Source organism: Mercenaria mercenaria, chromosome 3 (genome assembly GCF_021730395.1).
Source record: "Mercenaria mercenaria strain notata chromosome 3, MADL_Memer_1, whole genome shotgun sequence".
Lineage (NCBI taxonomy): Eukaryota > Metazoa > Mollusca > Bivalvia > Venerida > Veneridae > Mercenaria > Mercenaria mercenaria.
The window spans coordinates 2,078,423-2,222,601 of record NC_069363.1 but is presented as its reverse complement, the minus strand read 5'-3'; the positions used below and the strand labels follow the sequence as shown (position 1 = coordinate 2,222,601).

Below are 144,179 nucleotides of genomic sequence, written 5' to 3'. Positions count from 1 at the left end.
ATATATTATTAAAAATATGCAGTAAAACTGCCCAAACGTATTATTTATCTGAGATGCTATGGGTAGTCTCCAAGTTATATAACAATCGGCGGAAACGTTTTGATCTATGAGAGAACTGATTGTCCTCAAGTGAAGTCTGAGGAATGTTTTCGGATATTCACTCGTAACATGAAATTAAAGGGGACGCATATTGCTACATTCACAGTTCATACAGAAATGCGGAAGGGGTGCATATTCAAGAAATCGATGGTGGGAAAATAAAAAACATATTCCTAAACTGATATAATACTGATGGACACCTGTAATATTCAGTATTTTGTGGATAAGGATGTGGTACTATGAATGTAATAGGAAAACAGAGGTCTTTGTGAAAGTACATTCAACACAAAATATTAAGCTTTTGTATAAGGAAAAAAACAGGTTTTTTTACAATAACAGTGTTCCAAATAATGTTGAAGGGATGAGATTTTCTTTCTAACACACCAGGTTTGCTTAAACATGTAAAAATTTAACGCCATGTCATTTCAGCTCGGGATGGACGCCATATTTCTCATTGATAAAAATGTAAACAAAAAAAAATCGGAGTGGGATTAGCATTGCAAGGGCATAACATGACATTCTACACAATGAATACCTTAGAACAGATATCTAAGATGCTACACAGGTCAGGCGGGTTAAATGCATAATGGCGATCACTTGAAATTCATCTTGAAAAGGTGGTTAATTTTAGTTTATTTACATGGTTTTTAATTTTCCCACGACTTCTCGGCGATTCACTGCAAATGTATTACTGCGCCGTACGAAAGGTAACTCTAATAAACAACGGGAGACAACTTAGGTGTCAGCACGTGTACGATTTTAAAAAAAAAACATGTCGATGATTATAATTTCTTATCAAATAATGAATCCTATTCAGATATTCGTCTTTAATATTAGAAAATTATTAATTTCTGTGGACATTTGTCAAAAAATATTACTTACATTGGACTACTTTGCGCATCAAACTGGTTTCCGCTTCAGTTGTGAGACACTTCCGTTATACTTTTTGACAACAATAACAAAACATAAAATGAATCAATAAAGTCACTTATAAACCGACTGCTACTTAAATCAGTGTAAGTAAAGTTGTTACAACATTATACATGTTCGTTACGTTATGAGATAAAGTTTATCTTGAACTGCATAATCCATTAATTACGTTTAGATGATATTGCATTTACAACTTATTTGACCCCATTTTTTTACGTGAATGACAGCATTCCCGTGCAACTCGTGCAAACAGAATTATGAAAAGTATGGTGGAGAATTCAAAGACAAATTATAAATGACATTATAGTGAGGATAACTGTATATTCGTCCAGTTTTGATCATTGACATGCCTGCTGTGTATTAGTAACTTTTGTGAACAAGATTAGAATGTTACTTTTGCACATATACACATTGATTGGACCTCTCAACCAAATTTCAATACTTTATTTTAGGGATTTTTAAGACAATACATTTTCAAAAGTTTGTTGAATGTGTTTTGATATTTAAGTGCATTGTAGTTCATGAATACCAAGTTAAAAATTAATAATGGCAACATTTCTAGGCCCTTATTGTAAGCCACTAGACTTCTGTAACGATAAATGTTTAATGTATTAAGGGGAATATACTCTTTTTAGTTTTGGAATGTGGCATTCCTTGACCACCGTATCTTTTCTTATGCACTACTTTGTAAACAAACTAAATAATGTGTTTTAGCTTACATATGCGAAATGAAAAGCAAGACAGTGACCATATTTCACATTCTTTCTTTAAATTAGAATCTGTAGGACATTGATAAATGTTTGGACAAGGTGAAGCACTATTATTTTCGCACCAAAAAGTCTTAATTGTTGACTTTGAATGTACACAAGAAGTCTTATGTAATTCAACAATAACTTTCTTGTTTCAGTTTTCTCATTTTTATTTTAGTGAGCAATCCTTTGTGTACTTATAACAGTTGAAACAGTATCCATTTCATGCACCAAAACCTTGTACTTTTTTGCAGGTAAATTTTATCATACCCCACCCACTTTTTTCTAATTTCAAAGTATGCGTCCCCTTAAATAGTTGCTGGTACGCAATGAAAGCAAATTTTCTTGTACAAACGTACAGCCAAACTTCGGATAATTACGTAAACCGAGCTATATTGCACGTGTAGAAAGCTGTGATGTATTAAAAGAGAATAGCTTTATAGCTAAATATATGTATAATTTATTTCAGTATTTAAACACAGTTAACATAGGCACATATTTAGGGTTTTATCTTTAAGGGAGATAATTCTTTGCGACAGCCTACAACATTGGGTTGTATATTCTCCCTTTATACGCTTATTGGACACAAATTGCTGCGAGAATGAAGATCAATTTCAACTCTGTGTTCCTACATAAATGCGTCCAGTTTGTGTGTGTGTGTGTGTGTGTGTGTGTGTGTGTTCGGGTTTAACGTCTTTTTCAACAGTTTTTCAGTCATATAAACGACGGTGTCTACTTGTAGCAGTGAGCACAATGCCCAACTTTATAGTGCTGCCTCACTGGAATATCACGCCGTAGACACGTGATATGATACCCCACCCAGTCACATTATACTGACACCGGGCTGACCAGTCCTAGCACTACCCTCTTAATGCTGAGCGCCAAGCGAGGAAGCTACTAGTACCATTTTTTACGTCTTTGGTATGACGCGGCCTGGGATCGAACCCACGACCTCCCGCACTGCGTCCAGATTGTAAAGTAAGTAAATTGAATGGAAACTTATAAAAACGAATGAGAATGACGTTATCACAGTATAATAATAGTTGTATCAAATCCGGTAAATTGTTTCTTGCTACATTATAGATATCAAATCAAATATACATCAGACAATTGTTTAGAAGCAAAAAAGTCAATACTGACGACAGCTTACGTCAATGGCTGTTAGACACGCTTTTAATAATAATCTTTTCGTGTCTTTCTATTATATGTGTTTGACAGATCTGGAACGTTCACGAAGAAGCGATTATGCTTCTGGAATTAAGTGAATATAGATTCAATTAGAAGTTTATTTTCAATGCAATTTGGATTATACATGGTCATATTAAAGAAATATAATTATTGGTGATATATCTAACTTTCATTTGATATAGATAGATTGAAGGAGTGTTAGTTTTAGTCAGTACGTGTCATTGCATTTACTAATATGCATCAGATCGGAGATAAGTTTAAATACAATTTCAAATCGGAGTTGAATTTTAATAAAATTTTGGATGTATTTATGGTGATGAAATGTAATTATTGTTGAGTACATGTTACGGTTATTATTAATATGTATTCAAATAGGCCTTTATATGTTCCTATACATTGCGGGATGTACATAGATATGGTGACAGAAAATAATATTTGTGGTATTCATCTCGGATTTAATTTTCAGTGTATTTTTAAACAATATATGTATATATTATACATATATATATATATTGAAAGGGGTTCAAATCAGATTTGATTTTCAAAATAGGTTCGAAATACATGTAGTGATGGAATATAATTTTAGTAAGCACGTTTTATGTAATTCTTAATATATATTCAAATCAGAATTGATTTTCGAAACAAAACCAAATATACATATGGTGATGGAATATAAAATTTGGTTGGTACGTTTGGAACTATTGATATGTTTTCAAGTCTGATTGAATTTCTTGTTTCTTATATTATTTGGAATATACACAGATATAGTTAAGGAGTATAATTATTTGGGATATTCGCCTTGGATTTAATGGTCAATTCGATTTGGAATATGTATAGATATATCAAAGGAGTATAATAACTGGTGACATTGAAATCAAATTTAATGTTCGATTCAATTTGAAATATATATTGATATAGTGAAAAAATGAAATTCTTGATGAGTATGCTTTACCTTGATTACTGATATGTATTCAAATTTGATTTAATTTTCAATACAGTTCTGGTGAACATATAATTCGTAGTGGACACGTTATGTTCTCAATATTAGATAAATTATACCACTAGTATGCTACAAGCTATCCAGTTTATAGACTTTAAAATGTAAAACTACGACAAAAACGCTGAATTATAGTAATGAAAAAAAAATCATAATGGACTGGCAACAGAGTTCTTTCAGATCGCCAACAGAGATGATATATATTCTGTCAATACTCACTGACCCGTTGAAAAAATACATGAGGCATATATGTTCATGACAACCTTTGAGTATAAAGGTAATCTATGAAATTCTACAGAATTGTTAATCTGTTAGGGTTAAACTTTTGTGATTAATTTACTGCCAAAAATAAACAGGTACCCGTATTCTGAATTGCATTTGTTTCAATTTCCAATAAGACGTTTCATCCTTCAAAATGAATCGTCTTTTAAGTTTCGTTGAACATCATAAGAATTTTGTGTAAATGCAGACACGAGAAGCGAGAAGAAATAAACATTGTGCAAATCCCTTGGAATAGAAATAAACAAATTACATTGCCTTAGCGCAGTTTAATAGCATGACAATGGTAGGCACTGATATAATATATAATAAACCTTTTTCTTATTATATACGACTTTCATTTACGTTTTTTTTGCGCTTGTGTCTCTTACATGTTTATAATGTGAATGGAGAAAAAAGGAAATCTTCTTAATAAGGAAAATACGATTTTGGCAAAAGTTAAAAAAAAAAACAATGGAAGTATATTTGTTTTACTCTGTTCTCCGTTACATCAACGACGGTGTTTTCAAACTGCTGTGATGTATTTATAACATTTTTTTTTGTAAACTTGCAACAATTTTCTTTCATTTCAAAGCGCACTTTCAGATTGTAAAATGTTAGGTACTTTATTTGGATCTTGTGGATGGACTGTCCTTCCCTGTGAAATCCATTTAAATCAAATTTTGTCTGATGCTGTCATCATTTTACGTTAATGATAAAGTAATTAAAGGTACAGTTTGTAAAACTAAAAAAACCAATAAATTATTATTGTACAAAAATTTCCACTTTTCTTGAGAATGTGTTTTATTTTTAGGTTTTAAAATTGGAAAAAAAAATCTGATAATCTGCATTACTTGTCCTGGAAATTTCAACTAATTTTAGACTCATAAGAAACGGTTTTTATAAAAGAAAAAGTGTCTTTGAATTTTGCATTAAGGATATTCAGCATTACCTATGGTCATTTAAGAAAGCGTCACGCAATACTTTCATTTTTTTCAGGAGAATACCGACTAATTAAACATTCCTGAACTTTTTCACTTCAGTCAATAGCTATTACCTTGATCCATTAAAGTATCCACTACAGAACACAAAATTAAGATATAGAGTGCACCATTTATTATTTATTATTATAATTATTTATTCTAGGCTATAGTACTATATAAGACAAACAATTAATTAAGTATCACAGACAAAAATTACAATTATTAAGAATCTCCATTTAAACAAGATATTATAAAAATTAAAACATGTCAGGCAGTTTGCATATAAAATTTGATATCAAAGCGTACTTTTATGATCAAAAGGGACACGACTATTGAAGGTTAAGAAAAAATAGCATGTTAAAAGTTTTGTGTATTGTATATTACAACGTATTCATAGTCATACTATTTATTACATATTATTTTATGTCATGTATATTTGATATTTGAAAAGCGGCCATAAAATGTGTGTGTACATATATTTATTTATCCTCGCCACCGGATAATTCCATATGGGCGAGCATTTCTCTAAGTTTTCTTCTTCTAAATTTTATGTTATCCTGGAGTTGCATCGTCTCGAGTTGTTGTGGCGTCTAAATTTGTTGATCATCTAATAGTTATGTATCGTATCGTCTAACGTTGATTGTTCTCTCACTTGTAGCTTTTCTAAAGTTGTTATGGTCCTTGGATCATCTGTTGTCCGACTTTTAATGAAGTTCAGTCGCTTGTCGATATGTAGAATGCCGGTCTCTGCAGGTCTTCTTCCATCGTCGACGTCCGGCTCGGGGCTGTATTTTAACAATATACCTGTTTAGTATTAATGCCTCGTGATACTCCGTCGTCGATTTAGGAGGGTGACCCTGCAGACACCAGCACCCATGCGATGTCCCCGTCGGTCGTCCATATTTCCCGCCATCTTCCCTTCATGTGCCACTATCGAGCTCCCGAAGTGTTGGTGTCCTTCGTCGTCGATGAACCAGCTGAAGGTCAAATCAAAACATCAATGATACATTATCCCTTTTTACGACCACTACCGTCAATGTTCGTCATGTGTCGCTCACTAGGTCAGACTTTACCTAAAAAGCGACATATGACCCCTCGCCATGACGTGGACGTTTCGGCGGTTCCGGTGAATCGGAAATTAACGGCAAAGAAAATCTCCTATATAAGACCCCTCCCCACGAACCTCCCCAAAATGCAAGACATTTCAATCCCCAATAAACAGGGTTCTGTCTGGTCAGGTCTGATAAGGGTCCATAAAACCCCTGTAGATTTGACATGTAGTCCATGTCAGAGGATCATAAATTTTATTGATATGTTCAGATAATTGGGTTGTTTCCTGTGTTTTGCATTTTATTGATTGAAATGCAGTTTTTGTCAGAATATAAACAGAATTATTTTAGTTGATAGTATGATAATTGTAATTGCTCAGTCGATTTGAGTAATGTCTTGATGAATTAAATTATTACTCTTACAGCAAAGCAATGGTCACCTTTTTAGAAAACCCTCACCTCTGTTTATATATAATTGTTTATTTTAGTCTCATCTATTAACAAACATCAGTAAATACAAATATACAGTAGCATGTATATCTGCAAATGGTCATTCTTTTACAAGATTATAGGAGACTTAAAATAAATTCATACTATTGACAATACATGTTTCAATTAAAACCTTATCTAAAATGGAAGGTTGATGTTTAATAATAAAATACATTAAAATACTTTATCCAAACAATATTAAAACAGTTATGACTGTATAAATAAGTGGTAGACTGATTACTTTACTCATATAAATTAGTGATAGTCTTACCACAATTAAAATCGAAAATAAAATAGTTATTTAAAACTGAATAAGAGAAATGACAAGAATTTTTATTTCATTTATTATTATATTTTATATCTAAGTAACAAAATGAAACCAGAAAAAAATTATCATTGCTGGATTTTATCAGAAATTAAAGAAGCTTTCAGTTGCATTTTTAATAAATAAAAAATGAAAATGGAAAAAAGGATAGATATTTTAAAAAAATGCATTCAGCCACACCACAAGAATGCGCTTTTTTACTGCCCACCTGGGTTTTTTTATTATTATTTTTATTTTTGTTATGTATTTGGGTGTGTGTTGTTTTGTGGGGGCGTCGTGGGTGGGTGTTTGTTTCGTTATGATTTATTTTTTTATAAAAGTGTTGAATGCATTGTTTTATTTGAAATTTTAAATAGCAATAATGAAAATTTAGTGAAATTTAAAAATTGTTTATTAAAAAAGGGGGGGGCTGCACTTGTTTCCCAAAAAAATATTGTAGGGGAGGGGTTTTTTTTTTTTTCGGAAAGGGCAGATGTCTCAATTTTCAAAAAATTTTAAGGAAATTAAATTCTTTTTTATTTTTCATTTCACTTAGTTTAATTTTTTAATTTTCAGACCAGTAATCAAGTAGAAGAAAAAATAATATTGAAAAAATTAGTGGTGATTTTTTTTAATTTTTTCTACAAATTTTAAGTATTTGTTTTTTGAAAACAATGAAACTAACAAAGAGAAAAGCATTTAAAAAGAAAAATCAGTGCATCTCAACTGACCTCAGAGTTTAAAGACCTAAACTTTTTTAGCGGGAAAGTTTTGAAAACAATACTTGAAAAAAAAAATGAAAAGAGGCGTGTGATGTTGGCGTATGCGTACAGAAAGTCTAAAGCGTAAAAATTTTGGGCGAAATAAAAATAAAAATTGTCAAAAAAGTAATTAAATTTTTTTGAAAGCTTCATATTTAGACGTTTTTGGGTATTTAAATATTTTTTTAAATCTCACTGCGGGGGGTTCAAGATTTTATCGTCATCACTGCTATAATAATAATAAAAAAGTAGATAAAATAAAATAATAAATAAAAACCCAGTAGAAATATAATTTCAGTTTGCAAAGTCTTTTGTTTTAAGCCCATGTAGTTTCTTTGACAGTTTTTTTTTTTTATTAATTTTAAAGTCAAAAAATAAAAAAATGTAGTCCCCCTTCCATACTCGAACTTAACCCCTCTGAATAAAGGGAATTTTATCTTAGTGTATCTTCCTTAAATAGGGTTTTATTGAGACATAAATTTCTTTTTAGTGTCAAATCGCGAGTTTTCGAACGCGATGTTTTTTGGGAAGCTCTTGTTCATATTTTGGTCTCCTATTTGCTTCCCAAATGCTTTTTCAACTTCATCAGTTTCTCATTGGAAAATTTTGTGTGCTTAGAAAAGCCGCATTTTACATCTTTGGAGTATTATTATTACTTCGGACGTTTGGGAAAAATAACAATTAGATGTTTTTTCTTTTTTTGTATAATACTATTTAAATTATTTTTATCCCCAAGTGAAAAGAAAGCAAAAAATTTTTAACCCCTGCAAGTTTGTACCCACAAAGTCATTATTTTCAAAAGACATGCTTTTTTTTAGTTAAATAAAAGTAGCTCTTTAATTCAAAAGTATATGTTTTAAAATTTTTAAGTTAGTAAAAAAAAGGTACACTTTTTTAAGAACTTACGTAAAATTTGGAATATGCTTATATTGTCATTTACCATTTATTACGCTGAAAAGACATTTTTAAAAAAACTGCACCCTAAAAAATCGCCTACACCAGGGGAATGTCATTTATATTTTTGGAACGCCCCTTAAAAAGAAAACTGTCAAAAGTCTGTACATTGGTACAAACTTTTAAATTTCAGGAAAATTCTATTCATAACAGTAAAATCTGTTTTAGGACTGATTTTTAGAGTTTTCTTAAGAATGGAAAAAAAAATGCTGAACAAAAAAAAATATTTTTTAAAATATTGCTTTTTGTACACTTGGGAATTTTTGACTTATTTTCAATTTAAAAACAATGTGCCGTTAAAAAATGAATTCGTAAAGCAATAATGAAAGGGAAACAAACAAAAAAAATAAAGAGATAAAAAACTTCATCAAATTTAAAATGGCCTTTTTTCGGAGAAAATAAAATCGACCCCTTTTTTCTTTTTCTAAGAAGCCATAAAAATAATTTTTCATTAATGTTTCTAAACTATTGCTAATTTAGTAACCAACGTTTAACTTCCGCAAAAAGAAAACCCTTTTCAAAAATAGATGAAGAATTAAATTTAAAAAGTATTCTTGCCCTTTTTTAATATTATCCCACTTCCCCCCTTTCTCGTGAGTTTCCTTTTAATCAATTTTAAAGAAATAAAAATAAAACAAAAAAAATTTTTACACAAGGCAACAAAAAAATTAAATATTATATTCAAATACTTTAACCTTGTTAGACAGTTTTTTTCTGTAAAATTCCAACAAATTTGAATAAAAAAAACTCTGAAATTATAAGTTTAATTACAAAATATATACGTTTTCAAGAATAACATAAATATAGGTAATCGAAGAAAATTTGTTTTTTTTTCAAAATTTTCAATTTTTTTTTTTTCGTTAAGATTTTTCCTTTTTCTTTTCTTTTTATTTGTTTTAGTCTAGATTGTTTTTTTGGGTTTCTAAAGTCAAAATTCTAATTTTCTAAAATATTATTTTTATACTATAGATATTATAAAGCAGTAAATCCTTGGGGTAAAAAAAAATATATAAAAGTTAAATTTTCCCAAGGAAAAAACAGCATTAGACTTCTATCTTTTTGGGTAATTTAGATGTTGCCGTTTTTCCGTATTCGACTTTCTGCATTTCGCTGTACAAATCCCTCTTTACCAAGTAAATTGAAAAAAAAGGGTCATAGAATCCTTGTGGGTTAAAATATGTAAAAACACAGTGATTCATATACTTTGTATGTAAATACAGCTTTACTAGCGAAACACATTTTTTTCACAACATTTTTCAAAATGCTTTACTATAACCGAGCTAGAAGCACTTTTCGTCCATTGCAACATTACTTTACATTCGACTGTAACTAAAAAAAAAGAATAATTTTTTACACAATATAACTGTCAAAATATACCGGTCACAAAAAAATTTTTAATTTCATTAGAAAAGGTCTAATTAAACGGCGGGGATTACTGATATAATGAGATATATAATAAAATCTGTAGAAAGATCCTTTGGAAGCAAAGAATGCAACAAGAAGAACAAAAGCAGACTCGGTTGATTGAGTCGTTTATGGAAGTAATGAAATGCGCAACACCTCTCACGTTCCTAGCACCGGGTTAACGGAACTCTATTCCCCTAAAATTTGAAAGGGGTCCATGATCCCCCAAAAACCAGAAATTTAACAACACGAAAATGTAGAAATACATTAAACATTTGTATTGAAAAAAATATTAATAAAACAACCCTAGCCGTTCAATTATAATAGTTTACTTAAATAATAAAAAGTAACAATTTTTCCAAAATCTTTTGTAACAAAAATAAAATTTGTATTTTCTTAAGTGACACCAATTTCCCGTTCCGCGGTTGACATTTACACTACAGTTTAAAGTTGCTTTGGGACGAGTGCTTTTCCCTCGGCTTTGTTCTTTTTAAAAAAAACTATGAAATTCGCCTCCAAAAAGTGAAAAAATACCGGGCTTGGTTTTTGAAGTCTTTGTATTGTTTTAAAGTGATGTAATTAAGTATTCCCTCGGTTTTAAAGAAGAACAAGCAGTCATTTTAAAATTTTAAAGTTTCGTTTGTCTAAGAATTTATCTAAGGTAACAAAATTTGTAAAATGGGGGTTTAAATCAAAGTATAGATCAGGTACTATTTTTTGAAATGACGTTATCAGACCCCCAAGGGGGGAGGTTTTTTAAAAACTCGAAAGTTTTTACGGGCGATTACCTAACATTAGGGGGGCCCACCCCAAAGCTTTCCCAATTATTTACCAACAGTATATTTAACTTCTTTCATTTTCAACAAGATTTTATATTATCTGATATAAAAAAAAGTTTATTCATTTATTTTTTGTGGGGCCATTTTTTTTTAAAACTATGTTGTAAATTATTTAAAAGCAAAACATTTTTCTGAACTATGATATAGGGCTATTTTTTAATTTATTTTTTACATGGTATTATTATGGCATGAAAGTGTTTTAAAATTTTATCTTCTATGAATATTTTCTATCTTTATATATTTTTAATGTCCTAAGATATTTATTTTAAAAACAGAAAAATGTTTTTAATTTTTTTTTGTTTTTTAAATAATTATTTTAAAACTTAAAAAATCTGCAATGCGCCAAAATATTTTTTCAGGTTTGAAATTTTTTTATTCATCCTACAATATTTTTTTTTTTTTTTCAAAAAAAAAAATTTATTCATATTACAAAATATTTTTTTAAAAAAAAAATTTGTGTTCGATGCAAAGTAATAATTTTGTGTAAAAGAAATATTTATTTTATCTGCAAAATATTTGTTCGAAAAAATTTGGGGAAATTTTTTTTTGAGGTAATTTGCGGCCCGTTGCGCGCATTTTTACTACGCTCGTTTTAAAAATGTTAGTCCGTCGGCCTTCCCCTCCCGCATATTTCGGTCCGGGCATAACTTTTTAACCATTGACTTTAAACTTACAGATAGGTACTGGCGATGAGACAAGTTTAAAATGATTAAAAATTATTTTTAAAAGGCTCTGTAGGTCAAAGGGCAAGGCACAAATTGTGCTTAAATCCCCAAAAAACTGATCATTAATTTCGATCCAAGCAGACGAAATAACCAGAATGTATTTACTTCAAACTTGGATGAAGGAGGTGATGAGACGATATGAAGAGCATTTGAACCGGCTCTGTAGATCAAAAATTACTTCAAAGATCAAATTTTTAAGTTTTTGTACATGTCCGTAGGTAGCATTCTTATTAACTATTCAATATAGACTTTTTGAATCTGGTGGAAGCAAAAATCAAAGTCACATCAAAGGGCCATATTCAGAGCATAATTGAAAAAATTTAAAGGGGAAAACTTAAAATAGAAAACCAGTGTACGAAGGTTTTTTCAGATTGAACGTCACATTTCTCCCCCCCGCCCCACCAAAATAAACTTTTCATTCTCACCCCGACCCTCAATCTACATTTCACCCTATCCCACCCCTTATCCCCCGCCCCCTATTCCCACACTCGCCATTTTTTTTATTTCGTTTTTGGCTTTTTATTAAATTGTCTACTTCCACCAGCACCGCACATACACACCTTCTCCCCTTCCCTCCGACCCCCAGGCCCCGTGTTGACAAAACATTTTATTCTAGTGAGTTTGATAAAGAAACTTTATTTTTCATTCTTATTATAGCATGTTTAAAACTTAATTTTAACTTTTTCAACTATTTCAAAGGGGTATTCAGTATTGATGGTGATTTTCATTTTGGAATTTAACCCTTTAAGTTTTAGTAAATTGATTTAAAAATTTAAAACTCAAACTAAGCCAAGACCGAAAAATGTTTTGTGAACACGGGGCCTGATATGCCCCACCAAAATGCATTCAAATATGTTTTTTCTTTTGCCCTCCTCCTCTGATAAAACCTTTTGGGGGTATATTGCCCCGCTTGGGGAGCTTTCTTTGGGAATTTTGTCCACGATTGAAAATGTATACCTCATAACATTTTTTACTGAGTAATCGGTGATAAGCATAAAATATTGAGAGTTAGGGCAATCAAAGTTATATGAAATCCGGGAAAAAAACACACAACATCATAACCTGGCCCCCAGATATGGCCACATGACCGCAAATGGGGTCGCAAAAAAAAGCTTTACCAAAAATTCTTTTACCCCCTTTTTGTTTGAGATAGAATGAATATTTACATTTAAAACCAATTATAAGTGTTGCTGAATTTTTTTTTTTGTAAAAAAAAGAACAAAAATATCAAATTCAAAATTATCTTGTTATTTTGTGATATACAGTAAAAAAATTTTTATTTAAAATATTTTATTTTTCAAAAAAATTTTTTAGGATCGAATAAAAATTTGAAAAATTTAATAAAAATTTTGTCGCATTGAATTTTTAAGTTTTATAAAATTTTTTTCAAAAGTTTAAAGAAAAAGAAGTTTTGAACAAAAATTTTGTTTAACCATTATAGATATTTAAGACATTTATCAATATATAAAGGGGCCCACAATAATTAAAGATAAAATATTGAAATATTACACGCCCACAATAACTTTATCGCCTTGTTTTTAAATGGTAGTTTGTCCTACATTTACGGGCGGTGTAAATAACGCCCTATTGTGGTAGACCGAACTTTTCTAAGGTTTTTTCGTTTTTTATTAAACAAAAATTTTAAAAAGGGTTTTTTTAATTTTAAAATTTATATATTTATTACCCCTTTAATACACGTACCAAACAGATGTAAGAAAAGGCGCTCCCAAAAACACCCCGCGCTTCCTTTAAAGCACTCCTGGGGCTTCCCAATGCGCTCCCGGCGCTGCCCAAATGCTCTCCTAAATGACTTCCGGTTGCTAAATGCCTTTCCAAAAGGGGGGCCCGGGTTTTCCCAAAATGCGCTCCCCTTTTCTCCATTTAAAAGTACACTATTATCCCAAAATGTGCCCCAGGGGCTCCAAAATGATTATGATCCAATGCGCAGCAACAAAAACGATGCTTAAGGAAAGATTTTTGCTTGTAAAACGGTTTTTTTAAAAGGTTTAAAATTGACATAAACACTAAATTACAAATTTTATACCCTTCGTTTTTTTGGATTTTTTTTCTTACCACCCTTTCCCATAGATTAATATTCTGTTTTTTTTTTATTTTTAAATTTTAAAATTCACATATATTGCTAAATTGTCAGCTGAGGGAGGCAGCCACGATCATTTGATTTGTTCTGTATTTATCGGAAATGTAAGGTACACGTTCCCCCATGCCCGCCCGCTTAGCTGAGTAGGTAGAGTGTTTGTCTACGGATCGCGGGGTCGTGAGTTCGATCCTCGGACGGGGTAAATGGTCTCCATGACTATTTGATAAACGACATTGTGTCTGAAATTATTAGTCCTCCACCTTTGATTCATGTGGGGAAGTTGCGGAGAACAGGTTTGTACTGGTACAGAAACCAGGAACACAGGTTAAGTTAATTGCCCGCCAATACATGACAGAAATACTGTTGGAACAAGGCGTTATGCCCAAGACATATAAACGTTACCTCATGACCAAACACCATGTTTTAGAAACAAAGTTGAATGGGCCTGGTAATTATTCCATGGTCGATATTAGATTTAGACCTGGAAGTAGTAACAAACAAACAAATCGTTACTTTTCATAACATATTAAAACCAAAAATGTATTTTACATGGTTCGAACATTGTTGAAAATTCTGAGAAGTAAACAAACCGGGTATGAATCTAAGGAATCTAAAGGTCGGCACGTATTTTAATTTAAGCCATTTATTATTTAAAATTTGTCATGGATGATAAAACATCCACTAACAATTTTGAGAAATTAAATGTTAGGCAGAGAATTTCATTTTTAGCAATGGGTTGACAACAGACCATAACACTTGTGTCAAATGTTTCGACAGTGTAGTATTTTGCCATATTTTTATATAATTATTTTCAACAATGAACAAAGTTGTGTAATTACAGCAAATTTGAACTTTTTACAGTGATTAGTTGCCAATATTTTAAGTCGGCATCGGAATGCTATGGCAAACGTTATTGATATTGATGGAAATAAAAAAGAAATTTGGAAAACGTTTGCTGATATAGCTGAATATATATTCTTTAAATTATTTTCTTCATTGTTTTTGTCGTTTTTTATCCGTCTAACATTTCTGTACGTTTAATCACAAAATTCCACCATCTCTTAGACATGCGTTTTTCTTACCAAGTATTCCGTTTATTTTAAAACAAATAGTAGAGGTTTTCAAGAGAGGTTGTTCTGCTTTGCGCAATATAAACTGCAACTGCTCGTGTTTTGTAGAAAATATGAAACTCCATATAGAAGATTGATTTTTTCTGACTTTGATTTAGCTGTGATTTATATACTTTCATATGGTCTCCTAGTAATGAAAAATGCACAGCAAGCATCTTTTTATGCACATGATAAATAGTTTAGATGTTGACGGTTTTCACGGCGCTTCTATTTTGCCAATTTTTAGAATGTACATTTGCTATCGTTAAGTTTTCGCCACATATCACAAATCCACAGTAAAGTTAATTCTAGATATTTACCAGGTACGCGTATTGCATGTTTGTAAACATATTTTCAGTTAAACCTCAAGACCTAAACTCGCGATTACATTTATAAATATACGTTTTAAGGATGTAAGACTTTCTGTGTTGCTGTTGGGAGATTTCCTGTAGTGTAATGAAACACGCTTACTTCAGTAAGAATTCTAGGTTCAACTCCTAGCAGGAAACCCTGGCACATAGACATAGAATATCTATGTTTATATCTGTAAAACGTAAGAACTAGCTTGTTGTTATCTAAAATACAAGTAGCTTTAACTTTTTTGGCCAGTATTTTGGTATGTTCTATATTGGCTGAAAGATAAAATATCAGGAACAAATATCACACACACCTCTAAAATTGTTAGAGCACAGTAAACAAACATTTTCAAATAAAAAATTTTTCGTAAGAAACACTTAAAATCTTCCTTTTCCAAAGTGAATTGAGTTTTTATTGGACTGTACTGCATATATCTTAAAATGCGTAGTTATGAAAAAAGCTATTAGTTGTTGTTCCTTCTTAAGGGACATTTATGGTGTCACACTTGACTGAGCAGGTAATGATCTAAGGCATCCGAATTCCAGTAGGGCCTCTTTGTCAATGTGTTTTTACGCATCTTTAAGTCAATCTATAGTGAAATACTAAAACTACGTTATAACAGACCTACAAAAACAATGATATAGTTTATACTATCTAACTCCTAATTCTAACATGTCATAATGTAGAATACAGATTAACTAAATAAATATTCATCATCTAAAAATAGACTCCCGCACAAAAATATCACCTGCTATTATTCTTCTCGTTGCATTCTTTGCTTCCAAAGGTTCTTTTTACCGATTTTATTTCATACCGACTTTTATTATTTTGACATTTAAGTATTAACATCAAAACATATTGTACTCAAAAAGTAATTCGAGTTTTTTTGCTTGTCTGTTAATACTATTTGCACGATACGCACGGTCACCAGATTACAACATTTTAATTACTTCCCTTGTTTTTATCCAAAACTGTATAATGCATTTTTTCTCACTTTATTGAGCTATAAAATGTTTCGAATTGTGTAATTTCTTGCCTCTTGATTAATTGTTTTCTAAGATTCAAGCTGTGAACTTTTTGTACGCATTTTTTTTCAAATCGATTAGTTTCTACTTAAGAATATTTAATGTTATTTCCCACAAACATTTACTTAACTTATAATATTAATCAAACACCTTTAGATGAGCGATTCTACCTAAATATTATCAGCGAACAATAAATGATAACGACCATTTTTCTATCAAAATTTCGGGAACCAGTGTCGACAGCTTTCCTAGTGGCACAGATCATAATTGTTTTATTACAGACCCCTTAAAAAGAATATTTAATACGCGCTAGAAGGAACCTTTTCGTAAGCTAAATCTTCTTTTATTAACCAATGTTGTATATAATTATGCTATGATACATTCACGAATCTACTGTGATATGCAGGATACATGACCACAGATTCCCTCTCTAAATTCAATTATTTTCTCGTATAGGGCAAATCCATTAATTTTACTGTGGACTATATGTCGTTTCTCTGTATATCATTGAAGTATCCATGCACATCGCCGAAGATTACATAGGCGGATGTTGTCTGTAAATTGTATTTTGTACTTGTTACATATACAAATGTTGAGTTATGGTCAATCCGGGGCAAGAGGACGTGATGGCAGCTTATGTTTTCTAACAAAATTTCAAAAACGAATCTGCAACATTTTCATTTTTGTTGTTTTGAGCGACATGTGCAATTTCCCCTTGTCTTATTTTATATCTCTTTGCATTACCATATATAGTGCATATATAATAATTCCATGAACACCCCAATCAAACAGAACATGCAACATTTTAATTTTCAGGCGACCTTTGGTCTTTCGCTTTTCTATTTCATTGTAGCTCATTTTGAGTGTGAAAATCCTTTAAGTGTGAGTGTAAACATAAAAGACGAATACCATTTTTGCTTGAATGTAAAGAAACCAATTATTTTTGTTGCTGCCTTCACTTTCAACTTAAAGTTATAGGCATATGTCATCTTTATTAAACACCCGGCAGAGGAATATACAGGTAAATATTTGGCGTTTTACATCCGTCCATCAGGCAGTCCGAAGTCATATCTCTGACATTGTGTGGATTATTTAAATAAAATATGGTTGAAATGTAAACTACTATAGGGAAACACAACCCTACAGCTGTCAGTTAGATGACCCGAGTCAGACAAACTTTATGGCCGCTGTTATGTATAATTTTCCATTTTATTTAGTTATGCCCATTGTTTACTCGTTTAGGATAAAGCCATTATTTTATCTGAGTACCATACGCCGCTTTTTATGGAATTGCTCACGGTGCATCATTGAAAGGTCCGAGAGCACAGATATTTCTATATTATATTTTAGTACTTATAATTATTATATGTAAATGTTAAAATGTGATAAACCCGGAGCTAGAGGATGTGGACGGTAGCTTGCATTTCCACTATCGTCCAAGAACAGGCTCAATCCACTATTTTACTTGAAGAAGACAAGTTTTACATTAAATCAGAGCTGTTATATTTTGATATTTTCTGATAAGACATTTATGTTATTCAGTTTACAGCTTGGGTGGTTCCAATACACCCGCCTTCATAGCTTTGGATAGTGTATAAATCAACCCTTGGATATTTTTTAAGTTTGATTGACTGTTTCTAATAAATACAATGGCAAGAAAACTAACATACGTTGTTTTTCTTTGCTTCAAACCTCTTAAATAATAATGGAATATACCTGCATGTTTGCTATCATTAATAACATTTATATATGCTAGTAACAGTACTTAACGTAACCCTAGGTGGAATAACTTTTATCAAACCTGTCTTGTTACTTTGCAAAAACTGAGGCAACAAAGAGAGAGTATTGATACATAATTGATCGGTTTCGAACAATTCCGCACTAATCCTGCGTCTTGTCCCAATCGTGTTCCGCAGTTACAGGATAGTGTAAATAGAAGAAATAGCACCAAGTACATATCTAAATACGAAATGGCTATACTATTTATAATATCCAAAGCAAATCAATGCATGTGTTGATAACTATACATAAATACTAAAGAAAAAAATTTAGCATGTACTTAGTGATGTTCTCGTAGAGGGCATATAAATAAAAGTTCAATAAAGGGGGCATACGGAACAGGTCATAAGACAGATGACAAACCAACGCAAACGCAGTGGTTTTTAATGTATGTCTATCTGTCTATCCCGGAATATCAACCTGTCCTGTCACAGACAGCCAGCAAGGAGACCGTAACCACTGTGACACGGCTTAACACAAAACATGCAATGTGTTTCAAAATACACTTTATAATTATAAGGGTAGAACAAATAAGATTGTGTCGTGTTTTCAAGATTAAGAATGGTCAATCTCCTGACTCTAGGAGTCAATATTTTGTGACCCAAGGTTCTGTGGGTTTCGTTTTGAGGAGGCTGCGTTTTTGGTGCGTGGCATTCCCTGTTTGATATTTGTCTTTGTTTTTTTCTGTTCATTCATATAGAACAAGGTCTAGTGACAGTGGGTCTTTTATGCTACTTAGGGTAAAGGCTTCTGTTTGGAGTCATTTATTTTCCTTTTTTATGTTGTAAATTATGGAATATGCTTCCATCTCAAATAAGGAATCTGTCCAGCTTTACTGTTTTCAAAAGTGCTGTTAAGGATTTGTTTTAAATTAGATTACAAGAGCAGAAATTTGTCCCTTTGTGCCAAACTTTGACCTAGTCTTTAATAAAGTGCATTTTTAATTAAATATCTTAAAACTTTAATAATTAACATGGAACATTACAAGTTTCATATAATTGTTACAGGTTAATATTTTACTTGATAGCATTCATAAATAAACTCTTGAAAAGATCGTATGACTTCGTTTTATTTCTCACCAAATGCACTTGTTCCAACTCCAAACGTCGAGTAGCTAGCTGTAGTAACATCATGTACTTATAGTTGTAAGCCGTAGCATTGTAGCTAGGATGCCGTATCAGGTAATACCTCTGTTTACTTATCTAACCTGTGCACTTTATATTTATCCTTTTGTTATGTAAATTACCGGACTGTATCGGCCAATCGATATGCGTAAAATCAATCAGAGCCACCATCGATTGATATTGTACATATCATTGACGTACATGCCATCTTTAATTACATTAAATATATATTATTTCATATATATTTACAGGTAATTTATATTGCATCGTCTTTATTATACATTTTTCTATAATTGTGTATACTTTGATGTAATTCTGTTGTGTAATTAATGCATTTGAATACCTTTATATGTCCTACCTACATGTCTTTGTTAAATCTATTATTAGCATCCATCCGCCATATTTGTTATTGTTTACATTTATTATAAATGTCAAATGAGAGCCACCATCGATTGATATTGTACATATCATTGACGTACATGCCATCTTTAATTACATTAAATATATATTATTTCATATATATTTACAGTTGTCATTACTCGCCGTTAGCCCAGCTAAGAACCCAAACCTCAGATAGAACTTTCAACAATATAACCAGATATATACGCTACATATATAAAACACGAAAGCCACATCTGTAACACTGGCGCCCAAAAAGAAGGAAGCTGGCAGGGGTATGAAACTCAACAACCAAGAACATTATGGATGTACTGTGTAATGGACTACTCATTTTGAAACGGTACCGTTAATTCGTTTATTCGTTCATTCCTTTGCGAATGTACATAATGGCCTTTCTCCATATGGACTATAAAGTGTGCACACGCTAGCTAGCAAGGATCGCCATTTCACCCATCGTCAGACCCCGGGGATAAGATCGTCTTCACTCGACAGGATCTTACACGGATACGACTCATGGATCAAGACTTTTGTGTCATTATATATGACACTATCATGACAGTAGTTCAGAGTTATTTTATATAAACTCTACATATGTGATTCATTGTGTGTTCCACATTGTACCAGTTATTCAGACGGATGCGGTATAACATTTCATTTTTCACTTAATTATTTTGTTATAAATGTTTACACATAATTGACAGGTATTTGTTTACAATATCAACAGTGTAAAAACCGTCCTACATTTTAACCTCTTTTTGCTAGTGGTCAGTTTATTGTATACAGGTAACTGATCTGTCGTCTGTCATATCATTGATAAATTGTATTGTTGTGTGTATTATCCATTATAGTACCTGAGTATTTATATTCATATATCTTATTATTATTGGTGTGTATTATATAAGGATATATTAACACCAGCACTTACACAACTTACTTCTCTAGTACGTAACTATCTGCCTAAAAACAATTAAAGACGTACAGTAGTTATATTAAAATAGAAATTAGTGTAGACCTTGATGACTTAGGTAGGAGATAGTATTTTACCAAAGAAAACCTGTTGTCCTTGGGGGAATCTACCTTTAAGCTCCAGAACATAACTATTTAGTAAAGAAATAATTCAGATACATGATATCAAGTAAACAGAAATTTTATGCATAAGTATGCATGATATTTCATAGAAAAGTATAGCTACGCGTGTAGGTATTTGACAGATTTCCTTTTTACAGTTCTGTAAAAAGTGAAACTTTGACATTTCTGGTACTAGCTGATAAAAAGAAAATTTTGTCAGTTCATTATTGGAATTCCATTGCGGAAATCGCAAAATAGTCAAGGAGCTAGCTTCACGCGATCTAGATCTTGCACGGCGTTTTCGTGAATGATACTACTTATGGAGTATTTGTAAGACGTATTTTTAAGACAAATACTTCGTAATGAGATTTTGATGATGTAGATTGTCAAAAATTTTGTCAATATCTGAAAAATAAATGTAAACTTCCTTAGTTTATCGATAATTTTGTACGTGTTATTGACTGTATCGATTTTCACAGGTATAGGCTTAATGCCCGGTAGAATGGTCGAGAGGTTAGAGGTGTTGACTTATAAATGTAGAAATTGCTAATACCTGTAGGATAGTTGGTTCGAACCGTATAGAGAGTAAGTTTTTTATTAAATAATTTTTATTACAGCAGGATAACCAGACAAGATTTTTTTCAGGATGTAACATATAGATACATATAGATAAATAGTTTGTACTATAAATCAACAATAATAAAATACATAGAGAATAAATGTATATTATTGTTTACATACTGTGTAATACAATAGACTGTTGAACTATATTATGTATATGTATTTGTGTTGAATAATTTAATGTAATATATATACTGTATTTACCATTGATAGAACAATAACATTGCACATACTTAGTAAAATCAAGTATGTTGTGAAGAATTAGGGTCTTCAATGAAATAGTATTAGCATACAAAGGTTATTAGTTACATGAAACTGAATTTGGTACATTTATTTGAAAGTTGTACATGAGCAAGTAGAAGTGAATCAATGTATGGTGTATAAGTAAACACATCTACAAAATAGATACATTGTTCAAGAAGTATGGTGTATGAAATAGACCATAATTAGAAAAGTGAATTTGAAAGAATTGGTTGAATTGTTTCAAAGTGAAATAAGGTGAAATCTTAAAAAGTGTTTTGAAAAGTATGGTGTATGAAATAGACCATAATTAGAAAAGTGAATTTGAAAGAATTGGTTGAATTGTTTCAAAGTGAAATAAGGTGAAATCTTAAAAATTGTTTTGAAAAGTATGGTGTATGAGGTAGGCCATAATTAGAAAAGTGAATTTGAAAGAATTGGTTGAATTGTTTCAAAGTGAAATAAGGTGAAATCTTGAAAAGTGTTTTGAAAAGTATGGTGTATGAAATAGGCCATAATTAGAAAAGTGAATTTGAAATATTTGGTTGTACTGATTAAAGTGAAATAAAGTGACATATTGAAAAAGTGTTTTGAAAAATATGGTGTAGGAAAAAGGCCATACTTAGAAAGGTGAATTTGAAATATTTCGTTGAATTGTTCTGAGGTATAGATAAGGTGATATCCTTGAAGTGCTTTTGAAAAGTACGGTGTATCTAAATTGCCATCACTAGCATTGTGAAATTAGTAGTTGTTCTGGATTACAAGTACAGTGACTTCTGGGAAAGTGTTGTGAAAGGTATGGTGTATCAGAAAGACTAATAAATTGCTATAGAATACTGAATTGAGTATTTGTAACATAAAAGTACTTTGAAGTATTGAAAAGAAGTGACGATTTAGTGGACCTCTTTTGTCATATGACTTGACAGTTAATTGAAATCTACTTGAAAGTGGAATACAAGGGAAATTTTGATTGTATTTTCTGGATAATAAAGTCAAGTGATATTGTAAATGAACTTTCGGATTGGGAAGTCAGATAACAATACATACTGAATTGATGTTATGAACAGACGCATACGATATTGTATATTTGTGAATTCTGTAGTGTTGTTGTTTAGTTGAAGTTGAATACAGCCGAATACACTTACAATTAAATACTTGCAAAATGGCTACAGGAGGAATAAGTGAACGGGAAGATAGACTTAGAAGGAGAAATAGAGAAAAAGAAATGAAGGAATTGACAGAGGATAGATTGAAGGAAATGGAAGCATTGCATGAGACGTCTTTTGATCAAGTTTTTAGATCAAGATTAAGTGACTTTGGGGATAGAAGTACAGATAGAAATTTAACAGATGATAGCATGCGGACACAAGGGATATACCCTGACAGAAGTGATCATAGCACACCATATATGACGGATAGACTTATTGGAGAATCAGTCAGCAGTAGTATGAATCAAACTGAGAGTGATAGAAAGGAAACAGAGAAAAGAGAAAGAAGGGAAAGAAAAGCGGACCCATACAGGATAGGTACGTCAGAGAGTGAAGCTGGTAAGAAATATGATGAAGCTTTGGACTTCACTCTTGATGATTCATTTGATGAATTCAAAAAGAGAATACAGGCATTGAGTGCTTCAGTATTCACAATTGATGAAGTAAATGGCGATGAGGACACACACAGTGTGAAGGAAAAAGAAGCAGGAGAGAGAGTTTTTGATAAAAGACAAACTCTTTTGGCAGAAGAAGAGAAGAAACTCAATGAAAGAGAAATTAAGATAATGGAAAGAGAAAATGAGATGATTAAGAGAGAAAAGTACTTGACAGAAATGGAACAAACGATATTAGGAAAGATGGACAAGTTAGAGAAAGAACACATAAAGATGGAACGGACATTACATTTAAAGGAACAAGAATTCACTTCATATATGAAAGAGACACAAAAGAAAATGAACGACAAAATAGACAAGTTAGAAACGTGGTACCAAAGAAAGGAGAGAGAGATTAAAGAAAAGGAACTAGCGATAGAAAAAATGAAAGATGAAGGGCGAGAAAAGCTTGAGCATAAACCAGAAAGGACTGACACAAAGAAAAAGTCAGTAAGAATAGATACAGACACAGATACAGAGGATGATACAGATCATATTGAAGAGTCTGATAGACGGAGGCAAAGAGCTAATAAAGGCCTAGACAATCTGAACCTGAAACTGAACTTAACACCGTTTTCAGGAATGGAGCCAGTGCCTCGTAATGAAGCTACCTTTGAAGAGTGGAAGCTAGAAGTAGAATGCGTGAAGGCAATCTATTCAGAATTAGTAGTAATTCAGGCTATAAGGAAAGCCCTTAAAGGACAAGATAAGAGAATCTTGCTTCACCTAGGCCCTTATGCATCTGTAGAAAGGATAGAGAAGAAATTAGAAGATGCTTTTGGAAATATTGCAAGTAAAGACAGTATACTTTCACACTTCTTTCTTGCAGAACAGGAAGTCAATGAATCTATAGTAGAATGGGGTCTAAGACTAGAGGATATGCTCTTGCAAGCATCAAGGAAAACAAGGATTGAAGAAAAGGAGAAGGAAGATATGTTAAAAAGAAAGTTCTGGAGAGGCCTAAGAAATGAAGAGTTACAAAATGCAACAAGAGTTCATTTCGAAAGTGATATATCGTATGAACAATTACGAAAACAAGTAAGGTCAGAAGAATTTGAAATGAAAGTACAAAAGGAAAGGAAGGATAAGAAAGAGAAGCCTCCAACAAATAAAGCTAAACAATCAGCATTGAACTTTCAAGATGATGAAGGAAAACAGATGATGAAACTCCTGATAGAAAAGATGGAACAGTTGGATCAGAAAGTCAATGATTTAAAGAAGGAAAATGAACAATTGCAGAAGAACAGAGAAACACCACAAAGAGACAAGGAAGGATACAGATATAACAGAGGTCGAGGATACAACAGAGGAAGATGGAACAGAAGAGGAGGAAGAGGACAAGATACACAACAAGGACAAAGCTCAAATGAGAATAACAAGAAACCTGACAAAACAGCCGGTTTAAACGAGAAAGGTTCTTCATGAACGGAGGCTTGAAGAACTCTCAAGAAAAACCTCCAAAACAAAGTTGCAATGTATTTGATCGGTTAGTTGGACATTCAAATGAAAACAAAGTTTTCTTAAACGGTATTGAAACATCATGTCTTGTTGACACAGGATCAATGATCACAACTATCTGTGAAGATATGTTTGATCAATTAAGTCCAAACCCAGAGTTACATGGCCTCGAGGAATTTATAGTAAGAGGACCAGATGGCAGTGCATTACCATATATTGGTTACATTGAGGCTACTATCAACATACCTGGTATTAGAAATAAAGACATAGATGTTCCAATACTTGTTGTTCCAAACACAGACTATAACTTAGATGTACCAGTTATAGTTGGAACAAATGTTTTGAAATTTGTCTCAACTAATGATGAAGACAAACTGTCTAAAGAATGGAAATCGGCTGCTTCAACAGTTAACTGTAGACAGTCTGTTGGAACAGTGCGGTCTACTAATGACAGAGACATTACTGTGCAACCAAATGAAACCATTGTTTTGTCTGGCTTTGTCAGAAAGAGTGACAACATATCATCCGCCATCACAGAGCAATCAGAACAGGCATCAAGTAGAATAGGTGTATGCCCAAGAGTAGTAAAACTTGATAAACCTGGGTCATCAGCAAGGGTACCTGTAAAAATTTTCAACATGTCAGCTAAGACCATCAAAATTCAACCGAAATCTGTTCTTTGCGAATTGAATGAAGTTAAAGTCTTACGAAACTGGGATCCAGAAACCATCAAACCTACTGTAAATCCAGAAAGTAACAACAAACAACAAGATCAGCAAGCATTTATTGAAAACTTAAAACTGAATGTCGACCATCTTGAACCTGTGCAGCAAGAACAGCTGAACAATCTGTGTTACAAATGGAGAGATGTTTTCTCACAAGGTCCATTGGACTTAGGAAATACAGATCTCGTAAAACACAGTATTAAGCTGAAAGATGAACAACCGTTCAAAGAGCCATACAGGAGAATACCTCCCGCTATGTTCAATGAAATAAGAGAACACCTACAAGAGATGTTGAATATGAACGCAATACGTCCTTCACATAGTCCTTTCTCCTCCAACGTTGTGATTGTCCGTAAGAAAGACGGGTCAATACGTTTCTGTCTGGACTACAGAAAACTCAACAGCCGTACACACAAGGATGCTTATGGCATTCCTAGGATTGACGACACACTGCATCTTCTCTCTGGTTCAAAATTTTTCACAAAGCTCGATTTGAAGGCAGGTTATTGGCAGGTCGAGATGTCTGAGGAAGATAAAGAGAAGACAGCATTCCAGGTCGGAAATCTTGGATTCTTCGAGTGTAACAGGATGCCATTTGGCCTATGCAACGCGCCAGCAACCTTCCAGAGACTGATGGAGCGTTGCATGGGCGACATGAACCTCCAAGAATGCTTGATTTACTTGGACGACATCATCATCTTCTCTTCATCTATTTCGGAACACCTTCATCGTCTGGAAGCCGTCTTTAGCCGCTTGAAGGAGCACAACCTGAAATTGAAAGGTTCAAAATGTGAGTTTATGAGAACAGAGGTTACTTACCTGGGTCACGTCGTCTCTGATGAAGGCATCAAAACAGATCCAGATAAGATTGACGCAGTCCGGAACTGGCCTGTTCCTAGGAATGCAAAGGAAGTAAGGAGCTTCCTTGGCTTTGCTGGATACTTCCGGAAGTTTGTTCCTGGATTTGCTAGCGTTGCCCGTCCCCTGAATGAACTGCTTGTTGGAGCTTTCACGGACAAGGGCAAGAAAGTAGCCAAACGTGTTCCTTTTGAATGGAAAGAATGTCACCAGGAAGCGTTTGACAATATAATAAAAAGACTTACCTCTGCACCAGTTCTCGCTTACGCGGACTACTCCAAACCTTTCATCTTGCACACCGATGCATCGATTAGCGGACTAGGGGCAGTCCTTCTCCAGAAGCAGGATGATGGAGTTGAGCGTCCCATTGCATATGCCAGCAGGAGTCTGAAGCCCTCAGAACGAAACTACCATTCAAGTAGACTTGAATTTCTCGCTCTTAAGTGGGCAATCACTGAGAAATTTCATGACTACTTGTACGGAGCTAAGTTCGAGGTGCTTACAGACAACAACCCATTGACCTACATCAAGACTACGGCCAAACTTGATGCTACTGGACATCGTTGGGAAGCAGCACTTGCTAACTACGACTACAGCATCAGTTATCGTAGTGGCAAGAAAAACGTTGATGCTGATGCGCTCTCCAGACAAGTTACCCCAGATGATAATACAACTGAAGGAGATGCAAACATTGTGCATATAGAAAACGAGGTAGTTGGGGCCATGCTCAATATGAACCACTGCAGTACTCCTTTCACAGTCGATCCAGATACTGATGATGCTACAGACTCTGAGACACTCAACAATGATATTCGAGATGATCTATTTAAATCATATGCTTTGAACAAGCAGGACTGGATCTCTGGACAAGACGCAGATCCTACAATTTCAGTTGTTAGGACAGCAGTTTCACTTGGCAATCACCCCTCTGCAATCGACATGAAAGACTGTCCCGCCACAGTGAGGAAATACTTCCGCAACTGGAAACAGTTAGTACTGAAAGACGGAGTTCTTCATCGTAGAACTACAGTTCGAGGAGAACATGTCGACCAAGTTGTAGTTCCGGAATCTGCCAGAATTGTCCTTTTTCAAGCTCTTCATGACGACATGGGCCACCAGGGAAGGGATAGAACTACCAGTCTGTTCAAACAGAGGTTCTTCTGGCCAGGTATGGATTCTGACATTGCGAAGTGGGTGAGACAGTGTGATAGGTGCATTCGCCGTAAGATATCACCTACTTTAGCTACAGGGTTGGTAAACATCACTTCTTCGGCGCCGATGGAATTGGTGTCTATTGACTACCTGTCGCTGGAGGTATCTAAGGGCGGCTTTGAGAATGTACTTGTCATAATGGATCACTTCACTCGTTATGCTCAGGCCATACCGACAAAAAACCAAACAGCCAGGACAACAGCTAAGGCTCTTTTTGACCACTTCTTTGTCCACTATGGTTTTCCGGAAAAACTACACTCAGACCAAGGCCAGAACTTCTTGTCTAAGGTTATAAAGAGACTGTGCAGGATTACCGGCATCCGAAGGTCAAGGACGACTCCCTACCACCCGCAAGGGAACGGACAAGTGGAAAGATTTAACCAGACACTTCTTCAATTGCTCGGCACTTTATCAGATGAAAAGAAGAAAGACTGGAAATCAGCAATCCCTCCACTTGTCCATGCCTACAATGCTACGCGTCATGAAAGCACTGGGTACGCACCTTACCAACTAATGTTTGGACGACCCCCTAGATTGGCAATTGATGCTTTCTTAGGCCTCAAAGGACAGCGTATAAGCGGCACTTCTCCTTCGGATTATGTAAGGAAACTCGAGGAACACCTCTCCCACGCATACAAAGAAGCTAATAAGGCAGCCACCAGAAGTGGTCAAAGAGGCAAGAAGTATTACGACCAGAAGGTCAAAGAGTGTAAACTTCTACCAGGTGACCGGGTCCTTGTTAGAAATGTTGGCCTCAATGGCAAAAACAAGCTTGCCAACATCTGGGAGGAGACCCCTTACATCATCCAGGGACAACCGAATGCAGAGATGCCCGTTTTTGCAGTAAAGCGGGAAGATGGCGAAGGTAAAACGCGTGTTTTACACAGAAACATGCTTTTACCATTCATGAGTTTACCAACCTCAATATCTCATGAAAGTGCGAGAAACTCATCTGACTGTCATGGGGACCACAGTGAACCAAGCAGAGAATCCGAGAATCACTATGCTTTTTCTTTTTCAGGTTCAGAGAATTCTTCTACCCCATCAAGCACTAGCGTTGAAAGGTACAGACCTCCACACAGACGTAAGCCTGATGAACCTGGCCTATTACCTCGTAGAACTCGACCGCGACAGAAACCAGGTTGGATGACCTCTGGTGATTTTGTTTTAGGTCAACATCAATTTACAGTGCCCTCTGAACAGGTCGTCACATGATAGTGATTTGAATTTTTTTCAGTTGAAGACATCACACTACAGAACAGTTGTAAATAGCAATATGTTTTATGTATGGAAGTAGAACTTTATAAAATGTATTGAAATGTCTGTCATCTGTAAATTATGTGATATGCTTAGTTAAAGTAACCTTAACATTCTTTTTCAGATGATATTTGAAACATGTTTATTGTTAATATCATTGGAATACAGCAGGAAAGTGCACTTAGTCATAACACTAGTTATATACTGTTGTTAGTTAGAGATTAAAGCATAGTCAGTGACTAATCAATATTCTTGATTTCATTTCAGGAACAACTTACAGTTGCTGCTTCTTTACTCTGCTAGTAGTGCATTGATGCTTATTTTTATGAAAATCGTTAAAGTTTCCTGCATTGTTATGTCATCTTTATTTTAAGGTCACATACCTATAATTAATACTATGTTGTACATATCCTTTGTTTTTCGATATTATTTGCGATGCGATATTTATTTTAAGTAATGTCGAGGACGACATTTCACGGAGGAGGGAAATGTGTTACAGGTTAATATTTTACTTGATAGCATTCATAAATAAACTCTTGAAAAGATCGTATGACTTCGTTTTATTTCTCACCAAATGCACTTGTTCCAACTCCAAACGTCGAGTAGCTAGCTGTAGTAACATCATGTACTTATAGTTGTAAGCGTAGCATTGTAGCTAGGATGCCGTATCAGGTAATACCTCTGTTTACTTATCTAACCTGTGCACTTTATATTTATCCTTTTGTTATGTAAATTACCGGACTGTATCGGCCAATCGATATGCGTAAAATCAATCAGAGCCACCATCGATTGATATTGTACATATCATTGACGTACATGCCATCTTTAATTACATTAAATATATATTATTTCATATATATTTACAGGTAATTTATATTGCATCGTCTTTATTATACATTTTTCTATAATTGTGTATACTTTGATATAATTCTGTTGTGTAATTAATGCATTTGAATACCTTTATATGTCCTATCTATATGTCTTTGTTAAATCTATTATTAGCATCCATCCGCCATATTTGTTATTGTTTACATTTATTATAAATGTCAAATGAGAGCCACCATCGATTGATATTGTACATATCATTGACGTACATGCCATCTTTAATTACATTAAATATATATTATTTCATATATATTTACAGTTGTCATTACTCGCCGTTAGCCCAGCTAAGAACCCAAACCTCAGATAGAACTTTCAACAATATAACCAGATATATACGCTACATATATAAAACACGAAAGCCACATCTGTAACATAATAACGGTATTATAACTTAAATACTTATTTTTTATTAAAATCATGTTTCATGCCTCTCTATGTCAGAACATCACTAACAGGGACCACAATGGGAATAAGGGATTTCTTCCCTTTTATGTGTTATTCCTGATATTGATGTACTGGCATGGTTTATTACATATGCATATTACATTAATTTAATTATTTTTTACCTTGTTAACAATATTTAATATCACTTAAAGTATATGAATGTAAATTTTATAGTCATTACCAGTGTTTATTTTAATAATTTTATGGTTTATGGTAAATGTGACTGAGACAAACATTACTAAGCCTATGTGTCTTAATATCAATGTAATTTACAATTCACTTAAGTTATATGCACTGTAATTCTGTCCCTAGCCGTATGCCAACAAAGAAACATAATTTACATTTAATTGCAAAAATAACTTTAAAACATTTTAGTCCAAAATATACCCTCCATGGTGTCTTAAGGTAAACGCGCAGCCTATGACTTAAGTCCACTTGTAGTAATGAGCACAATTCTTAACTATAAAGCATATGTCAGCATGATTGATGAATGAAACAATACAATTGTTAATTATTTATTGGTTCAAACTAAGTTGAAGTTGTCGAATGTTTGTCCTCGTGTTGTGAGTATTACTTTTCCAGCTTACCTAATGACGTAACAGAGTGTAAAAAGATATGTTATATACGATCATACAAATGCAATTTGCTTATTTAGTATTCATTAGCTTTAAAGTAAATCGTGTAAATGCTCAGTTTTACATCAGCTGAAGCAATTTGTCAACGTGCGAGTTTACATGCTTCTGCTGCTATTTTCTATTTGTAAATGTATCAAATTGTAACTCGTTATTATCAGCCTTTGTAGCCTTTTACTTCTTGGGAGACAACCCTCGAACCCTTGTGTTGAAGGTCTCTCTTTAGGCAATCAAATATACCAAGAAAATATGGGGTTGACCAAAATGCAATGAAACCATTTTCTATTGACTAAGACACATGACGAAAATGCTAAAAATGCGTAGGTGCGTAGGAAGACATTAGAAAACACCTACTGTCACTTAAGTTTTACCAAAGAACAAAACACCTACTGTCACTTAAGTTTTTCCAAAGAACTTCTTTAAAATTTTTACAGCATATAACATTTCACTTTACAATCATGCATCAATAAAGCTTATATTTGCCATGAAAATAGCCTTTACCTAGTTTTAAATACGGCATTAAATGTTGATTCGGACTACATTCGAGTGGACCAAGAAGGCGAATTACTATCTTCCTACCTGTAAGAAAAAGTAAACTATTTCAAAATTATTCTGTCGCAATTAAGTATTGAACAAAAGTCAATTTCAACAATGTGCCAACTTTCAGTTTGATAGAATGGCTATTGTCGGAGTTATTCTTTATGATAGACCGTTCATACCTGCAAAAAATGTATCAGTTGCATAGAATATGACGCCATCTCTTCATAAATTTATGTGTTAAAAGGACTTACTTTTCTTATCAGTGGTTTCCGAGAAATAGCTAATAGTAGTCGAAAATTCTTTAATTTCTATTTTATCTAACATAATGTCCCTGATGCGAAACCATGTTGTAGAAAAACACCTTAAAATAGAATTTGTACCTATTTTCCAAATAATCTCAGTTTATGACTAAAATATGCAATTAATATACCAAGCTTGTCTTTAAATGGTGTTTATTGCTCAACTCTTGTCAAAACAAAACAAATATATATATGTTGAAGTAATTTTTACGACGTGCGAATTTTTCGTTATAAGAAATGTCAAAATATTCAAAATGCTTTGACAATCAACTGGTTGCAATCAATTATTGTACATATGTCAATGGTCAACATGTGTGCAAACTTTTCATTAAAGTTAGTTTTATACGGCCTAACTGTTCTATTTCTAGCATTCATTTCCAAGATACAACGAAAAGTACTCAGAATGTCATCCATTATTGTCATTCTTACCTAAAATGATGTCCCTAATATGAAACCAAGGTGGAAAACACCTAAAAATTAGGATTTTGTCTGCTTTCCAAACAAATCTTAATTTTCCAAAAATATGCAAATAATATACCACATTTGTTTTAAAGTGGTGCTCCGTTTCGATCAGAAAAAAAAAATTTCATTATAGACTAGAAGGTATTGAATGCCTCCGCTAATGTTTTCTATGTAAAAATAATAAACTATTACATGCTTTAATCAGCATTTGTAGCCTTTCACTTCTTGTGAGACTACCCTGTCTTGAAAATTTTTCTTTAGGCAGTCATAAAATACCAAAAGTTAAAAAAAAGAATTGAGTTGTCCGTAATGCAATGAAAACCATTGTCTGTTGACTGTGACACGTGATGTAAACGCTAATATTGCGCATGAAGACAACATCAAGAAATACCTGCTTTCATGTTTTACCAAGCAGCTTCAAGTCAAGTTTTGATGCATATAACGTAGCTTGATATCATATAACAAAATCGACATTAAAATGATTTCCAGACCAAAAATGATTAAGATCCAGGAATTTGTTTAAAGGTATTTCTAAATTTACTGCCATGAGCTCCTAAAAATTGCCAATCGCCGACAATAAAAACAAATGGCAGAACACTTTACAAGATTAAGTCATTGATATGCATTTTAGATCTAGCTATTGTGTCACGCTTATTTGACACAAGCTTTGGAGAGGATCTTATCATGAATACACAGTCTAAACTGATATCATCTCTGAAAATTATTTTGCTTCCAGTGCAGACAAATGAGGACTCAATTTACTTTAGAGGGGGAAACCTGTTATATTTTTACATCGTCTCAACACACAAATACAAGTATATACCTTCCCGTATATGAAATCCATACAATACATAGAGAATTAGACGAAAAGAGAAAAATAACTGAAAAGTATTTACAAACAGCTTAGTATAACAGTTTACACATAGAAAGCTAGACAGTTAAACAACGTTATTAATTATGGAACTCTTACAGTTACAGCTTCCGTTATCCTTCTCAGGAATATTTTTATCAGTTGATCTAAAAAATTGTAAATGTAATAGAAAGAACATTGAAACTAGAGGGTAAACGATTTGTACGAGGGGCCGTAGCACCCGAGTATAAATCGTTTACCTGAGAGTTTTAATGTTATTTCTGTTTTGTATCATAGCCATCTATATATGTTAGTTGTAGGCGTTCCACATTGCCATATACAGCAGTTCAGTGAGTACTTAAAATCCTTGCTTTACAAATGTGTATTTTTTACATTTGACACTCAGTTAATCAGTCCTTGACTACAATCATTTACAATCATTTACAGCGTTCTCGTAAACATACTTGAATAGAATAGTGTCAGCGTTATTAAGTTTAATTCAGTATTTAATAGTTCTAATATATGTGTTAACAGAAAAAGGTATCTAACTAACTCGCTATATATAGTAGCATTACAAGTATTTGTTTTTATCTTTTTCCTTTGATTTTGTAAAAGCTAATATTTAATGAAGACCCAACAAAAGAATAAAGGCTGGCAAAATATTGTTTACTTGAAGTAATTTAACACAGTTTGATGGGTAGATGTTTGATTGTTTTGATTGTTTTAGATTGGTTTACCTATAGTTCAAAACAGAACTAAACAAAATACAAAGAAATAAGAATATACTTGCATTTTTTAGGCTAATGAGTTAGTTTTATAGAAAGATATAAATATCTAGTTATTCTATGTGCCAAGGCATCCTGCTAGGAATTGAACCTAGAATTCTTACTAAAGTAAGCGTGTTTTCTTACACTACAGGACGTCATTCCACAGCTACACAGAACATTTGACAAATTTAAACTTGCATTTATAAACACAATTGTGCATTCAGTTTTCAAATCTGATTTAATCGGAAAAAGGTATACAAAATAGTTTAGAAAAACCAAGTTTCAAGTTTATTGGCATAATCAGCAAAACACAATTTGCCTTTGGCCATTTACAAATAATAAACAAGAAATATGGCAAAGACAATAAGCACAGCAACATATTACAAATAGAAAATATACAGTTCAGTTTAAGAAACAGTTATAACTTCCAGAGTGCTATTACGGATTTCAAAAGCTTCTTTAATAAAACGACACAAATTATACAATGTTTTTTATTTGTAGACGACATTAAAGTATTAAATTTATTAATCGTTGGCCATGATATGTGAGTCAAGTATTTTCTACGGATTTGCAAGTATTTTGTACAGCATAGTAAAAAATGATATTCAGTTTCTGTGACATTCGCATTACACATTTTACATAATCTGTCAGTTATATCAATCCCTCTAAATCTACCCATTTCAATTTCTAATCTATGTGAGCTTAATCTTGCGAGACAACTCAATCCGAAGTGAATCATTTTCAATTTTATCCAGGTAATGTTCGTAACCGAATGAACTTTTAAATTTCTTATAATAGTCCAATTTAGAGCAAGTGAACCATTCCAGTCCTGAATACATTGATCTCTTAATCTTCTTTTTGTCATAGGAAAATAATTAAAATTGTTGTTCAAATTATTCAAAAGATGTGAAAAACCCAAATGGTCAATAATAGAATTAATACGACTTGCCCAGCAAGTTCCAACAATATTGTTACACTGGTCAGTATACATATTATATAATGATGAATTGTCAGATTTCATTATCTTTAACCAAAATTTGATAGACCTCTCCTTTGCTATAATAGATAGTGGGAATCTCCCCAGTTCACCATAGACAGCATTATTTGGTGTTTGTGTACGTACACCTAGTATATATTTACAAAATCTCAGGTGAATTCTGTCTACTTCAGTATAATTGTATACACCCCAAATTTCAGAACCATATAAAAGAATAGGTGCACATATAGTGATGTAGCTACCTGTAAGGTAAAAACATCGTGGCCTATTATGGTATGTGTTTATACATAAACAATAAGACAAGTTTAATTAAACAAAAAAGAAAAATGAAAACCTGAAAATATAGAGAACTGTAAACATCTCAACTAGTTATCATGCTTTTTTTAAGTTTGCAAGTTTATTAGTATTTATATCTTGGAGTACCTGTTTAAGAATTAAAGTCACATAACTGAAACAAAATTCATTCTAAGGATTTAGTTTTAATTGTTTATTTTTTGTTAAATGTGAAATAAATTTGCAATTTGAAAACAGAAGTGTGTCCCTTATAGGATCTTGATATATCAGGGTGTACAACTAACCGAGCAAATACAACCAAATACGTGAGGAAGCCATCCAGCTGGCTTACGGAAGGTCGGTGGTTCTACCCAGGTGCCCGCTCGTGATGAAATAATGCACGGAGGGGCACCTGGGGTCTTCCTCCACCATTAAAGCTGAAAAGTCGCCATATGACCTATCATGTGTCGGTGCGACGTTAAATCCAACAAAAAAACAACAAAAAAAACAACCCAATACACGGGAATATTGCGAATTTCAGGTACGATGATTTATTATAATCTGCCTGCTATTTTACACAGTAAATAAAACTTTATAAAACGTACAATTTCTGTTTCGATTTGAAAAGATATTGGTAGTAACTGTATCATTAAGACGGAAATTTGTGAAAATTACTTTATTTTCAATCATTAACGATTTTCATAACTTTATTTGATAAAAAAAATCCCCAATGTTTTACGACTTTATAACTAATTAATATCTAATTCTGTTATTTAAGTTTTCATATTCGAAAGAAACAGTACAAAGAAAGAATTTTTTATGTAAAAATAATGAATATTACTAGTACATGAATTGAAATGGATATAGATACTGTTACTTCTTTAAGTTACAAGCAGACAACTCCATGACTATTCAGCCCGAAGTCTACTTTATACAACATTTCACGGTTTGTCTCTTTTGTGTGGTAAAATAGGCGGTGACGTTTCACTTAACACTTTATTCATTAGAAGTTCATTTGCAAACATTTTTACTTGGATACACTTGATTAAAAATCAGTTGTTGTGTCCTCAGCATAAAAAAAGGTACTGGTGGAATTACCTACAACGGGTATTCCCGTATGAAATCATTCCAGTTACAGCTTTATTATACAAGAAAATTAAATAATTAGGTGATAATAAAGGTAATAATTTATGGAACAAAAATATAGTATACAGGGTGGGGGGGATGAAATTGCCATGTGCGTTTTCAAATTTTTTTAAAAGAATGGCTGGAAATGGAGTTAGTGCAGTTTTTACGTATTCAGACAATTGCACTGGCCAGAAACGAAACAGAGTTTTTGATGCTATGTTGTGGTACAATATGAAACATCTTAGGTTTCAAAAGCTAACACACATTTTTATAATGTGGCCGCATCCAAAATGAGAATGACTTAGTTCATTTAAAAATTAAGTCTGCGTGCAAAAATATTTCTCTATACATTATTTCGCAATTTACACTCCCTGTTCCAATGGTTTGTAGAAGTAAAACATACAATTTTACTAAAATGACATTAAATGATTTCCTAGACTTTAAACATATTGTCTCCAAAGTTATAAATCTTGATATAGACAAGAATGGGAGCCAGACATATGTGTTGTAATAAAATATGGTGATGAAGATGTGATTAAGTTGTATCCGCGTTCAAAAGCTAAACGGCCTAAACCAAAGTTTTTGTACAATGAGGAATGTTGCAGTTATTACCCGACAGGTATAAAGATTTGATAGGGCTCTGTAAGAGGAATTTTATTCCACCCGCCAACCACAGCTTCTGCAAAATGTTACCCCACGATTTTACTGTACTTTAATACATTTTCGAGAATCTATTACTTGATGATGTGTAAATAAAAAGAAGTTTGTGAATTGGCAGACTTGTTCCACTTATTATACTTCATATGACATGCAATTTAACAATAAAATAAGTTGTTAAAGTTGGTATACTAATGAGTTATTATTATTGTCTAGAAAGATTTCTAAACATTTTCCTTGTGTTTAAATATTTATTATATCTGAAACTGCCAACAAATTGATATAAATTTGTTATAAGAAATTGTTTATTCACATGTTAAAATATTATTTCCACTCCATAAAAATTGCTGTATTGTAAATAAAAATTATTAAATTATCGCAATAGTATTGCTATATTCTATTAGACATTAGAGCAAACATTGCAATAGACAAGTAAGGTTTCAAAATTGTCAAACTTAAATTAATATTAACAATTTAATCAGGAAAACATTAAAACTGTATTCCCAGAACTTAATACAGAATATTGCTACTATGTCAAAAAAGTTGAGTGCAAAAACTTGGTTATGTGCACTTTAAACGGAGTTCTTGCGTTTCAAAAAATTCAGAGCATAACTAGAGTAACTGCATAATCCTTTAATTTATTATTTATGCTCTAAGAGATGATAATTTCAAAATGAATGTTAAAACTATGATCATACAATACCACTTTCTAATTAAATACTCATTAGCTAGACATTTAAAGGGTTATCCGCAAAGGAAAAAATCAGGATTTTATTTTTTTATTTTTTATTTATTTATTTATTTTTTTATTTTTTTTTTTATTATTTTTTTTTTTTTTTTTGCTTCTCCTTAAAATTTTAGACTACTTTTAGCGCCAAACAGACGATATTTCTTATATTATACGTATACATTTTTTCGTACGAAATAATTCAGACTGTTCATAAAATTGGTCGGTATTCTCGTCAAATAAATGAAAGTATTGCGTGACGCTTTCTTAAAGACCGCAACGAGCCAGTGACCTACTTTTTCTCGAGCATGAACTTCCGGTAAAAATCATGCTAATAATACTTGTATATTGCAGCTATTTTACCAGATGACAGATTTACAATTTATGCTCTCTGAATAAATGTGATCTTTTGAATTTTTTTTAATGTATTTTCTTTACTGAGACACTGCATTTTTTCATCATTTCATAAACCAAACGTGAATGAAAGTTGTATAAAATGAGAGAAAAAGTCGTTATTTTGTGTTTCGTTATTATTTACCATTGTCGTGCTATGAAACTCTGAAAAGCTTCGGTAGTGTAGTTTATTTCTAATTCAGGAGATGTAAGGAATGTTTGCATGCAAAAGATGAATTGTTTTTGCTTATGTTTGTTTTTAATGCTTACATCTCTACAATTAGATAAAATATCTAAAGCACGTTAATTGTGCTTTTGAATTAACTAAGTTGTTAACAAAGGAAAATTAGTCATTTGTCTGTAACACAGGCATAGAAAATGAAATCACCAAAGATGTATTTTGTCAAATTAAAGCGTTATCATTTTTATAATATATCTCGTATTTGAAGCCGGACAGTTTTGTACATTTTAACAATTTTGGAGTGTGGAGAGAACCTATTGCAATATGTGAAACTGGAAAACTTTAAAAAGATTTCTGCACAATAACCTAAAACCAGTGAAAACATACAGTAATTCTTAACACAATTAACACGCACTCTCGTTTACTACCATGAAAAACTTGAATGCGCCCAATCAAATCTTAAATGTGTCCAATCTAAACAACATTTTACAGAAATAAAATTAACAATATGCCTAAAGTCATAAAACTGGACATCCTGAAACCTCCAAAAAATTTTATCGCCTCAGCAGCAAAAGGCAAAATATGACAAATCCTCATCTTAAAGAAAATAATATTACGATCCGGCTTCTATTTAAAGATATCATTTGATATTATTAGCTTGCAGTGCAGACAAATTAAAACTCTATTCTCCTAAAAAGTGAAAATTGTAAGTATTTTTTATTGAATAATATTGTTTGTTTGCAGTTTTTTGACGCAAGTTTGGTGGTAGAGGTGCGATTTCTTTTTTGATTTATTGACCTTCCAGTCAATACTTAACTAGTCAAAAACAGACCAAGAAAAACAATGATACCTGTATCTTGAGATAATAATGAATTAGTCCTTACTTTATTCTTATATGAATAAATATCTACCTATTCTTTGTGTCATGGTGTCCTTCTATGAACTGAACCTAGAATTCTTACTGAAGTAAGCGTGTTTTCTTTTGCTACAAGACGGCACCCACAGCAAGAATTAAAGTTTTGACAGCTTAACACGTACATTTATACAAAACATAATGCATTTATTTTTCAAATTTGACCTGACAGGAAATATGTATACAATGATGCATGTCGCTGATACTGAAAAGGTAAATATTTGCTAAAATTGATGAAACAAATACTTCGTTGATTATTTTGTCTATAAAATAAATATTAACGCATAAACAGTTTTAGAAATAGCAAAATGAAAAGATGAGAACGTAGAGCTGTCAAAATTACAAATATTTATCATGTTTATAGAGCATACTTGCTTTTCAAGTTACTTGGTTTTCAGAATCTGGAGGCCCTATATTAGATTGTTTTTCATACAACTAAACAGTCGCAGTAAACAAGGGATGTTGCATTTTATATGTGGCATTTAGACATAATGTGTGCCAAAACGGAACAACCTCTTTAAAAAGCTTCTTCCGCTTTTGTCGAAGTAATCCGGCTATACTTCTTATGAAAATCAAAGGTCTGTGGGGCCTTAAGCATGTGCTTGACTTAAAATTTATGTGAATTTAATTATGACTCACACGATGTTTTCAACTGAACGCTGATTAACCTATCTATACAAGTTTTATCATGTTACTCATTTTTTAAGTTTATGATTTATATGTTAACATTTTTAATGGACCCCTGCCCGATTATAGCAATCGAATCACTCGCCGGGAACACCTAATTGTGCATATTGTATATACTGGTCTTTATTATTTTTGAATAATGATAAGACATACATTAATAAACAGTTGTTAATATTAAATGTAATGTTCTTTATTGTGATGACATTTTTTATTATTTAAATCTGCCTTCAGCAAAAGTTTCACAATTTAAACATATATATTTTTTATTTTATCAATGACTATTATCTTTATTTTAGTTTTATTTTTTACTCTTTTTGCAATAAATTCATGAATTACAAAAAACAATATTTTTTATTTCGACGTGATTTCAGTTCTTTAATTGAACAATGACATACCCCTCGGAGGGGCACCTGGGGTCTTTCTCCACCACCATAGCTGCAAAATCGCCATTTGACCTATGATTGTGTCGGTGCGACGTTAAACCCAACAAAAACAAAGAAAAAACTTTTTATATTCCATTATATATACATATATTTTAGAAAGAAGTGCTAATTCAATACGTTTTGAATCTCACCAATTATTATATTCCTCTTCTTTTATCTCTATAATATATTATATATATATTTCAAGTTTTGTTGAAAATTGAATCCAGTTTTAATAAAACCAATAACTATATCTTTTACCATGTCCTTCCGTGTTCTTAATTATGTTGAAAAAATTAAATCTGATTGCAAAATATACTCACCAATAATTATACTGTTTCTCTATATCTAAGTATCTTCCAGATTGCATTAATAATTAAGTTCGATTTTAGCAAACATTAATCAAAATAAAGCATAATAAAAATAATTGACTTCCAAAATTCTTAAAAAAAAATAATCTAATCTGAACATCACTAATAAGAATATTCCCTTATCATAGCGATGCACATTCCAAATTGTATTGACAATAAAATCCATTTAAATAGCACCTTCATTTATATCCCGTCTTCTAAACGGTATTGAAAGTTATATCCAAGAATATTTTGCTATATATTTTCGAATTTCTATAATATATTCTAACTCATTACACTTAATTGCAAAAGCACAGCCACGTCTTTCATCTTTAGTGAAACTCAAAGGCTTGAAAACAGTTAAAAACTTGTCAGAAAGTATTGGCGAAAGCTGTCCTCCATATTGATTCTGAAAGTAAAAAAGTATTTCAATAGCGTTAGAATAATTTAGTGTTAAATGATAAAGAATACATTCAGCGTTGTGTATCTGTAAACAACTTTTCAATAGACTAAAAATAAATACAAATATCTGGCTATATCACACTATAACTCAATAGTAATATATGCGAAATAGGATCCTCAAGAGCAAAACAAACCACAAGAATTTAAACATGTTGATGAGAACATAAACTATTTTGGGTTTTATGGTTCCATGTTTGATTATTACAGTAGCAATATATAGGATAAGAGAAAATTAAGAAATGTTTTACTTCTAATTTATCAGATTTGTCTTCGGAGTTACACAAACGGGTGTCTGTCTGACCAGGTTATGATATAAATTGTTTATGTGTTTCAAACACAATATTTACATTTCCTGGTAAAGAATGTCTCTATTAACTGATTCTAACTTTCCTACTAATATCACAAGGTGATTCCACTAAGTAAGAATTTTGGACAAAGAACTTGGCGGAAGACGGTTAATAGTACATTTCACACATAAGCATACCTTAAGGAACTATTAAATATCATATCTGATGCTTAAATAAATAAGACCGAGACGTATTTCATACCCACGTGGAATCTTTATTTTGTTATCTTCCTTAAACACCTTATAAATATTTTAATCCTAATGCTGCACTCATTTTTACTAAACCAGAATTTTTATTACCAATTTAAACACAATATACAGCGAGAAATTTTTAATAAAGATTACTGCTTCAATGATATATGTTTAAAATCATTTTATGAACACTTTGACATAAGCCGTCTTTACTCTTTTTACTAGATTGTAACTAGTGACTCACTGCGAATTGATTGAGATACCTTTTAGTTGTCAATACTCAGAATGGTCGATTTGCATGAGAGAAAAAATGTTTTCCTTTTGATAACAAATCTTATCAGTTTAAATATATACAATGACATGAAATAAATGATGGTGAAATAGTGACTGGTTATCAGTATTCAGGGTATATTGCATTGTGTCTTATAGAATAAAATATGTCCGTTTTCAAAACATATTTGGAATATTATGCAATGTTAAGAGAGAACATTCCGCTCATAAAGATTAATCGAATTATATGTTGTTTGTTATATTTTTTATTTTATTTCATTTTATTTATTTATTTACTTATTTTCTTTTTTTTGACAGATCCGCTGTGAAACCCTGACCGTCCTAAAATTACTTTTTCATTTTAAAGAGAATAAATAAATACAATTAAAGCAGTATATACGATGGTAAAATCAATTAGATTAAAATATTTAAAAATGCAATACACATACACCCTGAACGTTTAATTTTTCATTTATCTATAAACATATCGGTATGAACTTGGTCTAGGTGGAAAACATGTGAATTTTAGTGGTTTATTAGTTTCAATATATTCCCGTTTCTTTTAGTTCACAAGATTTCTACAAATTAGTCAACATTCATATGCCATGTGTATTGAATACAAGTATCATAATTATTATTATATATCTAATAGTTTAGCGTATTAATATGTTTTTGAATGTAGGTGTGAGCATGGACTGCACGCCATAAATATAGATCTGGTGGATTTCTTTGTTTTTTTTTTATTTTTTATTATTATTATTTTTTTTTTTCTTTTTTGTAAATTTAGAAAAAAATATACTAATAAGATGCCCATGCTTACATAGTTTGTTTTCTTACTTCAATGTCATTGAACTACTGTTTTCTAAAATATCACGTGTCAGCTAGTTAATTGTCAAAACTTGAGCTTGAATCATGGCACGGTAGAGCACAATTGAATAAGCAGATGGTTTTAGAGTTTGGCAGAACTGTTGAAAAATGATTTCCACGAAATTGAACGCTTTGATTACTAAAATTATAATGCTCTGAATTTGATCTAAACTACATTTTGTATTTGTAACAATGTATATACATAACATAACATAGCTTTATTGGCATTAAATGACATAATACTTTTATAACCTCATACATGTGTATACATGTGTATAATAAAATAAACCTGTAGTGAAAACATGAATTATACATTACGGTTCTATTGCAGTTAGCACGCAGGAATGTAAGCACTTTCTACGCACAAACTACACAATTAGCGGCATTATGCTATAGGTTGAGAAAATTAGTCCTTATAATATACTTGCACTTAGCGATGATATACTATGTCTTGTGAAACGTGGTTCCCGTCATATACCAACACCTACCGACGTTTTCAGTTTCTTTTAAATTTATGTTATAGTTAAATGTTTCTTAACGACGCGGCTGACTTAAATTTATCACAATGAACAAACGATCACTTATAAAATTTATTGATATGAGCAATTTCTTTTATTGACATAGGCTCAAACATTTCATGTGATCATGTAATAAAGTCATAATTAACCAAAATAAGTTTAAAAATTTTCTAATCTGGTTTTAATATTATGAACAGTGTTTGTGCAATTAATCAATCAAAAGGGAAGGAAATTTAAGTTAAGAATAGAAAAAAACTCTTTAGGAGTTCATGAGAAATGAATAACAAAATAAGCATACTACATATATTTTCTGTTTATAAATTATGTCATTCATTTTTGAAACAAGTTATTTCTTAGACATATCTATACATGCAATTCAGGGAGGTTTCGTTCGCAGCACACAAATTCATGGCTAACAGGAGATTATTTTCTGTATGAAAATTTCAAATTTTACAAGAAAGCATATAATTTTTATTTTCTTAATTTCATTCAGATATTCGATCTTTGCAGTTATGTAAAACATAAAAATAGAAAGGAATACATTATAAACAAATGTTTTTCCTCCTTCATTTTTCAACTAATTTCCACATTTATCATACGTAACATTGCGGGATGTACTGAATTCGGAAAGTTGCACGGATGCTAAGGATACACTAACAGAATGTATGCGTTTTCAGTGTAAACATTAACCTTAACAACCAACTATATTTCATTGTTTTTAAATTAAAACAGTTCTCTTACATTTCGTAACTGAAAAGCGTTGATTGCTTCTATATTTCTGATAATTTTGTTAAACGTGGTTTTCACCCAGTAGCAAAATACGGTAGATAAGCATAATTCCACATAATTAATATGCCGTTAATTCAAAGCGAAACATTTTTGGTTTGTTTGAAAGTCTAAATGCTATTCGTTCGGTATGTAATTGTACTATTACCTTAAAGAATAAAATATACAATACACAGGAAACCTAGAAAAATACCATCCTTCATTGACGAACACGTCGTCAGTACAGATTTGATTCTCGGCAGAATATTTTATTAAATTGTCGCCAACTTTAAAACTATTCTTTGGCTGTCTCTTAATTATTTGCTAATATTTTCCTTCTTGTATTTTTAATATATGTGATAATATATATATTTATTTGCAGTGTACAGAGCGACTTATATGTGCATTGATCTATACTATGTTTTGAGAAGTCAGATTATAGATAATTTTGTTTGTCTATCCGTAAAGCTTAATCTGCAAGATTTCAAAACTGTATTGTAAAGTAAATTTTATAAAATAATTAGGATTGCATGTAATCACACATAATTATATTACTGCACTCCGTCTCGATAAACACCAAAGTGTATTGAAAATTTAATCCAATTTGAATGTTTGCTCTGACAAATGTAAGACTTCGTTACAGAAGCACACTCAACTCTTCGCCAGTATTTCCCAAATGATCAGAAACAACTATTGAAAAGACGTGAAACGATTGATAGCCATTAGCTAAAACAGTCGGCCGTATCGATTATTATTCAACAGTAATGAAAATTTTAATTAGAACCAAGACTGCCATTACCGATAAATGATTTTAAGATTTTATGCACAAAGAATATATCATATAAAATTTCTTATTGCCAATGTACTATGAATTGTACATAGACGTTATATTTTGTTAAAGAGTCAAGCCTATCAAAACTTTTAGTACGTATCAGCACAAACCCTATTAAGGATCCGTTGAAATAGGTCTAAAGAATTAGATGAAAGCTGACGCTCTTGTTGTCACAGAATATATGGTCAGATGGATTGCTTCTGCTATGACTGACAAATGGAGGTAGTTGATATTACATTATGAACTTAGACCAATATTTATTAGTGTATGCATAATTCTCGAACCTTCTTTGATCATGATTTATCTGAAGGATATTTCTGCAGTAGTAAAACAACATTTATTGTTATATGCTGATTGATACAATTTTGGAATTCGTTCCCCATAAACGTGATTGTGGCCGAGTTAAAGTCTTGTGCGGAAAACTATGACTTATATAGATTATTTCAAAATGTTTATTTCCCCTTGGGGAGACTGGGTTCATTACGTTTGAGTGCAAGTATAGGTTAAATCAATATTACTTGCAAGGGACATTGCATCGAAATAAAGTAAAGTATCTTGTTGCATACCTTGACCAATGTTTGTCTGTTAACGACATAAAAATGTTTGTATAAAAGAAAGATAGATCTTTTTTTAAAGAAAACGTGAGTCTTTTTACACAGTCTGTCAAGAACTAATTGACAGTCTCTCTTATAATTTTTTTAAGCAGCTAATGTCTGGCTTCATAAGCTAACACAAAAAATTAAAAAAAACAAGTTAATGGCTACTTTAAATCAGTTTATCTTGTTTAAAACGTATGTCGAATGATGCTTCGATTCCTTACCAGCAGCATGGTTATATGTCCCAGATACCTCTTTGTTGCATTTAGCTACAGATCATTTCATCCAAGTTAGTACATTATATATCTACTGCACCTGATTCAGAGTATCTGCCAATTTTACCACAACTTTAACTGACCCTTACCAACTTCAAGGAATATATTAAGTTTCAATTATTCAGAAATTGTTCGATTCTATGTACCAAGGCTGACTGCAAAACAACTGGGCCGATTAAAATGGCATTACGTGTTTGATGAAACACGGTATATTCAAAGGTATACCAAATTAATGCTAACTACTATATCAAATATAAATCCTTTTAGTGATGTTAGAATATTAACTGATTCTAACTTTCCTACTAATATCACAAGGTGATTCCACTTAGTAAGAATTTTGGACAAAGAACTTGGCGGAAGACGGTTAATAGTACATTTCACACATAAGCATTCCTTAAGTAACTATTAAATATCATATCTGATGCTTAAATAAATAAGACCGAGACATATTTCATACCCACGTGGAATCTTTATTTTGTTATCTTCCTTAAACACCTTATAAATATTTTAATCCTAATGCTGCACTCATTTTTACTAAACCAGAATTTTTATTACCAATTTAAACACAATATACAGCGACGAAATTTTTAATAAAGATTACTTCTTCAATGATATATGTTTAAAAATCATTTTATGAACACTTTGACATAAGCCGTCTTTACTCTTTTTACTAGATTGTAACTAGTGACTCACTGCGAATTGATTGAGATACCTTTTTGTTGTCAATACTCAGAATGGTCGATTTGCATGAGAGAAAAATTGTTTTCCTTTTGATAACAAATCTTATCAGTTTAAATATATACAATGACATGAAATAAATGATGGTGAAATAGTGACTGGTTATCAGTATTCAGGATAATTGCATTGTGTCTTATAGAATAGAATATGTCCGTTTTCAAAACATATTTGGAATATTATGCAATGTTAAGAGAGAACATTCCGCTCATAAAGATTAATCGAATTATATGTTGTTTGTTATATTTTTTTATTTTATTTCATTTTATTTATTTATTTACTTATTTTCTTTTTTTGACAGATCCGCTGTGAAACCCTGACCGTCCTAAAATTACTTTTTCATTTTAAAGAGAATAAATAAATACAATTAAAGCAGTATATACGATGGTCAAATCAATTAGATTAAAATATTTAAAAATGCAATACACATACACCCTGAACATTTAATTTTTCATTTATCTATAAACATATCGGTATGAACTTGGTCTAGGTGGAAAACATGTGAATTTTAGTGGTTTATTGGTTTCAATATATTCCCGTTTCTTTTAGTTCACAAGATTACTACAAATTAGTCAACATTCATATGCCATGTGTATTGAATACAAGTATCATAATTATTATTATATATCTAATACTTTAGCGTATTAATATGTTTTCGAATGTAGGTGTGAGCATGGCCATAAATTTAGATCTGGTGGATTTCTTTGTTTTTTTTTTAAATTTTTTATTATTATTTTTTTTTTTTTTTTTTTTTTTTTTTTTGTAAATTTAGAAATAATATACTAATAAGATGCCCATGCTTACATAGTTTGTTTTCTTACTTCAATGTCATTGAACTACTGTTTTCTAAAATATCACGTGTCAGCTAGTTAATTGTCAAAACTTGAGCTTGAATCATGGCACGGTAGAGCACAACTGAATAAGCAGATGGTTTTAGAGTTTGGCAGAACTGTTGAAAAATGATTTCCACGAAATTGAACGCTTTGATTACTAAAATTATAATGCTCTGAATTTGATCTAAACTACATTTTGTATTTGTAACAATGTATATACATAACATAACATAGCTTTATTGGCATTAAATGACATAATACTTTTATAGCCTCATACATGTGTATACATGTGTATAATACAATAAACCTGTAGTGAAGACATGAATTAAACATTACGGTTCTATTGCAGTTAGCACGCAGGAATGTAAGCACTTTCTACGCACAAACTACACAATTAGCGGCATTATGCTATAGGTTGAGAAAATTAGTCCTTATAATATACTTGCACTTAGCGATGATATACTATGTCTTGTGAAACGTGGTTCCCTTCATATACCAACACCTACCGACGTTTTCAGTTTCTTTAAAATCTATGTTATAGTTAAATGTTTCTTAACGACGCGACTGACTTAAAGTTATCACAATGAACAAACGATCACTTATAAAATTTATTGATATGAGCAATTTCTTTTATTGACATAGGCTCAAACATTTCATGTGATCATGTAATAAAGTCATAATTAACCAAAATAAGTTTAAACATTTTCTAATCTGGTTTTAATATTATGAACAGTGTTTGTGCAATTAATCAATCAAAAGGGAAGGAAATTTAAGTTAAGAATAGAAAAAAACTCTTTAGGAGTTCATGAGAAATGAATAACAAAATAAGCATACTACATATATTTTCCGTTTATAAATTATGTCGTTCATTTTTGAAAAAAGTTATTTCTTAGACATATCTATAAATGCATTTCAGGGAGGTTTCGTTCACAGCACACAAATTCATGGCTAACAGGAGATTATTTTCTGTATGAAAATTTCAAATTTTACAAAGAAAGCATATAATTTTTATTTTCTTAATTAAATCAGATATTCGATCTTTGCAGTTATGTAAAACATAAAAATAGAAAGGAATACATTATAAACAAATGTTTTTCCTCCTTCATTTTTCAACTAATTTCCACATTTATCATACGTAACATTGCGGGATGTGCTGAATTCGGAAAGTTGCACGAATGCTAAGGATACACTAACAGAATGTATGCGTTTTCAGTGTAAACATTAACCTTAACAACCAACTATATTTCATTGTTTTAAAATTAAAACAGTTCTCTCACATTTCGTAACTGAAAAGCGTTGATTGCTTCTATATTTCTGATAATTTTGTTAAACGTGGTTTTCACCCAGTAGCAAAATACGGTAAATAAGCATAATTCCACATAATTAATATGCCGTTAATTCAAAGCAAAACATTTTTGGTTTGTTTGAAACTCTAAATGCTATTCGTTCGGTATGTAATTGTACTATTACCTTAAAGAATAAAATATACAATACACAGGAAACCTAGAAAAATACCATCCTTCATTGACGAACACGTCGTCAGTACAGATTTGATTCTCGGCAGAATATTTTATTAAATTGTCGCCAACTTTAAAACTATTCTTTGGCTGTCTCTTAATTATCTGCTAATATTTTCCTTCTTGTATTTTTAATATATGTGATAATATATATATTTATTTGCAGTGTACAGAGCGACTTATATGTGCATTGATCTATACTATGTTTTGAGAAGTCAGGTTATAGATAATTTTGTTTGTCTTTCCGTAAAGCTTAATCTGCAAGATTTCAAAACTGTATTGTAAAGTAAATTTTATAAAATAATTAGGATTGCATGTACTCACACATAATTATATTACTGCACTCCATCTCGATAAACACCAAAGTGTATTGAAAATTTAATCCAATTTGAATGTTTGCTCTGACAAATGTAAGACTTCGTTACAGAAGCACACTCAACTCTTCGCCAATATTTCCCAAATGATCAGAAACAACTATTAAAAAGACGTGAAACGATTGATAGCCATTAGCTAAAACAGTCGGCCGTATCGATTATTATTCAACAGTAATGAAAATTTTAATTAGAACCAAGACTGCCATTACCGATAAATGATTTTAAGATTTTATGCACAAAGAATATATCATATAAAATTTCTTATTGCCAATGTAATATGAATTGTACATAGACGTTATATTTTGTTAAAGAGTCAAGCCTATCAAAACTTTTAGTACGTATCAGCACAAACCCTATTAAGGATCCGTTGAAATAGGTCTGAAGAATTAGATGAAAGCTGACGCTCTTGTTGTCACAGAATATATGGTCAGATGGATTGCTTCTGCTATGACTGACAAATGGAGGTAGTTGATATTACATTATGAACTTAGACCAGTATTTATTAGTGTATGCATAATTCTCGAACCTTCTTTAATCATGATTTATCTGAAGGATATTTCTGCAGTAGTAAAACAACATTTATTGTTATATGCTGATTGCTACAATTTTGGAATTCTTTCCCCATAAACGTGATTGTGGCCGAGTTAAAGTCTTGTGCGGAAAACTATGACTTATATAGATTATTTCAAAATGTTTATTTCCCCTTGGGGAGACTGGGTTCATTACGTTTGAGTGCAAGAATAGGTTAAATCAATATTACTTGCAAGGGACATTGCATCGAAATAAAGTAAAGTATCTTGTTGCATACCTTGACCAATGTTTGTCTGTTAACGACATAAAAATGTTTGTATAAAAGAAAGATAGATCTTTTTTTAAAGAAAACGTGAGTCTTTTTACACAGTCTGTCAAGAACTAATTGACAGTCTCTCTTATAATTTTTTTAAGCAGCTAATGTCTGGCTTCATAAGCTAACACAAAAAATTAAAAAAACAAGTTAATGGCTACTTTAAATCAGTTTAGCTTGTTTAAAACGTATGTCGAATGATGCTTCGATTCCTTACCAGCAGCATGGTTATATGTCCCAGATACCTCTTTGTTGCATTTAGCTACAGATCATTTCATCCAAGTTAGTACATTATATATCTACTGCACCTGATTCAGAGTATCTGCCAATTTTACTACAACTTTAACTGACCCTTACCAACTTCAAGGAATATATTATGTTTCAATTATTCAGAAATTGTTCGATTTTATGTACCAAGGCTGACTGCAAAACAACTGGGCCGATTAAAATGGCATTACGTGTTTGATGAAACACGGTATATTCAAAGGTATACCAAATTAATGCTAACTACTTTATCAAATATAAATCCTTTTAGTGATGTTAGAAACCCTTCTGTTGCCTGTAATTTGAATTTCATGTTTTGGAAATAGCTAATAGGTCAAATGTTTATTAAAGGATATTTTTTAAAGAAGCTTAATTAAGTTCCTTATGCATAAAACCTTTGCTAGATATGGACCTACGTGGCCGAGATGTTAAGATCTCTGACTTCCAATCACTTGTCTCTGACAAAAGTGGGAACGAGCCATACTAGGGGCGATGAACTTTTCGTGTGAAGAGGCTTGCTTACGGAAGGTCAATGGTTCTACCCTGATTCCTGCCCGTTATATATATATATATTAAACCCAATAAAATCACTAGATATTTCCAGCAAATGCCAAATGCAGATAACAATTTTTGTCCAGATAGTTCAATTATTTTATTAATATAAATGAATAATGGAACTTACCTCTGCAATGTAAGCGGTGTATGACAAGGATCTAAATGTGTTTTGTGATTATCATCATAAGCAGAGACCTCTGTTGTCAATATTATTTGACCTTATGTACACAACGAGTATGTCTCACAAAAGAATAGTTTAATTGCCTGTTGAAATATTTTTGTCTTGGTTTGGATTCAACCGTTTTGGACACATTGTATTGCACATGGCAGTACCTCATATAACTCATATATATATAAGAAGTACTGGAGTGAAATAAATGTTTTATTTTCTAAATTTATAATCGAACACCGTTAAAAACTTTGACGTAAACATATTTGGTTCAGTTAAGTGTTAAAGGGTCTGTGGGTAGGGTTTGGGTTACCCTATCTTTTGTTTCTGTTGGATTTAACGTCTCACTCACGCACTTATATGGCGACTTTCCAACTTTGAAGATGAAAGACGACCCCCAGATGAAATTTCGGGCATTGTTATATTGCAAGCGGCGGACACCGACCTTTCGTAACCGGAAGGGTGGCTTCCTTACATGAACAATACAACGCCCCGAGTGAGGGGCAAGAGATTTGAAGTCAGCCACCATAGTCACTTGACCACCAAAGAGAATCCTTATGCTTATATGGTAAAATAAAAGTTTGAAAATGACATTTCGAGTATGAATATATATAAGGTGTAAAATTAAGTCTGTTTGCTACTTGATACTTCAAACTGGGAATGAGGACACTGCCCAGCTTTTTATCAGTTAGATTACGTTTTAGGTAAGTATGTATTTCAGTATACTCATTGAAATAGGAAACTGGCAAAGAATGAAACTACATCCTTACATTTTCATGTTTACCTGCCAGATAAAGGATGTGCTTATATGTAGAAAGATGTTGCTTTTATGACTATCAACTTGTGAGTAAAACATAGATAAGAATGTTAAAGTGACTAAACAAATATAATGGGAAAATGTTTTCGGAAGCACAGAGCAACACAACCACGGATTTTCAGAGTAGGCCTACAATAAAAAAGAATCTTTAACAGAAAAAACATTATAGACGGGCTGCTTCTAAAATCCAACAAGTACAAAATAATTGATGCAAAATATAGAAATAACGGGGAAGGTATAGATAATGATAATTACTAAATATATTCTAACTATAAAACTAGGCGAAAAAGAGACATATTGCTATTAGTATGGCAGTTACTGCAGGTGAGACTTACCATGGTAGTAGGAAGTTTGTTTCAATTCATTACATTGATATATCTTATTTCGAATTTCTAAAAGGTAATAGTATTTACAAAAAAGTATATTTCCCCTTGATCACATCTCTAGGAGAATTATATATTTTGTCACCAGAAATTTACACCAAGAATTTTGATACATAAATCAATTTAAAACATATTCAACAAAGCAACAGTTTTCAATCAAACCCATTCAGACTCTGTCAGCTCAATAAAAGCTGGTGGATAATGGCTTTTGTTTTACTTGTCAATCAATGTATACTCTTAAATGTTTTGTCTAAATATTGATTGACTGTTTCAAATAAATACAAAGACAAGATCATGTTAAAGCTCAAACGTGTTGCTTAAATATAATTGATTCTTTGTTTCAAAACATTAAAATGTTAATTGAATATACTTGTATATTTTCAGTCACTAATCACATTTATATATGCTACTTTCAGTCTTTTAACGATCTTGTCCTAAAAACATAATTAAAACATCATTGTTGCTGTAATGAACTAATGATTATTTTGCCAATAAGTAAACAAAATTTACTTTCAATTGTGCATTTTTGTTTGAAACTGTCTTAACATAAACGGCAACCTATTACTTAAGTGAAAAACAAGTGTATCGTTGTGAGATGGGGAGCGTCTATTTCGACAATTGATCAGTGTATACGTAGACGGTGTCCATTTGTGGAAGTGAGCACAATGCAGTGATATAGGAAGCCTCTATCGTTTCATAGCGTTTAGAATACCTAAACGAATGCTTCTAATTGTGTAACACAATGATAGCTCGCAGGTCAGTTTTCAGTTAATTAATCATTGTGTTTATTTTATCTGTTATTGATTTTGGTAGATAATCCTGATAATTCTTACAAATGATACGCATTCTGTTTACATGCGTAGGTCATTGTTGGTATTTACTACTCAAGCAAAATTTCGTAACATCGGAGTGTTTTATCCATTACGTTTTGGCCTAAATGACTTTGTTTACTATTATTACCGATCAGATATTGCGAAATTCTCAAAAGAAATTGATTTGGTCAGCCTTAATTACTTTATTTTTGTTTTCGATGGAATTTTCATTAATTGGCCAGAAATGTTAATTACTTTGTTTACCTGTTCAGCATATTGTTGTTGTTTACAATTTATACAAAATGAATCACCGTTGAATGTTTTATCTATTAGATTTGACCCTAATTATTTTGTTTGTTTCGGTAACAGTCATTTATTTACGGAAATACACAATGGTGATTGATTCTACATCTGTTGTTTACTATTATATGGGTACTTAATGGACGTTTTGATTGACATGTTTTTGAAATTGCTTTGAATATTTTGAAATACTTGTAAACATGTTATTGCGTTGTAATTCGTGAAAAAGGTATAAATACTCAGAATATTAAGAGAAGTTGAAGAATGGGGAGAGGAGGACTGAGTAAAGAGAAGGGAGGACTGAGTTAAGAATCAGGACGTTAGAAATGTTTTACAAAAATAGGGTCGGATAATAGGAAGAGAGAAGAATGGGGAGAGGAGGACTGAGTCAAGAGAAGGGAGGACTGAGTTAAGAATCAGGACGTTAGAAATGTTTTACAAAAATGGGATCGGATAATAGCAGTTCGGATCGGTTCAGATCAGCTCGGTTAAGTTCGATTTTTGGGCTCGGGTTTAAGAGCGGGTTAAAAATAACTGTGGAAGTTTTAGAACTGACTATTATGTTATAGAACTTTTGGACTTAAGAATAAAAATTAATTAAAAGTTTGACGCGGGAAAATACTATTTAAAAAGCTGATGTATTTATACCTGAATTGACTGTTAGTATAGTTGACGTCTGTATAACCTTGTAAATAAAACCGAGTGTGAAAAAAAACTGCTGACTTTCTCAGTCTATGCAACCAGTGGTGGTGTTACAATTGATTTCTATACATAGCAAAATACATGATGACGAAACAGAGAGTCAAAAGATATGAACAAGTTACTTATGATAACACATTCCCGCCTAAATTACGTCAGGTCCTGAACGTATAGCCTTCTTTTTTCAGACGTTATATTTTTACTTAAATTATACTTCTCCATTCTTATGGACATTTGTGTAACTTAATAATATAGTTTTTTTTATTAGCTTCGACGTAAGTAGAAATTTTATCAATAGAGAAAAATAGCAAAACATAAGTCACATCTGGTAACGTATTCAATAGAAAGGTTTTGTAGAAAGTCATCTTTACGAATCAATTAATGACCTTAAGGTTATGTTTTGTCTGTCATTAACTGTCTATGTTGTTATTGTGTTAGGGTAAGGGTTAGGGTTACCAACAATATTTTTTGTGAGTCATTGAGGATGTACACGGAATAATATGTTTCTTGTCTTTCATCGTTTCCATTGCAGAGGTAATATGTTTCTATAGTTAGAAAATTGAATATTGTTTGTTTTTACTTGAGTCAAACTGACACAATTTAGATCATGCTGGAGGAAGACTCACTGTGTCCTTCCAGACATTGCACTATTCTGGCATGGACAGGTACCCGGGTAGAACATTGACCTGGAAAATCTGGAAAGTAGATCTCTCGGAAGCACCGAGAACAAGACAAATAGTGAAAATTGCAGACTCGGTTTGATTGAGTCAACTAATGAGGAGAGGCAAACTATGAAAGACAGAACCTTTACCACTTGACATCCAGTGTTCCCTGATAGCTCACTTGTGTCAGATTGTTTTACCTCCGCTGACTTCAGTACAGACAAGCTATGAGGTAACACGTACCTTGCACTGGGGATCAAATAGAACAAACCGACTGATACCGGTAATTTAATGTCATGACTGCAACACTAAAATGTTAATGTCATAATAGGTGTACTAGATTAAGATAGTTCTGCAAATTTTATAAACCAGAAGTGGTGGCTTAACGTTATTTATCCGGAAAACTTAGAATTAAGCCTGGATTCCGCGTATGGAAATGAAAATCATTTTTATGACTTAATCGAAATCTGTGAGTAAATTTATTACAGTGGCACTGCTTCTTTATTGCTAAAGTCAAATTATAATATTTAAACTTATGACACGTTAAAATATTCAAAATAATGTCTTAAAATTAGCGTAAAATATCCAGATGATTTAAATCTTGGTCAAATATCTTAAAAATAAGAACATGGACTAAACATTTTATCTCATTAAATTATAGGTCATTTTCTTATTTTCAACTATGGAAATTTTATCAACAACTGCATTGTAGAAACATTTTTACTCGCGAAAATGTCATGACAGTTAGGATTTTACCGTATACTCCCATTATGAAATTTTGCGTGAGATTTGAATTTTTCAAATCAGTCTAGCAAAACTTCAAGCACTCAAATGTAGGTGCCTTTTTATTTGTTGAATTTTCTATGTATATTCTGAAGTTTTCAAAAATCTGAGTTTAATCAAATTGATCATTTCATTGTGGAAAAAGTCGAAACAAACATGCCGAACCACCTTTAACTCTAAAATAATCATCCTAAAATGTATATAACTATAATACTGTAAACTCAAATTGCCACAAGATATATGTATATTCAAATCTATATTTATTTATTTATTTATTTATTTACAGATCAGCTCACGCGAAAAACCCATTCTACTCGATCCTCGGAGGATGGCCAGAACGAGTACCAAGGTTCCGACTCAAAGTTTCTTCGAGACGGCCATTTTTCGTCAAGGAATTTCGCTATCTGACTCCGAGGATTTATGCGAAGTCACTCGAAGGAAATCCTCGAAGTGACTCGAGACGAAATCCAATTAGCGGAATACACACCTGTATTGTTTTCTTTTGTTTCCGAGTCACTTGACGGAATTCCTTCGAGTGACTCCGAGGCGAATAAATAATTACCTAGACACATTTACATGGGCCTTCGAGTAACTTCGAGGACAAATTTCAGATTACTCGGTGCAGGGTGATTATATTTTACAAAGTGATACGCGAAAAAACACAGTATTTCTAAATAAAAATAACACTGTGATTTTTATCTTACTTTAAAATTAACCAAATTTTTCTGTTCAGAATGGATACGGCAGTCGTATTTTTATATTGTTTATAATTCCTTCCAAATGAATAAAAGAAAGACAATTTTCATAATGGCAAATAATCATTTCTCCTATAATTTTCATTAATTTTTAAAGGCCACTTTTCTTTAACGGCCGTTATCTAAACATTTATTTAGTTTTATATAGTTTCTAATTTAGTCCACTTAACATCAGTTTATTTCTAAATTTAATTTGCACTGTCAGAAACTATTTCAATAAAATATTTAACAAGTCACTATTCTTTAACGGAAATTATCTGAAAGTTTTTAAGTATATTTTTATAGGTTTGTTTTGTATAGTTCTTAATGATAATAATAAATTCTTAAGAATTTGCTTTTCTAGCTGGTGTATTTTTAAAGTTTATCTTGTTATAAATTATTCCAAAGTTAGTGCATTTTTCATGACTTCATATTTTCTGGTCCTTCGAGATCATTGATTTCAATTCATTTAGATCTGAAGATTGAATACTGCTTAAGCCGGTGCTAGGGGGCGTGGGCAGTGTTGCATTTTCCTTTACTGCTCATGAACAGTCTCAATCAAACCGAGTCTGCAATTTTCGCTGTTTGCATTGTTCTCGGTGCTTCCGAGGGATCTACTTTTCAGATTATATTCATTTCTAAAATAAATTTGCAAAGTCAGAAATTATTTCTATATCAAAATTTAACATAGCTGTTTCCTTTAACGGTGGTCATTTGGAAGTTTGTTCAGTTATATATGATTGATAATTTAGCCCGTTCTACATAAAATAGAATACGTGGAAACTCTTTCAGGTCGCTCAACACAACAAAAACGAAAATGTTGCAGGCTCGGTCTGATTGAGCCTGTTCATGGATGGTAGTGGAATTGCATGCTACCGTCCACGCCCTCAATTTACTTCTAAATCTAATTAGCATGTATTTTTATATCATACTAAACAATTTAATTGGGTGTTATTTTAAAGATTTTCTAGTAATAACTTATTCTTAATTTAATGCATAAAATTATTACACGACATTTTTCTCTAAATATAATTCTCAAAGCTAAAAATTTAACAAATCACTTTCCTTTAACGGCGGTGATATAAAAGTTTGTTTAATTTCGTTATGATTAATAATTTAGTTTATTATGCATGATACATTTCTTAATCTAATTCGCATGGTCGGAAACTATTTCAATATCAAAATTCACACTAATTTCATGCTATTCCGTCCAAGTAAGGAAATACTGTCTCGAAAATTCGTCAAATCATCTCACAGCACTCGAAACACCGATATATTGTTTATTACAGACTCGGAGTCGCGCGGAGTGGCCATGAAATACCGGAAATCATTATAGTGTTACCTGTATAATTTCGATCATTATTTTAGATACTTTTTTGGCCGAGCATGATATCGGCCGTACCTTTTTTATTTCGTATAAAGTTTCAGTTTTTGCTTAGATTAAAAGTGCCGCAATATTGCCTTGCTAATTATCCGCAACGAGCGGTATCTGTCATGATTGCCCGCGGGGTGTGAAAACTTCGGCACACTTTGTGTCAAAAGTATCGACTCTGCTTGACTGGATTAATCATAATTAAACGCTTATCTGATATATCTTTAATCTGTTATGATCTAAAGGGTGTTTTTTATAATCTATATTAATTGCTTTGATGAAAAATTACTCGTATGTTTAAAATTTGGAAACAATTGTGTTTTTCGCGGTAAAATAAAACAAAACTAACCGAAAGCTACTTTCTTCTAATTATTTTGAAATATCTTAAATAATTGCTTTAAATTAAATAAAATGCCGGCGTACATCTCAACTATAAAATAATATAAATTTCGTTTCTATCTACTTTAAATTCTGAAACCGAATGCTTAACTTGTTGCTTAACGTATTGCTGCAAAATGGACATACCTGAAATTCCAAATCAACCTAAGACATTTAAATTTCCAAAACGCATCTTTGGTCAGAAAAATCCGGTGAACAGAAGTTTTCAGCCTTCGTGGTTCACCAATAGATCGTGGTTTTATTACGATGAAACTAATGACCTCGCTTATTGACATGTGTGTATGGTTGCTCACATAGACGGCAAGTTGTCAAGTTCGAATCTTGATAAAGCCTTCATTATTAATGCCACTGCCTGATGAGACTCACAGAGGGGTCGAAAAAAGCTGTATTCTTTTGTATTGGCTGACACTCAGAAGCGAGATACATCAGCATTTATTGCGCAAATGTCGGACAGTTATCCTCGAAAACTGTTATAAAATTGACTGAAAATCGTAATGGAAAATGCTTTCAAGATGCAAGGAAAAGGTACTTACGGGCATCCCAAATCTTAAGATTTCCTGGGGGAGATCCTCCACAACCTCCTTACGAGAGGAGGAAACATCCTCTCCTGTTCTCCCCTTCTCCTGCCTTTGCCACTCGCGGGACGCCTTCGACGTCCCATGGCCGGACCACATTTTCGAAGCCGGCGACGGCCCTGTAATTAGATAAGTGATTATACGGTTACTGCAGATTTGCTACTGTATATAATTAGGCACAAACATTAAGATTTTTTAACAGTCCTCAATAAAAGCGAGGCTTCTCATTTCAAATGTCACATGGAGACTTATAGACTAAACCCTAAAGAAGCAAAACTAAACCGCAGCAATGTTTTATATGTACATTCACATCAAAAGTGAAACAAGTTAAATGATAAAATTATTCGTACATTATTTTACTTAAGAATAAAAGGGCTTAAAATATTAGCAAATAATATGGTCGTTTAACAAAATGTTCATTAATATTTTCTCCCTTACATTTTATTCCTTTCCTTTCTGTTTAATAAATGTTATTAGTCAGTTCAAAAATCAAATTATCATTATTTTTGCGTTCCGATTTAAATATCTTAAATTTTTCCTGGTACGGTCAATCCAAGATCATCATAGATAATGGTGTATTTGTGGTATACTTTATATAATGATTATAACTAACGGTCAATAATTATTTTTAATGTTTATTCCTAAAGTTTTGAGAATTATATCAGATATGAATATAACATTATATCAATAAATAGAATAGAACTTACTCACCGATAATGATATTCCTTTACTATAGCTATTCACAATTCAACCTGTATGAAACATTGTCATCATCAATTATAATATACATTCACAATATGTATGAATATTCCGAATTGTATTGAAATTAAATCCGGTCAGAATATCACCAATAGTTACATCTTTTCATTATGTCTGTGAATATTCCAAATTGTACTGACAATTATTCTTGCGTATTGCAAATTTTGTTCAGAATTAATCCGACCAGATTATCACAAATAGCTATATTCCTTCGCTTTGGCTACGTATATTCCAGTAAGATCTAGTTTGAATTCACAAACATAGTTATAATTAAACCCACAAATAATCATATCACTAGATCTAAGTCAAACTCCGTTGAAAAATTTTAATCCAATTTAAATACATATATTATATTATTATTGTTATTATAAAACCTTCTCACAAATAATTATGCTCATTCTCTATATGTGTAATCTTAATTGCATTGGAAATTTAATCCATCCTGTTTGAGTACATAGTATAAGCACGTAATATTTCATACCATAACCTCGCGATATTTTCAATTCTGATCAATGACAACTGATTGTCAGACGAAACAGATTGATGTTAACTTTTCTAATAGCCATTTGAGAAAGATGTCGTGCACATTGATTGTTATTTCTCCACCTTTGAATTATACAAACGCATCAATAACTTCAAAGGCTTTCAGAGGCTCCATTCCAGTATCAATTATTTCAAATTCTGAAAAGAAACAAGAAATACATAAGAATATCAAACGGGTATAGACATGTTCAAGCTACTAACACATCATAAGGCGTGTGTATGTCCATTGATAATTCCGCGATAAATTGCCTGAATGGATCGCGTTGCCTTAAAATACAATTCAATAAATGAATAGACGACAGTATCAAACATATCAAGCGAAAGAAAATAAACAAATAAAGGAGTGCAATGAGGTACCGCCCAACGTCCTTAGTGGCAAAACACCTGCTTATGATGCACCAGACCTAAATTGTTATCCCGACGTGAAAATTCTTTAACACATTAAAGGTATGGTACCAGAAGGCAAGATATATTAGACGCAAACATACTAGAGCAATCAGCAATCAATAATTATATTCTCTTACTCCGATGCATGTCATCCTCTTGTTACAGACGTCATTTGGATCTTATTTTTATGTTATGCAAAATAATTTCTGTAAAGATGGACTCTACTTCATTACTAATACAATGTAAGTCGATGGATGTATGCACTCAAACTGCAAGATAGAAATTGTTTCAGCAACCCTAATCTACCATTTTCATGTCTCTTTTATATTTCAATACGCGTTAATTACTTATAACACTGTAATGAAGTTTTGAATAAGGTAATTTGTTATATAATAATATAATATATATAATAAATTACCTTATTCAAAACTTCATTATATATATATATATATTGTAAAATTATCAAATGACATCACACACTTGCTTAGATTTTCTTGAATATTAAAAGAAAAGTCACAAACTCGTTTCGCCGTGAATGGCCAAAAAGAGCGTCATTTCAAAAAGAAAATTGAAGGTGAAATAACATCAAACTAACAACCAACACAATAACATAATTACGAACAATATGAACTCCGCTCACTTTACGAACTAACACTATCCGGACTGACTTAGAATCTAGATTCAGACACACATTGCATTTTTAAAAAGAATTATTCATATCGTTAGAAACAAAATATTACACAATAGCACTATCCTTATAAATTAATTAAATCTAAAAATTGAGATATACATACAAGAATATTAAAAGTAGCTGTTATAAGGGTAGAGTTGTAAAATAAGCCATATATTTCAATAATTTTATATATCAGAGTACAAAAGCGTGAATCTAGATTATAATGTAATGAATATATAAAAGTGTTGAAATAAATAGTCAGTTCGTAATGCAATATTGCCGTTGTGTACCGTTTTAATTAGATATTTTTACAGAGTTGATAATTAATAAATTTTAAGGAACATGTTTTTAAATAAGTTTAGCTTTCTTCTCAATACTTTATTTGTGTAAATTTATGTTTGTTGTATATTTGCTAAAAAATATTGTTTAAACCAATTGATAAATATTGATAAATATCAATCTATATTTCTTGTATAAAAATGTAGAGAATCAATAATCTGATTACTAAAGTTGCTTGGTCTTCCAAACATTTTGCTTACTAATTGCCATTAGAAATAGTAATTCCTCAAAATAGTATCTAAGTTAGTCTTGATCAATCAGAAGACTTTATATTTTTTTGTTTGAGGCTTACCCTCATCCCCACTCCCCCACACACACCACGAATAAGTCAATAATTTGTCTTACAAGTAGAGATCTGACGGGTAAACATGGCACAGTATACTGCTGCACTCTGCCTATCTGAAATGTTTTTATTAAAGCGACTAGAGTTCAAGTTATCATTTTTCAGACCCATTCTCTCTCCAAAATGTATGTTAAAAAGAAAAAATATTAAATTAATATTTATGAAGTGTTAATAGTTACAAAATTATTTTAGTAACTTTAAACGTTCGCCGCCAAGAAACTGATTGCTGGTTGGACTGAGGAGTGAGGTCAACTACTGTTCGTCTATCTCCTAGCAAAGCCAAATGCGTCTTTACTCTTTCAATAAAATGCCCTTTGAAATAATGACATCATTTTGTATTCGCTTTTTTTTTGTTGTTGTTGTTTGTTTTTTTGTTTATTTTTGCCAGTGAAAGGTTTCATATACATATTAATTTAGAACATGAAGCACATAACATTAAGTAGATACGCACAAGTCATGAATGAACATAGTTACTCAAAATGTATAAAACAAACATGTATGTAAATCACTGTCCAAATTAGAAACGGAAAATCTTTTTTTCTGTTTTGGTCCAAAATGTATTTCAGCGGTCAAAATAAAGGCATTTGCATAACAAAACAAGACATTTTGTGTAGTCAGTACGAATTTAATCACCAAAATGACTTATTCAGCGTAAATTCCTTATAAAATGTTCACTTAAACTATTCAAGCACCAGCATGTAGGGTTTCATCGGGAATTCCCGACAAAATATTTCGATTTCATGTGTTCCATTTTCAGACGTTTTTCATACTGAAATGTTCAGTTAAAGTATTGAAGCACCAGCATGTAAGTTTTCATCGGGAATTCCCGACCAAATAATTCGATTCCATTTGTTGCATTTTTAGACGTTATTCATACGGAAATGTTCACTTACACTATTCAAGCACCAGCATGTAGGGTTTCATCGGGAATTCCCGACCAAATAATTCAATCCCATTTGTTCATTTCTCAGACGTTATTTATCTAAATGTATGAAATAAATAATTGTGGTGTAGTGAACAGTAGAAATTTACGCTGAAATATAGGAGAAGAAATCAAGTTGCTTGATTTTTTAAACACACAAACAAATAAACAACGACGAAATATAATGGAATACTCAGAGCTTTATTATTCCCTTAAACTAACTACAGCTCTAACTAATATGCTCAACGCGCAAAAATACGTAAAATCATTAACAATAATGCGTAAACAGATGTATAATTATTAAACAAATAATTATAGTATAGCCAATGCATGAAGCACTACACATATGGTCATTATTTAAGTATCAGTTCATAACCAAGTATGGGAAAAGTATATGAAGCAAATAACTTCAATTTATACAACAATAATAGATAATAGAATATAATATACATGTAATCAGCAATACAAAATATCGTCTAACTCACAGAAAAAAGATGTAGAAAATATAATAGGTAAGAGTAGATTTCTCGGAAGACCAGAGCAATACAAACACAGCCTTAGAGCGTAGGCCCACGAAAAAGAAGATGTAATTGAAAAAATAAAAGATGATGTAAATTAAGGGAGAGTAGGGAGGAATGTTTTACTATTAAATTCCAAGCGCTAGTTCGTAAAACATAAACTGGGCTGAAAGGTCAGAAAATCTCTAGCCCCCAAGAAAAGTCACGTGATGGCCGAAAAGGCGCTGCAAAAGGGCGCCGCTGTTCGTTTAATGAACTTAATTCTATGAAAAATCAAAAAGCATAAAAAATATATACTAAATATACAGAACAGAACTGAAAATTTATTATGACTTTTACAAGGGACATCACCGGCAATACAAACATAACATATTTTCAAATACAAACAACCACATAATCATTTACTATGTATTTCACCAGTAATGTATGTAAAATTTAATTCACCGGCATTGGATTATCCAATACATAAGCAAATTCATAGACACATCATAGTGTTTTAACAATAGTCATCCAGTTCTTGTAGGATGTGTTACATGTTCCAACGACTCTTCATACTCGTATACACGATTTCAGATAATACTATCTGTAATCAAAACTTTAAAACAGTACTTTTTAATGTATACCTATCGACTAATATAAAATTAGTATATGACTAATTCTAAATAAACTCCAACAGAATATGTTCTACTTTTAATCAAAAAAAAAAAAAAATGTTTACAAAACATTAAATGCATTCTTTCTATTTCCTCCCACTTCGTATAGCGCAAAACTTCTTCTGAATAATTCAAAATTGAACTTATTAATGATTCAAACAATTGACATGTTTTAGGGGATACATTAATCTCCCTACAGTTTTTTAATATTTGGTTTTTTGTTTAACGTCGTTTTTACAACACTATTTCAATCATGTAACGGCGGGCAGTGTTCCTGGGTTCTGTGACAGTACAAACCGTTTCTCCGCAAGTAACTGCCAACTTCCCCACATGAATTATCAAAGGTGAAGGAGGAATGATTACAGACACAATTCCTTTCGTCATATCGTCACGGAGACCATACGTCCATCCCGGGGATCTAAATTGCGACCCTGTGATCCATAGACCAACGTTCTCCCTACTAAGATAAGCGGGCGGACTCCACAGAATTTTTTCACTAACACACTAATAGCTTAAAGCGGCTTTCAGTATGATATCCTTGATTTAGTCTTCGAACTGAAAATTAGTCCCATCTTTTCACTGACAACTGCTGCACACTTTGTCATTGTATGGTTGACACATCTTCTTAATCTGTTTTCATACATTTTAGCTGAAAATAATAAAAGATTAATAGAAAAATAAAGGCATTAAAACATATCAACACTGTATTTTCTTAAAATATATTATTTTAATAGCAGAATAAAATCTTAGTCATGCACGAAGATAGTATTGTACGGTGGCACAGAGGTGTTGTATACTAATACATGCGCACGTAATAACTAATATGTACGCAGGTATTAGAATAAAAATGTCAGCTCATATAAGTAGAAAAACACCTGCACACGTATAACTTACTGCGTGCGCTAATAAGTGCGCACGTATTAGTTAAAAAAAACATCACCGCACGTAATAGTATAACAACATCGGTGCACATATTAGTAGAAAAACACTTCTGAATACAAATAACTGATTACGTGCGCACGTAATAACTTATACGTGCGCACGTTTTAGTTTATTAATAAAAAAATCACCGCACGTATTGGTATAAAAAAACATCAGTGCATATATATTAAGTGGAAAAAACATTTTCTTACGTGTACTTAGGTAATAGGTGCACACGTATTAGTTTAAAAAACAAACATATTTGTATAAATTATTTTGTGCGCATGTAATAGCTAATATTATAACATCTGGATACGCATTAGCATAAAACGCATCTGCGCACATGCAAGTTTTAAAAAAAAAGGCATCTATGGACGTATTGGTATAAAACGTCTTTAAACGTATAAAGAAATACGTACGTATGTAATAGCAATTTAGTAGAAAAATCATCTGTGCACCAAAACCTTATTTTGTTTGCACGCTATAGATAATTCGTGCGCAGGTATCACTTTAAAAACATATTTTTAAAACTAATACGTGCACATGTAATAAACTATACGAGTACAAATGCTTTTTAAACTAATACGTGCGCACGTATTATCTATAAAGTTTTACGTACACAAATGTTTTTTTTCTACTAATATGTGCGCTGATGTTTTTTTTTTTTTATACCAAAACGTTTGGTGATGTTTTTAAAACTAATACGTGTGCATGCAATAAGGTATACGTGTGCAGGTGTGTTTTTTCTGTAACTTTATGTGCGGTGAATTTTTTATACTAAAACGTGCAAACATATCATTAATTACCTGCGAAAATATTAGTATAAAAATCAGCTGTGTAACCTCTGTGTCACTGTACACAAACCCTCTAAAATATATAATGGCTTACACTTCAATTTTTGCCCGGCTACGTCCTTAACACTGATGTACTTTCTATAATGTACAATAGCTCCCCCGGGCCTACATTTCATTTTTAAAAAAAATCAAAAAACAAAATCCAGATTTACACCAAAAGGCGGCATGTTCTAATTTCTAGCCTGACCTGGCCTGGCCTGGCCCGATGAGCCCATTTTTTTCCGACTGGGCCGGGCCAGGCCAGGCCAGGCCATAGATTTCAATTTTGAAAAAGGTGAAAGTCATTTCTATAGCATCTTTAAAATCTTTAATGTAAGAATTTGGAGGGGGGTGGGGGTGCAAACCTTACCTACAATTTTGGCCTAACTGCGCCCCTGAATTGTAAATTTGATTTAAAAAAAAAGTATAGGTCTGGTTAAGCTCTTGTTATTCAATTGCATTCAGCTGCGTTTTATATATTATAGTATTATAAAACATATTGCCATTTACATTATCGACCAATACCGTACAAATGCAGTTCGTTGATTAAATATTCTGCTTTGGAAATACATAAATTGTCTTTGTCTGGATGGATATAATCTAGCCATGATAGCTGATGTGTAGAAAAATATCTAACTTTGGAAACCGGGTCATTGCTTTCAACACAGCCGCACCCAAATTTAATATAAAATGGGTAGCCCCTAAGTTATTAATAAGTAAAATTTTGATATATATATTATACATATTATTGTCTACTATATACACACCGATTTACCTACAATCCCATTTTGTTGCCGCTGATGTCTGTATTTTCTCTGTTCAGGGGCTGTGGCACTAAATCTTGTTATGTTATTGCTAATAATTCCATCCTCATCAAATTGTTAAAAACATTATTGTTGCGTAACAGTAAAACTTCATTTTCAGTTACATTACACAAAATTTATGTTTTATCACAAGTTACAATATAAAATGATTACATTGGTTATTCCATAATTTCATTATGAAAAACAGATTCAATAGAGATTTTTAACAAACACATTTCAAAATAGAACAACTATTGAGTTATCACATTTATTCTTGGTGTGGTGCACAAATTTACACTACGCTCATTATACATGTTCTCAAACCACAGTTAGAATACATTCCAAGCTTATCAGATGGTCAGTGCCATTAATACACATTATCTGGGTCTTAATGGGGCATCATGCTGGAAAGACAACAAGATTGAAAGTTCACTCGCCGGCTACCTTTGTCCTAAAAAAAGTAAAAATAAAATAAAAGCCCGATTCATTTCTGTGTTGATATCAATGTAAGGCTACTGTTTGATATAATGTACTTAGCCGTATGATTTGTCGTTGTAAATCATAGATTTGCATGTACGAAACAAATTGATTCCATCTTATTTTTTCGGACAGACTTTAGCAAACGCTTATAATGGACTTTAATGCATGTGCGTGTACCTATATGATTATGCAATTTTAAAACGCTTGAAATTCTACATGAAAAACGCACTTCTGAAAGCAAAATTAAGTACAATTACGATTTGTAGTGTTTGCTTTTAGTCAGATTCGGAAGCAGTTTATTATTACTCCTAAAACGCTAACCGAATTAAAATAATTATTTTTTGTGTAAATCTCCTTAAAAAACTCCAGTTCATTTGAGTATTACCATCCAGTGAATATTTCTGCAGATAAGACTAGTTCTTACACCTTGATATATATTTTTATTTACTTTTTTATTTTTAAAAATGTGAAAATAGCCAGTCTATACTTTAATCCAATACATTAGTTTACAGCTTTACGAAATTTTACATCGCAAATATTAGGGGTGTAATCAATGTCAAATTTAGACCACTGTCTTACTTATACATACCAGTGATGTATTTGCGCCATGTTTATCTTGTTTCACTGAAACCATCTGAAAGAAAGATGCCTAGCAATCAATGGTTTGTGGAAATTACCTTTGTAGTAGCTTGCCACATCAAACGTTTTAAGTGTATGTTATCTACATACATGTATTGTTCTATTAAACATTTACTTTGCTTATTACGAAATAATAAGTTCCCAAACGTGGTGTATCGTAGAATGCTAGTAACCCGTGTTTTGAGTTCTAATGCGTAAGAAGAATATTATTTCGTATAAGAACGAAAAACTCGGGTTATTTAACGATAAGTCACACTTGGGGAACTTATTATTTCGATTATAATACGACATACTAGTAATAACAGTTTTAGAAAAAAAAATGGTAACTACTTTTTACGATCGTGCTACGCACCTGGATCGGATTACTTCATTGCACGCGAGTGGTTTATTGCAGAATAACCCGAGATTGATTTTGCTCTACATGTATGTAGGTTATTTGCTGGTCGTGTTAGAATTTATGACAAACAGACAATTATTACCGAGCTTAATATTTAAAGGGTATTTGTTTGTTTCAATACAAGATCGAAATATCTTTCACGAGTGAACACCAGATGCAGTATGTTTACGAATATATGAGTGAAAACAATTTTGATCTTTCATGTTTTTTTTTTCTTTTTAATTCATGTTTTCTCGAAACACGTCAATTTTATAGTTTCTTACCAATTAATAAGATGTTTGATATAATTTCAGTGTGAAAGAATCTCAGATATATTTCACTTTTAAATATATCGGTAACTCATTGAAAGCATGAAATAAAACTAAATTCCAAACACTTGAACTAAAACAATGTTCCAATTACATGAAAAAGTTTGAGCTGTTAAATACATCAGAAATAAGTATGAGAGTTAGAAAATCACTCTTACAGTCATCAAGGTGTATGTGTACATTAATAAGGCTGTGCAAATCTCGAAAGTGTGTCAGCTCTGCATCTTTTACATCTTTAAAGGAACTTTAATGTAACAGTATGGTATAGATATTATATATTACCAAGTATCTAGCTAGGGTCCCCTGAAATAGGCAGTTTCACATGTCCGTTCTATATCTTTTCGTCCCTTGAAAGCATTTTCAAATTAGTTTTCACTAATGTGTTTTTTCCGGCTGCGTGCAGAATGCAACTTAATTCACCATTCTTTGAAATGATACCATAATTGTTAGACATTCACTTTTTCAACGTTGTTTTCTAAATTATCTTGTATTTTAAGGTATGGATAGATATTTATATGCTTGATGGTCCGTGGTCCAGTGAAAAAAAAATTGAAAGCCGTAACCCAGAAATTAGGCAAAGGTTGAGCTATACCATGATGTTATACTATCATTCAGGAAACCTTTAAGGGAGGATTTCGGTCTGAGCAACATGTCGGTAAAATTATCTCTTATTATGTTAAAAAATTCCAATTTTTTCGGATTGTGTGTTGATACATAAGGTATTATATTTTCATCTTGTTTTTCTTTGGTCTTTCTCAATTCTTTTTGATCAATTGATAATGCTCTCTGTATTCCTTTTTCAATTAGTTTTAGAGGATACATGTATCTTTAAGATGTATATATATAGTGTATCTTAGAAAAATAACGAGAAATGGAGAATTGAACATAAAATGCGATTATTGTCACTTTCTTTTAAAAGTCAAATGAAAAAGATCATACAGTTACGTTTTTTAAAATTGCAAATTGCATTTTTCATTATTCATAATTCAAGTATTTACGATCTCTTTTTAAAGGACAAAGTCCTACCTGATTATATAAACGGAAATGAGCATATACAGTTCTAAACCTATCAAAGCAATTTATGATATATACAATGTGCTTGAACGTTTTATCTGTGTTGTTTGAAATAGAAATTTTCAGATATATCACAATGCTAAATTCCTTCATCTATCAACTAAACCTTTCAATGCGTATGCCTCTGGTACAGTGCTAAACTATTGTGAATACATCTATATTCATGCATTTGCTTCATCTTATGAACAGGTAATACAGGATACAGAGCTTCACAGCTACCTGGAATCAAGTGTTCGAGTATCGTATCAGTTTGTTGTTTGATTGTACGTGTAATGCTAATTGGTATTGTTGTAATTAATATTTAAAGTAACGTACGTTTCAATCCATTTTAATTACTACGGATTAAAGCACTTAACTAAAATCAGTTGGAACAAATATGTCTAAAATACATCAATGCACTACTGACACGTTCCAAACAAATGGTGCAGACTCTGTACGTATGTACAAAAGATTCTTAGCTTGTTTTGTTTGTTTTGCGTTTAAGGCCATTTTTCAACAGTACTTCAGTCATGTAACGGCGGGCAGTTAACCTAACCAGTGTTCCTGGATTCTGTACTAGTACAAACCTGTTCTCCGCAAGTAACTGCCAACTTCCCCACATGAATTATCAGAGGTGGAGGACTAATGATTTCAGCCACAATATCGTTTATCAAATAGTCACGGAGAACATACGCCCCGTCCGAGGATCGAACTCGCGACCCAGAGATCCGTTGACCAACGCTCTTACCTACTGAGCTAAGCGGGCGGGCTATATTCTAAGCTTGTATAATGAACTTTCTCTTATACTGATACCAAAAACGACTTCTTGCAACTTCTCACATCAAATTTTAGAGTACAACATGTATATTTCTGTTATATGGTGAATCCAGTCTGGCAATTTCTAACATTTTTTCTACCTGCAAATTGACAGCCTGGGGAAACCTGTTTCTCGACCGAAGCGCCACCTATATTACACCCGAAATATGCGGTTGTATGATAAAGAACGATAACTTCTGAAAGCAATAATCCGCGGCTAAAAGTAGGAATGGAATTCTCACGGAAAAGACAGATCGGAATCGTGTATTTACGAAGGTTTCCGATCATTTCCGGCTAAAGACAAATGCCAGTTTGTACCAACAAGTTGCTACAACTTTTAAATTATATGTCAGAATAAACTTAAATGTGAGTCTTACTAACCAAATTGTAAGATATTATATTAATTAATGCAGACCTAGTCATCTACGAAAATTGTCGAATTTTCGACAACATTGCCTCGTTTTCGTTTAAAACACGCGCAAATATGATCACACGTTAATTAGGTTATTTATAGAAAATCGATTATCAATAGTTACATGGAAACTCCTTCAGATTTCCCCAGGCGTTGATAATACCAGAAACTCGATGAACGCCAATTAACACTAATTAGCGCCAATTAAGTCGGGGTCGTAAATGCATAGATATTAGGTGTGATTTCTTCTGACAAAGCATAAATATTATCAACGGCTTCCCAAGCTATGTGTCCTCTTGTGTAGTTCTGAAATATACGTTACCGAATTTAGATAAAGAGGGGTACTAGACATAATGTTTTATCAGATGTAATCTAAATGTAACAGTTAAAATACATTATATTTTGAATGTACTAGTTTGTTTGTATTTGTTTATAGTTATAAAAGTAGAATATTGAATTTTAGTAACAACAATGATACCACAACCGTAATATGAACACGGAGTCTCATCTATGTTTTCGTTAAGGAAATGAAATATAACTGCGTAATTCAGTAATACCGTCCCACAGTATAAGTGATATATGAAAATCACTATGGTCAAAGAAACAACACTATTTGAAGAAACATGTTTTACCAAAAGTGGCATTTGTTTCACTACCTAAGTTGTACTACATATGTATGATGTTCTATAACTTCAAAATGTACAGTGTTTTTTACATCAGAACACACAATGCATATAAACCATAATTTCATACAATCTTGAATTGCGTTAATACAATCTTACCTTCCATAAATATCAAAATAACGCATTAAAAATATAAAAAAAACCCCTCTATCTTGAAACCACCACAGTCCATCGAATCCAAACAACTATTCTACATGTAACTTTAATGTTACTTAATGTACTGTATAATTATGGTAACGTATGTTTCATGATTATGTTTCCTTATATCTTAGTAATGCTGTAAAAACTGTCTGAGTAAATGCTTTGAAATGCCAATAAGCACGATTTATGCATTAGCCTAGAATATTGATTTACGAAACATGAAATTGGATAGGTGACCATTAAAACCAATATATACTTTCAAACAGAGAGAATGGGAATAATTTTTGTTTCATGTAGAAAGCGACATCCGGTCTTAAACAATCCCGGAATGAATGTATTAATGGCTAAAGTGGATGAACATTTGCCTAATTTCTGGGTTTCAATATGGAAAAGAAGACTAGAAGACTTACAGAAACTGGCCCACAGACCATTAAGGTAAAACAATGTTCTTAAAGAAATTGCCATTACCGAATAATGTCTTTTATAATAAAGTTCTGTCACCCTTTTTGATCATGATATGTGTGTAACAATAATCCTTGTAGTGTTGATCACAATCAAATTCATTCACAAAATTTAGAAGACATGCTTCAAAGACTACTGTCATCGATGTGGGTTCAAGCCTCACTCGGGGCGTTAAATTCTTTATGTGAGGAAGGCATCCAGCTAGCCTACGGAAGGTTGGTGGTTCTACCCAGGTGCCCGCTCGTGATAAAACAATGCACGGAGGGGCACCAGGAGTCTTCCTCCACCATTAAAGCTGAAAAGTCGCCAAATGACCTATCATGTGTCGGTGCGACGTTAAATCCAACAACAACAAAAAAGTAATAGTACAAAAAAAAGAAAAAAAAAACATCCAACGAGACCAATCTTTTGGATCCGCCCTTTCTATTTCTCTTTCTTCCTGTTATACAATTTTGATTAGGTGTGTTTTCACATTAACTTAATATAATTTGGTCCAAATACGGTTAAAAATACATTATGCAATCACGTGAGCTTCCATAATTCTCTAAATTCTGCAGACGAAAATGTTCGATTCGCATAGTATTTCACCAACACATGGATGCCCTCTGTTCTATCAGTCAATTTGGAGTAAATGCATCCTGTTTCTTTCAATGATTTTTTTATTTCAATATAATATATTTTAATTGTCTATCCGTTACAAATAAACAATGATAAGTCACTAAAAACTTATTAATAATATCATAATAACATTTACTTTTTTTTTTGGGGGGGGGGGGGGGGGGGGGGGGGGAATTTGCTATATTCATTGTCCGTCTCCATTCTCTTACAAATGTGTCTAATTAGTGTCAAGAAATTAATGTTTGCAAAAGAACATTAACTAAGCCGTTATATGTAATTATACTGACAGTTTAATTTGTAGATCTTAATCTGCCAAAGATTGTTTGTATTGAACATTTAACCATCAGTTAATGTCCATAAAATCACGGAAAACTGACCATTGCATTGCTATGAAATACCATTTCATCGCCAACAACTTTCCGACGAAACAAAACACCAACTGACTGTTATTATATATATAAGTCTTTTTTCTGTTTGTTTTACATGTAACATTTATTATTTACAAACAAAAGTGAACTTGAAGTATAAAAACAGTTTTACATTTGTATAAATCGTTATTTAGCTCTATAGTTGTGAACGTGAATCTCATTGATGCATAAATCTTATAGCACTTAAGAGCAGAGTTGAACTATTTTGTAGGCAGGGGGTCAGTTTCGCATTTTGGTCGGAGTACGTTTTCTGAATAAAATAGGGAGTATTCATATTTAAGGTGGCTCCATACCTTAGACCAAAAAAGTCAAATATTAACGTACATATTACGAAATTTGACCTGAATGTAGATTGAAGACTATATTTTTCAAAAATGCATACATATTTTGCACAGGTCCTGTCTAATGTGTTCTGTGTAGCGCCACCTAGCGGTACCTGCTTTTATCACGGAAAAGTTAGTTTTTCCGCCATTATTTAGTGGGAAATGATCCGAATTTATTTTTTTCCCGCCTGTTTACAGTTTTTTTTTTCATATTGCAAGCGGCTAAATACTCAAGAACAAATTTTCAAGCTATATCTAAGCAATTATTGAAGGAAACCGTGCATTCGGAGAGGCCAAATAAGTACTAAAACTGCACCTGAATTCGCGTATTTCGTCTTATATCATTTGTTTGGCGCGGTGAAAGTTTTTTATATTTTGGCATTACATTTTTTAAGGTATATTGATTAGATAAATAAAGTAAAAAAGATATGTGTTCACGGTAGAGTTTTCGCAAAAATACTTTGAAAATTGCCATACGCAAATAAAAATACGGCGTTTGACGGGGCAGCGAAACGCAACGTCATGACGTGACAGTGTATTTCTATACTCATTCTTAGGTGAAATGCGCCTAAGTTGAAGTTAGAGGTTTCGCTTTCAATTTTATTGTGTTCCGTTTCGACATTTTATTTAATGTAAAATTCAGCATATTCCTCATATAATGCAGTAGGTAAGAGCGTTGGTCTACGGACCGCTGGGTCGCGAGTTCGATCCTCGGGCGGGGCGTATGTTCTCCGTGACTATTTGATAAACGACATTGTGTCTGACATCATTAGTCCTCCACCTCTGATAATTCATGTGGGGAATTTGGCAGTTACTTGCGGAGAACAGGTTTGTACTGGTACAGAATCCAGGAACACTGGTTAGGTTAACTGCCCGCTGTTACATGACTGAAATACTGTTGAAAAACGGCGTTAAACCCAAAACAAACAAACAAAAAATCTTTCCTCTGAATATTGATGGATGGATGGATGGATGACCGTTTCCATCTCGTCCGACTCCCGTTACCTCAGGCAAGATTTTAGACCCGGCCTTCTACACGGAGTCAGGAAAATCGATTCGAGCATATATTTATTTTACACAATAATTACTCGTATGCAGGAATCCTTAGTTCTATCAACATCATAAATAAACAGCTAAATATAAATGCCTTTAAAGTACATGTACCTATTTTATTTAAAAACGTATCTGGGCCTAATGTGAAACTGATCAATGCCACTAAAGGTTGTTTGTATCATTATTCATAAGTACGCACGCACGCAGTACGCATGCACGCACATCCAAATGTCATACATTTTCACTATTTTGTTTCTTACTTCTCCATCCTTGAAGATTAATTGCCATTTGGCTTGACCGGTTAATTACCCGCTCAGCGCAAATGTTCACTTATTTTAACGGCATAATTTTGTTTTACATGTCAGAGTTATTTTTTCATTTTGTTGAAATTTTATACTACAAGCGCTATCAATTTGAAATAAATCATAACTTCTATGATTTCCATAGTCATCATAGTATCATTTCCATGATACAAGAGAGGTTTCGCTTTCAATATTGTTTCAAAAATTCATATACGCGTGAGCGTATCCTTGTAAACTTCCGATGAGTGTACTGCTAAATTGTTGGAAAATTGTTACATTCTGAAATGTGACACATCAGACGCTTAGGAAATAAAAAAAACAACATTACACGTACTCATACAAGTACTAATACGAAAACAGGGGTTGCAAGTTTGAGCCGCCGGTTCTTGAGTTACCCATACAGATAATGGCAACATAGAAATACACATGTTTAGCATTCAATCGCTGTTAAGTTACAGCGAGTCTCAGTCACAACCGCTGTTTTCTTTCATTTACACAACTGTTCTATTGTTCTCTGCAGGTTAATAACCACAATGAATACCTACATACCATACCTGCGCACGTGCACAAATATTATACCATACCTACGCTCGTGCACAGGTATCATACCATACCTGAGCACGTGAAAAGAATGTTAGATGAGTTTAAACTGTAACGTTTATTTAATGCCAAGTATTGACCTGACACTCAAGAATATTCCGTATATTTTCTGTAAATTAATTCTCGGTGTCTGTAGTTAAATAGCGATATAAATATTGCGTATATATTTCTTCATAATTTTCACAATATCACATGTGCAAATAGCCGTGCCGACAAAACGTTTAGCTGCTGAACTGCATTTTTGGTTCAACTCCAACGTACTGACCATTTTCCCCCAAATGTTATCTGTAGAAATATTGCCATATTTATCTGATCAAACCTTATGGTCTATAAAGGACGGATTACTCCAAACCGGAAGTGACTACTCAGTGTTACAGTAAATAGTCCAAAATGTATTTCCCATGCTAGGATAAAACGGGTTTAATGATGACTTGAGGAGGTGACAGTTAAAATTTTTGGCTTATTTTTATTGCTTATGTATTGAGAATAGTTTAACCCATTTTCATTGTAAATTTCTTGGAATAAGTTTTTTTCTTTGCAAAAAAATTCTCCCCTACGCGTAACTGAAACGGCTGTTTTCAGGGGGCATTTTTAAGGGTGATGTTTCTCAGAAAGATTATTTTTCTTAATTAAAATAACATGTCAATATTTTTTATTTTTGTAAAAGACGTTTAAAAATGCCATAAGGGTTTTTTAAAAATCATTGAAATGCTTAAAGTGCTAAAAATGAGGTCGAATGTTTTGTTATTAATATAAAATAAATAAGGAATTGAATTGGTAGAATGTAACCATAATGTGCGGGGGTAAAAATTTAAATTGTTTAGATGGCGTAAACGGGATTTTGGCCAATTATATAGAAGATACAATTTCAGTGCAATTTAGCAGAGAAAAAGAAAAAAACAAAAAAAATTTAAAATCACTTTTGGGGTGTTTTTTTTCAAAAATGCATTTTTATTGACAAATTTGGTATGTTTTAGTGTCAGGGGGGGTTTGGGATTTTTACGTAACAGTGTGTGATTTAGTGCATTTAGGTAAAACTTGATAAAAAATGGGAAAATAAGTCAAGGGAAAGGGAAAAGGGTCAAAAATGATGTCGCGACAGCTTTTTTTCCCGAAATTTGGCACCTAGCATACGTTACGAAAAAGCCATAAAACCCTTTAAATTGATTGTATCAAACTGAAACGGAAATTTTTTTTATGCATTTAAAGGTTTTTGGTACAATTTAATGAAAATAAAACCCTTTTGAGTATGAAAAATGTTTTTAAGGACGGGATTACTCCAAAACCCGGGAAATGACTACTCAGGTACATGGAAGTATCCAAAATTATTCCATGCTTTGGGTGAAATCTGGGTAATGATGCATGAGGGGGTGACAGTTAAATTTTTTGGGTAGTTTTTTTCTTTTAAATATTTAGAATGATCTAGACCATTTCAAATTTTAAATTTCTGAATAATTTTTTTTCTTTGCGAAAAAAAGTCTACCAGCGTAACTGTAAAAGGCTGTTTTCATGGGGGCATTTTTAGAGGGGGGATTTTCCAAACAGATTTTTTTTCTTATTCAACTAACATGTCATATTTTTCTATTTTGATAAGAAAACATGTTATACTAAAGACCATATAGGTTTTCATATCACTGAAAGCCTAAATGCTGAAAGAGGTTTAATGTTTTGTTATTAAATGAAATAAATAAGGAATTTTAATTTGGGAGAATGTAACCCAAAACGTTAGGAAAAAATTTTAATAATAAATACTTAAAAGTATCCCAGATAAAAAAAAAATTTTCCAGCGTTCCTTTAAAAAAGAATATAGATATAAGGAAAAACAATCAAATTTGTGGAAGATGTTACACAATATTTTAAGAGTAAAAGAAAAACAAAAACAAATTTAAAAAAAATGGCTGAGGTGATTTGAAATCGTGGGATCGTGCGTGGCATCAGACAGCTACCCCTATGCACCCTGCAATTGGTTTTTTATATTGTTATTTCAGGGTACAATATTTCGTAAAATAAGGCCCCCCCCAAAAACTGGGGAAGAAAAATGAGTGTCAGATCAATATTTCGTAAAAAAGACAATACCCGGGGGTCAAGTAGAATTTACACATGTAACTTCTTTTTTTAAATTTTGATATTTGCCTTTGGATTACGACTCATTTTTCATCTCAAGATACATTCACGCTCTATTTAAAACAGGGGAGAAGTAGAAGAAAAATCTTTTTAATTATTGTTGTTAGAGAATGAGAGGGTGATGATAAAGGTTAGATGAAAGACCACGACAAAACCGAAAGCAGAGTCATAAACAAGTTATAGAAAAATTTTTTATAAACATGCAACAAAAATTGTGCATAAAAGATAAAAGAAACTCCCAAAAAACAATAAATGCATTTACTTGGCAAATTAGCGAACTTTAAATCAATTTTTTTTAATATCATTTTACGTTTTCAATTTACCTGCTGAAGTTAAGTAAGCCAACTTCGAAAAAAAAGTTCAACGTCACAAATCATAGAAAAATGCATTTTTTAAACATAAAATTTAACAGCGTAAAAAACCTTCATTTTACTCTACAAAAGCATTGTCAATTTATTTATAATTTTAAATTCGGGAAAGGGGGCTGCATAAAGGGGGCCACATTTTCCGGACAGTCCAGCGGTTTTAAAAACTCGCCTTTTATAAAGCTTTTACATGTTTTCTTTTTGCAACATCGGCGGGGTTTAAATTTTACAAAACCCAGGTAAAAATCTTTTTTGACAATTGTTTACATTTATTTCTTTAAAAAGGTATTCTTTTTAAAAGGGGGAAAACTCTTTACACATATTTTAAAATCCAACTCTGGGAAAAACCATAAAACATTATTGGACAGATAATTGTTTGTCAAGATTTGTTCTTTTCAAAAAAATCTGTTGTTTTGTGTATACCCTAAACCTTAAACAATTCCCCAACATATTTTTTTTTTTTTGACGGGGAGAAAAAGCTTAAAAATAAATAAATAAAAAATAAATAACAATAAAATGACACTGGAAAGACGTTACTTACCGTTTAGATGGGTGTTCATAAAATGAAAATACCCGCGCTCGTGGGGAACACCTCGAGCGTTACCGCTCTCGGTCACGTTCCACGAGCGCGATATTTTCATTTCATGAACTAGAAACCTACACTTATTTTCTTTTTTTCCCCCGGGTTTTAGCCAAAAAGAAGGACGCAGATTTTAAATTTATAATTTCGTCCGCCTCCACTTTTGTTTTATGGGTAAATTTGGGAGTTACTTCAAATACAAATTCAAAAACGTAATACAAAAAAATAGCGCTAATCCCAAAAAAACAAAAAGCCCGAAATTTAACGTTTAGCAAGGTTACCTATTTGAGATGTTGGTATTTTTCAAATTTTAGGAAAAATTAATAAAAAATTTTCTTTTATGTATCTATAAATTTCAAGGATAAACTTCTCTACACACATCCCTGGAGAGCAAAACCTCTTTGAAAAGGACAGGTTTTTTCTAAAAGTTGCTAAAAATAACCGTTTCAGAGCAACGCTTCCGTACAACAATTATACCTTCACCCGCGGTTTTCAAGAAGACCCTAATTCAAAATCGGGGGTCCGACACCCAAACCATATTTTTTTTTTCCGATTAGTGTTAGTTAAGGGGATATTTTCATTTTCACCTCTTTTTTACTTTTTTTCGACGTGCTGGGGTTGGCTAGGTTTGTATACCCCATGTTATGTTTCTGAATATATAGCCTGTCTTTTTCTTTTTTAAATTTTTGTTAATGTTTACGATGTAAGCCATCAAACATATTTTTCATGTATTTCATTAACTTGCAGAAAAATCTTTCATCTTAAGGGTGAATGAAATCATTGAACATTTTTAAGGGGCTTTTTGATTTAAATTCTACAAAATACTGTAATTAAAAATAAGTTTTGTTTTGACACTAGACAAAAGAAACTTAAATTACATTTTCTTTTGCTATATGGGGGTATAGTAAGAAATTTAATGAAGGGTAAAAGGTCGATATTTTTGCTGTGTGTTTTCATATGTTGGTAGTGTGAAACTGATATGCTAAAGGTAAGAAAGTTGGGACATCCAATATGTTTTCGCTGTATGCAACTTAGCGTACTAGATCTAATCCGTAGGAAAAAAAAAAAAAAAAAAAAAAAAAAAACTTTAAAAAAAATCATTTTTTTTATTTATGACAAAAACTGCAATAAAAATTGTAATTTCTGAAATTTTGAGGCGAATTATCCCCTATCGAGACATACGTGTCCAAGACATATAACGTCTTTTCTTTTTGAAGAAAAGAAGAAAAAGAAATACCCCATATTTTGGTCTTAGATACCGATTTGGATCATTTTACGTATACTTTAAAAAAACTTTTTTTGGGAAGAATCAAAAGGAGAAAAAAACGATTTTCCCAGGGTCACATTCAAACCTTTAATTTTCCTTTCGAACGTGTTGTCGTGCTGTCACATCGTGTAAGCGCTCTCGCATGTTTTTCGGCTGCGCTTTTTTTTTTCGAAGTGTCGCCCTCAACACTGTTTTTTTGTATTTCGTGTCCAACCCCCTTAATAATTTTTACCAAACTCGGCGGGGGCCGTTTGAAAGGGTTTTGGGCGCAATCAAAGGTTTAATTTTTTAAACCCCGCTGGGAAGAAAACCATGAAAATTGGGGTGGGAAGCAAAGGAAACGATTCAATAACAATTATTAACATTCTTTTCCATTCTTTTCATTCAAAAGATTGAATTTGTTTAAAAAGTAAAAGAAAGGGGCGAAAGTACATAAAACCCCAAAAGACCGGACCCTAAATATCACATGCCTACAAACACACAAAGGGTTTAATATATATTTGAAGGGTTGTCCTCGAGTAAATGTCGTGCGCACAAGAAAAATTCTTGCGCCGAGACAGATATCTTCGCACAGTTAAAAATTTTTCAAGTGCCCAATAAATTCAAACCTTATATAACACTTTTTCCCCAAAATAAGACGTCTCGCACGAACAAGATTCGAGCGCTCGAATAACATTTTGAGCGTCCGAGATAACTGTCGTGCGCACAGATAAGAGTCGAGCACTGAGATAAATGTCGACGCAAAAAACAGATTCATCTCTCGGGTAAAATGTCTCGCACAAAATAAAATGCGTGCGATAAAAATGCGACTCGAGATACGATGCGTGCGCACAAAAAATTTTTAAACGAAAAAAAAAAAAATTACATGTAAACCTAAACATGCCCCGAATTTTTTTTCTTTTTAAAAATTTTAAATTTAAATTTAAAATTTCAATTTAAAGTTAGTTATTCAAGACCTAAGGCAAAGAGATACATCTTTTAATAAAAGTTTGAAAATACAAATCTACCTATTCTTTCATATGTATTTTTTTTTTCGTTTTTTGGGGGGTTTATCTATTTTATACAAAGAACTTTTGATAATATCAAAATTTCTGCTCTACCAGAACATCTTTTTTTAAGAATTCTGTAAATTCTGTTAAAGCATACATTAAACTTCATTTAAAAACCCCAGAACAAAAACCATTCTTCATTACCCTAACAGGATTATTAAATTTATTTTACGGGTGTTTTTATTTGATTAACAATTTTTTGTTTTCTCCCGCAGCCTTATCTTATTTACTGGCACCAATACATGGTTTCTGAGTTTGTGGCTGCTTGCCAGCATGCAGGGCAAAAAAGAATAAATCACTTGGATACTGTAATCTTTGACCCAAAATGGATCTCTGCACTCAAGTAAACACATAATTAAGGGGGTTAATAGAACATTATAAAAAAAGGACTTTTTAAACCCAATTATCGGGCTTTTTCTATTCAATTACTAAACCGATATTTTTAAAAAGAGAAAAGCGGAAATCTCATGGTCATTCAAAACACAAAAAACGAAAAAGTTGCAGGCGGTTTTGCTGCTCTTTTTTTTATTCAAATTTCTATAACTTATATTTTTTAAAAAAGAGAAAAGCGAATCCATAGGTCATCAACACAGTCATTTTTTTACCATTACTCGTTTTTTTTTAACTAATACACAAAGTCACAAATGTATTAAAAAAAAACACAACAACAATGCATACCGACATTTTTTTTTTAATTTAAACCATTAAGATACAATAAAAGGACTTTTGATACACATAGCAGAATATTAAATAAATATGAACACTTTAAACGATTCTATCCAAATTTTAATTGGATATAAAATTAAGATATCCAAATTATTTTCCGTTCTTAAATTTTTATATGAGTAAATTTTTTAAACAGATCCAACTCAAATGTGCGTTTTTAAATAAAAGGGATTCACATATACTTTTAAATTTTATTAATGATACTTATAAGTGAACATCCACGTTTCCAAGCAATTTATTTTTTCCCTTTAAAAAGATAAAGCAAAATATTTTTATTGGGGGATATTGGGGTGTTTTTTTTGAAACGCACTAATGCAGAGTAATTCCCTTCAAAAATTTCAAATAGGGCCTTTAAAGAAAAGCGGCCAGACACGCAATAGTTTTTTCAATTGACGTCTGAGTTTTAAATCAGGGCTTTACGTCATTAAATAAATGTCGTTTTGTTAATATTTAATGCGCCAATATTTTTAAAATTTTTATAAGCTTTTTGAACAAATTTGCAATTTTTTATAGTAATTGCATTTTACATAGTATGTATTGAAAAGATTAAACTTTGTATCCGAGTTTTTTGCACCAAAATATCGCCTCTAGGGGGAAAGATCCAATGTGTACCTTTTTTTATTGTACAGTTTTGTAATAAAAGAAAACATGATTTGAATTATCGTAAATATTCGCACTTTCCCCTTAAGTCGCGCAATAAAAACCGCGCAGAAAAAAGGGCATATTCTTTATACAAAACAAAATTTTTAAATTTTTTAAAAAAAATAGTAAAAATCTAGGATTTTGTGTATTCAATATATTTTTTTAAACCATAAAAAGGGTTAAAAAAAAAAAATTAAAAAATCTTACTGGTTGTGACAAACGCAAAGAACGAAAGGGGGCGGATACACACAGGGATCGGAAGTACTTAGCCGGAGTTGATCAGATGTAAGTGCCCACAAACAATTAAATAATTTTCGAACATGCTCCAAAAATGTAATTTTTCTCCAGATCAATACTGTGGGAAAAGGGTTTATAGATTATGAAATAATGGGCACAAAATGATGTCTACATATTTGGAACAATTAACGGATGGCCCTTATATTTTAATTTTTCATAAACCTCTCATACCATGGAATCCTGATTTAATGCTGGGGAAAAAGATATTTTTAGGAAAATTGAAACCTTGTCATAGAAGAAAGATCAAAAATATTACATCAAACATTCAGCAAAATGATCGACTCGCGGTTACCGCTTTTAAAATGAGATTTTTTCAGAAATGTAGGCATACAGAGAACCTATAGTTACATTTTATTTCAAGGCAGTCACATCAACGACAATACAGCAGATGAAGAAAAACAAACGATAAACCAAATTTTAAAAAGCAAAGCATTCCTTTACGAACCGTAAATGTTCGATGTGGCAGCAGCATTCACAATGCACACGTGCATGACGTCACAAAATTCCCACATCTATATATATAAATTTAGTATATTGTCCACTAGATTACTTGATGAATAGTGTGCCTGTAAAAATATATATATATATATTAAGTAATTTGACTTTTTGCGCCCCAAGAATGTTGCAGACATAGTGAACTTATTTCCCCGCGCTGCATTGCACGTAAACGCTCGTTGTTTGGCATTGACGTCTATGATGTCAATATGCTTGTTTTTGACAATATATGTAACTTGAAATATAGAGCATAAAAATACATTATGCTGTAGTCAGTTATTACATCACTTATCCGATTGTATGAAAAATATATAATAATATCTTAAAGGCAAATTCAAGATATCAAATGAGCCGCGCCATGAGAAAACTAACATAGTGGCTTTGCGACCAGCATCGATCCAGACCAGTCTGCGCGTCCGCGCAGTCTAGTCAGGATTCATGCTGTTCGCTCTCAAAGCCTATAGCATTAAGAGAAACCGTTAGCGAACAGAATGGATCCTGACCAGACTGCACGGATGCGCGGGCTGGTCTGGATCCATGCTGGTCGCATGGCTACTATTTTGGTTTTCCCACTGCTCGGCTCAAATATTGAATTATTCATTTCATAAAATCGACTAAGAGATATGATATAATCAATCGATTGATTAAAGTGATATATAACACAATCAGTACTTTTTTATAATTTAAATATATCTTAAATTTAGTTCGTGATATAAAAATATTTACAAAATTTCATTGAATAGATTTTTGAGATAATTTTATTGCATATTTTGATATCAAAATCAGTTATCTAAACCTAGACAGTTTGTTTAATACTCAAGTAGCAGCACACTCGAATGATTTGAACGGAAATTGGGACGTCTAGATTTAGCATGAAACGCGCTTATTTGTGTTCAGAAGCTAGGTAATTAGGATGGGTTGTAGTAAAACCTTATAATCATTTTTTTGTAGTGGAATTATTTGTCTTTCTTTCTGAAATCAAATGCAAGTTCGAATTTTATTTTTGGGTGACAGAACATGGTCAAGATTTTTAAAAAAAACCGCTGCTATATGGACATTAAATTGGTGTGCGTAAATAATAACACATGAAGAGTTACACAAATTTGCCTAATACATAGTATTGAAAGCATGAAACGTGATGAATAATGTGGAAAAATTCCCAAAGCTAAGCGCGGGCTTTTATCGTTTTAATGCGGATACTTTTCACTGTCCAAAGGTTCAAGGCACTTTTGTACAACGGTATCAATTTGGAAAAAAACACCTTTTACAAAAAACTTTGCAAGGATATTGCTCAATTCTTAAAAGGACGATGCCCATTTTTAAGAAAGGAAACGTAAAATATATCAAGGAAGATTTTGTATTTTTTTTCATAGATTATGGGAAGGATGTAAAATCTTGTTTTATAGTTGTTACTGTTTTTGATTACAAATTACAAATTATACCTTTCCGGTAACACCTCCCCCTCCCCCATTTTTTCATGAACGAGACTGAACAAATTTTCTTAAATGGTATTTTACTAAGCGGAACAATTTTACTATTTTTGAACAATGTAAAAATTCAGTTTTTTTGCATTTACTATACAATTATTTACTCATTTTTGGGGTCGAAGGGTTTTTACAGGCCTAAAATTCAAAAACTTGACCAAAACATTGTGTAAATTGCTAATAATATCCCTTCTAAAATGCCTCTTTTTAAAAGACCTAATGAAAAGAATTGTTTTTGCCTTCCAAAAAACAATGTGTAAAAAAAAGTACAAAAACCCCTGGCAATTTACAAATTCGTGGAGTATAAAATTTAAGAGAAAAATGAACATGAAACAAAAAATTCGATAACCCCTAATTACACTTTTGAATTTTTTAATAAATATTGACATGAAATCACTTTTTACAGCGATTTGAAAAAAAATATTTTTTAAAAACAAATAATCATGAAAAGATCCACATTTTAAAATTTTTCCCGTTTTTTTAAAATTATGTTTTTTTTTAACAAATAAATTTAGAAATAAAAGTTAACTCCCAGCTCACAAATGATAAAAATTTTTTATAAAATTTTAAATAAACGATTTTTTACATTTTTAAAGGAAAAATGCCAGCTGTTTTCATATTTTCCGGGGGGGGGGAACGATTCTAGTTTTTTAAAATTGGGGCCAGGATATATAATTGCTTATTTACAACTTAAAAAAAAAAAATCAAAATTTAAACAACCACAAAAAACCTATATACATAACACATACATGGGAAAAAAAAACTTTCAACGGTTTTTTTGGCAAAAAAAAACCCATGGCGTGAAAATAGTGTCGACTTCTTTTTGCATGAATGACCAGGTGCGTACGCGAAGTGTAGCTCTTTCTTTCAAAAGAAGTGCGAAAGACTGAAATACAAACCAAAAATTTTTTTCTTTTTAAGTTAAAAAAGTTATGACAGGCACAATAAAAATTCTTTTTGTCGACCTTTTTAAATTGTTTGAATAAATGGCAAAATTTTTTTTCAAATGCTTTTTTTAATATCCTAAATATAGCAATTTTAAAAACATACAGTACAGTATTAATGAAAAAACTTTTAAAAAAGATAGTAAGGGACTTTTTAATTCGTAAGTTCCGAGTTTAAACTTTTTAAAAAATTATTTTTTGACTTTATCAAAAGTACACTTGTTAATTATAATATAATTTTTTTTTTACCAGTTAATTTTGGGTTTTTCAATTCAGTGCAGCAAAAATTTTCTGTAACTTGCTGCGGCCAAGCATGCAGAACAAATTTTTTATTTGACCGATAATCTTTTTAATTTTTATAAAATCAAGAAACCCCTATAAATGGTACTAAAAAAGCCTCCGAACTCTCAGCCAAAAATCGTGAACACAAACCTAGACATAATCAACTTTATTTTTTCAATATATAAGGATCGTATATTTCAACCATTTACAATAAACATTGAAAAATGATCCGGGGGTCACATGTACATGCAATACCCCCATATTTAATAATACAAATTTACATATATAAATGGATTTTTTTGCAACCTATTTAACACTTTGAACAAATTGTGAAACGTTTTGGGTTTTATAAATCACATGGCAGGCCTTTCTGTTTTTTTTAAAGAAAATTTTTTAAAAAATTTCAGTATAAAATGTTTACAGATGTGAAAATAAGACTGGATTTGCAAAATTTTTAATAATGAGGTTAATCTTTCGAGTTTCATCGTCCTTCCATTTATTTTTTTACACAATTTGTGTCGGTAACTGTGACAATCTGACCCTGTTTAAAAGGGTTTTTATGCAGAAATAAAAAAATTCAAAATTTTACCATTAAATTTTCTGCGTAGCTGAGTATTTCCTTTCTATCAATAAATTAAAATTTAAAAAAAAGTAACGAAAAACTTTGTATCTCGTCTACATTTCAACAGTAAAATAAATTTTTACAAGCCAAGCATGAGAAAAGAAATCCGTTATATAATACATTTTAAACTTTACAACAGTAACTGTCAGCAGTAAATAATTGACCTTAGAAAAGTTCGACTTCGTACATAATATTGAAGATGCCCAGACTCCGAGGATTATTATATTTTTGCATGTTTTCTTACAAAAAAATGTTATATTCTTACTTAATGAACATATGTCAATGTATTTCGTCCTTTTAGATATTTGAGAATTATGTGTTTAGTAATTTTACATATGTTGAATTAGCATGAATGTTTTGGCGCGCTGCACCTATTAGTTAAAGCTTTTTTAGTATTCGTAGTACCCCATAGTTTTTGTCTTACATTAAATCTCCGACATTCCTACTGAAAAGATCAAACCCAATTACATAAATATATTATAACACTATTCCGTACGCGTAAAGCACTGTGTTTTTACACTTTTGACACGGACGCGCTTAAATAGCATAGTGATCCTGCATTAACCTGCCATAAAACAATACTAGGTTGTCTGGCAGCTAAAACCAACTCACTTAAAAACAAATATATTTTTCGTATGTCCATCGAACTATAAAAAAACGGTTTAGACCATATCATTAACGAAGGCCAAATGTGTCATAATGTGTCATAATTTACTGAACTAGTGGTACATGTAGACAGGTTATTATTAGAAAATTATCAGAAATTATTTATAATGCATTCATACTGAGAACACTGTTATTGTAAATAGTGTTAAACTTTTAGATCTACGCATCTAAATAACAGTTCTGTGTGTCCCCCGTTATATGACTGAAATACTGTTGAAAAGCGGCGTTTAAACCCAAACGAACAAACAAACTACCGTGTATAGTTGTAAAATGTACAAAACTCGTATGTTTCATGAAAAATAATTATTGTATTCAAACATGCTTAATTTTTACGTTGTTTGTATCAAATCAAATAACAACATCTTAATGTATATGTTTCAATGGTATGACAAAAAAACTAGTGTTTACCTCGACAAAATATTAAATATTTTTCTGTCGGTCTGCTTTTAATGAAAAGCAATTGGCAATAAGTAAGCTTTTGATACAAGATACAGAGCATCAAATATCGGCAAAATTTATCACGAAACAGGAAAACAGAGGTTTCCAGCCAGTGTGTTTATATAAGTCAAACCTGTCTTTAAAAAACACCCTTAGGACAGCTAAAACGTGTTCTTAGAGCCAGGTGGTCTCTATTCAAAGCCGGTCTTTAACAAAGGCTTGACTGTACACAACACATGTACACATTGCAAAGATTTATACTAGTTATATCTTGAACACACAAAAATTTAATTAAGTTTAAATTGTTTAAATAAAAGTACACCTTTTTATTTAATATATTCAGCGTTAAAACTGCATATTCCTGGCAAATAATAGGCTTTAATGTCTAAACCGTCTGCTTATGAGGTTCATTCTTTATTCCAGTTTTTGTGATCTGACTAGCTTTTCCCGGCAAATTAATTTCTTTGGTAGTTTGGAAACTATGATTTACAAAGTTTTGCTTTAAAATCTAATTACACAAACCTAATGATAAATAATGTTTGTAAATTTATTATTCGGTAGTTGATTCGAATGTTAAGCTGGCATGTTTCATATTAAAAACCTGCATTAGCGCTCGTTCGGCATTTTATATGACAGTTGCGAGTTAATTTGAAGTGCCCCGTTGATCTATTTACTATTTGTTTCTTTTTATACCTTACACTGACACAGAAGACAGTGTTTCGTGTGCTTGGCTTTGTATTTGCTGAGTTTTAGAGTTGTAATCCTTAGTCAATGCATCAGTTTGGGAAAGACCTAAACCGTTTATTATTTAATGGATTTGTGATACTATTAAGAAGTAAATAGTCATACACTTTACTACCTTACTAGACCAAGTTTGTTTAAATTCTTGGATTTAATACTATTTGAAAAAAAAGATGGAACTTGATAGATTAGCATTATACTGTAAAATACACTGTGTAAGATAAACTCTATTCTGAATTCTATTACTTAATAGTTTTATACTGTTCAACCTCAACTATTTACTGTTATTGAGTTACCTATTGAAATGCATAGTCATTGATTATGTGATAGCTGGCACTTGTAAATATGCTATGTATGCATTGCGGGTGATGTACATTGTACAAGCCACAATAAGCTATATCCTTAGGCTGGCCAGTACATATTTATGCAATCTCGCCAGGCATATGTGTGTTTTTGACAACACAGAAAATGACATAACTGGACCTTCAGCTATTTCCGGAAGTAAATAAAATGAAAGTAGAAATGCTAAACTTGAAAACGAAAGCCACATTTCGATTCGTAGATAGTCAGCGCGTGAATTTCTCTTTGTGGTTTTTTTTTTTTTTTTTTTTTTTTTTTTTTTGCTATTGAGAAGTCAATTTTCAGCACTTTATTACGAATTGACATAACCTGGGCTTTAGTGCAGCATTTAATCTATGAAAAATTATTTGAGCTCTGGATAAACAGAAATCCCACAGGTGTCCGTGCATTGATAATTTTGGAACTTCATCAAATCGCTCAAAATGTCATTTTTGATGTTGTCTGAGAGTGTCAGTATATGCCTCAGATGTAAAATATAACCGTATTTGAGAGCTGCAGACCTAGACATTTCAAAAATATTTTCAAAAAAGTTTCGTGTATTAAATGTTGTTTCTACGGAAGTGTGAAGGGGCCATCATACGCTAATACGTTTTAGTACGTTAAGGTTGCGGAAAGGATATTTCTGTTTTGTATATTTATCGTATATTCTAAATCATTATTTTACAATACATGCGCGATTATGCAATGCCGCCATGCCGGCTTCTATATTCAAGCTGTTAGGCCGCCAAATTCAGCAAAATGCCTTTTCTGTTTCTTTTGTTTATGCATGGTGCATTCAGGATCACGTGCATAGAATTTTTCATAGAATTAAGTTCCTTAATTTCGTTTAGACAATCAGACAGCGGCACCCCTTTGCAGCGCCTTCTTGGCTGTCACGTGACTTTTCTAGGGAGCCTTGAGATTTTCTGACCTTTTAGCCCAGTTTATGTTTTACGAGTTAGCGCTTGGAATTTGATCGTAAAAAAATCCTCCTTATCCTCCCTTAATTGGCATTATCTGTTAGGTTTAATTTTTCGTTATAGCTTCTCTTTTGTGGGCCTACGCCCCGAGGCTGTGATTCTGGTGTTCTGGGTTTCCGATAAATCTACCCTTACCTATTATCTTTTGTACATCTTTTCTGTGAATTAAACGATACTTTGTATTGATCATCACATGTATATTATATTCTATTATCGGAGGGTCACGTGTATTTTATAATGTTGTGTAAATTGAAGTAATTTTGTTCATATACTTTCCCCCCATGCTTTGTTATGAATTATTACTTAAATAATTACCATATGTGTAGTGTTTCATGGGTTTGGTTATGCTATAATTATTTGGTTAATAATTATATAGTTAATGAATTCACATTATATGTATATTGGTGCGCTACGCATATTAGTTATATAAGTAATACTAGTTTGGGCTGTAGTTAGTTTAAGGCAATAATAAAGCTCACAGTAACACCCTACTTTGTCGTTCTTTGTTTGTTTAAAAATCAAGCAACTTAATTTCTTCTCCTGAAATTCAGAGTACATTGCTGCTGTTCACTACACCACAGTTATGAATAACGTTTGAAAATGGAAAACATGGAATCGAAATATTTGGTCGGGAATTCCCGATGAAATCCTACATGCTGGTACTTGAATAGTTTAAGTGAACATTTCCGTATGAATAACGTCTGCAAAATGCAAAACATCGAATCGAAATATTTGGTCGGGAATTCCCGATGAAATCCTACATGCTGGTGCTTGAATAGTTTAAGTGAACATTTCCGTATAAATAACGTCTGAAAATGGAACACATGGAAGCGAAATATTTGGTCGGGAATTCCCGATGAAACCCTACGTCATTTGGTGATCAAATTCGTACAGACTACACAAAATGTCATATTTTGTTATGCAAATGCCTTTATTTTGACCGCTGAAATACATTTTGTACCAAAACAGAAAAAAAGATTTTCCGTTTCTATTTTGGACACTGATTAGTATGTACATAAAAGTCTACATTTAAGACAGTTTTAATTAAAATGAATTATTAATCTACTAAATATTTAACACAATAAAACGAAATGTGAAATTGCATAAAAATATAAATTGAGGAAATTTTATTTATCGCTCGTATATAATAATTGTTCATTTGGTGAAGGTTTATGTTGTAGATAGATATAAAAAAGGAACAAATGATATAACGTTTTCTCTTTTCGAACAAAGGCCGGTATTACCGATTTCAAGATTTGTTTTAATCTTTATTAATCAGAATTACTGAACGCAACAATCGTCTTTACGTTATAAGCTGTACAAGAAACATTCTAAAATTTAACTGTCAACAACAAATCAGTATGAATGCATCCCGCTTTATACTGTTAAATCAATTTTTCATAATATTTAATCTTTGAACGATAAATACTCACTAATAGCATATTAGAATTTAATATTTATCTTACAAAAAATACTGAGACGAAAACTAATAACCCACGGAAGCAACATTTAAATACATATAATATGAGACGGCTGAAATCATTATCATCATCAATAAAACTCCCTTGTACACCACCGACAATTGAATTATTAAAAATTGACTGCCGACAACTTAGGTCATTTCCATTTGAATTATAAGGTTATTTTATGTTAATATTAATTCTCACAATCAAACTGATGTTTGAAAATGTTACGAAACTAAAAGTTTGCAGTAAAATCTTTTGCATGTATTTGGTAGACTACTAGACCTATTTTCATATGTGTGTTCTTACAAATATTTATGAATAAACACCACCTGATGTTACTGCTTGTTTACAATTCTGCCAATTAACAAATGTTAGTATTGCAGCTAACTCATGATAACTCATGATAACATTAAATAAGAAAATGAAGTGAGATAAAGATAAATAATAGTCATTAAGTTTCAAATACTGAAAATATGTTGACAACAAGACCATCAATACTGACAAAGCAGGCAATTTATTAAATAACATTATGTTATATATCTATGCTTACTATGTTATCAAGTAGGCTTAATTTGAAATAACATTTTATGTTGTTCTTTATTGACAGATCTATACTGAAATGGCAAACAAAGCGTGATCTGCAGTGATACATCATATATTTAAGAGAAAAATGCAATATAGTTCTTTCCATACAAACATTGAGTTTTCTTAAGTGGAAATGTGCAAATATTAATAGCTATTACATGAAGTGAAAACTTTGGAGAACTAATACTTAATCAATCAGTATTCTCTTAAAATAAAAAAAATAAAGTGTAGCGGTTTCCTTACATGCCTGCAGGTGCTGTTGAATGTGTTAAATGTCAAATGCAAAACATGAAAATACTGACATAATTCAGATTATTATATTTTATACGATTTAATTATATCATTATTAAAATTATTCGTACTCTTTTGTACATCAAAAAATGCGTTAAAATCTTGGTAGATGAGTTAGTCGTTTAACAAAATTGCCATTAGCATAAGTATTTTCTACATTTATATTATTACATTTCTTTCGTCCTCTTTCTGTTTAATAATGTTGTTAATTTATGAACCAATTTAAAGGTCCATTACTAAAACTCCAACGAGTATTATATGAAAACCAGAGTTTGTAGCTGAGACTTCCTATTTACTGAAAATATGGCCCACTGCATCAGATCTGACCAAATAGTCATGAATATATTCAAGAATAACTAACAAATAAACAAAAAATGTTGCCTATGTCAAACCGGAAGTATGTTTTCCGACTGCTTACGAACCCGTCGAGCATCTTCGGATTTTTTTTCGGAAGAATCCACCGAAACGAGGCTATAATTTATAAATAGAGGCAAAATATATGATATGCCCAAACGATAACGTGATTTTTACAAACTTAGCACACGGAATTCAACAATTTTGTAACTCACAAAACCTTCATGAAAATCATTTTTATAATACAGGTAATAAACAGCTATACTACAAGTTTGCGGGAGGACAATTCAGGCCATTCCCGAATAAAAATGTTTTTACAACTTCGTCTGCAAACTTTTTCAGTTAATCTATTTTCAGTATAGTTTTAAGAATATAAATGAATAACTGTCTTACACTGCCGAAACAAAATGTGATTGAAATTTACCTAAATACACTGATTTATGTACATATGTCTACATTAATTTAATAAGATTTTAGACATTAAACACATTGTCTTGGCCTAATATATGTCACTGTCAATTTTAAACATAAATTTGTACATTTCATTTTTTCGTGCAAGTCGTGTATAATTACCATCATGGAAATACAGTTATTTTGTCGCGCGTCTTTAAACGGATATTCGTTTGAAACAATTTTAAAATCACGTGATCCCGAAGAATTTCCGACCGATTACGGAAAAACGATAAACATGAAAGTAGGACAAAATGTCAGTCTAAGAAAATACAGAAACAATCATTTCTTTCTCTGTGCATGTGTTGATTTCAAGGGAATATTGCACGGCTATCGTAATGTTTAGTACTATATTACAAAATGTGTAGTCTTTTTTTAAGATTTATATCTATTCATTTGTCTTTATTTTGCACCTTTAAAAAAAAGGTTTACGTTCCGATTAAAATGTCCTAGATTTGATTGTTGTATTTAACAATGACAATTATGTCTATTATCTAACTTTAGACCGAACATCTCTTTCAGTAAGTTTACAACTTCTAATATTATATCCAACATATCATAGAATTTGATTTAAATAACATAACATAACATAACATATATTTTATTGGCATAAAACTGCAATTGCGCATTTATAGCCACAATATTCATATTCATACATGTAATGTGTAAATACACAATCAAGTTTCACAACTTCTATAACCGTTTTACAGAGAAATTCATATTAATACACAGACTATTATGTCATTGAGACTTCATGTACAATAAAAATAATAGAAATACTCAGTAAAAAGTGGTATATCGTATACGATGTTAATATAAGTATATGGAAATCAGTAGAGAATTTCACATTATTACACAATATTAATATGATGTAACCCACTGTAGTCATATCTCAGTGTATTACGACATTCAAGCATGACGCTCTTTAAACGCAAAATATAGATATTTCGCAACACTATTTAAAATTCTTTGATTTTTGGAAGACATCAATAATTCAAAATTTTTTAATGTTGGCAATCTACAAAAATAGGGTTTAAGGAATTGTTTACGCATGTTATAATATTTTGGACATACAAGCAAGAAATGGAATTCATTTTCTACTACATTCACATTATACTGTATACATTTTCTATCTTCTCTGGGAATGTTTTCATATCTGCCTTTTTCAACAGCTAGATTGTGTGATGAAAGTCTGAATTTTGTTAGAATTATCCTGTATTTATTTATATTTACATATTTCATATATTCCTCTAACTGAAAATCATGCTTATATATACTATATGAAGATAACCTGTTTGAATTGTTGATATTTGAATACCATGTTTGTTTGTAAATATCTAATATTCTTAATTTGATTAACCGGAAGGTAAGGTTAGAAATATCTTGATTTAACCACAAATTGGACATTCCGATTTCATTCAATATAGTTTTTATTTGATAAGCCCATTTATTACCGTTATATATAATATTATTATCTGCATCTCGTTTTTTTTAATGATACATTTGTTAAAGTAGACAGTTAACGTCTGTTTTTAGTATTTTTAACCAGAATTTAATCATGATAAGTTTTCGTTAAAATCTTGGTAGATGAGTTAGTCGTTTAACGAAATTGCCATTAGCATAAGTATTTTCTACGTTTATATTATTACATTTCTCTCGTCCTCTTTCTGTTTGATAATGTTATCAATTTATGAACCAATTTAAAAAAAGGTTTACGTTCCGATTAAAATGTCCTAGATTTGATTGTTGTATATAACAATGACAATTATGTCTATTACTTTCGACCGAATTGCTCTTTCAGTAAGTTTACAACTTTTAATATTATATCCAACATATCATAGAATTTGATTTAAATATATTTGATAAAAAAGACAGGAAATGACTTACTTCCGTTACATGATCAAACTATTAGTCATTAAATTGAATAAAATGTGCCTACTATCTTACAACCTGACCGTGTTCATTGAGATAAAGAAGTAAAAAGTGTCGGAAATTAAAAACAAATGTTGTAAACACATTCATGGATAAAAGTAAAGTTGGACAAAGATGTATTTTAAACCGTACATATATGATTTCTTCTAACATTATAAATACTTTTGGAAAATGTATTTTTTTTCTTTAATTCTTAATAAAGACCTGTCCTATTGCTGTCAGTCCATGATGATCTTCCTAGTCTTACAAATGTATTTATTCCGCAAAGTTCTTCCCTATTTGATCTTAAAGTTTATTAACTAGATAAATACTGCGTTATTATAATAAAACCTCCTCATAAATTATTATACTCATTCCCTTTTTGTATATTCCTAATTGTTTTAAAAAATTGAACCTGTTTGAGTATATAGTCGGCGTATAATATTCATTCCCAAACCACAACCACTTCAGTTCTGATCAATAGCAGATAATTGCCAGGTGAAACAGAATGTAGTAATATTTTCTAAAAGCCACTTCAGAAAGATGCCGTGAATATTGATTGTTGTTTTCAGCCTTTGAAAAAAGAAAAACTTCAATAAATTTAAAGCTTTCACATGTTCCATTCTAGTACAAATTATTTTTTGAAAAATAAAACAAGAAATACATAAATCAATCGGATATAGACATGTTCAAGGAATTCGGCTACTAACACTGAAATCATAAGACGTGTGTGTAAGTACATTGATAATTCGGCGATATATTGCCTGAATGCATCGTGTTTCCGTAAAATACAAATCAATAAATAAATAAACAGTATCAAACCGAGAGCAAATATACAAATAAAGGAGTTCAGTGAGATACCGCTCAGGAAGTTTCACATCTGTTTATGATGCACCAAATCTCAATTGTAATCCCCGCGTGGTGATTCCATAATACACTAACGTTACGGTACCAGAAGGCGATGTAAGTTAGACACAAAAATGAGTATGTTTTGCTATTCACAAATGCAAGTAAGCGATTTTATTGCAAGGTATATGATGTTTCTGTTTTACAATTTTGTATTTAATTGCAAAATTCATGGTAATGAGTATTCTTTACATGTTTTGACAATTTAAGAGCGGTTTATCCTTCCGCTGTAAGATTCAAATATATATTATAATATTTTTTACAATTATCTGCTTTTGTCCTTTAAGCACAAATGTCAAACAAATGCTGCACCAAAATGTCAACTTTTAGCAATAATGTTTTTTTCCTATAAATGTCAATCTAATGTAACAAAATTTGCGAAAACAAAATATTATTTAAATGCATTCTTTCTTAACTAAAAATTTGTATTATTTAATTACGAGATAAATACATTCTCTTGCAAAATTTCTAAATTTTCTACATGGAGACTGAACAAGCTATTTTTTTTACATTAAGGCAGTTCTGCATGTTTGGATTAATTTTTATAGTACAATGTAGAACAGAGAAACTTGACTATGATTGAAATGAACCGAATAGTTCATGCTAGCTTTGAGACATTATGTTGAACTGTTTAATACTCTTTGATATCTTATTTTAACCTAAGTAACAATGGCATTTTGATAAATTCACTCACTGGTTGTCATTAATTTATACAATGATTTTCATTTCCGAACGCCAAAAACAGGTTCCAGATTTTATTTATTCTACGTTTTCTTGATAAATGACGTTACGCCATCATTTCCGGTTTATCAAACGTGCAGAACTACCTCAATGAGCCATATATTCATAAATGTTTTAATGAGTAATTTAAACAAGCTGTTCTGAGGCCATTTGGAAAACTGGCATTTTCTTTTAAGTGAAATAGACAACAATTGTTTACTTGAGGTAAATATTTTTCTTAAGTTCCGAAACATATCTACAAGGAGTTTTGATCAAAGTAAATGATATTTACAGGCAAACAATGTCAGTAATTGTTTAATATATGTAACTTCCATATAAGGTAAACATGTACGACTATTATTCTTTGACTGATTTTTCTTGTTCTTTATATATAATTTCTTCAATATTTTGGTCTGGTGACATATAAATGTGATCAGGAGAAGTATCAAGTATTTGAAGCATGTAGTACGGACAACTGTTTTCAAAAATAGCATTTGGTTTGGAATGTCATACAGTAATATGAAGAAAAATTTATCATGATATACTTAATGTTTTGGATCTCCTCCTCCACCCCGTCACCGTTCAACCGTTACAAGTCTTAACACATCTCCTTGATATAATATAAACTGTTCTGCATCTTTCTTCTGCAATATTTGAAACGACTTGTCATTGGCTCTACTTCAATTGTGCAAGTAACTGCGATAGTTGTATTATTTTATCATTATCAAGACGAGTGTTGCTACAACGAAACTGTACGAATATTGTTTTATTTTTTCTGTCAGTACCCAATTTAATTGTTTTTTTTTTTTTTTTTTTTTTTTTTTTTTTTTTTTTTTTGTATTTTGTTGTTTTGTTTTTTTAGAATAAATCTTAGAATCAATCAGACCATATTCAACATAATATTTTATTGTTTTAAATTAGTGCTTATATGTAAATCACACTGAGTACCAAAAGGAGCGTCGTTCCAAAAATAGAAAATAGAAGGTGAAGTAACATCAAACAAACAACCAACGCAAGAACATTAATACGGAAAATATGGACCCCGCTTACTTTACGAATTAACACTATCCTGACATGGACGTTAAATTCATACACACATTGAATGTTCAAATAGAATTATTCATATCGTGACCTTTTACATAATAAACTATCTGTATAAATTAATTAAATCTCAAAATTAAGACATATATACCAGAATATTAAAGGTATTGGTTATACGGATAAAATTGCAAAATAAGCTATACATTTTTCAATAAAATTATATATTAAGGCGTGCATTTAGATTATAGTTAAATTAAAACATAAAAGTGTTGAAATACATGGTCAATCCAATGTTGTTTACAGTTTTAATTTAGATATTTTTACCGGGTTGATAATTGATAAATACTGATAAATATTAATATACAGAAAGTGTTTTGTAATACTTCATGCAGATTTCACACAGCTAGATGTCATGGTTATGCATTTCTGCTGCTACAAACAAAGTTTCATAAGATGAATAATAACGCTTTTAAACTGGAAATTTAGAAGCATTTAGGGTATGCCAACCTCGCACTTACCCTATTGCAACAAGTTAGACAACACAGTGTAAACAAAAATCTTTCCCCACTGAGAAATGCTCTAACAATAGTGAAAGAAAACCAGAACATAGTAAGTAAAACATCAAATTAAGATAAATCTAAAGCTCAATGACACCAATGTACTCAACAACTTGTCTGAAGTCAGAGCACCAAAAGCCTAACTTTTAAGGGTACGACTAAGAAAGCTACAAGACAAAAGTCCGCTCCCTTGGTTCGTTTTACATATGATTTAAAAGAAAAGCACCAAGGAGTCTTACATGTTGTTGGTCTTCGCACCATCAAGTAAGAAAGCGTAGAGATAAACTGTTGATGGGTCAGTAAACAAACAGGCCCTATGCTACACATATTTCGCATCTTATCCTCTTTTGATAAACACATTTTACAAAAATCTGATTAAAATTAGGACGAGTCTAATTTTCCGAATGTTATAAACGACATCTCCATAGTATTTGGGGGGTGTGGGGCCAGTTTTTAAAGTATTTAAGGTTAATATTATATTTCGTTAAAAGTTTTGACTGATAAACATTGAAATTTCAAATAAAACACTGTATAACATCTGTTAAAAAATTGCCATTATAATTTGATTTCACACTTTCTTATAGAGTTTTAAATTGCTTTTATTTTTACAGTTCATTTTTTTTATTTTTCGATTTTTATCATGAATATGGTATATGTACCATGGACAGTATTGGGTTAATTGCTATTGGTTGATAGTACCATGGATGTAAAATTGACATCTATAAGAATAAATAATATTTAGTCATTTGAAAAAAAAATAAGATGAATTTATAGATGAATTAGGTAACAAATATTTCTATCATATCAATTTTTGTTAAATATTTAGTAAAGATTGTATTAAAAAATACTAACATTTTTAAATTACATGAAATGTTATATTTTGCTTAATTTAAATACATGTAGGAAAATAGTACATAAAATAAAATTTTGAAATTCGTCCTATATTTCAGTTGTATTATGCAGTGCTTTTAATCAGTTAATTATTCAAATTAATATATATCAATCATACATTTTTTGTGGTATGTAATTGCATTTGTATTATTGTAATAATGTATTTCGTTATAAAAGTGGGAGCATTACATGTTACCGAACATGATGAAAATAGAATTGTTACAGACTCGCTTTGACTGAGCCTTTTCGTGAACGTGGCGGAAAAGATTTTTAGCATCCGTGCTTCTTAGGTTTGAATAAAACCATTTCGTTTCGTAAAGTATTATTCATGTTCTTACTTTCAACGTTAGTTTCGTTACAAGTATTTCGACTATCTAAAATCTTCTGCTTCTTTACACATGTTCAGTTACGTCAACGTACCCGATTTAATATACAGAAATAGATTTTCTTCCGGGTACGACATAATTAATTTTTCTGCTTGATAATAATCGACGCATCACATCCCATCTATGAAATGCCGTAGCAATGAAGAGCTTGTAAACATTAGATAATTCTACTTTACATCAAATTAAGAGGGGATGATATCAGTGTCTTAAGGAGACGCATATTGACCCCTTTATATTTATTAACGTTATTCCAAAATTAAGGTTCTACCAGATATTATATATTATTATTACAAAACATATTTTATGTGATTTTATGTATTTATTATGTCCATGTTACCCTATTTCATTTTATAATATCTACTTACGCGTTTTGTGTTATTATATATCTAAGGTACTCTATTTCCTTTTTTATTTTCTGTTAACAATTTAAACCTTTACCAACTGGACAGTTCTTATTTACGAGCGATAAAGAAATTCAAGGTTGTTTCCTCAATTTATATTTTTAAGCAATTTAACATTTGGTTTTATTTTTGTTTAATGTTTTGAATATTAATATTTTCATATGTAAAATTGTCTAAAATGTATGTTTTTTATATACAGACATGATTGTTCTCTACAATTTATGTAACCATGTTTATACAAGATATCTTCTTAATGATATACGTCTTGTGTCCAAGTTTATCAAGCATCTAAAATTTTACACTGGCAGAAAGCGCGTCTAATTTATTTTATTTTATTGAAAGATGCCTTTGCCATTTTCAGGAATAGAGTAAATAAATGAATAATACTTGTCCTCACTCCTCAGTTAAACCGTCTATCATTTACTTGACGGTAAAGGTTTCAAGTAACTGAAATATTTTTGTTTGGAGCTATTAACTAGAGATCCAGGTCCTTTTCTGCAGAAAGGGTCGTAGTCATTTCTAGGGCCTCTTTAAATTTGGATAACTAGCTATAAGAGGGAATTTTCAAGTCATTTTCATATGAAAAATGAATTCCGTTTTGTATATTTCTGCCTGGCAAAACATACTGGTTACTAAAATTAATGTTTTTTTTTTCTCGTGTAAGATTTTCATAATTATATTTAATAATTTTGGAAAAATTATACTAAGAAAGGTTGAAGAGGTATTTTTTAACTTTTAATTATTTTGTGAGGGGAATAGGTCCCCAAAATAGGTTACTTGAACTCTAGTTGCTGCCTTCATACATCATCTCTGAAGTAGTAAGATACTGTGCCACTTTACCCGTCAGATCTTTTTTTCTGTGTATGAGGGTGGGGGTGGGGAGGGGGAGAGAGCCGGTGCTCATTTAGGCGCCAAGTTGGACCCATTGTGACAATGTTCTTCCAAATCTGATGTTTATGTTCCACGAGGTTTTCTTAACTAGAATAATTGTACAGTTTCTGAAATGGAATATATATTTCTTCAACAGACAGCTTTTTTGCAATGCATATCTTTTAAGGGAATTCTCAAATTAAATGTTCAAAATATAAAACTCATAATTTTTCACTAACGGTACTCGCAATATTTATAATCGTTTTAATTAGAAATTTTCCTTGTATTCCTTCATGTTTATAAATCATTTTCATGCAAGATTACATAAAATAGATAATGGATAACACATTGAAAATGACATGCTTATATACTTTCATCGTCAGTTTTGTTACAAGTATTTCGACTATCTAAAATCTTCTGCTTCTTTACACATGTTCAGTTACGTCAACGTACCCGATTTAATATACAGAAATAGATTTTCTTCCGGGTACGACATAATTAATTTTTCTGCTTGGTAAAAATCGAAGCATCACATCCCATCTATGAAATGCCGTAGCAATAAAGAGCTTGTAAACATTAGATAATTCTACTTTACATCATATTAAGAGGGGATGATATCAGTGTCTTAAGGAAACGCATATTAACCCCTTTATATTTATTAACGTTATACCAAAATGAGGGTTCTACCAGAAATTCTATATTAATATTACAAAACATATTTTATGAGATTATATGTATTTATTATGTCCATGTTACCCTATTTCATTTATGATATCTACTTACACGTTTTGTGTGAATATATATCTAAGGTACTCTATTTCCGTTTTTATTTTCTGTAAACAATTTAAACCTTTACCAACTGGGCAGTTCTTATTTACGAGCGATAAAGAAATTCAAGGTTGTTTCCTCAATTTATATTTTTAAGCAATTTAACATTTGGTTTTATTTTTGTTTAATGTTTTGAATATTAATATTTTCATATGTAAAATTGTCTAAAATGTAACTTTTTTATATACAGACATGATTGTTCTCTACAATTTATGTAACCGTGTTTATACAAGATATCTTCTTAATGATATACGTCTTGTGTCCAAGTTTATCATGCATCTAAAATTTTACACTGGCAGAAAGCGGATCTATTTTATTTTATTTTATTGAAAGATGCCTTTGCCATTTTCAGGAATAGAGTAAATAGATGAATAATACTTGTCCTCACTCCTCATTTAAACCGTCTATCATTTACTTGACGGTAAAGGTTTCAAGTAACTGAAATATTTTTGTTTGGAGCTATTAACTAGAGATCCAGGTCCTTTTCTGCAGAAAGGGTCATAGTCATTTCTAGGGCCTCTTTAAATTTGGATAACTAGCTATAAGAGGGAATTTTCAAGTCATGTTCATATGAAAAATGAATTCCGTTTGGTATATTTCTGCTTGGCAAAACATACTTGTTACTAAAATTTATGTTGTTTTTTTTTCTCGTGTAAGATTTTCATAATTATATTTAATAATTTTGGAAAAATTATACGAAAGAATGGTTGGGAGGTATTTTTTAACTTTTAATTAATTTTGTGAGGGGAATGGGTCCCCAAAATAGGTTACTTGAACTCTAGTTGCTGCCTTCATAAATCATCTCTGAAGTAGTAAGATACTGTGCCACTTTACCCGTCAGATTTTTTTTCTGTGTATGAGGGTGGGGGTGGGGAGGGGGAGAGAGCCGGTGCTCATTTAGGCGCCAAGTTGGACCCATTGTGACAATGTTCTTCCAAATCTGATGTTTATGTTCCACGAGATTTTCTACACTAGAATAATTGTGCAGTTTCTGAAATGGAATATATGTTTCTTCAACAGACAACTTTTTTGCAATGCATATCTTTTAAGGAAATTCTCAAATTAAATGTTCAAAATATAAAACTCATATTTTTTCACTAACGGTACTCGCAATATTTATAATCGTTTTAATTAGAAATTTTCCTTGTATTCCTTCATGTTTATAAATCATTTTCATGCAAGATTACATAAAATAGATAATTGATAATACATTGAAAATGACATGCTAAAGTACTGAAATTATAAGGCGATTCAGTATGCGTTTTCGTTGTGTTTGGAACAATCCAAACACTTTATATGATTTTTTATAAATATCTTAATGCTTCAACGTATTTACAACTAAACATGGAATTGAATGTTAGTACATGTCCAATCCCTGGGAAGAACCTTCTAGTTGGTAAATGCAAAATAGTTTTAGTTTCACGTTATATATTTGTATTCATCATCAACATAATTCTCTTTTACAACACCGACATTTGAATTATTTAAAACTGAATAGTGACAATTATATTTTACAATGTAAAACAGAAAGCCAGATGTGTAGGAAACTTTGCAGGCGTTAGGAACCGTCGAAAAGACAACTCGAGTCATTTCCATTTGAATATGAAAGTTATTTTCATGTCAATATTAATTCTAATGATCTACTCGATGTGGGTGTTCTAACAAATATTTATGAATGAACGCCACCCGATATTACTGGTAGTTAACAATTCTATGTTAATGAACAAATTTTAGTATTTCAGATAATTTAAGATTACATTAAATTACAAAAAGCAGAGAAATTAAAATTAGATTATAATCATTAAATTTCGAATATTGAAAATGAGATGACACCAAGACCATCAAAATTGACAAAGCACATAATGTATTAAATTTTGTTATATCTATGTTTACTTTGTTTAATCAAGTATTCTAAATAATTATATGTCAATGAACAATTTTTAGAATTGCAGAAAATTTATGCTTACATTCAATGAGGAAAACAGTTTTCTTAAACGATAAAAAAGTTATATACCTGATTTTTAAACTGTAAGCATTGTATACAGGTGAAACACATAACATGCAAATTTAGGAGAAGTTACTGAGATTTCTGTCCGCGGTCACGTTTAAAATAAGACAAATATTTAGTAATTTTATACTATTTGTTTTTTCATTGATAATAAGATGAAATAAAATGAATATTTTTATGCATTTATGTGCAATTTAACATTTCCCCGCATTTCAATTTTAATATCAAATTTTGTTTGCAATATTTCCAGCTAAATCTGTTTTCTGTATGGCATAGCTACAACAACAACGCTTTCTGTACGGCCACACATGAGTCTCACAAAGTATTCAGTTGAACCAGTTGACTAGATTATCGTTGCGTTTATATATTGATTTTATAGTGACCAAATTTGAAATATCATCACAACAGATAAACCACATGAAAATACTGACATAGTTTTAATTGTTATCGTATGTACGATTTAATGATATCATTTAATAAACGAAAAGTTATCATTTAGAGAAGCCGAGTTTAAGTTCAAGGACATAATTAAGTCAAACATGTCTGTAATCTGTCTGGAATTATATAAACAAAAGTGCTTAGATAAAGTATAAAACTAACAAATAAAAATAAATCTCATGTAAAAAGGAATAAAATTTACAATAACTTTATTTTCCACATTTTTGTTTTGTCCGTTTAATTACTTTATTATTTTCATTGAATTATGACAGCACCTAATAGCATTTGATCAGAAGAAATGATTTCCACTTGCAAAAATTAAATCGGAACCATATGCAAACAATAAAATACGCAAGCACCTTAAGAAAAGAATATGAAAATGATATTTGAGAAAACTAAAAGATAAAAATAAAATCTCATGTAAAGAGGAATAAAATTTACAATGACTTGATTTTCCACATTTTTGTCCGTTTAATTACTGTATTATTTTCATTGAATTATGACAGCAGCTAGTAGCATTTGATTAGAGGAAATGATTTCCGCTTGCAAAAATTAAATCGGAACCATATGCAAACAATAAAATACGCAAGCACCTTAAGTAAATAATATGAAAGTGATATTTGAAAAAAAAAATAAATGCTTTTATCAATATTATTCAGTAATGATATAATGCTGACTGACATTCATCTCACATGTGTAAAAGCCTTTTTTGGGTGAATGCGAACGAGAAATAACGGGACCATTTTTCAAGCTTAGGTGTTCTAGTAAGTATATTTATGTGTCATAGCCTAAAAGCGCTAATCTTTAATCGAGAAATTTAGATCTATATTATATCTTTAGGGCATAGAGTTCAAAGCTCAACTTTTAAGTCGAAAATAAATATAAGGAGCAGATATATTCTGGACCGCTGGTAAACTTTAAGACTTGTCCGTCTACTTTCAGTCCATGATAATTTTTTTGTAAGTTTGTCAAGTCTTTTAATTTTGCAAATTCTTTCGCAATGTTACGTGAAGGTCTATGCAATGTATTGAGATACATTAGTGGTATATAATGTTAAATAATTTGGAATAAACGTACTCACCAATAATAATATTTCTGCACTGTATCTATGTATATTCCAAATTATATTATACATAAATCAGATCTGATTAATAATGATGAATACATTCCTTCCCTATATCGTTGTATATTTCAAATATCTTGAACACTAAATCTGATTTGTAAATGTGTTGATAATTAGAATGTTTATCACATATTAATACCATTCTATATAAACATATATTTACAAATGCAAATTAAATCCGCTTTGAATCTCACAAATTAACTAATTCCTTCACCATGTTTTTGATCCTTCTGAATGGTTAAAAAATAAAACCAGTTGCAAAGCATACTCACCACTAATTATATTTCTTCCTTTTATATAATCATATTCCAGATAGTTCTGTTTGAGTAAATATTAATTAGAATGAAACGAACACACAAGTAACAACATTCCATCTCTTTATGAAAATTTCAAATTGTCTTGAATATTACATCTAATCTGAATATCACCAATAACTATATATCCTTATCATATCTATGTGCGTGTCAGATTTATTATCACTTTTAATTATACTCCTTCACTTTATCTACGCATATTCCAAACAGTGTTGAAGTTAAATCCAGTCTAACACATTTAACACTTTCTTTCAAAAGCAAACCACTTTTCGAGAAACTATCGCTTTTGCTGAATATTTATTGTTGTTTATCACCCCTGAAAGTAAGAAAGATTTCAATAACGTTAAAAACATTCCAGTGTTAAAATGAAAATAATAGCTTCAACAATGTGTACGTTTAATCAACTTTTCCATAGTTTGAAACTGAAAAAAAAATCTGACGGAAAAAGAAAAGTTAAAAAAACGACAACGACAACAAGCATTTTGTACGGTAGAATAGGCTGGTTACTATCTCGATGAAACAAATACGCTTAGTATATTAAAAAAAAAGTGAGTTGATGATACGGTTTGCATCATATTGTTAAAGCAAGATAACCAGACTTTATATCTTACATTACATTTTCCAAAGAAAACAAATGCTTTATAAAAAATGCAATTAACCATTAGCAACATAACTATCCGACTTATTACCGGACTTCAATCTTCCGTGATTATTAAGTTGCCTACTATCAGAAATACCCCTGTGGTTTACCGCGGCAGAATCACCTCCCGTTTTGAACTATGTAAACAACTAAAAACTCCTTCTGTTCTCCAGTAGCTACAATAGCTTCCAGAGACTATACCTATTACATAATAACAATATAGAGAGTAATACCCGCTGACGATAGCACCACTCTCTTAGCAGAAACTATGCTAATAATATAATAACAATTTACCACAGTAATCCCCAGTGGTGATAACACTACTTTCCTTTGATCCCTAGTAGAAATTAAACTAATATTAAAAATAATATAATACAGTAATGCCCAGTTTTGGTAGCACCATTTCACTTTGGCGGGTACCAGAGTCTATACTTATAACATAATAAATAATATACCACAGTAAACCCAAATTTTGAGAGCACCCATCTCCTATGCCCTTAGCAGAGACTTTATTAATATTATAATGACTATATACCACAGTTATCCCAAGTGTTAATAGCACTACTCACTTCTGTCCGTAGCAAAAATTAAACCAACACTTATAACATAATATAATACAGTGGAAGGACAACTGTACTCTGGCTTGTGCCAGAGACTATACTAATAGCATAAAACCAACATACCACCGTAACACCCAGTAGTGATAGCACCACTCTACTTTGGCCCATACCAGAGACTGAACTACTAATTTAATACCAATAAACCAAATATATCCAAAGTAGTGATAACACTACACTACTCTAGTATACAAATACTAACATAATAGCAATAAACCCCAGTAAACCCCAGTTGAGATATGATTTTATCTACTCTGTACTGTACCAGAGACTATATCAATATACTAAGTCATCCAAAGTGTTGACAACACCACTCGTCTCTACCCCTTAGCAGAAACCACACTAATAACATAATAAATATATACCACAGTTATGTACTCTGGCCCGTACCAGAGACTATATTTATAACATAATGACAATAAACCACTGAAAGTCCCAGTGGTATACTAATTCATTAAAAATAAATTCCAGTAAATCCCAGTGTTGATAGCACCACTCTACTCTGGCCTTACCAGAGACTTATCTAAAAACAATGATTATATGAACAATAGTAATTACTCAGTGTTGACGGAATCATCTCCTCCCCCCGACAAGGACTAATTACTATTACATAATAACATATACACATATCCCCAGTAGTAATAGCACTACTTTTCCTTGACTTGTAGCAACTAAAATAATACAAAAACATATTATATAGTAAACCCTAGTGGAGATAGCGCCGCTCTAATCTGGCCCGTACCAGAAACATAATGACAATAAACCACTGAAAGTCCCAGTGGTATACTAATTCATTAAAAAAATAAATTCCAGTAATCCCAGTGTTGATAGCACACTCTACTTGGCCCTACAAGCTAAAATAAATAACATTATAAATACATATAGTAATTCCCAGTGTTGATAGCACCACTCTACTCTGGCCCGTACCAGATACTATATTAATAACATGATAACATGAAACCATAGTTATCCCCAGTGTTGACAGCATCACTCTCCTCCACCCCGTAGCAGAAACTATACTATATTAATAATAACATATACCACAGTATTCCCAGTGATAATAGCACTACTCCCTCTGCTCGTATCTGAGACAAAAATAACATCATTATAACAATATACCACAAATCCAGTGTGATAGCACACTCTAAGTTGGCCGTACCAGAGACTATACTAATACATAAAACAAAAACACAGTAATCCCCTGTGTTGACAGCCCCACTCTCCTCGCCCCGTAGCTGAGACTGTACTAATAATATAACAATAGACTACAGTAATCCTAAGTGGTGAAAGCACCACTCTCCTCTGTCATAGCCAGACATGCTAATCATAATAACAATATACCACAGCAACCCCAGTGTGAATAGATACCACTCTACTGTGGCCGGCTACAAGACTATATAAATTAATAAATCCATAAAAACCACCATAATATACAGTGGTGATACACTCTCTACTCTAGCCCGTGCCAGAGAATCAAATAATCTCATGAAAACAATAAACCACAGTAAACCCTTATGGTAATAGCACCACTCTCCTCTTCCCCGTAGCAGAGACTACATTAATATGATAATAACAATGCACCACAGTAATCCCGAGTAGTAATAGCACTACACTTTTTTCTGACCGATAGCAAAAAATAACTAATACAATAACATAAAATTATACATAATCCCCATGGTGATAGCACAGTCCTTTATAGCTAATAAAATAACAATAAACCAATAATTCCCAGTGGGATATACCCCTCTACTCTGGCCCGTATCAGAGCACGTTATTACATAAAACAATAAACCACGTAATTCCAGTGGTGATAGCAAAATTTGCTTATACATAAACTAATAACAATGTCAAGTAAATCCCATGTTGATAGCACCACTCGACTCGTCCGTGCCCAGAGACTATACTAATAATATAATAAAAATATACCACAGTAATTCCCAGTGGTGAAAACAGAAACCCTAGTAGCAAAACAAATATCACGGATTTACACCGGTTTATGATGCACCAAACCTGAAATGTAATCCCAAGCTTTGTCAAGATAATACGAAAGTGTTATCACAGTGTGAATCCCATGAAGAATATGTATGTGAAAAAACATGCTAGAGTGCTTTTGAAATACGCACATACCGAATCATACATTCCCTTGTAAAATATAAGACTTTTTTTCAATTTATATAACAATGTAATAATAATGCAAATTTTCGCTTAGGTTGATGGGTTTTTATATTTTTGGACATGCTTCTTGTTCAGTTAAACGTTAATATGTGTATGTATTCAATTTTGTGTTTTAGCTGGGTTGCAAGTACAACTATTTAACAAATGGTGAATCATTTTTTGAACGCGACATTGTCAAATTCTTATAATATGTTTTGGCAAGAAATATTACTGACCAATTCCAAACTTAAAATACTAAATTGTGGGTAGTTTATTTAAATAATGCCAAATATCTTAGCTTTAAAATGAGCAAGCTATTGTTATTCCACACCCTGTATTCATAACTGCTCACAACAACTGATTTAACATATTACGGGAATAATAGTGGGCGTTATCGTTTAATTTTAATGTCAGAAGGGAAACAATGAACAGTTTGATCTATTAGAAATTTGAAGCTCCGTAACAAATTAAAATAGAATGTGATCTAGTTAGTTACGCTCTAAAGCATGTAAAAGCCTCCTGAAACTCACTTTTACGAACCAAAAAAAGAGAAAAGTTTTTTATACAAGTACACATGTAAGAAATATTCAAAATAAATGTCACTTTTACATAAGCTAAAATGATATTTTCTGTAGTTTTTGCATAGCTTTGGTAACACATTTTGCTTTAAAACATTATCAAGAGTTCTCAAATATGTGTTTTGGAACAAACAATTACCTGAAATATGTGAAATCGTGTGCACCTTATGATTTGTTTTGAAACTAACTTTACTTTCATAATTACACCATCTAAGTGCCAGCATTCACTTCCAAATTGCACAGTAGAAAACAACATCAATAACATGATACTTCCATGCTTGTCTTCATCTTGTAACTTACTGAAGTTTTCTGGGTCGTTTTTATTTTTGCCTGAAATGAAGATGATTTATTTCGAAACTGGCTGTACATATATACTAAGCAATTTGAAATAAATTCCAGCATGCATTGACATTAATAAAAATTGTTTTAGCCACTTGAATTTTCACTTAATACTATTTCTCTTTTGTATAAATTCTGGTTGAAAACGTGATATTACAAAAAATTACATCTAAATGAAGTTTCAAATGAGACACTTATTGACTTAACTAAGTGTTAACATATTGTGATCATTCCTTGCTTGATCTTTTACCTCCAGTCGGTTCTTGATGCAGAAGCCATGTTGTTCTTGAAGTTCGCCCTTTATGAGAGGAATTGACTGGGTCTTTTTTCTGTCAAAATATAATCTGCATATCTTCGGATTGGCAACAGCTGAAGCATTTCTGAAAACTTTTTTTAAAAATATGGATTATGTGAGTATCTTACACTTTGTTTAAACATCGCTACGTCTTTGCGTTCTAAATGTTGGCGGTAAGTTGTATGTTAACATTTTGTTTCGTTTTCAATCATAATTAAACAATAAAATATGTACTTGTAGTTCATAAAAGGAGTAGAAATAAATACTGTAAATATGGTAAACATTTGATTGAGATCTTGTCAGCATCTGACATATTCATAAATAACCTTTCACGGTTTTTGTCAGTATGTGCTGATTTTTATGAAATTTGAATAACGTGAATATTATAGCTTGATATCGCCGCTCATTTGCTGTCATTTTCAAATTTAGATTGAAAAAACGTGTGATATGAATGAATTGAAGTATGAATGATGAAAATTCAGTGCCGTTTCCAAACTATTACGCAAACATTTAGAACCCAGGTCTCCTGAAACCTGACCGCTCAGTCTGTTTTATAACGGCATTATCAGAAAAAAAGAGACAAAAAAAGGATAACCGGTATACATCATATTTGATTTCTCTTTGTTTCATATATGAAATAATACAAGCATATCTAGGATTAAAAAAAAAATAATGCGTCGGATTATTTCAACAGTGGCATGTCAAACGTTCCCACATTATTAACTTTCATCTTCTTTTAAATGAACCAAGGATAAAAAAGTATGCAATTCAAATTTTAAAATAATTCCAGTCTTGAAACTGCAAAAACAACTGATCCTGTGACAATAGTCTCTTGTCTAATTCACCAAGTAAAAAAATTACCCCTACTCTCTAGTCGGACCGAATGACACACTGATTGGAGCGTTCGCCTCAGGCTTGTCGCCCGGTTCAGTCATTCTTTCCTCGCCGAACAGTTGTAAGTTTCTATGAAAAAGTGTGTGTGCTTGTAAAATAAATGTTGACGAAAACGGACGTAAAACCAGATATATATATTCCTTGCTTATTCTGACTTTTAAGTTGGTCGAAATATGAACAGGCAAAACAACATGAAGTTAACCTCACACGTTAAACATGTACAGAGTATATGCACTTAAACATTTGATAACCAATGAGTTGGGTTTTACACCGTTTCTTACCAGCGTTCAATTATGTCACGGCGGACTGGTTATATAACATGTCTTCATAGTTTCTAACCAGCAGGCACTCTCCGTAAAAAATTACAACTTTCCAACATCAAAGAGCTAGTCAAGCTCAATCTAACATGTACGGATTCCGGAGAAAATTGTATCTAAATATATATGAAAAAATTGAAATGGGCTTAAACCAAATTCGAAAATATTATTTAATAATGCAACAAGTCATAAATCCTACAAGCATACAGAAAAACTCAGGGGAAACGTAAAGTTTAAACTGTGTTTAAATTTCCCAATTTTCATAGCATTGTAGACAAGGAATTTTATAAACTTATTTCATTCAAGAACATATCAGGAAAATTTTCAGTAAATTGAAAAAATATATATTTAGGAGAGAAAGAGCAGTAAAATTTTCTTCATAACGTTTTTATGTCTGTAACAGGTTACAATAAAATTCGGAAAGAAATCGAAAAATGGCTAAAGAAATTAGAATACGTTTTAAATTAAATTTATGTTCATGCAAACTCCTTTTATTAACTTATTGTCTTTAAAAGACAAACAGTTTTTTCTGAAGTTTTCTATGTTTTTCTGTCATTTTACACTGATATTTGTTTATATGATAATTTTAGTTTTTTTATAATATACGGGGCAGTTTTGACAAACTATTTGGTCATTCTGCTCGTGAAACATTTTTACGTAGAAAAAATGGGCTTAAACCAAATTCGAAAATATTATTTAATAATGCAACAAGTCATAAATCCTACAAGCATACAGAAAAACTCAGGGGAAACGTAAAGTATACGTTAAGTATACAGTAAGCATTCCTTCGTCGAGTTTAAAGTAAATCACCTTAAAGGTTTCAACGGACCTTTTATATTAAATTAAAAATAATTTATTATTTGAATGGACGCCCCGAAACTAAACTAATCGCCGTTAAACCGCAACGTCAAAACTATTTATGGCTAGGCTAAATAGAGATTCGAGTAAAATGTGTGCATTTGACCTTTTTAATAACTGTTCATCGGATGAAGATCTAATTTTGCTCTATCAAAACATGGTATTAAGGGTGCAACCTGTTTTGAAATCCCCGCTCATTACGCCTTCCTTACCTTAAGAGCTACCACATAAAGCATGTGACTACAATATCCCGTTGACTGATATAAACAATCACATTTATTGACTTATGCTAGAACTTTTTCTAAGTGATCATGTACATGGTAATAAGATCATTAAAACATTTGTTTTCACAACAGCAATGCACATTCATAATAATATGTTGAAAAAAAAAAACTTTAAACAAAACTATAAAACTGTATTACAAACGATATTGTGTTTATATTATAACCTTGCTCATAAACAGAAAGGCAATTAAAGGTTTGTATAAGAAAATTTATAAGATTTGAAAAAAAAATAAAACACTTCGGATTTCATACGAATTGAATGAATGACAAATAGGCGAACTTCGTATATTTGCCTTTCATATTCTGTCGTTTATTTCGTTTTTTTCTCCGAAAAACAAGTCATTTCTTAAGCATATCCATACATTCATTTTTCTCCGAGAAACAAGTCATTCCTTAAGCATATCTATACATTCATTTGTGGCTTCTTAACAGGAGTTGATTTTGTGGTATTAAATGTCAAATTTTACAAAGCATGCATATTTCGCTTAATTTCTTAATTTAAATATATGATCTTGTCGGCTATATTTTCAATTTATTTATTTCTAGCAAAATTATTTCATTTTTGATTTTTCAACTAAGATTTTAAATGAAGACACAATCATATTTTGTTTTACCTTACGTAACATTGCGAGCCACCGAATCTGGAATGTTGTACAGATGGAAAATAAAGTAAAAGAAGATATGCGTTGTCGTGGTAAATCTTTAACTCTCACAAGCAATTTCTCTAAAATATTTTATTTTTATTCGTCTCTTACTGTTCGTTTCTGTTTAGCTATTTTCCTAATAATTATGGTTTACGTATTTTTCCCCAGTAGCAAAATACAGTGACTTTACTACTTAAGCCGGTGCTAGGGGGCGTGGGCAGTGTTGCACTTTCCATTACTGCTCAAGAATAGATTCAATCAAACCGAGTCTGCAAGTTTCACTTTTTGCTTTGTACTCGGTGCTTTCGAGGGATCAACTTTCCAGATTATATTAGCATAATCTCACATGAGTAAGAGCGAACGAAAAATAACTATCTTATTGTTTGAAACTCTAAATGCTATTTCGTTACCTTTACCCTAATAGAATAAAATTTCTTTCTTTCATAAGACACCTAGCTAAATACCATCCTGCATTGACGGATGCCTCATTTAGTGACTACATATTAGATTGTATGCAGAATGCTGTCAACCTTAATAGCTATCCTTCGACTGTCTCTAAATCTGCTATTACTTTTTTGTATTTTTGTCTATTTTCTTAAAATGATGAAGCATACTGAGTGGTTTATAAATGCATGCATTCAAGAAGCCAGTTTGCAGATGATTTTGTTGGTCTATCCGAAAACCTTAATCGCCAAGTTTTCATTATGCTAGACGATAAGGGAACATCAAAATACTCACTAATTATTAATATTCCCTTACTGTTTACATTTCAAATTAAATTGAAAATTAAATCCAATTTGAATACATTTTTCTTGCTCTCGTTACACGTAATTCCAAAAGCATAACCACTTCTTCGAAATCTTATATTAATGGCTATAGCAATTGAAAAGAATGCGATATATTAGATTTTATAATTAGAATAACACGTACCCACTAATAATTATATTAATTCACCATATATATGTATACTAAATCTGCACTGAAAAATAAATTCGATTTGAATACATCTCCTAACATATGTAACACTTAATTCCAGAAGCACAGCCACCTCTTCGTGAAACTTTCATCACTGATCAGAAACAAGTAATGGAAAACGTGAAATGATCGTTTAAACTTGTTTATAGCGATTGGTTTAAACACTCGTCCGAATTGATTGCTGTTCACTTATAGTGAACGTTTAAAATTTAGAACGAAAGACCGCCTTTATCGGTAATTTATTATGTATATAGAAATTCCGTAATTTTCTAATGTTACAGGACAGTTATTGAGAAGTTTTTTCCAAAAAGATTGCTCCCTTACAACCGTTATGTTAGGAGGTGGCAAGGTTTATAAAATATAAAAATGTACATTAACTTAATAACATTTAACATTTCTATTATTGGCAGTCTCCTGATTTCCTAAACTCTGAACTTGAAAAGCAAAACTTATTATTTCTCTTAATAATAACCTCTTTGGGATATTTAAATTTTTGTCACTTGCAATTACATTTTGCTCCATGAATTTTAATACACGCATAGCATTGAATCATTTTTAAAAAAAGGCATCTTCCATGTAGACTTCATTAGCTCAATAACATCTGGTAGAGAATTGCTTTTGTACTGAGTGTAAATCAATATACACAATTGTATGTTTTGTCTTAACATCGATTTACTGTTTCTCAGAAATGAAAAGACACCCTCATGTTAAAGCTCATACGGTGTGTATAAAATATATTTAACACTTCGATTTAAAATTACAAATATAAGTGACCACAACTGCATGTTTCCTAATACATATAATATTTATATATGCTACTAAATCACTTAACTTGACCTTATCTTGACCCTGACATGGAAACCTTTTATTAATGCTGTCATGTTACTCTAAATAATGGTGGGGAAGTAAAGTAAAGAATTTTGCACAATTGACCGGTTTTGCACAATTGTACACTGCCCTGTACTTTGCACCAACCTTGTTCCAAAGTTACGACACTATGCAAATAATAGATAAAGCTGCAAGTATGTATCTGAATACTTAATGTTCTGATGTCATGGAGTTCATCACCTGTCCTGTCAGAAGCAATAAATAAGATGTGCAAAAACACTATAAAACGACTGAACGCATTATATACGGTATGTCTCAAAATAGTCGGATCAAAGCGTCGTTTCAGAATGACCTTGAAGAAAAAGTTTTGTAGCAACATTTTTTGAGGTTCTTTGAATTTCACTAAAATAAAACAGCAATCGGGACAAAATACGGTTGTGAGAACGCCTTGGATAGATCACTAGAACTGCAAATTTAATCTTTTTAATCAGTATAACTCTTCAAATTTTAAAATTCCTCTCATGTTATCTATGCACTTACTTATATGAGAACTCGGGGTTTAATCTGTTTTGGTCCATTAAGATTTCTTTACATGTTATCCAAAAAGCTATTAAACAAATAATAGAAATTATCGGCTATAAATACTTATGATGTGTCTACTCTTTATGCTTCCCACATAATCTCATAACGAAAAAACTAACAGCTTTATTTAAAAAAATACAAAAGAAAACGTTAATTATTTGGCATGTAATGAAGCTAGAGCATTTTTTTGTACTATTAAATTTAACAAATATAACCCAATGGGATTATGGTCAGATCTGTTAGATAACATATCTATTATATTCTGCAATAACTAGTGTCACTATGGGGACTCACTCATTTCTGTATTATTCTTACACTGTTCTGAACGAGATTTCGTGCTCATTTTGATATTATTGAAGCTTCAGATAGCACGTTGAGGTACCTTGATGATGTTTTAAATATCAGGAATGGTGAAACACATTTATACAAAACAATTACAGCAACTCTTATTAAGAAGCGTCATATTTGGACTTTATTTCAACTTATTTAGATTTGAAGATTGAATTCTGCTTAAGCCGGTGCTAGGGGGCGGGGACAGTATTGCATTTTCCATTACTGCTTATGAACAGACTCAATCAAACCGAGTATGCACTTTTTTCTGTTTGACTTGTTCTCGGTGCTTCCGAGGAATCTACTTTTTAGATTACATTTACGTTTAACAATTGTGTGCAGTAAAAACAAAAAAAAACAATATAAGAACAGGGACGATTTCATCTTCTTAACTTACCTGCTTTGCTAGAGGTTATTCAAAGTAAGAAGATTTAAATGGTAGAAATTTTCGTATTATCAAAATGTTATTACAACAGAATATCCGATATCATAAATTACGGTGGCGGGGATGGGATTCGTGGGGAGTGGTTCCTAGAGAAGAGATATAATACAAACATTAAAACACTTTAAAAACTTGGTCTTACTAACCCCACATACTATGACAATGTAGTTTATAATACAGCATTAAAGAAATAGTAATGTAACTTACAATGTACTAAAATAAAATGCAGTATTTTTCCGTCCAAAAACAATTACACATGTTTGGTTTGTATCTTTCCATATTATAAGTGAGGGATTCATGCAAAACAGAGCAATTTTCCTTGAATATCCCCTTTCCCTTTGTGTCATATATGACACCGTTTTCTGGCATTGAAAGGCATGCTTTTGAATTGACATTTATATACTATTACAGGTCAAAACTTATCGAACATTCTTGATCATTGTATTGCGTAACTTATATCTCAAGTTTTTCTAGTGATAAAACAGGGTTTTTTAAAAGTCTTGCGGACACACTTTGGCGACAAAATTCCTTCGGGTCCTGACAATCCAACCTTCTTTTTTGAGATATTATATTCTTTCTTAAGATAAACTCTTATATATATTATTTACTTTTTTTCTTTTTTATCAAGTTCAACCAAAGCAGAAATGTAATCAAATGAAAAGTGAAACAAACGTCGCTCCTGATTATATCAAGATTTACTGAATAAGCCTGTTTGCGAATCAATAGCAAGGATTCTTTACGCATCGATTAATGACCTTAAGGTCATGTTGTGTCTGCTTTTTCAATACTGACGCATCAATTAACGACCTTAAGGTCATGTTGTGTCTGCTTTTTCAATACTGAGGGAGACTGAAATTTCTCAAACTCTGTGCGTTGCTATATTAACAAGACAACATTGTTGGTTTAACTACAAAATTTTATACGTAAAACAGGGTAAAAAGGGGATTGTTGGATTAGTCATTAAGTATGAAAAGTAAAACCCAGATGTTATTTTGTTTATTTTATTCAAGCTGACACAATTTTGGTCATATAGCGACTAATCAAGCTTGTATTATTTCATGTGCCCATCCAGGCATTGCTTGTAGCATGAGCGGACAACGAGGTAGAACCAATGACCTTCTATTAGCCATTTAAATGACTTCCTTATATACTACTGCTAAAAATAATTATAATAACAATAATAATAATGATAATGACTTTATTTCACGAGGCTGCACGTTTGGACAAGCCTAATCTTCCATGTGGGCCTCTAAATATATTTACAAGTTAGAAATATTTACAAGTCATTAACATGATGACAACATGTATTTGAAATAGAAGTAAATTTGTATACAATGCATAGTGGTTTTGTTTTGTTTGTTTTTATAAACATATTTTTACATTAATGAAGAATGTAAAAAACCTGTATATAGAGTAAAAGATACTGTAAAACACATACAACCTTAGTGCTTCTACTGTAATTAACTCCTTTTTAAATTTGCAGTGTCCTCTGACTGACGCACTGGAAAGATATGGCATTCCAGATCTTAGAACCAGAATGTGACAAAGAATTTCTATAGAACTCCAGTGCAAACTTAAGCTTTTTGAAGATCTGAAGTTCCTGTCATGAATGGAAGATGTTAACTGAAACTTTTCTTTCATGTATGTGAATAATGACTTAAATACCAAAGTAGCTTTTTATATACGATTCTATCAGTAAATTTCATCCATTTTAATTCTTTGTAAAGAGGTTCAGATGGTGCCTCAAAGTCATTATCAAGAATAATTCCAGCTGCTTTATTCTGAAACTTAATTACTTGTCTAACAGATCATTTGAGCAGTTTCCACAAACAGAACAACAGTAGTCCAGATGGGGTAAAATATATGCTTTGCAGAATAGTTTACGGGCATGCATGTTGAGAAAACATTTTTACTCGTAACAGTAAATAAAGACTATGATTACATTTTTACGTATGTGTTCTCCTTGAAGTTTCCATTTCAAACAGTTGTCAACCTGAAATCCGAGAGTTCAGTTTGTGTATATTTTATTTTTCCATTGTTTAAGAATAGCTGTAGTTCTGGTTCTGGTGTTGTTTCAATTTTATTTTGCAATTGTGATGAGGCTGATATGTACATAGGTTTTGTTTTCTGTGTGTTTGGAATCACTGCATCGATTTCACAGCAATCCTGCACTACACTGAGGTCCCTCTGTAGCATAACATTTACTGTTTCAATAAAGTTGTCTGTCACAGTTATGATTGTGTCAACAGCAAACATGTTTGTTGCTGAGTATGATAAATGTAAAGGTAGTCCATTTATATAGGCAATGAAAAGGACAGGCCTTAATACATATCCCTGTGGAACTCCAGATGTATACTAAGAGGCCTAAGACAGTTCATGAAATATTTTTTGAGACTTGTCAGACAAATGAGATTCAAACCATTTTATGGAGTGACTTGATATAGCTTCTATCCAGTTGTCTATTAACACTGTTAATGCTGTTTCGCAAGAATGATTTGACTTACCAGAGTTAGTTACCATAGTTCTCAGAACTTCAAAAAATGTCATATGCAATGTGAATGTGAAAGATCGAATGCATTCAGGAGCCACAATAAAAGGCATTGCAAACAATATCGGGGAGCTGTAAAAGAAAATATTTTACAAGACAGTAGTGTTTTTGTCATTCATGCAGAAATAAACAATATTTCAAATACAGATACACTCTCAACCAAAGCTGAATTCGCGACCAATGATAATGTCAATGAAATGTTATAATAATGATGAACGCCATCTTAACCATGCTGGTGCTGATGTAATGGGAAAATCAATCAAGACTGCAGTTTATTTCTGTCCTTGATACAACTACCCGACCCCAGGAAGCAGTAACTTTTCACAAAGACTCTCCATACCAGAAACCTCCACCGAAAACTTACAACAGAAAAGGGAAACAGCATGTCAAAATCAACAGCAACTTTATAGGTAACCGTCAGTACAAAGGCACTGGACACAACAGTCGCAGAAATTACGCAATGATGTATCAGTAGACACCTATGCCTTTCCGATCTCCCATGCAATTTCCACCTCCATGGCAATGCCAACCATCCATGATACACTATCCTCCATTTTAACACATAAGTAAAACTGTCCTACAATCAAAAACAAATATAAGCATACTGTTAACAAATCATGAGACTGTATTATGAGCAAATCAGTGAATTGTGAAAGTACAAAACCAAGTGATAATATAGAATATAACGAGAGAACGTCAAATTCTAATTACAATAACACAAACTGCTGAACTTTTTTTGAAGATACGCAACTTGATAAAAATGGAATTAACTTTCTACACTTGACTATATATTATTTATGTTGTAAAATTAATGAACTAATTTTTTATTGAAAGAGTACCATATATTGATGTGATAGGCTTTTGCGAAACTTTTTTAAATGAAACATTTTCAAACACTGTATTTCAGTTAAGCAACCGTCAGCTCTTTCGCCGAGACGGAGAAATGAGACCTTGAGTCAAATGAAATTGAAGATATATGGCTTGAATTGAAACCTGAAAAACAACAGTCTCTAATAGTAAGTTATACTTATAGACCACCATCATCCACTTCTTTATTGAGTGATAAAATTGAAGAAATTCTAGAAAGGCTTTTCCCAGAAAAAAAGGAAATAACTATATTCGGAAATTTCAATTATAACTTCAAAGATTCAGTCTCTTCGAAACTAAATGTGACAACATTAAAAACAAGTTCAGTATCAGAAAACTTGTAACTAAGCCAACTAGAGTAATACAATCGTCAAAAAAAACCAAAGATCACCTCTACATAACCTACCCCAAAATATTATATATATGTTGAAGTACCCATTCTTTCATTTAGTGATCATTACCCAATTATTTTCTCTAGAAAAGCAAATGCAAAGATTAAAAAAGGTCCTATGCATGTGACTATTACTTACAGATGTCTGAGGAAATTTAATGCAGAAAAGTTTAATGAAGACTTATCTTATCAACCTTGGTCGATCATTGATGTGTTTACTGACCCAGATGATGCTGTTGGCACATTTTATGAGTTTTTCTTTTTCTTTTACAAAATTAACATGCCACTTATAAACAAAAGCATGTCATAACAACCAAAAGGACTGGTTCAATGATGAAATAGTTGAAGCCATTCATGAGAGAGATTATGCAAAGAAACACTATCTTACTGATGAATTTAGATACTGGAGATTTCAAGTAAAACTTCTTTGTAATAATGCACAGACAAATTTCTTTAACACAGAAAAAATTTCAAACAGGAAAATGCAAGATGTTAAAAATTTTTTTAAAGATCCCTCTGGTAAGACTGAGGATTACCAGACAAACTATGTCAATGATGAAAAGAGAAATCTTGATCCAAAATTAATAGCAAATTTGTTTAATACATTTTCCCTGATGTATTTAAAAATGCAGGAACAGTATCACAAAATGAAGAATCCTTATCATTTCTAAAAGCTACTCTAAAGTTTAAAATAAAAACAACACTCCAAAATTTATTATCCCTCAAGATAAAGAAAGATTTGTGAAAGATATACCTGACAAGCGGATTTTAAATTCCTCCAGGACAGAACTGTTTTGATATTTGTCTCCTGGCCTGTTTCGCCGGGCCCTTAAGGGTGTTTCTCTTGTTGCCCTGTCTCCTGTAAAGGCATTGAGTACATACGTTTTGGTTCTTATAGTTTGTTTTTATCTATTTATACAGGAGCATTTTTTATTTTACGTGGCATACCTTTTTGTTTCTATTACGTGTGTTAGAGATTCACCTGGCGGGGATTACTTTTATTTACACTGTCCTGTGTCTTTGAAACTTGTTGGGGTTAACAGTGAGGTTGAGTGCGCATACTAATCCGGTTTAAGCTCCCCAGTGGTGCTTTTGCCGCATACCGTTTCAAAGAGAAGCTGCACTGTGTTCCTTTGTTTGTTCGTTTTATCTTCGTGTGTTGGCTTTGTGTGCGAGTGTGTATGTATTTGTGGTGTGTACGTCTGCGTGCTGTGGCTTTCGTTTTGGGTAGGCTGCTTTTTTCGTACATGGGATTCCCTGTTTGATATTTGTCTTTGTTCATTAGATTTTAAAAGTCTACAGGTCTTGATGATGTCAGTGCCAAATATTCTAAAACAGCATCTTCAGTTATTTGCAAACCCCTATGTATAATAATGAACCTCAGCATATAATCTTGAAAATTTCCATCTAACATTAAACAATCACTCCTATACACATCAAGGGACAAAAGTCTGATATAAATTACTACAGACCAATTTCATTTTTACTAATATTAACAAAAGTATTTGAAAAAACATGTACTACTCCACTTGAAACCATTTTTGAATTAAATAAATTAATATATACCACACAATCAGGATTTAGAACAAAACTCTCTTGTGAAACAGCTTAATCAAACATAGTAAATAACTGAATTAAAGCCGTAGATGAAGGTAGAGGTATTGGAACTATTTTCTTGGACTTTAATCTTGTTAATCACAAAGTACTTGTCAAAAAACTTCAATACTATTATTTATCACAACAAACAATTAAATGTAGTTAATCCTATTTTTCTATCAGCTCACAGAAAGTCTCATCCCAGGCACCCTAACTGAACCCGCAGAGGTTGTATCAGAAGTTCCATGGGGATCTTTCTTGGGGCCCCTTTTTTTCATTATACACATATATGACATCCACTTCATGTCAAAGCCCCAGTCACTGATATCTTTGCATATGATACATCACTAACATCTTCTTGACACACCATATAAGAAGTACACAGAAATCTCCAAACAGATTTCTTCCAAGTTAGCTCATGTTGTACACAAAATGCTATGTTGTTAAATGACAAAAAAACTAAGGCAATGTATCTCTCTTCCAAAATTACTAAATCAGATAGCTCACCAATACCATAATGTTATGCATTTACAAAATCAAGCTCCTGAATATTTTCAAAATGAAAAATTATTAGGTATTTATGTTGATAATGGCCTAAAATGGAATACACAATCGGAAAAACAAACATTAAAGAAATGTAACCCACAGTTATATCTTCTTCTAAGAATCAAACAATATCTTGATATTCACACAATCAAACTATTCTACAATACATATTGCCACACCATGACTACTACTGCACGAGCTGGGACAACAGTGGCAATGAACAAATTACAGACTTGATTAAATTTCAAAAAGAGCTGCTAGGATCACTTTAGATGAGACTAACGATTCTCCATCAGAAATAGTATTCAAAGAATTAAACTACACAAAGTTTGATGAGCGAGTAGCTTACAAAACAAGCAATACTAATGTACAAATATGTTTATGATAAATTTTTTCTGGGTATATGAGAGGCAAATTCCATAAAAAAAAGATGAACAACATAATCATAATTTAAGGTCTGTAAATACCAATGAACTAGTAGTTCCTGAACCAAAGCTAGAATTCCTTAAGCAATCTCTGGTCCATTCAGGTCCAAAATTATGGAATCATATTCCCCTTAGTATTTTCTAATTCTGAATTACTTGCTCCATTCCAAACATCATATCTTAAGTGGCATTTTTCTGCGTCAAGTACTTAAATTGTTAATTGTTTATTTTTTCTATGGTGTTCACTTCTGAGACTGAAAATGGAATTAATTATTTTCTACTGTGCTTAGACTATGATTATTTACTTGCTTGAATTATAACTATTCGTTTCCACTGAACTTTATTGCAAACCTTGTATACAAATAACTATTTACATTGTATAATGTCATTCATTATTGCCATTCTTACCTAAAATGATGTCCTTAATGCGAAACGAAGGTGTAAAGAACACCTTAAAATAAGGGTTTTGTCTGCTTTCCAAACCCATCTAAATTTTCCCAAAATATGCAAAAAACATATGCCGCATTTGTCTAAAAGTTGCGTTTAATGCTCAGTTTCAATCAGAAATAACTTTTTTTTTATTACAGACTAAAAGGTATTGAATGCCTCCGCTAATGTTTTCTATGTTAAAAATAACAAATTATTACATGCTTTAATCAGCATTTGTAGCCTTTCACTTCTTACGAGACTACCCTTGTCCTGAAAATCTGTCTTAAGGCAATCGTAAAATACCAAACAAAAATTAAAAAATAGTTGCCCGTAATGCAATATAAAACATTGTCTATTGACTGAGACACGTGATGAAAACGCTAATATTGCACAGGAACACATCAAGAAATACCTGCTTTCACTTATTACCAAACAGCTGCGAGGCATATTTTGATGCATATAACGTAGCTTGATCACATAGTATCACATAACAAAGACGACATTAAAATGATTTGCAGACTAAGGATGATTAAAATCTAGGAATTTGTTCATTTGTATATCTAAATTTAGTGTCAGGAGCTCCTAAGAATTGCCAATCGCAAACAATAGAAACAATGGTAGAAGACTTTACAAGGATCCTATTATTTAAGTTTAATGAAGATCTATTTGGTGGCTCATGAGAAGAAGTCATTGATATACGATTTATTTCTAGCTATTTTGTCACGCTTATTTGAACAATTTTTGGAGAGGATCTTATCATGATAACACAGTAAACTGAATTTTTTTGCTTCCAGTGCAGAAAAGTGAGGACTCAATACACTTTAGAGGAGAAAAGCTATATTTTTATTTAAAACAAAAAGTTTTAAACAGGACAGAACAGATTCTGTTTAGACTTGTACAATGTACATCATCTCAACACTTGTATTCGAGTATATGATATCATGTAATAAAAAAGGGAAATAGATAAGAAAAGAAAAAAAAACCGGAAAAGTATTTACAAATACAACAGCTTGGTACAACAGTTCACATATAGGAGTTTCGACAGTTAAACAACGTTACTGATTATGGACTTTCTTATTGTTAGATCTTCTTTTAAAAACACTAATAGTTTCACAAGAATATTTTTATCGGTTGATCTTAACAATAATTATGGACGGATTGAGTGCAAGTTTCTTATATTTTATTATAGATAATGTTGTCAAATACATATGAAAAAAACAACTCTTTTTACATTTGACACCATGCTAATGCATCCCTGACTGCAGTCATTTACAGCGTTCTCGTAAACATACTTTAATAGAATATGTCAATGTTGTTAAGTTTAATTCAGTATTTAACCAGTCTAATATATCTGTTGACATACACAGGGTATCTACCTAACTCGCTATATATAGTTATTTGTTTTTATCTTTAGAAGACGTTTACAGAATTTTAGATGTAGTCTTTTGATTTCCTTTGATTTTGTAAAACCCCATATTTCCGACTCATAGTTTAATGAAGACCCAACCAAAGAATAAAAAAGGCTGGCAAAATACTGTTTACTTGAGTAATCGAACCTCAGATCCCCTTCCAAAATTTCAGTTTGTTTAGTTCTGCCCATTGTTTTCTCGTTTGGGGAAAACCCATTATTTTATGTGGGGAACAAACGCCGCTCTCCATGGAATTATACGCCTCAACACGTGTATCATTGAAGGTTCCATGTTCACCGCCGTTTGAATACAACAGCGGATGTCTCTAAATTGCTTTTTGTACTTTTAGCATGTGTAAATGTTGAGTTCTGCTCAACCCTGGGCTAGAGGGCGAAGCCATTATCATGCATTTCCACTACCGTCCATGAACAGGCTCAATCAAACCGAGCCAGCAACAATTTCGTTTTTGTCGTGTTGAGCTACCTGTGAAGTTTCCACTTTTCTCTATTTTATCGGGTAGATGTTTCAAAACAGAACTAAACAAAATACTAAGTAATTAGAATATATTTGCATTTTAGGTTAATAATGAGTTAGGTTTATAGAACGATACAATATCTACTTATTCTATGTGCCAAGGCATCCTGCTAGGAATTGAACCTAGAATTCTTACTAAAGTAAGCGTGTTCTCTTACACTACAGGACGTCATTCCACAGCTACACAGAACATTTGACAAATTTAAGCTTTATTTATAAACACAATTGTACATTCAGTTCTCAAATATGATTTAATTGGAAATATGTATGCAAAAGAGTGATGTATGTAGCTACATGTAACGTTAAATCATCGTGGACTGTTATGATATATGCCTATAAAAAAGAAAAGAAAGAAAATGATTGGAAGTATTCATAATTAGGAGTCCATATTTAAGAATGTAAGTCACATAACTGAAATAAAGTTCATTCTAAGGATTTAGTTTTTAAATATATTTTTGTCAAATGTGAAATGAATTTGCAATTTGAAAAGACAAGTGTGTCGCATGTACAAATTTGGCATATCATGTTGTACAACTAGCCTATCAAATACAACCTAAAACATGGGAATATTGTGAATGTTAGGTACGATGTTTTGTTAAATTCTGCCTGCTATTTTACATAGTAGAAGTAACTTTATAAAACGTGCAATTTCTATTTCGATTTAAAAAGATATTGCTAGTAACTGCATCATTAAAACAGAAACAAGGGAGAATTACATTATTTTGCTATCATTACTGATTTTCATAACTTTATTTGAGAAAATACCAAATGTTTTACGAGTTTATATCTAATTAATATCTAATTATTTTATTTTAGTTTTAATATTCAGAAGAAACTGAGTACAAAGCAAGAACGTTGTTTGGTGTTATAATAATGAATATTACTAGTATTTAAGATAATTTTACACGTTTGGATCGAATTATTTTCTACAATTCAGAATTTGATTAAACTTTGATTTTCAAAACTTCAGAATATACCTAGAAAATTCAGAAAATAAAAAAGAGGGTCGTGTGCCTGATTCTTTGCTAGACTGAACTGAAAAATATGGACCTCACGCATCATGGGAATCTATGGAAAAATAATAACTTTCATAACATTTTTGTACACAGATGAAACTTCTCACAAAATACACTATGCTAAGATAAACTATAATACGGTGAAATAATTTTTTTATGTATTTGTGCTTATTTTTGAGATGTTTGATTTGAACGATTTAACTTGTCATATGTTTTAATATTATATATTTGACTTCGGAGATATAGGAATAGTGCCATTGTAACATATTTACTCACGGGGTGCCGTTAATTCATAAAATGATTTTAATTTCCATACGCCGAATCCAGGCTTTATTTACGTTTCCCGTATAAATGACGTTACGCCATCACATCCGGTTCATCAAATTTGCAAAACTACCCTAAATTGAAATGGGTTTGAATAATGCTAATTCTTTGAGTTACACGCAGCTCACTCCATAACTATTCAGCTGAACTCTACTTTATATAACACTTTCCGGTGTGTTTCTATTGTATGGTAAAATAAGCGACGAGGTTTCGCTAACTTTTTAGTCGGACTGACACTTTATTCATTAGTAGCATATGAAAACGATTGAAGCAGAAAGTACCAAGCAAAACCAACAAGCAATACTTTTAGTACACATTTTAATTTTGTTCAATTTATCCTGTAGCAGGCTACAAAGTTTTATAATTTAAGTTCCTCTTGATAATTCTTGTCAACGCGATTTACTTTCTTTATGACTACATTTCGAATAGAATATCAATCAACGGTTAGAAGAAATTCAAGCTATCCGTTGACGTATATATAACAAATAACTTAGGAAAAATGTTTTTGCGTATGTTTTTTGTTCGTTGTAAGCGTTTTTCCTCAGCCCTACTCCCCCTATTGTCCTCTCTCCATCCCCTTGCATTTACGCTACTTTTTGCATCCCCTCCCCCTTAACTTTTAGTAAGTTTTCCTGGCTCCCTTTTGTTTTGGCAGCCCAATCCCAAGACGGTACTTGATTGTTTATTCATTCTTGTGTGGATGCGTTTGTTTGCTTGTGGGTCTATAACGGTGACCTACTGTTTTCTTATGTGTTGCTTGTTCGTTTTTCTATGTTATTTATTCAGTTGATCGTAGCTATGTGTTTGTCTTTGGTGTATGGGTGTCTGCGCTGTTGTGGTTTGCGTTGTGGTGCGACTGTTCCCTTGTGTGTTCGTCCTTGTTCAACTTTCCTCTTTGGATTCCTCCCCTTCCTCCAACCCCCGACTCCATTTCTCTCCTTGCCATTTCCTCCCTCTCCATCATGTTCAGCATAAATATGTACTTGTTGGATGCTTGAAGTAACCCGTCTGAAATATTTTCTATTACAGCTTCTTTTTGTTGTGGGCCTACTATGTAAATGCGTGATTATGGGGCTGTATTTTGGTGCTCTGTGCTTCCGAAAAATCTACTCTTACCTATCATATTTTATATTTATACCCATCATTGTTCATTTATTTTTAAAATCTGATATAATTGAAAATATGTATTCAGAACAGTGATGCTTGTTGCTAATACGTGTAAGGTAAATATTTTTTGATATTTAAGAAACAAATATGTCAAGAACTATTGTGAAATATGCCGACAAATTATGAATAGCAGAAATTTTGTTAATGTGAACCTGTCATAACTTCAATCATATATCATGTTTTTGAAAAGAAATGCATGCTTTGCAAATTATCATTTTTTATAACTAAAGTTTCTATTCGGAATGCAAGACATCAATTAAAGTACCATATTTTTTCTGAAATAGCATTATTTTTTAGAAAGAAGAGCACAAAACATCATCAGATTAAAGTGCTCCCTAATTGGTACAGAAACAGCATACATTTGGTCCATGTTGACATGTAATCCATCGAATACTAATCGCCGAAAAATGACGGTGTTTACTTACTTGATCGGCAGGTCATTCCGATGACAGTATGGAAGGACGTAAAAATTCAAGATGGAATCTCAAGCTCTATGTTCAAAAGATTTTTCAGTCTCAGCTGAGCTTGAGTTTGAAATTTTAATATCATTTTTACTAAAACTTCAAGGCTTAGTTTCAACAGGCCCTGACCATCAATATTGAATTGTCCATTAAAAATAGTTATTGACTTAAAATTAAGTTTTAAACATCCTATATGAATATGAATAACAAATGAATTTTCAAACTCAGCTGAGGCTGAAAATGTTTTGTGAAGAGGGGCATGCACACACAACAAAAGCGAAAAAGAAATTTCCGGACCATCCAGCTTTGTAAAATAGACAAAAAAGAGGAAATTCAACAGATCGCTCAACACGACAAAAACGAAACATATTTCGTTTGATTAAGCCTATTCATGGACGGTAGTGAAAATGAATGCTACTGTCAAGCCCCGGGTTAAGCAGAACTCAACAAATACACATGCTACAAGTACAAAAATCAATTTAAAAACATCCGGGGATGTATGCATATGGCGGTGCACATGAAGCATTCAAAGCTATGAAAGCAGGAGTATTGGAACCACCACGGCCGAAATGTACAAGTTGATAAATAGTGGCAATAACACGACATAAAAGTCGGGCTGAACGATCTAAGAAGATCGAAATATAACAGCCCTGACTGAATGTACGGGTAGACTTTTTACGGCCGCCACACGTTAAACATGTTTATGCAGGAGGTGACACGAACCTTGCACTGGGGATAAAACAGAACATTCCGAGTGATATTTCAATGCCATGACTGCAGTCCTAAACGGATATTGTAACAATATTTGTACCTGATTAACCATATTATGTTTAATATGATTATTTTTATGTTTAATCAGGTACACATATTGTTATATAAGAAAAACATCCAATGGGTTTTCTCTATCTGTACTTCTGTCTACCTACCGGTTTCATATCAAAATCATTAGGGCAGACATATAAAAAATGTGTAGTTGCTACGCAACGTCAAATGTGTACACATGTGTACGCAACGTTATTTTATGACGTCATCAATATTTGTTTAGTTTTGGCTTAAATATATCAAAAAAGTGACGTTCCTTAGACAACCTAGCTGGAACATTATTATTATGAAATTTATAAAAAGGAAAAAATAAATATTTTCGGTCCATTTTTGAGCAGAGATCTAAATGTTAACTAACTGGCAATTGTCTTGTTGATGGGTCTGTTATTTGCTGATCATGAACTGTCCTTCTGTTTCTTAATTTATCACCTGTTTGATAAATATAAAATCTGGAAAGCAGATCCCTCGGAAGCACCAAGAACAAGGCAAATAGTGAAAATAAACTCATTGCATCCATTGAAAATCAAAACATACAAAATATTTTGAGCAGTACAATCCATTTTTTCTTTAATATGAACTATTTTATTACTTAATTTTAAACAAGAACCTTCTACAATGTGTTAACATAACCCACAACGTTACAAATTTTTTGGGCAATGCTAAAACATGATTTGGGTGTGCATTTGACAGTTTTAATAATTGTACATTGGGTGAAGATAAGCTTTTGTTATTTTTAAACATATCATGAAGGATGCAACTTGATTTTGAAATTCCCCCTCTTTACTTTAATTACATTAGAAAAACAAGCATATAAGCAAAATATTGTAAATTGTAAAATATATATATCAGGGTGTCTATTGTTAGCAATTATAATTTTGATCCGGAGTTTTATAAATATTCAGTTTAAAACGAGGATATATAGATGTTGTCCTGAATAAGTGTCTTATCTATTTTCCAGATTTTAATTAGTGTCTATAGGAGACTTAGAGCTGAAATTACGAGAAAATGTCGAATCTGAAATATTTATTGATGATGTTGTATTAATATTACTATCATTAGCAGATGATACTGTAATTTAAGCAAAGTCTGTATATGGACTACAAATAAGTATTGTTTCTTTAAATAAATATTGTACAACATGGGGTCTTAAACTTAATATAAGCAAAATCAAATTTATGGTATTCAGAAAAAAAAACAATTGTCTTTTTCCAATTGAGCAAATGACTTATAATGGTGTTAATATGTAGTTGTTGGTTTTAACACTACTGAAAATTGATATCTGAACCAACAACATCTGTCAAGTAAGACACTGAAAGCTTAAGTAAATTGTTGTGTAATTGCAGGAACATTAGACTGAAGAACTTTAGACTGTAAATTATTTGATGCTAAGTATATGTTCAACATATATTTATGGCGAATTGGACAGACACCCATTATGTCATTGAATGTGTAAAAGAAGTTAATAAATACAAATAATATAATAATTAAAGTCTTGTAGTCTGAATTTTTAGAAATTAGATTTTTAGTGTGAAGTGTTTTGCTAGTGTATGGTATGACCCAAATGCAGTTAGCTATGACTTTTTATATATTTATATCAAAAGATTATCCATACTTATATACATGTGTGGAATGCTGATAAAGAAAATAGCAGTATGTAAGAATTGCATATTTTATGTTAAACTAACATTAGACTATGAGATGTACCTTTATAGTGTCCCTTATAATTTAAGAATATTCCCGACTGAATTCAGAAATTTTGGTCATTCATTAAGCATACAGACTAGTAGATATTTAAGGAACTAAAAATATGAAAAAAGCTAGACACCATATATTAACCTTTCATATAGTTGTATAGATATATACACTTATATATTGTTTTGCATGTATCAAAAGTCATTTGCACAAAGTAAATGGCATTCTTACTTTTATATAAATTTTCTGCAAACCGTGAAACTGAGTAAAATATATATCTTCTGTCATGTTCTTGCAGCTTTAAATGTATTTATATTACATAGTTGTTTCAGATTTAAAAACTGTCTGATCGCTTCGTGGAAATAAAACGAAGCAATCTTAAATATTTATACGTGTGAAATTAAATACATATTTTTTAACCAGACTGTCTTGCATATTGAACCTCGTGGTAAATTAAATTAACTAACTTTAAGTATAGTGTTTCATGTGAACAAGTTATCTGTCAGTTTGAGAGAAGTGGTTATAACGTTTGGCATGTTTATAAAACTACAGAAATGAATATTTTAAGGTTTTCTACAGAAAATACGTATGTACAAATTAGCATGGCATAGTATCGTCTACATAATTATAAACTGTTTATACAAAAGTTTTATTTGTGACGTTGAAAAGTTTACTGCTTTACAACTTATTTATATTCATCAGGAGTATCCCATACTAGCGACTCCTGTAGAAACCGGTAGTAATTCTAGTAGGAAGTTAGTGCAATATACAGGATAGGATTTGAATTATGGTTGGTCAACGGTCAGGCTAAATGAAAGGATCAAGTTTGTTTTCAAAATAACTAGATGTTTCATAATTTTTAAAATTTACACAAACACATTACCTTCAAACAATCAAGCAGCTGGTTGTACTTTTTTCTGCGACTTATCATTACTGTGTATAAACATTTTGTGTGAATTTTCAAAGTGTATAACAATATGTATAACACAAAATTCCTTAATTTTCGACACCTGACACATCTAATTTTAATTTAGAAAACAATCTGGCACAAACCACTGCACTACTTTTGTATGCTGAATACGGCAACATGTATTTCGTTTTAATAAATACAGTGTTCAGACTTGAGAAAATATTTTGAGGTGTTTAGTTCTATTAAGTTTGATAATTATACTAGTTAACAATTGAAACTTTTAACTAACTTTTGTCATTCGAGAATCTTTAAAGTAGTTTTCTGAAGTAGCATCGGCCTAACGGAAATTCGGTAAACTTGTCTAGATAAATTCAAGAAACGATACCCAAAAAATCATGTTTATTTTATTCCGGATCGGTTAATATTTTTTTTCAAATTTTTATTTTCTTGGTAGGCTCTTTCTGTCATTAAATAGACACCCTCAGTTCATATAGATTCCTTAGAAAACGAGATAAAATAATAGAATTCTTCAAATAAAAAAGATAAAGTGATATATTATTCGCAAATGATCGAAAACAACGGCACCTCAATAATGTAGACTGATTATTCAATTTTTGTTATGTAATATTTACAATGCTAACATGGTTTCCTTGGACCCTGTTTTCCATTTCGGTGAGTACAGTAAGCATTGTCTTCAAACATTCCGACTCGAAAGCTGTTACGGAAAATATCGTAGTCTACTAGCATCTGGTTTGCATACAAAGAATCTATGGAAGTTTTTCATGAGGCACGTGATTTCTTTTATATTTTAGTTTTAGTTTTGCTTAAAAAACTTATATTTTGAATGTGTCTTTTTTTTTAACTGGAAATGCATGAACAATAGAAGACATAGTAAAAGTGGATAATTACAGATCGCCCAACACAAAATGAACAAAAATGTTGCAACTACCGATATACATTAAGATATGTTCATAATTATTTTGCGTAGAAAGAGTAAAAACAAAATATTAATGGTTTTCACACGGGCCTGATTTTTGCATCTAGATCCTTAAATACATATGCTATACAAACTTAACGATAAAATCGACATATAACTGCTTTAATTTATGAACACAGGGAAAAAAATAGTTACGGAAGGTTCGGTAAAATATTGAATTATAAGTTCATCAAGGCTATGTTATTTATGGAAGATCAAATTTGTTTAAAATCGTATTATATGGTTAAAATGTTAAAGTCCTTGTCAACATGTTTTTATTTCGAATTTGTTTTTGTACACTTTTTATTATTCGTTGGAACATTGCGTTATCAATTTATTTAATTTTAGTCTCGTGATTGCACATAATCACTTTTTTTCTAAAAAAAAATACATAAAAGAATATAATTGTAACAAGTGTTTAAGCACCCTTTTAATTTCATTGTGTATTACAATATTGTCTAGTGGAAAGCAATACCCGGCCAGTGTCAGTATTCGGTACTAGTGGGCGTGTTGAGTTTTTGCAAATTCCATTACCTTTCATGAACAGACACAATGAAACCAAGTATCCTATTATTATTCTTGGTTGATTTATGTCCTTCCAAAGTATAATATATACATATTTCATTTACTATCACAACAGCAGTCTTAGCGTGCCGTGTGGGGGCTGTAAAATGTCTCCCCTTAATTGTATTCAGGGTTGTTATAACCTTTTGTCCTTTTGGATGATGGCGTCCATTCAAACTCAAACTATCGCTTAAGCCTGTGCTAGGGGGTGTGAGAGGTGTTGCACATTTCATTACCTCTCTTACCCCCTGAATAGACTCAATCGAACCGAGTATGTTATCATTATGCTCGTTGCATTCTTTGCTTCAAAATAATCTTTTTACAGGTATATTGTTTCAAGCTGGATCATAAAATGTCATGTTACCCCCAGTTACTACAAGTGATAGGTGTTTTATGGGCCTATCGTTATTGCATTGCGATATATATTTTCATTTATGATTTTATATGCTCTTTTTTCTAAGGGATTCCATTTTTATGACTTTTACACTTATTTCATTAAGCCTATGACTGCCGGAATAATTAGTTAAAACTACCACTAACAATTGATAACTATAATAACGGAAAGAGAAACTTATTGCACTGATAAAAAGTAAAACTTAAGAATTAGAAATAGAGATATTAAGGGTTTAAAATGATATCAACGTCAGAAAAATACAATAATATGAAAAACTAAAGGTTAAATATCTATTTTGATTATTTACAAGTTTCAGTTTTAAATTATTATATAACTATTTTGCTAAGTTGAGGATGTGCAAACTGCTTTGTGCTGGTAACATGGAACAGTTGCATTTGAAAGTTTTGATTCAGTATCATTCCACAGTAAATGATTATCAGAACATTTGATGACATGAAATTGCTTAAGCCTTCTCCTATAATGACATAAGGTTGATTTCCATTTATGTAAGTTATCATATTCTTTTAAAAAGATACATATTGAAAGGAAATAGCAAAGTTTGATATTTTGTATTAAGGTGTTGGACCCGTTATAATGTACCTCCTTTTTGTAGAGAATTCAATTCCATAAATCTACTTTGATTGTAATTTTTCGAGGGGGCGTATGTTCAAGCCATACTTTTCCATATTTTCATTTTTGTCATTCAATTTTTACTTCTTTCAACACGTATGAGTGATTTATTTTACAAAAGTGCAAAAAATATACACACTTTCTTGCTGTTCAAAGTGAAATTTTCTCTGAAACAGAAGGGGTAGAGTAAGACAAGAGATCTTATAGATACTAAGTTACATGCGGTAAAAGTTCTCTATTTTGCAATCACTCTTGCAATATATATATTGTGGAAGAAATGTAGAAAGGTTCAACTTCTGCACTAAAACGATAATAGGTAAATATAGATTTCTCGGAAGCAAACAAAACCGAAAACACAGCTTCAGAGACGCACATTTGCAAAGTAGACTAACAAAAGAAAAAGAAGCTGTAACTGAAACCAATATTACAGACGGGTTACTTTAAACATCTATCAAGTACATTTTAATTTATGCCAAATACAGATAGAGGGAGAGGAAGTGGTAAGGGGTAAAATAAGGGGTTGGGAGTGCTGGTAGGAGTCGGAGTGTAGGAATTCGAAGGGGAAAGCAGAACAAGGACGAACACACAATGGAAACACCACGCTTCCAAAAAACACATCCACACCACAACACAGTCAACAACAGCGCATACACTCATATACCAAAGATAAATACACAACCACACCAAACCAAACCAAGTTTATTTCTGAATAAAGTGAGCAAAATTCAAAACAGACCTGCAGAATTAGACCTTAATTTTTCCATGTTTGAGTTTGAATTATGTCTCATTAAATCCGTTTACTTCAGGCATACTAGATAAAAATGGTATTGACAGTTTTATTAAATTAATTGTAAAATGAATTTTCTGCGAACGTTTTAGTTAGTGGCCATCTTTTTGAAATTTGTGTCTACTTGAGCTTGAGGAATATATAATAATTATACAAAGTTTACAAAAGAAAAAAGAAAAAAAAAAGAAAACGGCACGGTAAAGTGTTTAGTGATTAAGTCAAAGGTTACATCTTTCAATTTGTTTTCGCGGTAAATACTACTGAATTTAACAAATTTCCCCCAGCCGTTTCACTTAGGAATGAATGGTAATTTTGAATAAAATGAAATATTTGTTTCTTCCTGTTAATAACAATCACATCCAAGGACATTACCTAAGCATTAATTAGAACAGATTTACTTGTTTAGCCAAAGAACCTAGTCGGACCAAAAATGCATTATGCATTCAAGGAAATAAACTGAATTTCAGTCAACAATGCCCTTGTTTAGAACATGAAATATATTTTCTTTGACTTATTTTTGCTGCCATGTTCGAAATTTCCACTTTTCTCTATCTTATTGCATCTTTGATAAGACATATTTGTTCTCGACATCAAGCTTTCGGAAACGTAATGATTTCGTATTTGCCACTTTAACAAATCATGCAAAATTCAACAAATCAAGACTCCCTGAATGTAATAAAGAACAGCTAACACGGAAAACCTATTTTACTCGATCCTCGGGGGATGACCAAAAGGAGTACCAAAGCTCCGGCTCGACGTTTCTTTTAACTCAGAGGATTTATGCGAATTCACACGACGGAAATCCTCTGAGTGACTCAAGATGTATCCAATCCCCGGAATACACACTTGTTTCTGTTTCTTTGGTTTTCAAATCATTTGAACAAATTATTTTGAGTGACTCTGTGACGAATAAAATTTAATTGGGCCTCCGAGCAACTTCTAGGCCAGATTTCAGATTACAAAGAGCAGGATAAATAATTTTACTTATCTGTGAATAATAATAAAAGTATCTTTATACATTAAAATAAACCAGATCTTCCTTTTGGTTTGTTAAGCAGATACGGCAGTTATTTCTTTCTCCTTTCAATTTCCTTAAAAAAATGAAAGAAAGAACACTTTTAGAATAAAACTTTTCTCCTATGATTTTCATTCTAAAGATCAGTATTATTTAAATGCCATTATTTTAAAGTTTATCTAGTTTCAATATAGTATTTGATTAAATCCATTTTACATATATTTATCTATCTTATTTATTTTTCAACAATTTACTTATTAGCGGGTGATACTGACAGTTTATCTAGTAATAAATTATTCTTGATTAAATGTATTTTGCATAACTTTATTTCTTAAAGTAATTCGAAAAGTCAGACATTATTTCAATATCAACAAATCACTTGTCTTTTACAGTGGTCATTTGAAAGTTTGTTTAAATTTCTATATGATTAATAATTTAGTCCATTCTAAAAAAATTTACATCCTTATCTAATTCGCATGGTCATAATCTATTTCAAGAACAAAATTTACAAATTTTAAACAACCAAAAGAACAAGATAATTATATAGAAATTCCATCCAGGTAAGATAATACCGCCTCGGAGTTTCGGCTTATTGTGTATTACAGACTCGAAGTCGCCCGTATAACTTCGACTCGGCAAACAATCAAATAATAATAGGTCAAGTTATCATTTCAAGTTGTTTAAATAGTCTAACATATTCAAAATATACAACTTTTACCGGATTTCTTAAGAGTTGGTTGCAGTTGTTTATATTCAAGAACATTGGCGGCTGCATTTAAAATCATACAGTTGATCATTTGTTTTTGTTTGTATAAATATATATATTAAAATGTTTCTGTTTTCATCTAATTGTATGTTAAACATGCCACAGATTTCTCTATAGGGTAGATGAAAACAGAAACATTTTATTACGAAAAAAAAAATAATGATATATGAAAACTATTTCTGAATATGGAGTATTATTTATCTGTTGTTTTTTTTTTAATATTTCTATAGCAAACATTAAACCACATCAATGTTTTATCTAAACAAACATATAAAACTGAAAACAAACTTAAACTTATTCCTTCTCTTTTGTCTCAAAATATTAGCAGACGATTTGGTCGTTCAACAAAATTGTCATAAGAACTACATTAAAACTTGTTGATAAAAACAAATAGCTTGGGACCTCTAAAATTGTTCTTTATACCCGAGGTTCTTTATATCCGCATAGAAAACTTGTTCCTTGTAACCGAGATTTGTATAACGAAAACTATTCGACTGACTTTGCTAAGGGCTATGTGTTCACACACCCGGGTCACATATCTGGGGGGAGCTTGAATCATTGTTTACAAAAAAATAGAGAAAAGTGGAAACCTCACAGGTCGCTCAACACGACAAAAACGAAAATGTTGCAGGCTCGGTTTGAAGGTTCCATGTTCATCGCCGTTTGAATACATCTACGGATGTCTCTAAATTGCTTTTTGTACTTTTAGCATGTGTAAATGTTGAGTTCTGCTCAACCCGGGGCTAGAGGGCGTGGACGGTAGCATACATTTCCACTACCGTCCATGAACAGGCTCAATCAATTTCGTAAAATATATTGTATTTGGACATGTTTCGCAAAAATATAGTTGTTAAATTTATGCAAATGCTGATACTCTACAAAATATACATTTGGTTAGAATTATCTTATCTATCATACATGTCGGTATAATTCTTCATTATGTTGTACGTGAATATCATACAAATTGAAACATAATTTGTATATATACTGATGATATAAAATAAAATATTATGTTCTGTCATGTTTTTGTAACTTTAAATGTATTTCTATTACATAGTTGTTCAAAGTCTGTCAGATCGTTTTGTGGAAATAAAACGAAGAAAATTTAACTAATTGTTAACAATTGATCCGTATGAAATTAAAGGAATATACTATCACGAGACTGTCTTGCATTTTTAATCTCGTGGTAAATTAAATAAAATTACTTTTAGTATAGTGTCTCAAGAGAACATGTTATCTGTCAGTTTGACAAAACTGGTTATGATGTTTGGCATGTGTATAAAACTACTGAAATGAATATGTCAAAGTCTTTTACAGAAAAACAAGTGTGCACTTGGCAAATATCAAAAAAAAAGAAACTGTTTTAAAATTTCAAATTAATGAGCAAGGCATACTACCGGTTACAATTTACTTCCAAAGTTAAATTAACTAAAAAACGTGTATTATTCCTACGACAATTAAACCGTTAAGAATATGTAATATGTTCTATATAAAGCAGGACAATGTTTCAGGATGGTCTCGAAAGATATGTATATATATCTGGACAAAACTATTATTTCGAAGCCGATCTAAAGTCTGTGTGTATAGTTTGTAAACAACAAAAATGTATGTTTGTAAAAATTACGTTTAGCAATTTCGATTATTATCGCGGAAAATGCAGTATATGTTGTTTCCGTCAAATTTTCAATGAGATAAGCTGAGCATAAGTACTTAGATTAGATTCAATAAATTTGCACAATTCCTAAAACGAATTTTGGATCATAATTCATAGATCTTGTTCTCTCTGAGCCTGAAACTATTCTTACAATTTTAGGCACTTTGGTATATCATAAATAGAAAACAATCTTCCCCAAATCATTGTACTACTTTTTTATGCTGAAAATGGCAACATGTATTTTTGTTTTGATAAACAGAGTGCTCAGATTTGAGAAATGATTTTAGATGTTTAGTTCTAATAAGTGTGATAATTATTCTAGTTATCATTTGAAACTTTGAACTAAGTTTTGACATTCGTGAATCTTTTAAATAGTTTTTGAAAATGATCTATAAATTCTATCATGACAAACTTTTAGTAACATCGGCCTTATGGAAATGCGATGAATTTGTCGAAATAGAACAGATTTCATTCTTTAACAAAAGAACCTAGTCGAATCACAAATGCGGAATGCATTCTTGAAAATAAACTGAATTTTCTGTCATCAATTCGCTTGCTTTGAACATGGAAGATATTGTCTTAGATTTATTGTGCTGCTATGTGCGAACTATATATTTTTATGCATTTCAAAGTGGTTTTTATGAGACAATTTCATGTTATATTTGTTCGCGGCATCAAGCTTTCTTGAACGTAATAACATCTCATATGGGAAACCTATTCTACGCAATCCCTGGAGGATGGCAAAAACGAGTATTAAGGCTCCGACTCGAAGTTTCTTCTTACACCGAGGATTTATGCGAATTCACACCACAGAAATCCTCGGAGTGACCCGAGAGATTCCTATTAGCGGAATACACAACTGTATGGGTTTCTTTTGATTTCAAGTCTCTTGACCGAAATATGTTGAGTGACTCTAGCACAAATAAATAAATACCTATACAATTGAAATGAAATTGGGCCTTCGAGGAGCAACTTCAAGGTTAGATTTCAGATTACATGGAACAAGATAAATATATTTAACGTACTGTATTTGTAAATAATAATAAAAGCATTGTTTTATTTTACATTAAAATAAACCAGATCTTTCTTTTGGCTTACAATATTTACGACGGTTTGGGCGGATACGGCGGGAGTTTCTTTCTCTTTTTATTGTTCATTCAAAATAGATACAATAAAGACCATTTTCATTATAATACTGAATCATTTCCCCTTTGATTTTCATTATAGAGATCACAATTCTTTAAAGGCCATTATCTTAAAGTTTATCTAATTTTGTTACTTTTCTTAATTAAGTCCATTTTACATATATATGATCATGTTATATATTTATTCAAATTATTTGTATTGTAAGAAACTATTTCAATATAATATTCAACGTTTAATGGCAGTTATTTAAAAGTTTATATAATTATTAAATTCAGCGCATTTTACATAGGTTCATTTTTTTTAAATTACAGTCAGAAAGTGTTTCAGTATAATACTTAACGATTTGCTTATTAGCGGATGTTACCCAAAGTTTATGTAGTAATAAAAACTTCTTGATTAAGTGAATTTAACATAACTTTATTTCTAAATTTAATTCAAAATGTCAGATTTTTTCTCTTTTACTTTTTTTTGTTGCTGTTTGGTTTAACGTTGCACCGACACATTTTAGGTTCATAAAGCGACTTTCCAGCTTTGATGATGGAGGAAGACCCAGCTGGAAGGCCGGTGGTTCAATATCAAATTTCAACAAATCACTTTTCTTTTACAGTGGTTATTTGAAAGCTTTTGTGATTAATAATTTAGTCAAATTTACTTCTTCATCTAGTAACTCATGGTCATAATTTATTTAAATTTCAAAATTTACAGATTTTAAACAGTGAAAGGTACAAGATAATTTTTATATAGAAATTCTGTCTAGGTAAGAGAATAAAGCCTCGGAGTTTCGTGAAATCATTTCGCGGTACCCGACATGACTGGTTAATTCTTAATTACAGACTCGAAGTCGCACGGAGTGGCCATAAAATACCGGTATATACTATGGTGTTACCTGTATAATTTCGACCCAGAATTCCGTCAAACAATTTCTTTGAGTGAATCGGCGAAATTCCGCTGTAGTAACAAAATTATAACAGGCGGTATTACAAGTCAGGTCAGCAAAAGGCTCGTCGAGGGGATTTGGGGAATTGTTCACTATGGAAGATCTTTCCTTCGAGGAAAAACGCAAAGTGTTTTTACTACTTGAGCTAATCTGTATCTGTGCTGCAAACATTAAATTAAGAATCTGTCACATAATCATTTCAAGTTGTCTAAATTGGCTAAAATATTCCGGACCGGACTTTTTAGGTGTTTATCCCAAAACTTTATTTTTTAAGAAAAATGGCTGCATGTAAAAACATATAGTTGAGCAATTGTTTATAGTTTATAATCACACAAAATCTTTTATTTTCTGAATAGAGACTGACAAAGGTAATATTTCACTTTGTTTTGTATTATTATTATTATTATTATTATTATTATTATTTACCAGATTTTTATGGCGCTCTTTTCACTTATAAATTAACGTCCAAAAGCGTTGTACAAACTACATACCACAGAATGATATGGACATACATACAACACAAAAATATATCAACAATAAAAGGTATTTAGCTTGAATCGGGTTTTCTCTAGATTTTAATTGTACTAGATATTTTAAAGAACAATTAACATTAGGAAATAGTTTCCATTGCAAAGCTTGTTTTCAAGTGCAAAGTGAGTTTCAATAGACCTTGAAGTAAAAGTGTGTTTTCAATGATCGTTTGAAAGAATCCAAGCTTTTAGCGTCTCTAATGGTAGCCGGAAGAGCATTCCATAACTTCGGTGCAGCTGATCACCGTACCTCACAGTTTTGCTTTTTGGAACAACTAGTTGTTTTGAGTTGTTCTTGGATCCCAAATTGCTCGCTGGCTGATAGAGTTCCAGCAAGTATTTAACGTAGATCTGTGTTTTGTCATGCAATGCTTTGTATATGTGAACTAGAAACTTAATGTCAACTCTACCAGCGTAATGTGATCTTAACGCGATATTTTCGTTATAATTTGAGCTACAGTGTTCTGAAGTTTATTCAGCAAGACCTTCGGAACACCATACAAGAGCGCATTGTAATAATCAAGGCGTGAAGTGATGAGTGAATTTACTAGAGATTTTGTATCAAATTTTATTATGTCAAAATTTTAGAGCCATATTTCAAATAGATTTTTAGATGTTTACTAGAACTCAAACAAGTTAACGCGTATCTCACAAAATCCTGCGAGCAAGATATGAATATATCCAGATAAAGACTTATAACAAAATTGAATGTGCAATCTGTTTGGGTTTTTAGTGTGCTAAACTGATCTATTCGATGGTCTTTACGTTTGGCGACATCTGATTTATTTGCCAATCTATTTAGCCAAAGGTGTTTAGCTGCTGTTGATAAGCTGAGGCACTGTTATATGTAAGATCGTGTTTCATTTAGTTCCTGCCATACCTGAATATCAGCATTTAAGCTACAAGTTAAACATAATATGGTTGGAAGAATTAAGGGCCATACATCTACATCTTCAGTTAATCTGTATTTTTAACAGATTCATATTAACAAAGCGAGAGCCAAATATAGATAAATGTATATTTCTCATGTTTGGTATAGTTAAAAATAAAAAGCATTTGTTACCAATGATCTTTATGCCTATACTGTATACTATAGATAGCTATAGATATACTATATATTTTAAATAAAATGTTATGATTAAGTTTAAAGTAAAGGTAATTACATAATATTATGGTTTTTAGAATTTTTAATTTTTACATTTTTTTAACTAAATTTTGTCAGTGAAAGAAGAACCATGTGGTTTTCAGTCTAATTCTGATGGCCAAATCAACCGAGTCAAAATGCAACAGAAAGAAATGATGGAAATCTCCAATACTTTTGAAATTTAAAAAGATTTTACTGTTTTTTCTCATATTAAGTGTTGAAAAAAAGATCGTAGTCACAAATGTAGTCTAGACAAAAATAGACTTCATGAAGATTTAACGAACAAAAGTAACCATGACAATAAAATTATACATAATATTTTGACAGAAGAAGATAGCTAGAGAAACGGAATGAAATATTACACGTTGTTACTGGGCAGCGTAAGTTCGCTCTCAGACATACGGTAGTCCAAGTGCTGTTGAATTAACTGTAATGTATAAATAAACTAAAATACATTCAATTGTAATGCTTTCAGCATAACATGAGGATATATGACCAAATCTGCAGTTAATATTTTTCTTAGTTTTGAAGTTTGAACAGCATTGGTTTCTAGGCGTACTAGTATAAGAGCATAAAACACAGATCATCTCACTTGTTTGATAATTTAGCATTTATTTTGTGCATAAAGTTTGAAAGAAATGTTCAAGAAACATTTTTACAGAATGGTAGATATCCTTATAATGCTCGTACATCCTTAAAATAAAGTCATAAAAGATCAGTCATATTAAATACTACAAAAGTCATTACATGTCTAAACTGCATAATTATTTAATTTTATGTAAATGCCAAAACCTGGCAATGTTACACATATATATATATATCTGTTCTTGTGTTTAGTTAAACAATGACTAAATGACAAGTTTATTTAAAACTGGAATTCAGATTAAATAACTCAAGAAGAGCTTAGTTGTAGAGACATATTTCGTCGTTTAGATTTCAACCGTATCCTAGTTGTTTCAATACATATAATCGTTAAAGGTTAACAACTTTGTTCTGTTCTGTTATTTTTTGTTTAAGTCACATATCATTTTTGTTATTATATTATATTATATTTGTTACATGATTATATATATATATATATATATAGGCATATGTAGATTTTGAATGTAATTTTCTACGTAATCTTTTAAATTCTATATTGATATGTGTTACATGTATATCTGTACAGACTGATGTAATATGCGTCTGCTATTATTTTCATGTATGTAAATATATGTATTATAATACCGATAACAAATTTCACAAGTAAGAGGTACAGTATTTTGATAATGTCAGAAATATCAAGAAGTGTATCTTTTTTCACGCAAACTTAAATGATACTAAATGTAACGTAAAAGAAACACTGTAGGAATATTTACTGCCACCGGTGTCAATATTTTCTAGCAATCTACAGTTAATACTAATTTCTACATTATCATTTTGTATTACATGTTACAAATTAGTTCGGGCCTCCGTGGTCGAGTGGTTAAGGTCGCAGACTTCAAATCACTTGCCACTCATCGATGTGGGCTTAGGCCTCACTCGGGGCGTTGTATTCTTCATTTGAGGAAGCCATCCAGCTGGCTTACGGAAGGTTGGTGGTACTACCTAGGTGATGAAATAATGCACGGAGGGGTACTTGGGGTCTTCCTCCCCCATTAAAGCTGGAAAGTCGCCATATGACCTAAATTTGTGTCGGTGCGACAATAAACCCAACAAAATAAATCAAATAAATACAAATTAGTTCAGTATTTAGTAAACAAAACAATAACCACCGAGTGTTTACAACATTTTTTATCTTCAAACAGTGCCGCAAATATTATCAGTAGCTAAAAACGTCAGAGGACAGATTTTGCTCATGGTTATTTCTGACCTTCTCAGAATTTTAAATTCCAATTCAATATAAATGCATAATGTAATGTTCGCCATTGTTTTACTATATACATTGTATTATATAAATTTTATGTCATCTTGGGTTTTGTAGCCAATATAAGATTAATAATGTTATTTATCTTTCTTTATTTCTTTTTCTTCTGTTTAATAAATGTTATTATTCAGGTAAAACAAAAATAATTATTTGTTTCCGTTTCGATTAAAATATACTAAATTTCATTGTTTTATTAAATAAAGACAATTATGCCAATTTTCTAACTTAGGCCCGAACAGGCTTTTGATTTCTGATTAGAACGGCAGGACATGCCTTAATCCACTTACATGATCAAATTGATTAAAATTCAATAAAACGTGCAATGTACCTACAATCTTAAAACCTGACAGATTTCCTTGAGCGAAAATATACAAGTGCCGAAAATAAAATCAAATGTTGTAAGTTCATACATAGATAAAAGTAGAGCGGAACAAATATTTATTTTAACCCGTTAATACATGATTGTTCCTAATGCTATGCATACTTTTGCAAAAAAAAAAATAAATAAAAAAAAAATCTTATTTTACTTTAAGGAAAGACCTGTCCTTTACTGTCAGTCCATGATGATATTCTTAGCCTGTTATGTATTTATTCCGAGAAGAATTTCCCGATTTGATCTTAAATTCTATTAACTAGATAGAAAATGGTATATTTGTGATATAATTTATATAATGATCAGCACTAAGGGTCATTGATAAATGTATTCCTTGATATTATCAATTTTTATTCCTAAAGTTTTGAGAATTATACATTATTATATATATTAAATCAATAATCAGAATAAAACTTACTCACCGATACTTATATTCCTTTCTTATAGCTATTCACAATCCAACTTGTACTAAATATTGACATCGTCAGTAAAAATATAATATTCTGAATTGTACTGACAATTAAATCGAATTACAATATCACAAATAATTATATTTCTTTGCTGTGTATGTTTATATTCCAATTTTATTGAAAATTCAAACCGCTTTGAATTTAAATGATCACAAAAAACCAAATCACCATTAACTATATTCCTTTACTTTATAGTTGTATATTCCAAATTGTGTTGAAAATTAAATCCAATTTGATATCACAGAAAATATTATTATAAAACCTACTCACAAATACCGATATTCCTTCACTAGATCTATGTATATTTCAAACTTCGTTGAAAAGTTAAATCAAATTTGAAACATATTATTATAATCAAAACTTGTAACAAATGATTACACTCCGTCTCTATATGTATATTCCTAACTGTATTGAAAATTTATTCCTGTTTGAGGGTATAGTCTAATCATGTAATATATCATAACCCCAACCACTTCCTAGCGATATTTTCAATTCTGACCCTTAGCAAATAATTGCCGGGTGAAAGGATTGGTGTACACTTTTAGCCATTTGAGAAACACATCAGTTGCTTTATAACTTCCAAAGGTTCCGTTCTATTACAAATAATTTCACAACCTGAAAAAAGAAATACATAATTACATGAAGAAGTGCAATGAAGTACGGCCCGAGGAACCTTTAGTGATGCATCAAACTCCAATTGTAATCCCAATGTAATGATTCCTTAA

The 144,179-nt window shown here is 31.7% G+C and overlaps 2 protein-coding genes and 1 long non-coding RNA gene across 4 annotated transcripts in view; 1 reads left to right on the top strand and 2 right to left on the bottom strand.

Annotated features, from left to right (window-relative positions):
- Positions 1 to 22,711: 22,711 nt before the first annotated feature.
- Positions 22,712 to 24,616, top strand: LOC123530415 (DNA ligase 1-like). The gene has a single exon (XM_045311188.2). The coding sequence runs from the start codon at positions 22,712 to 22,714 to the stop codon at positions 24,614 to 24,616; it is 1,905 nt and encodes a 634-aa protein (XP_045167123.2).
- Positions 24,617 to 37,768: 13,152 nt separating this feature from the next.
- On the bottom strand, positions 37,769 to 112,952 carry LOC128555459 (uncharacterized). Its single transcript, XR_008370068.1, has 7 exons — positions 112,799 to 112,952; positions 108,827 to 108,963; positions 108,377 to 108,567; positions 104,207 to 104,564; positions 58,970 to 59,698; positions 58,217 to 58,377; positions 37,769 to 40,717 (listed from the first exon to the last, which is right to left on the bottom strand). It is a non-coding gene; the product is annotated as an uncharacterized LOC128555459 (long non-coding RNA).
- A 30,310-nt stretch (positions 112,953 to 143,262) lies between these two features.
- The window catches only part of LOC123533782 (uncharacterized), a 13,310-nt gene continuing 12,393 nt past the window's right edge, over positions 143,263 to 144,179 (bottom strand). The window contains exon 5 of one of the 2 annotated variants that reach the window (XR_006682893.2): positions 143,263 to 144,069. The gene's annotated coding sequence lies outside the window, so the exon portion shown is untranslated. The other variant, XM_053537748.1, reaches the window with a different exon arrangement.

What these genes read in the sequence shown, in the direction of transcription:
- LOC123530415 (XM_045311188.2), top strand. Translation starts at nt 22,712, where the DNA reads ATGGCTACAGGAGGAATAAGTGAACGGGAAGATAGACTTAGAAGGAGA.